A 121896-nucleotide genomic window follows, 5' to 3' on the forward strand; every position below is an offset into this window, starting at 1 on the left:
CTCTCTACTCTGAAATGCAACATGCTGCCAAATGCCGTCTAAACCTTTGGCACTCGATTAAACTTCAGGCACTTAAAAGACTGTCGTCGGAGATGAGGAGATCCTGAGAGCAGATTCTGGAGAGTTCGGGCGGAAAAGACGAGTGTGACAACTAAAGAGATGAAACAGCAGATGAGATCCTGAAGCTGCCATCAGAGCTGTCAAACACGACAACTGTGCTGCGACTGAGATTTATCTGCTGCAGGAGTTGCTCCATGTTTTGTGAGGTTTCCATCAATAAGTGTAGCACACTAAAAAAGGGCTGCCCGATTTCCAGGCTCATAAGAAATTAATTTAACTTCTGCATACAATGTTTGTGTTTTCCAATGTTTACAACTTTTTAGAGGTGATTAAGTATTAGCACATTAACATTAAAGTGTCCCTGTCTTTACCAAATGTGCCTCTTGGATTTAAATGTAAAGGCTTACTCTGACAAAGAGCTCCTGTACCGGCAGCGCTGATTGCTCAGTAATTTGGGAGAAAGAAATTAATATATGGCATAGAGCAAAGAAAGGTGTAAAATACACCCTGAAAGAGGACAGCAGGCGGCTGGAAAGAGGCTGGAAGAAAGCAGGGATTAATGTATCGCAGCTCGGCAGGACAGCACCAACTGTGCTCAAGCCAGTCGCATAATCTGGAAACACACTGACAAGAAGTCTGGTTTGGCAAAATGCAGGTGCTTTAAGCCCCAAAAGCTCGTTGAAGAGGAAGAACTGCAGCACATAAGCACTCTTCTAAATGTCCACACACTCACCATACCGTTTTTGATTGCCTTCATGCTCAAGAATGAAGCGTGTCTGTCCTTCATTTTCAGCGTCTATAGGGAACTTTCTTTTGTGTGACCCCTGTGGACGAAAACATCGTGCCTGGTGTTGTGAAGATCTTGAACCAGCCAGTGTGTATTTGTTGGAAGTAAGTGAAAGGACACAACTTGTTTCGATGTTTTTTCTGTCATAAACATGGCTCTTTGCAGGATGCTTTATCTGTGTCAGTCAGATAAATAACTGTAATATGAAGATGGTAAAACTTTTTCAACTTTCTTCTGATATCGCTCATGGACCTACTTTAGTTTGAAAATGTTTTACAGACTTTCTGGATCCAGACTGAATTCACAGCTTGCTCTAATCACTGGTTTGTACAACCAGTGGACGGATTTTTTGAGCTTGGTGTCCAGTTGGGGATCACTGCGCAGTGTTTTGAAGCATGTTATTGGACCCTGAGCTTCACAGTGGGAGGTGTTCATAGTCCTAACAACCTCTAAGCATCTCTGACCCGTCAGCTGTGACTGACAGCTTCCCTCATCAGGAACAACTGCTGCTAAAAGAGAAAAATACTGCCTCTGTAGTGTGAAAGGACGAGGAGAGGGTCAGCAGACTAAACCTGCTATTAGGACAGAGTCTGACTACAGATCATTGGACGCTTTGAGAACACTGATGGATTCAGACTAGACCTGGTCAACCTGCTAATGCTGACATGACTGAGGATCCAGGCTCAGACAGAGGATCTAAAGAATAAATAAAATCAGTGTTGGTAATGATGACACCAGAAACTTCTTCCTGTTTGATGTAATGATGGTTTCTGTAGCTGTGAATGCAGAATGTGCCTCCTGTTGCTTTAAACCAGCTTTCACCAGACTACTCACTGCTGGTTTGAAAAGTGTACTGCCTGCCGTGCTGTTGCAGCTGCATGGCTCTGTGTTAAGTGCAGTTTGCCTGACTGATTTTTGTAACGAAAGATCATTCTTTGTCAGACAGGATCATCCCGCGACGATAAAGGACTACATGTTTTAGGAGGCGGCCCAAACAAAGGAGGGTTGTTATTTGTATGTGTTCAGACTCAGCAACAGAAGACATTATATTTTAGATTTTTACAGGCTGAGACCAGAAGCACGACATGCAAATCAGAATGACCCTTTAAAAAGTAAAATGTGAAATAAAAGCAGACTGGAATTTAACTGGTCTGAGGGTTTTTTGTATTACTGGTTGGTTGGAGTCATTTTAATGCTGCTCTGGTTTCAGGGCTCAAACCTATAAAAAGGGAAATTGCCCGCGTATGCATTTGGACAATTATTCATTTCTAATAACCTGCTTCACACTCCTCCGTTATAACATAATTTCCTGCTCTTCACTAACTCTTAATGCATTTAGCGCCGCCCCAGGGTACACTCTCCATTTAGATTAAGTTTTTCTTTCACATATGTAATTTCCTGCTCCTCCTCTCCCTCCATCTCACCTAGTCTATACACGATCATCCTGTCTGTCTGTCTGTCTGTCTGTCTGTATCTCATCAGCTGGTTCTCTCCCTTTGCACTCTCACTCTCTTTCCTCCTGTCAGTGTTGACCATTTCCCTCTGCAGGGTTTCTTCCCGTCACAGCTGACAATTGTTTCCCCTCTGCCAATCTCCCGCTGACAGCAGCGAGGCTGATCTGAGCAAACTATTTCTCCTCCCATGTAAACATCCATTACTGACCACCGAGAGAGAGAGACACAGAGAGAGAGGGGGGTATGATTCTATGGGAGGAGTTGCATTCACTGACAAAACAACCCTTGTGAAAGCTCTGACCCCAATTCCACAACAGGTGAGGACGTCTCCATGCAGCAGTCTGATTCTATTACAGAGACTCTGAGCATCACGGTTTCCAACAGCAGCTCTCTATCGGAGAATAAATGAATATGTGCAAAACATGTATCATTTACATTATAGATTTCACAGTGACATTCAAATAATCACTGGGATCTGCTAAGAAAACATCAATTGTTGCATCATTTGCAATCAGCTGCACACTTTGGATGTTTAATCGCGTTATCAAGCAGAGACTTCCCATTCTGCTTTCTTGGAAAGCTGCAGAATTTCACAGGTAACACAGTCGCACATGGGATGCTATTTGTCATGCAGCCTAGGGTCACAGTTTGCATTGGCCAATCTACACATTCCATTAGATTGGGCAATGCAGTAAAGAACCATACATTGCTTGCCAACCGCCATAGAAATGTAGTAGAAAAAGCAAGACACATTGAAGCTATGTTGCTAACCAGTAGTCATAGCGGGCCGATAGCTCCCTTGCTCGTCTTCATGTGGCCGATAGGCAGTCCTGGGTTTGACTCCCACCCTTGGCGCTTCTACGCGTGCCATCCCCTGTTTCAGACTGATATCCCCACTGCCCTCTCTCTATAAATGAAAGGCATAAATAAATTATGGATGAACTATCCTGGGCAGTTTGTGCACATGGGCACAAGGGACAGCAAAGAAGTCAGTCTTTGCGAAGCTGGGACATCTGCATAGGGGCCTTGAATGGGTGTATATGGACATTTACTTTCAATGACCCAACGTGGATTTTTTCTGTCCCTCTATGTGCCCAGGTGTTCCTTTGGATGGGTGATGCGTCTCTGCTGGTGGCTCCAGAGCTAGATATAAAAGGGACCTTGGCTGGAGTCTAGCCAGACTGCTGAACACTATTCTTGTTGAGGCTTTATCATAAGTATCCCTTCAAATCCCTCCTTGAAACGGTCTACTGGAAATTGTGAAGATTTAATATGGAGTTGGATTTTACCACCTCATTCTTGCCATTTGATATGCTTTAAGTTTATTTAATCCCCCGATTACTTCATTTCTTTTTTACTCCTCTGTTGTTTTTAGTGGGGGTGTTTTTTTTTCAGTAAAGCACTTTTTGCTTTTTAAAGTTTATTACCAGTAGGATTCCTGAGCATAACATTTAAACTCAAGGTACGCGTGGCCTTAAATTTAAAACAGTTGTGGCAGAACTTTAATCCCCTCACCGCATCAGAAAATAACTGGCCAACCATTTGGATGTGCACTATAATTACAAAATGTATTACAGCTGTGCAGTTCATCTCTAGCTCTGCAGCCAAACGAGGGTAACTTTAATTTTCCCTGTTTAGTGACATCAAACGTAAACGATTTAATGAAACCTGATGAAACCTACTACAACAGCTTCCTTACAGCTGAACATGATTTCTACATCAACACCTGAGCTTAAATCTGTCTTATTTCCCACAGTTTTGCCCCATTCTGTCAAAGGTCAGACTCAATCACAGCCGTCACTAATGCTCAGACTGACACAGAACGTGTTAAACACCTCATTTCCCATCAGCACTTGGCTAAGAAAGGTCAAGCCATCTTATGACAATTCATCATTTTTATCTGAGAGCTGAAACGTTCCTCCGAGCTCAGGACTGTCTCGGCACTCACCTTCAAAATGTCACCAATCATCTGAGGACTCAGAGTCTAAATGTTTGACCTGCACAGCTGTGTTTGAAATGGGACCTTTTCTCCTGGATAAATATTTGGAAGAATATCACTCTGCTCGAATGATCTTCTCTGTTAGTCCGCAGGCTGTTTAAATGTTGTCTGCAGGATCTGAACTCCTCAGTGTGGAATTAATGGAGACGCTAATGACTCTACTGAATCAGAGCCGAGCCGTTTGTGCTTCAGTGGCCGCAGGTTCAAAAGGTGTAATGGATTATTTCTCCTTTATGGCCACGAAGGTAAATAATGTGGTGATTTGGTTATGTGATGAGCGGAAACAGAAGGAGATGTAGAGTTAATTTTTATTGGATACATTACAGATTCAGTAGGACCATAAGGTGTGTAACTGGTCCTCCTCTTTGATATTCCCCCTTCATGTCAGTCTTCCTCTTTGTCTCTAAAGGTGCAGCCTGCAAACACATTTTAATTCTCTTTAAAGCTGTTAAAAAGCAGGTCATTTATTCATAGTTACTCATTTATGTTCTGCCAGGTCTAATAAGCTGCTTAATATTCCTTCCTCGTCGCGGTGGAATTATTAATGCCCTGACCCGAGCAGAGAGAAACACTACATCATCTGTTTCTTATAGTGCAGTCTAAATGAATGAATAAGTACTGAAATGAAAACTGACAATGTTATGTTGACATTCAGCACTTTAAAATCATAATTATGATTAAATGAATGCAGCGTGCAGTAATTAGAACTCATTTAGGTGATTGAGAAATAAGCTCTGGCCTCGTGTGAACCCGGGGCCTCTTGGAAATAAGCGATGTGCCAGGTTAAATTAGATAAAAGGGACTAAATCAACTTTTTTACACCCGAGTTTCCTTTTTGAACATTTTAAGTCATTACTGCGCAGCCTGTTTCCATCTTTACCTGCAAGTCAGAAAAAGGAAAAACAACAGGTAGCCAAAAAAAGGCTTGGTTTTTTACATAGTCAGCAGCTTGTAATTGGCTCCGTCTTTCAAGCCATTGGCAGCATGGCTCTGTGGCACTGTTGTTATGTTTGCCAAGCTCTCCATTGTGGAACACGGTCTTGTAACTTCTGAAACAATGAGGCTTGGATCTGACCTTGAACAACAGACGACAAAACCTGGCTTCCAGTTTTTATCAAGCGTCAAAGCAGTTAGTACTTATTATTACTACCTGTTAAACAGTGCATCTCTACTCCTGGGACATCGGTACTGTCTGAGCAGGTATTCTCCGCAGCGGGTCTCTCAGTCAGACTGCGCATCAGACTAACCCTACAGCATGTCGACATGTTGCTATTTCTTCATCAAAACCAGTAGACAAACTGTCTCCTACATAAGGACTGGTGATGGCCCGTCCTTTTTATTTCAAGTTTCCATAGTCTATTGTTAAAGTCGAGCTGAAACAGCATTTCGAGAGTATCTAGCTTCCGTATCGTGATGTATTTCCGAGTGAAACAGGACGTGCAGGCGGGACATATCATTAGAGGGATTTGATTGGATCGTTGAGAAGTGGGCGTAGACAGACGTTCTGCACAGCGCAGTAGCTAGCTAACTGACCGAGCGTTCTTGGTGCTCTGCGGCTAAATGTTGCAGATTGATGGGTTGAAATTGTTTGGTGCTAACTTACGTAAGCACGCGTGAAATTTAGTTTTACCAGAAGAAAAAATGAAGAAATGGATTTTCTGTATTTTTTTTGGCCTATATTGTCAAATAGATGCACAATATTACCGGTTTTACGGGATGTGATCTACAAGGATTAAAATGAAAGTTTTCATTTCATCTCGACTTTAACGTTTTGACTGTTTTTGAGCAGAAATGAAATTTAACATTTACACACGCGTTACAGCAGCGTAGCTCATTCATTATTTAAAACTCCAGACATGCCGTCAGGTCCGGACAGGATCTTGTTCTATGCTTATTAAAGTTCTGTGTGCTGACCCTCAAAAAGGTCGGCTGTAAATGTTTATCTGCCTATTGTTGCTGCTGGATCACATGGCTGTATTCTCACGCGCGTGCGTAATGGACGGTGTATTAATACATGTTGGCACGATTGTCGGTGCCACAGGTAGTTAAGTTTGAGAATAATAATAAATTCACCTTTTTAGTTGTGTGTGTGTGAGTGTGTGACTGTTTCTGTGAGAAGTAGAGAGAGCGCGCATGATGGAGAGCTTGTTGTCCGTCTCCGGCTGTTTTCCTAGAAATTATATTTAATTTTAAAACACAGAAAGCAACAAGCATGAGAGCTTTTAAATAACAATTACAGCCTTAAATGACACACGGGACATACTTGGATAAAATGTAGGAAAAAAAATATAGGACTACAAAACGATTTTCCATTTGATTGTTTTTGTAACTTATGATATATTTAGCGAGTACTCGTTTACACCCCTATCATGTACTGTAACTTCCCATGTCACCCTGAGCTCCTCTCTCCTCCTCTGTCTCAGTATGCTTTCATGTCCCAATAATGAATGTCACTGACCTATCTTCACCAAAGTCCGTATTCTTTCATTCCTTCTCTGAAACAGGCCAATGGCAGAGGGAACAGAGCAGAGGATTTTGTTCTGTCGGTGTCCAAACATCCCTCCCATCAGCAGAGCTGGACTGGGCTCAGTCACATGACATTGGCTGTATGAGCGAGACTCTCTCAGCTCTGTGTTATTATCACCCATTTGACACAGTCTGAGCGCCTCGTCTGGAATATGAATGAGGAAGATAAAAAAATAGTGAGATCACAGCAAACTAGAACCTGGTACCCGAGAGAATGATCAACGCCTCCACTCCCATCACTGTCCTCCCTGAGCCCTCACTAAGTCACAACAATCATCTGTTTGTAGCCGCTTTGCCTCCTCACGTCTTCAGGCTGCTAATTCACTTCCTCTGAGAGGTGAGGTCCTGTAGTAAATCCTAAATATCAGCCAGTGTGTCGCAGGTTTCGGAGGCTGTATGGCACAAAGCCCAGAGCTGCTATTGATGCGTTCAGCTTTTAGTGATTGAGCTAATAAGAGCTTAATGATTCTTTGTGTGTTTGGGTTTTTAATGCCTAATCTCAAGGGAATCCTGTTCCCATATATCAGGGGTCTGGTGCTGGCGGTTTGTCATCACATCCTGTTTACAGACCTTTGATAAAACCAAGTATAAATCAGTCCTCTTTAGCCGTGAGCCCCATTAAATATGCTTATCAAAAACTAATCAAATCCTTCCTCTATTTTCAATTTCATTCAAAGGCTGTTATGTAACTAAATAACTTGATTTTACAGTAAATAAAGGAAAGAGTTATTTACGGAGGATGTTTTGGCACCGACAGATGAAGGAGTTATTGATAGCAGCATAGCAGTCATGGTTACTGATTATATTGTGTAATATACTGTATATAAAGGTGTGTGCCCTCTGTGTCATTAGATTTAATGAATAAAATCACTCAATAATTTAAATAAATGTCTTAATCAATTCCTAGATTGTCCTTGGTGCCAAAGAGGTTTATTGAGATACCTTCTAAAAGTAATAAAATTACATTTTTAACTAACTAACTAAATCATGGAGTGAAAGAGATGATGGTAAACATCAACATCAGAGCTTTTTATTCTACAGATAAGTTTGTGTCCTTTTCTGCCTTTATTTAGAGAGACAGGACAGTGGATAGTGTCAGAAACAGGGGAGGAGAGAATGGGGAATGACATGCGGCAAAGGGCCGAGGGCGGGAGTCGAACCCGGGGCAGCCGCAGTGAGGACTAGAGCCTCTGTATATGGGCCGCTGATTTAACCACTGAGCTGAGCCAACGCCAAATACATCATTTTTTGAAACTTCTCCTTTTGCCTTTTTTCTTCATAACTATATTGTTTTATTTTACTGCCAACTGTTTCTTGTAAGTCTCCAAATTGTCCTTGTAAGAGATGGAATCCTGCAAAGTATGTGATTGCCAAACATGTACATGATGTATGGCGAGCAATTTACCATGAGGGCCTGCTATGAGACAACAAGGGAAACAGGCTGTCAAAAAGGTCTCTGGTAAAGCGGATAACAGTTAACCGAAAAAACTACAGTGAACCTATAACATCAGGGCAAGAGGTCGAAAGATGTTTGACTGACTGAGATCAATAAGTCAAAGTCTGGAGGGCCAACTGTCCTGGGGGGCAGACTTCCCCTGGGGCCTCGATTGCCCTATGTTCGCTTCCTTTCCTCAGAGTTGAGTGGTTTAGTTCATCTGGAAAAATGTAAGTAACTGCCTTAAGAAAATGTTGTCATGGAGTAAAAAAGATGATGGTAAACAGTATCAAAAAGAGTCTAAGTTATGAGGTCATGGTTTTCTCTTTAAACTACATGTGTCCTTACCGACATAAAGAGATTTGTGAATATGTAACCCTGCTGAAGCACATTTCATCTGATAGACAGCAGATGTCCGGCTGCATCTCAATGAATACTCTTAGTGAAGTTACTCCAGCACAAATGATGATATAATGGACTTCAAAGAGACGACAGAGGCAGTGAATACTGCTGGGTACTGTGATGGATTTCAACATGAGAGCAAGAGGCAGAGAAAGAGCAGAGAATGTGTTAGAGGACAGGGACAGGGGGAACAATAGGACAGATGGGACTCAACAAAGAGATATTCAGAATAAACACTGAACTTCTGTGTGATATATTCCAACAAGAGAAGAGATAGAAGAAGAGAAATAAAGGTTGTTTTTGTCCGAGACCTCAGGCTTCGAGGTGTCTGCGTGAAAATAAAAGAGCGATCAGACGGGACACCGGAGCTGTGGTTGATCTCCCCGAGGAGCTCCTTTCACAAGTTGAACACAAACACATTTATTCACTCTCTCTCTGTCGCTCAGGTTTATCAAGGTGAAATCTAAGTCATCTAATCCCCAGATGAGCTGCTGATGAGAGACTCATTGTGTTGGCAACTGGAGATGTGACTGGGTCATTGGACAATAAACCGATAATAAACAAAGTTTGTGCTTAGACGTCATTCATAAAAGTGGTTTTTAGAACGTTTTTTGACAGAAATACATCTTTCTTCATAACTATATTGTGTTATTTTACTGCCAACTGTTTCTTTGTAAGTCTCCAAATTGTCCTTGTAAGAGATGGAACCCTGCAAAGTATGTGATTGCCAAACATGTACATGATGTATGGCGAGCAATTTACCATGAGGGCCTGCTATGAGACAACAAGGAAACTGTCAAAAAGGGCTCTGGTAAAGCGGATAACAGTTAACCGAAAAAAACTACAGTGAACCTATAACATCAGGGCAAGAGGTCGAAAGATGCTCGGGGTCCCAAAACAGGGGAAAAGGAGATGATAACTAAATCCACAGTTCTTTATTTTAGTTTCCACAGGCTTGAGGGATTGCTTGTTTAAAATACATCAAAATAATTTGCATTACTCTCATACGGCAAAACTTGGAGACATAGAAGGACTATCTGAACATGTCTCTCTATTCTTTTGAAGGTTTGTTTTCTTGCTCACAGATCACATCCGTTTTGATGTCCATGCTTTGGTTCATTTGGACAGGAACATCCTCCCGTTCGACTGCAGACGTGAAGACGCAGAATGAGACTGCAGAATGAGTCAAGATGATAAACTGGTTCATAAACTCGTCACTCCCTCTTTGTAAACTAAAACAAGGAGACTTTCATGGGTTGTGAATCCGTCCCTCCTCTTTTCTTCCTGCTTCTGGATGAAAAGTTTACGGCGTGTTTTTGAGGCAGTTAACATTCAGGAGGCTCTGTGTGAGTTTTGATGCTCGGCCAATCAAAGCTCCTCAAAAGCCTCTGATTACATTTCAGAAACGAAAATTTGCACTTTGCATTTCAGATTCACTGAGGAGAGATACTCTGAAAAACTGCTCGAGATTATTCTCAATAAGCGGCCTTGATTGGGGAGATTTCCTCTCATCACCATCTCCTGGTTTATTCTCTCTCTCTGTCTCTCAAACACACACACGTCAATCTCTGCAGTCCCACATAATAGGTCTATGAAATGAAGTGTGAAATGTGGCCAGTAACATCATTTATGATACAGCGCTGTGCTGAATTGTAATGATGATCACACCTTCACCTGGCTCTGTCTCTCTGCCATATCCAAACTATTATCACTCTCCCTAACTCCCTCTCCTGTATTAAACCACAGTATACTGCCTCTGCATGCGTGCCTGCCTCTGTTTTGGGCCAAACAATATTAGTTTTTACCCGGCTTCTCTTACATGTGAAGCAGCTTAACTTGACTCTTGCTTTCATCTTTGTCAACACAGGATTTCACACAGTTATGCATAGAGATTAGGAACTTCATGAGCCTTCCAGCACCTTAGCAGCTTAGAGTAAAATAGGTTGTAGGAACTGAGGAAGCATCTGGATGTTTTCAAATGTGCCCACACCCTGCTATGAGCTCACTGTGAGACTTGACCTGGGCCCAAAATCAATCACTGTTTTGTTTGTTCTCATGAGGATCAGGAGTTTCTGTCCTGTTTCATTCAGTAGCGACACTAACAATTTTTTACAACATTCCCTGCCGGGAAGTTGACATCACTGAACAACATGATAACTTCCTTTTGACATATTAGCATCTGAAAAGGAGGAGGGCGGCAGCCTGCAGACCACACACACACATGCAGAGGGCTCTGTGGGAGCTGATTTGAAGCAGGCTTAATTAATGATTTGATAAGTGTTGAGGCGTTAAACAGCGCACAGGGAACGGTGAGAATCCCAGATGAGGAGTGAAAACAGAGCTGAGCCGCTAAATGTGCCGGGTTCCGTCTCCACCTGCTGCAACACGCCCACTCTCTCTCCTCTGTTTTAATCAGCTTCTCTCTCTCTGCCTTGATCTCCGTCTCAGATCAGCGCAGCAGGGCGCCCACATCACGCTGTTAGTGATACTGTAAATGTTGAGGAGAGCTCACGCCTCTGCGCGCTCTGTGTAGGCGCCGTTTCATTAGAAAGCAGAAGAGATGGAGATCTTTGAAGAGATCTTTGAGTCCAACTTCAAAGGAAAAGCAACCGTGTAGTTTCAGGAGCAGATCCAGTTTGTCCAAAGCTAGTTTCAGCTTAAACTTTAGTCACAAAGTCAATCCTGAAGTTGAGCTTGTATTTCGGTTTAAGCCCGACTTCAGCCAATGTTTTGAAAGAGAGAATGGAGTGTTGTTAATGGTTGGAGGAATTTTAAAGCACCAAGGTGGATTTCTTGCCAGCTTTGACTCCTGACATCGTAATTCCATCATCTCGGAGTCCTGGTTGGATCTACTGTAAATCACCCCAGTGCTGTTTTCCCTGTCGCCAAACTGTCCTCTGGCGTTCCCAGGACGGGCAGCTGTGTAAACTGGGAGGCTGCTGAGTGTGGTTCCATCGTCGGTGCTCAATTCGCTGCTGCTACCTGCCAACATTCCCCCCCGCTGAGTCCCCTCCTGCTCCTGCGGTACAAAGCTCCTGTGCTACCAGTACAAACATTACCCCCGTGCTCGGATCCTCCAGTCAAGGCTTCAAGTTGATAACAGCAAAAAGTATCAATCTGTACATCAGGAAACTTAATATATCACTGCGAGGTGTGGCGGAGCAGGTGAAGACCAACAAGAAAACAAGAAAGTTATTTATTCGTACAAAAGTTGTGTTTTTGTGCAGCAGCCCCCAGACATGAACTCTGACCACGTTCATTACCTCTGACCAAAACCCAATAGTGATGTGAATAACAACAGTGAGCCTGCGTTCACTTGGAGGATGACGTGTGACTTGCAGCTTCTACCATCGTCATATGTCATTATTCCAACTCAGCTCCAAAACTTTGGCAAACAGTTCGCCCGAGCTTATCGACACTTTTAGGAAATCGAAAAGGCTCAAAGTAAAATGAAATATAACAAAATGACTACATGTACTAGAGAGGGTCATATTAACCGGCAGAATAATCAAGTTAGTTGGGAAACACATGGTGATACATGTGCAGGATAACCCTCCTTTAGACATCAAATGTTTTTATTGTAAGACACAGAGCTTTTAGTGCGACTGCTCAAAATATTTCAGGAAGCTAAAATGTCGTCACATATCTGAAGTCATCCCAAAGATTTGCACTGGCGGTATAAATAAAAGATACAACTGAAGAGGTAGAATTACAGATTCCTGCAAGAACAGTCGTCTCAACAGACCAGAATGAAATGCAACAAGAACATTAATCCTGTCAGTCGCTCTGCCTAAATCTTCAGGTACAAGTTCTCTGGGGATATATTGAAAGTCATTTTGGGAATGAGGGAAAGTAAGTACAAAACTGTTACAGATATTCTTTACATTTTTGTCTCAGTCTGACATCATGAATGTGAGTCTGACTCTTCTCTGCTGTCATTAACAACCCGGCTGCAGCTCTGCTCTGCTCTCGGAGCTGCAGGCAAAGTCAGCCGCTAAAGAAACAGGACAATTACACACATAATGAACGCTGCCGAGAGGAGGAATTAAAATTTAAACTGGGCCAGGTGTACTGTTGAACGAGAGCTTAACGTGCCGCCAGGTTTATGAAATTAGACACAACGACGAGAGGAAAAGGTGGGACTAAATAAATAATCAAAGTGAGTGAGGTGAGAATCAGTCCGAGTCATTTTGCATTTAGATTTCTCTTCATTACACATGTTTCCTTAGACAGCAGCGGTGTGAATACGACTGTCTGTGCCTACCAACCAGTACAGTTTGTGATCATTTCATCCTATTAGACATTTAGTGAAATGTTATCACTGTTAGCTATGACCGAAAAGATCACAGTGACCTTGGCCTTTGAAAAACAATCCTCAGAACAGTTAAGAGAATTCCGCTGCTTTTAAATCAATCTTTTTGTTCAAATTTGAAGCTTTAGATTTGACAAAAGCTTCAATAGATTAAAAGCCTCCTATGTTATAAAATCTGCACACTTTTAAACGTTTTGAAGATAAAAGTATCTTTACTTGTTCACGGCCGGCGCTGCTTTATAACTTTGCCTCTCGTTTGGATGACCTTATTTCTCTAAACTTTAATTCAGAGGTCTTGAATTAAGCGGCCTTTTAATCTAAATGATGTTATTAATCAGCACCCACAGGAGAGGAGCACTAATGACCTTTATAATAAGAAGGCTGGAGTCAACATGCTCCTCTCTCTCCTCCTCGACTCCTGCAGCGCGCTCTTCCCCTTCAGTGCCTGTCCTTTGGTTTCTGCTCTCATTTCCTTTCTTTCCCTTAATGTCTCCCACTTAACCCTCCTCTTACTTTTATTTCCACATGTGATTATTCTTTTATGTTATAAATCATCTCATGGGAATATTTGGAGATTTAATGTGATTATGATCCCAGAGAAGCTTAGAGCGCTGGAGCCCAGATTTCCCTCTTCCAGTAGAGGTGCTGGAGCTGAAATCTTAAAAACCAACGTTTCTATCAGACAGGAGGTACTGTAGAAAAAACATGCATGTAGATGAATTGAAGAAATCACACTCAGCTTCCACCACAACAAACTCTTGTCCTGCTAAGGTTCTATAAGACACAAATTAAGACTGAAATGTCTTCAGACGGACCAGAGATATTACACGGACATGATACCAGATGATTGTGATGCTAATGACAGTGATGTCAGTCCAGTCCTGCCCATTGTTTACCTCCAGAACCTGCCGAACAGCACCACAGAAGAAAGAAGAAAAGGTCCTGCACTTTGGACCGCCTCCAAGTCTTAAAAAAAATGCCACAGGGAAAATAGTGCGAACCAGTGACTAAGCAACATGGGTGCACTGTGTTTTCTCTTGTGAAGGTACAGAGACCAGAGTTACATCTAGTGCCTTCAAGCAGCAATTATTAGAGAGGATAAACCCGTCACAATCACTGGGGTGGAATTAAAACAATAAAATCGTTCACAGATGTGAAACTGCTGAGCTGAAACTTGAATTGCGACAGAAAGCCATTTTACTGCCAGGAAAAACATCACCGAACATCCAGCGAACTAAAGAAACCCCTGAGAGTAACCCGACACTGCGGATACCAAATGACCACATGCAACTGACAGGCGAGTGTTGTCTGATCTGACTGAGACGACACTTCAATCTAGACTTGAACTGCACCTCATGACTTGGCAGCCAAGTGACATTTTGTACACTTATGTTGCCTCAATGCAAAAACACTTCTAATGTAACAGCAGCTGAGCCTTCAACAAAGCCATCCTCTTTCATTTCTGCTTGTAATTCTTTGTCACGACCATGAAGCTGCACAATGTAAGTATTGTTCCATCTCGTCGAGGGCTTGCAGGGGCTGAGACGACGTGTCAGCTCATAAATTTCTCCCACAAATCAAGCAGAACGATGATGAAAACTGCCCTGGACCAAACACATGTCACACTCTGCCAGGAAGGAGGTACAAAGAACAAATGTGCACACTCAGAACCCCGCACAAAATATTTATATGTAAGCACGAATATGCAGAGTATAAAAATATACCAAGATCTCTAGAAAAAAGAGAGCATCTAATATATCAGCTATGAGAAAACACACTATGAACAGTCCATCAGCAGTTCTATTGTCCAGAGCTGTGAGCGTGCAAATCCTCCAGCAGAAGACTTCCTGTTTGTGTGTCAGTCTGGCAGAGTGTGAGAGGATCCGTTTGGCGCTGACCTCGTCCTGTCGCTGATTCTGATGGCGACATTTGGCACTTTGAACAGTCAACAGTAGCTCTCCAGCAGCAGACGGCTCATTACTGCAGGATGTGATTGTGTTTGTTTGAGTGACTGAACAGTTAATTGGTCCATTATGGCGTAATTGAAATGTCTGCAGATCGTGTGAAGTATGAATGTTCATTTTCTTTTGACAAAAAGTCAAAAATTAAAGCGTTATGGCGTTATTAAAAATGAAATAAGAAAATCTATTAATTCCTCGTCTTTTCCACACAGGTCTGTGACCGTTTGTCTTCATGATATTCTTAGTTTTCTGTTTGTCTGCCAGACAGACTGCCCGGAGACAGTACCACAGTCCTGGATGGATATTCACGTAAAGAACCTGCTGACGGGACGATCTGCAATTCTTAGTTACTGGTTAACTACAGTTGGTGTTAACTTAACGATGTAAATGTTTATTACAAAAATACCAGATTAAGAATATACAAAGGTTATGGGGTGTGCTAATCAGTGTTATCAGGGTGTCTGCTCATGGGTGCGTGAGTGATGTGTGTAAAGTGTTGTATGGTGTGAAACAAAACTACAACGACAAAAACATAGAGCTCGGAGCATGGAGAGCAAGAGGAAGAGAGATACACGCTGGGAAGGCCAGGTCTTAAATGCACCTTGCCACAGGTACTCCCAGGTGCACTGAAGCCCGGCCTACCAGGGACCTGCAACACAGAAAAGAGGAAACACACAGCAGGCCCTGCTAAAGCAGGAAGGCCATCACACAAGTAGTCAAGTCAAGTGTATCTAGGAGCATTTATGGTACATCATTCATCATATCTCTGACTTCTCAATAATCAATGACCCTGTAACCACCTGAATCCTTGGACAGAGGCTTTTTATCCCAATTACTGTCACACGTGTGCAGGGAGTCCAAGAACTCCATGCACCATCTTTGGGCCTTCTTGTCATCCAGAATCCAGAACCAAGTTTTGGCTATAAAACTGAAATATTAAATGCTGCGATTAACTTCCTTAATGTTTCACGTGCTCTAAAAATGCATACAATGGCTCTGCCGTGCACAATTTCTAACAACAAGTTAATGATTGTGCCCTGCAGCAAATAGCAACATGCCTCTGGCTTCCTTTAGGCAGACGGCAGGTGGGGGATGTGTTACCATCCTCCGTCTGTTCTCCTACGGGCTCTTTTTCATTCTGCTGCAGCTTTAAAAGGAGAAACAGCTTTAGACTACAGCTTAAGTTCCACACATTCATTGAATATTGATTCAAGTAATCCTCCGCTCAGAATATTTCTGTTTTGGTCCGGAGTCACGACAACACTGAGCTCTATGAATGCTAAGCCTCTGTATTAAAATCTAGTCAGAGTTTTAGCCGCTTCTTTTTATCAGGGCGCACCGCTCATCCCGTCTGTTTAGACACTGAAGCTGGAGTTTAGCCAAGGATGTCAGTCCACCCCGACAAGCTCCAGTCAAGTGTGAACAAGTCCAACTCCCATTGGACAGAAACACCTCCTGTTGTTGTTGTGGTGAAATGACCTTGGACTTGTTGTGTTGGGAGAATCAGAAACAAAGCTAAGGAGGATGTTTTGTTTTCCATCGGCATTCAGCTGCAGAGGATAAAGAGTCCTCTGAGAGCCAGAGAGCCCGACATCCACAGTTGTAACATGTTTGTTTGGAGCTTCTCTCTTCACGTGTAAAGCTGTTTATTAGTTAATTATTGATAGCATAGATGACTCATTAGTTGTGATTTTCCCTAATAACAGCTATCAGGTAAATAATAAATGACAGACAGGTGCGTCCACAGCAGCTGTGAGCTATAATGCTGGGTCTTGTGCATCACTTTTACTTCATGTCTAGAGCTGTACCTGCGCTCAGAATACTATCAGTCGAATTGGATTTGGCCGTTTTATATTAAATCCAAACAACATTTGGTAATTTCTTCGTTCCTGTGCCAAAACAAACTCATATATTGTTATCAAATATAAGTTCTGCACAGCAAGTCGCGGGCTGCTGAGAGCCCTGTAAGCCCAAGAGACTCTAACAGTGAACAGCAGTAAAGGAGGTTGTTCCACCGGATGGTTCAGAAGTGCTTCAGCCGACTTTACTGACAGTCATCAGCAGAGCAGAGAGCCTCGGAGCAGCCAACAGCCTGTAGTGGCACTGCCTTCAGTTTCTTATCACCCTTTCCCCTCCGTTACAGCTGGTTTGGGGCTTTTTACTCGTGTTGTAAAACGTACAGTCCCATGCCGTCTCCACTGCATTGCTGTGTGTACAGTGTCAGCTACAATAAAAGATACGAGGGGTTGAGATACAACTTTACATTTGAAACGTCGAGTTTAAGGGGGCAACCCTGCTGATTACACAGAGGAGGAGGTCCATGTAGAACCTCTTATTTTTGCACTCACTTTGCTGGTTCTCAAAAACCTTCACATATCACTGATCATTTATAAATGAGCGCTGCGAGCAGGTATGCGTTATTGACGGTCATCAGGTGTAATAATCACAGAAAGCATCAACGTCTTCGATATAACTACATATAAATGATTAAGTAATCATACTTCAATCATTGCTAACTGAGACTTTTCATCAGTCCTGAGGAGTATTTATAATATTCACTCTGAGTAGCTTAAAGTCACACAGCTCTGTCATCCACACTACGCCTGAGCAAACAGAGAGGGAGGCGTGAGCAGGATTCTCTCTTTAGAAGAACGATTAAATGAGGAATATCTCTGACTGAAAGCTTTGACGAAGTGTAGTCTTGTGAATCTGAGATCTAAGTGCTGCACTGACTTGCCTGAGGCCATGGTTACATGACTGTCAAATGTATTGTATGTGTAAACATATCCGGCCAATGAAGCCGATTCTGCCTTCAGGACACTTGTTTGTGGTAAATTTTGGCCCTTTTGCTCAGCAGCGTGTACATCAGGTGATTATATATGACACCAACTACGCAGTACACTCAGCTCAGGTGGGAATAAAACATATACATCAACTGTTATTAAACTGATTGAAGTTTCTAAACTCTTCCCAGCACGGCCTCCGTCATGACCCTCGGTGTTGAGTGTAGATGCAGACTGTCAGAAAAGTGTTTGATGGAGCCACAGACAGCAGGTGAAAACACACAGAGGTCACGTGAAGCTCAACAAGTCGAGCATCTCCTCCACAGTCGGTGGGTTTTCTTCCTCCTGGGACGTCTAAACTCCATGAACTGTCAGTGCTGTGAGCCGCTGCGGATAAGAGGGTCCAGCGAGCAGCGTGTACATATGATGACACTGAGGTGCTGATATCTGTCTCTGTCTGCAGCTTCTGTCTTCTTGTTGGCGCAGACAAAAAAAGGTAAAATTACTGCTACCTAAAAAACCCTCCTAGCTGCCTGGTTGAGCCAACACTTCCTGTCTGACGGCCTCCTGATAGAATCCAGAGGAGACCAGACTCTTCCAAAGGTTTATCAGCAGCCAACAGCAGCACAATTACACCACAATCTACAATGGAAACCATGACTGGAAACAGCTACTGGAAATTTACATAACTCAGAATGACTGCCCGTCTCTCTCTGCAGCGTCGCAGCATTATCCTCGGCTCCACAGTTAAACCTGTTAACTTGTGTTACACGGACAAAAAGGGTTCCCTCGCTTTAATTCACGCTGCTGTGATTTCCTGGGCTGTTGTGTTGTTCTGGCAGGTTTCAGTTCGACAGCGATTAGCGCCGGAAACATGTAAAAACATCGTCTTCTCCTTCCACAGCACTTTTACACACACAAACATCTCCACATTCTGCCAACACGCCTCCTCCATCTTCAACAGATGTCATGCTGGATTTTGTGTTTGTTGCAGTTGTTTCAAATAAGACGACAAACAGGAAAAGAAGCTGTTCCCTGCAGAGGCTCGTGGTGGCAGAGAGGGCAGCTATTATGCAAATGGCTTCAGAGATCAAAGTGTGTTTTCCACTGGAACTTGTTGACAGCAAATGACAGGAGAAGTGGAACTTGTTGGGAGTAATCAGGCAAGACGACGAAGCTCGACGACGTCACGGTGGTCAAACTTAACCGAGCATGTAAAACGACAACGTGCCGCTCTTCCTGTTTTTGTTCGACAGTCTCCCCGCGGAGCAGGAAGCTCACTCATCTAACCAAGCATGCTGTGTTAGCAGATGCTGCGACGATCTGCAGGATTTATTTCATGATTTCACATCAAGGTTTAGCTGCTCCAATGTTTTTTAAAGATCAAAACCAACCATAAACAGAGGAAAACAAAACAGCCAACCAGCCACGAAGACCCAAGATTAGGAGGACGTGTTCCTTGGAGTTATTTTATGCACTGAATACATTTTGTGGAGACAGTGTGCAGTACAAGTGTGGCGACAAATCCCTGAGCTGTTCCTTGACACTTTATGCAAATCTACTCTATTATTTGCCCTTGACGGAGACAGCTGCAGCCTCAGGCATGTTGGAGAAAATGTTATTTTTTCAGTTTAATGCCTGCCACACACACACACACACACACACACACACACACACACACACACACACACACACACACACACACACACACACAATGCGAGCCTCCAGTCTGTGACTTCACTACTGATCTGTGTCACAACTCCAGCCAGCAGACACCCAAACATCACAACAGCCCCGTGGATTAAAGCTTCTGTTTTGGTTTAAAATTAAAATGGAAATAATAAATTCACGTCATCTGTGTTTCTAACACAGCCTCACTGAGTTATGAGCTGGGCAGATCAGATTATTAATCAGGTGAAGAAACAGTCAAACACATTTATACCTGGAAGCTGCCAGCTACACTTGGTTCAGGCTGCTCTCTTAGAATAACACGTCTACAGAGGCGTTCAGTTTTCTCTCTAAGGGACGGATAAATGAAAGATGAATATCTTTGCTGTAACCTACATTATGCCAGTAAATACACAGCATCAAGATTCAGTCTGTGGACATTAGGAAGAACATCAGCTGAGTGTTAAATTTAAAGAATGGAAATTGGATGAGGGTTGATTTACCATTTCAATCCCTTTTCTGTCATTAATGTCTCCTGTTTTTGAGCAGGTGTTTTTTCCTTCAGCTGCCGTCTTATTAAACTCGCAGTGCCACACACTTCTCCCTCACGGCTGCCTGCCTCTATCTGAGATGCTGGAATATATTAGTGCTGCTGCTTTTAGCTGCCAGAGACTTCCAGATAACGGAGGGGATTTTTTGGGACGCACTTTTTCTTTTGTCTGAGAGAGAACTCTCAGGTGTTACAGTAAACTACGGCTCTGTAATGGAGTAACAACATTTAAGAAGTCTCAGACCGATGAACTAACATGTTTAATGTTCTTATTATCTATGCTGCAAAGAACACAACAAGTTTAAGTGCTGGTGGATTGCCTGAGGAAGAGTCTTTATGTCACTAAACACTTACATTACTATGTTTTAAATAACTGTGCTTATCCTTTGCTCACTTTTAGATAGACTTACTGTCATTAAACATTTTAATGTGTTTTAAGACCATTTCAGTGACATTTATATGGTTCACAAAAATGCGTTCCTTTCCCTCTACTGTGTTTGTTTTGTTTGGCTTTAATCAAAAATGTAATCTCAAGTCGATTCTTTTCTTGTGTTTTGTTTTAACGTTTAGCCGGTGGGGGGGGAGGTCTGGCCACTTATCGATCAGTCTACAGCGAGAGAAATGTCACAGCGTCTCCGTGGATCAGCAGATTGGCCTTTCTGGATGAATCTCACCCACTTGGTGAAATTGCCATTTTGCTGTCAGTCATCAAAGCAAAATGTCAAAAGAAAAGTGGCACCTTTGCTCTGAGTGCTGAGGGAGTTCAACGAGGCGGCAGAACATTCAGGAGGCACGACACCTTTGTTTCTCGTGTTGGTAAACCCTTGACCCTCGTGGAGAGTGGGCTCCTAGCTCTCAGAACTCACTTAAAAGTGTCGCACAGAAGGGACTTTAAATGTGGCAGGATCCACTGGCATTAACGCAGGGATCAAAGGACAATTATCACACACAGCAAAGTGAAAGTCTCACAATCTGCACCACTAATGAAATCTCGGTCAAACTGGGGGCTTTGGACGATCAATCAACTGGCAAAGTAGACGTCACTTTACCCCAAAGAATACATCTTTCATTTTGGAGTTAGTTAGTGCCAAATGAGTCAGGCCGTCTGCTCACTGATGCTTAGCTGCAATACATTAGAAAATGACTGATGAGCGAGTAGAGTCAAACATCTGCAGAGGGCTGCGAGTTTTGTAGGAGTTTTATTTACAGGATCTGCGAGGAGAGGAACTGAAACAAGCTGTTTCCTGCTCCATAATAATGACATGTTTACCTTTTACTTTCTGATGTTTATTTTAGCGGGCTTTGGTTGCACGCAGGAAAACAATCAGTGAGCAAAAGAAGCAGAATGCATTGGCCAAAATGCAATCTCTGAAGCCACAAGCTACAATCAGGTGACAGCTTTTTATTTCTCTAAAAACAGATTCTGTGAATGATCCAGTGAAGGTGCTGTCTCTTAACTCTTAACTCCATTTCTGAGCCTCAGGTTGCTCGTTGGGCTGTAAACAATGATAGACGCACGGCAAGAAAGTCTTGGCACAGATATTCCATTTCACTCATCTGCTGGCTACGAAGAAGAACCTGAATTATTGGCCGCTGCTCTGATAGGTTGAATCTTTGTCCTTCTCTTGACAAATTTGAGTGAAGCAGGAAAGGCCCACGGTTAAAAACTGGGAGGAATTTGATGTGAATGTTGAATATTGTGTGTTGTAGCAAACATGGAGAATAGAAGTACACTGAAAAGATCCTAATGCTCCATGAACAGTCCACTGTAAAAAGCCTGGCACAACACCTGTAGAAGTCCCAGACAGAGACACACAGAGACACACCAACATACCATGCTGCTCCTCCTCATCTCTGCATGCTAATAGTTGAAGACTGACTGGTTAGTGTCATGATATTATTGGTTGAAATGAGTTTGTTCAAGGTAACATAAGCACACGTCGTGCTTTGTTTTACAGAAGCTGAGAGGATTTTATTTGGATATTAAACTTAAAGACATTTTAAAAACAGTTAAAAATGCATTTTTCATTTCATCCTGATTTTAAATAATTTCCATATCACCTCACACGTCCACACTCTGGGTCTTTCTGCTGGAGGGGAGCAGGAAAGGGAGAAAATCTGGGTAGGAAGGATCCGGGTGTGAAATACATTTTTACTGGATAAGTTTCAGCTCATTCCGACCGATAAGGAGCAGCTTCACAGTCCAGTCAGAAAAGTAAAAATTCAGAGCAGCGTTCTGAGAGACTGAGCAGCTTTCCTGCAGATTGTATCCTGCTGGTTAGCTGTTCTTTCTTCTTTCTGTAGTGGCTGGCTTATGCTGCCAACCAGATAGAGACGGGCAGGGATTTCTGGCTACCTGGAGCTCTTGTCACTCAGGTCAATCTTAATAGAGATCTCTCTCACAGGCTGCAGAAAACACTAAAGCCCAAAGCCACATGGAGACAAAAGGCAGCCGGTGCTGTAATACCAAACCCAGGCGTGGTTGTTGTTGTTGTTGTTTGGTTCTTCCCCGTCAGAAGGTCACTGGATTTAAGCAAGCTACATCAGTTTAGATTAGGCAACGACAAGCAGTCTGTGGTTTCAAAATCAAACACTTTGTACCATCAATCACTCACCCTAACCTGCTCATTAGGTGCCTGATTACACCAGAATTCATTAATACTTACAGATCAGTGAAGTGGTAAATATGAGCTAATCGTGCAGTGGCTTTTAATGGCTGTGGCACATTTTGTGGTGGCACAGGAATACAGAGTAATAGCATTGCTCAACCTGCAAAGCAAGGTTAGGCTATATGAAATTGGAGAAGTAGTTTTTTCAGTTTAATAGCTTCCTAAAGTTTGCGCTATTTTAACAGTCTGTGACGGTTGTCAGTCATCCGTGTCATGGTAGTGCTAAGCTTCATCCAAAAGGCAACTGGACTTGGTTGAAGTTGTTGAAGATTCGGACTTCTTCAGTGAAACGTCTTTAAGAACTTCAACCACGTCCAGCTGCCTTAGAGATTCAGCTTTGAACAGTTCAGTTAACAGATATCTGTTCCACGCAAGACAACTGCAATAAAGAAAAGGACTTTGTCCCAGTGAAGGAATCAAATATTGCAGCAGCAATAAAGTGAAATGTGATTTTGAAATGTTTTGGGCAACATCTCATGAGTAGGAGCAGTGGAATAGAAAACACTGACATACGATTACCCCAGAACACCAAAGCATGGACGGCTGAATGTGCAGCAAATCAGCTGCCAATTAATCGCAGTGCAAACCACAAAGAAAACAGTATTTACAAACAGACCACCATTCATCACCATCACTGATGGGATGCTTTGAACTGTCAATAAGCTCAATTCTCAATCCTTCTATAGTTATATATGTTCCACTTAAGTAACTGTAACTCCAACTTTTCACTATGTTAATTTTGTTTTTCAGGACAGCCCAGTTTAGCTCACCTGTCGTCATTTTGAGCCAGTTTTTATTAAGTAATTATCCCCACATGTCTTTGATGGGCCCAGAAGAGGTCGGTGCTTCCTAATGAAAGTTCATTATATCAACGCTACTCAACATACATAAATTGCTCGTACTGCATTTAAAGTCATCCTCTCTCTGGTTTCCATTCGTGAGCCTCTGAGTAAAGTGAAGTGCATGTCGACACACTCACCCACCTGGCTCTTAGCAGTGAGTCTGGGTTAAACGCAGAGCGGTGTGCCGGCGACTTAGGCAACATAAATGACTGTGGGGAACATAATCATCATGCAGAGCTGCTAGCAGGAACCCTGTCAGCCTCTGAGTGAGTGTGAGTGTGTGTTTGTGTTGAAGAGAGTGTGATTACCATGCAGAACTGGTAGCATAGGCACAGAGGAGGTCTTGTCTGGATTTACATGTGTGTAGATAGGAAGGGAGTTCCTCAGAGGTGGTCACACACAGTCAGACACGTACTGAAGGGATGAACAGATAAGACTGTGTGTGTGCTGACCTGCCATTGTTGATGTCCCTCATGTCCCACCATCCATTGTCGGCTGTTGACATCTCGTCCTCCGAGGACGGCTGTCACTCTGCTGTTAAAATAAATGAGGATTTATTCAGTTAATTCATGTAACAGGCAGTCCGACATCTTATTAAGAAAACCAAGGCTATTAAATTTAATTGGACAGGATGGGGGGGGCAGACATGCACTTTTAAAAAAATCAGTGAGCATTCTCATCCAGATTGTGTTTAGGATTACATCTAATATCACTTTGGAGGTGGATGCCGGTTTCCTTTGTTCCTGTGGGTGGATGGCAGCTCAGCCTGTTTTTTATCACTTCCATGCAGCCAGCGACAGAACTAAAATCAGCTTGGCCTTATCAGCAGGAGCCACAAAACGCTGAGGGTGAAGTAGGGCGGATAGCGAGAGGGGAGCAGCTCCTCTGGGAGCCGGCTAATGATCGTCCCCCCCGATGGAGCCTGACCCTGGGCCTGAGGGCACCGCCACGACAGCCTCTCTGTGGACGACCAGCAGCGACAGCAACAGCTAGCGTAAAATGTAAATGTTAACACAAGACTCTCCTCGTTCTGCACAGCCCGAGTTCAAAGAGTGTTGCCATTAACTTTCAAATTTTACCTGCTTATAATTCTGAGGGGAAACTGCAAGGTCAATGTTCGACACACAGCTCAGCGACTAAAGTCTGGCTCCTCAACTTGTCCCATTCAAGAGTATCATCTAGAACCACAGCAATGTGTTAACCTAAAGCAGTTTTCATTGGCTGTTACTGTTTTTCCTCATGCTCCACGATTAGCCACTTTTCTCTGTTTAAAAGTTATTACAAATCAAATGTTATGGACGGTTCTCGGGACAAATCAAGCACTGTAACAACTTCAGCTTGGCCTTTTTGCCTATTGAATGACATTAAAAATAAAGTAATCAATCATGAGGGCAATTATTAGTGTAACCTTGATTTCCACGGCAACAGCGTCAAGCTATTTTTCTTTAATATAGAAACTATGGTGTACACATGAAACACATGGAACGTTCTAGTCAAGCCAAGTGAGTGTACAAGTTAGTCAGAGCAATATGCAATATGCATGCAATAGATTGATCAACTGAGGAAAATTGTGAACCACAATCTGAGCCCCACATAACATAACTGGGTAGAGCTTAATTTGACTGTGACGTTACTCTGGCTGAAGTCATTATGGTGGCAGTTTAATTGGCTGAATTTGTATTCAGTCAGTGACTGGCACAGAAGCAGTGGTTGTCCTGACCTCATCTCTCAGGTGAAACTCTGCAACTAGAGCAATTTAAAGTAGGACGGACCTAAAAAGGAGCTTGAAACCTCAGCAAAACCCTTTTCTCAGATACATTAAGATGCAATGTAGTGAGACAACACAGACAACAGCTATTCATTTTGGAGCTTCTTTTTCAAGTTGCGATCACAAATTGTTCTCCTGTGCACAAAACTTTCCTTGACCTGTATCAACTTTTTTAGCCACTTGAGAGCAGCAGAAATATCAGGTCCTTTAGCTGCTAAATACTTTAGGCTAACACAACATTTGCAGCATGTGGTGGCTTTCTGTACCTGTCTGCCATTTATTGCTGGGCTGGTAGCACACTGCTGGTGTTTGTTGTTAGGTGATAAAACTGACACAAAACCAAAATAAATAATTTGCAAGGGGAAAAATCAAAATAGCTAAAAAATGCTAAAATGGATTATAGCTGGAAACACGGCAAAATCAGGTGAGAATTATTTAAAGTCATGTGAATTTGTCACCATGATGAACCCCTTTGCAAAGTGGAGTCATTGAAAAAATAAACACTGATTACAGCAAAAGCTATACAATCGTTTGGGAACGCTACCAAACGCTCAAAATGCTTCTATAAAGTATCCTCCAACATTTAATTTCACTGTTCAATTCAAAACAAGATCATGTACATAATTTGGCACTTCTGAGAAATGCCGTTGTCCGTGAATGTGTTGCCATCTGTTTACTGAGTGGAGGATTTATGGATTCATACAAGCAGGTCACATTTTGTGTGGTGTCGTTCAGGCTCAAAAGAAATGTGATACTACCCTGTATTACTATGAGTACGTATTAACAGGCAATATTTATGTAAAAGAAAGTATCCTTGAAAACTTCTTTGAGGCATATTTTACCTTTCAGCCCCTGCTGTGTGTCAGTGTCTCAGTGCACTCAGGATTCCAGGATCAGCACCTTGGACAGCGACACAATTTAAGCTTCACTACAGAGAGCAGGCCATGTACTCTTTAAAAATGAGATCAACTGTACAGAGCAAAGCTTTCAGTTCACTGAAGTCATGTTTTCAAGCACTCACAATATGTCTTTAGAGTATACCAAAGATAATCCACAAACCACAGTGTGGTTTGGTGTTGAAACTGGGAGGAGATTTTTTCCATAATCTTTACAAAGGGAACATATCCCATTACCCCTCTCATTTACAGGCCAAAAACAGTATTGTATGTCCCTAAGAGTCTTGTTTTAGCTTCAAATATTGTAAGGCACATATTTTTGATGAAACGAGGACTGCTTGAAAACAAAGATCTATTTGCACTAAAAAAATGCAGCCAAGATGAATAGTGGATTATACCAACATGACGAATTTAGGTTTGTCAAGATGAAAATTGCAAGAAAATAAAAGTTTGAATTTTCATAGAGGCTTACTGATAAGTTCTCCAACAACTCTCTACAGAGGAAAGTGAGTTAAGATGTTTTTAGGGAATATGGGTGAACAGAGCATTTAAATCGTGGCCCTTTTTTCATGCTATGTCAATTTCTTCTCTTATTAGCTTCGGTCAGCACAAAAATCCCTTTCAGCTCCACTATTTTCAACTTTTTATTTAGTAATTGTATCATTTAAAACTTCTTCGATTGATCCGAATATGGACGCTTAATTACGAAACTAACACTGTAGTTCTTCAGATCCTAACTTCAAACACCAACTAGCCTAACAAGAGACAGCAAGGAAACCGAGTCTCCCTGGGTGTCTAGATGTTTCTCTCACATTGATTAAAGTGCTTACAGACATCATCTAACCTGTAACTGCAGAAAGAAAGTACTGACAACATCAATCATTGTTATGATCTTTATAAGTTATTATTTTTCCACTTAGTTGGTAGCATGCTGAGAGACTGTACAAAGCCTCCTTTGCTGCTATCTCTAGAGTTACATCAGAAGATAATCTTTTTACTCAGTGTTTCAGAGGAAAAACACTTTATCAAATGTTATAATCGTGTCTGAAGCCGAGTTCCTCAAAACTTTCTGAAGTTTTTAACTAGATATCTGTAGAGCTACCTCTCATATATCAGTAACATCTCAGTTTCTGAGCTGCACGGACCTGTTTATCTCTTCACATTCTTTCACACGTGTCTCCTTCCCCGAGTCTTGTCACTGGAGATGTGACTACTGTTGTACACTTGAGAAGTCAGCAGGTTTGGCTTTACGGAGATAACTGCCTCTCAGGGTTGGTGCTGTTAGAGTTCTCATTTATGTAACTATTCAGCATGTTTTTTTAATGGAATCAAAAAGCCCGCAGGAGAGCAAACGCTTACAAAATATACTTCATGTGCATGTTTTGAAGACCAGAGTGCAATTTCTGTATGTCTGAGGCACCGGAGCAATCAGATGTGACTACAGAGGCCGGAAGAAAGCAGATAGGAAAGTTTTGCCCCCTGCAGAATGCTTTCCCTTCTAACACCAGGAAATCTCTGATAAAAGAATCCATTATCAGGGTTTTACCCAGATCAGACATCAAAGAGCTCATCTGAATCCATGTGCCACAATCCCACTGCCTTTCTGAGCATCTGCATGGAAAAATCTGACTTTATGCTTTGCCTTTAATGTGATTTCTGATTGTGATCGCTCCTCTGAAACTGTTGTGTGATACAGCTAGTTCAAACTTTTTGAAGGTGAACTTCAAAAAGTTCAACTGCCCAGTGGTATTTAGTGCACTGCTACACAATTGTAGTCTTGTAATTAAGACTTTTAACTACTTATTTTATATCAACAGCACTTACTTTTGACAAATCCTAAAAACGTAAACATTGTGGAAACCACGTGGTATTGCATTAAGCTTTGAAATGTACTACTTTTATCACTATTGTGAAGGAGACAATTGCCATGGGATCGCGACCAGAGTCATAAAACAATTTTTACTTGAATGCAGCTTTAACTGATAACTTCTGAACTTTTCCTGTACTTCAAAAACCTGACAGACTATGGTACTGATCTGCAATAAGCTACTAAGGGAATAAAGGCGAAGACAGATAGAACAAGATCATGTTGCTCCATCTCTTTATCCTACACAACCCTAATACATATCATTTTAGTTTTGGAAATTGATCTCTAAAAGAATCAAAATCTCTACAGAAAAATCAGTCTGTGCTTTTTATCTGAATGTTCAATTTGTTCCAGATAACCAGACTTTGCCTACAAGTGCTTGTGTTTATTGTCAACTGAGCTACATTTGAGGACTCAACTGAACTTGACTATGATGTTCACAAATGGCAACAAATACAGCTTAATGGGCTTTTTTCACAGCGGACATTTTGACTTCCAACAGGAGGAAAAGCACAGGTGTTAATAACTTTAACAATGGTTCTGTTCTACTCAGGTGTCTGAGAAAGCCATGACAGGCAGTCAGTATGCATGCACACAACCAGGACCATGAAAATGAAGCAGCTGAATGGAATACAGCATCATTAATGCTACTATAAACACCTGCGCTTTTCCTCCTGTGATATGCTAAAATGTCTTCTGTGAAAAAGGCCTATGGTGTGTCATGTTCCACAATTTTTACTTTAATATCTGTTAGTCTTAGATAATGCCAAAATCATAACAGTCACTCCATCTCAAGGCAATAACATTCAAAAGCACCACAGATTACACTTTTACTAGCTTAATGCTAGTTTGATATTGGAAATTGTTAGCATGGTTAAAAACTAAACTCAACCAACTTTGCTAGAATGACTTGCTCAAATACCAAAATATACTCCAATAACGTTACTCACCTTGTTCAGAGTTAAAACATTTCCCCAAACGGTGTTAGCTTGGATAAACAGCCGTTACAATATTATTCCAGTCCTACGGAGCCCCAGAGTACGTCGAAAACATGGACAATGGGCCTCATTTACGAACAGTGCGTACGCACGAATCTGTGCTTGAACTATACGCACGTTTGACGCACAAATCTGGGATCCATCAATTTGTTCTTACCTAAATTTCTTCGTACTCTGCGAACAAATGTAGAACTCCCTCAGACCATGCGTACGCACAAATGATGAAAGAAATGTCCTAGGAAATGTTAACACACACCCTTTTAACTAAATGCATACTATATTAAAACTTCATTTATTGAAAAAAAGGCTTTAATAGACAACAATAATTGAATCTAAATCTTCAATTATAGCAGTTGAGTTAGTTTATTAAGTTTACAATAGAGTAGACCATATGAAAATGTTCATATTGAAGTGTAACACTTTTGTTACAATTGTTTCTTTTTCTGCTGATGTGAAATTTTTCTTTTTTCCTTTTGAGGCCATCTTTCACGTTCTTTCAGCTTCTCCGTAACACCGCTCTCTTCATGCGGCACCAAACAGATGTCCTTATATAGAGAAATAGAGGCGTGGCAGTATGCTGATTGCAGATCGCGGACACGCGCCTGTCAATTTAGAGGGGTTCTGATTTACTAACATACGCACGGTGGTGAGAACAAAATTGGCCGGTACGCACGTGTCATAAATCCGACGATGATTTTGCGCAAGTACTTATTTTTTGCGGAGAGTAAGAACATTTCTGCGCAGATATTAGTGAATGAGGCCCAATGTGTCCACAACAACCTCTAAAAACTGTCTTGCACCATAATCTAGCTCCGTTTATTAAAAATATTTTTTGCCAAGAGCAACTGTAACGCCCGAATTTACCCCCGGGGATTAATACAGTTTTTCTGATTCTGAAAATGTGCCGAAAGCAGTCATGCGGCTTTAAAGCTAATTTAACGGCTAAGCTAACGCTAGCTACGACATAAAGTGTTAAAAACTGCAAGTCAACGGTTTAAGTTTCAGCGGTGTAAATTTAAACTACTTCTGTAAATTGTTGATACAAACAATGAATATATTTTGATATATCAAAAGAGTTCAAGCTTTCCGGCAATAAATTAAGTAACTGTTGAGTAAGTGATTTTAACACACAATTTGTATAATTAATAAAGAAAGGGTTAAAAAATAGGCCATTCAGCATAGTTAGGTATTTTGAGCTGATTTTAATGTTGATAAAAATAACTTTATATACTACTGCTACCTCTGAATCTATTCATGCAAAATGCAGCCATAACACAACAAACAAACTGCTCACAAACCCTTCACATTGTGAGACAGATATGCTCCACTTCCTCCCTTTATGAAGAAGAGTTAAAGAGCAGCAGTTCATCTTTCTCTCAGTGGTCTGGTTTTCTGCCCACTTTAGGCTTTATGCTATTTAAACTATCATGCCAAAAGGTGTAGCTCATTAAGTGAGAAAACCACAGGTGTATTTAATATCCTTCATTAAGGCGTCACTCTCGTCAGCTAGCTACTACTTAAAGCACCCTGTATTGCTTTCTGGCTCATTCGTGACTTACTGTGACACCTAATGGAGCAGAGCCATTGTTAATGGGCCTATTATTAATTAGCTCTTTTTTGTTATGACAAGTCAGAATGTCTCCTGTTTAAATGGTCTATTAAATTGTCCACTCTTGCACAAAAACCGAGCAGCAGCTAAAGAAAAGATTCACTCATTTTTAAAGGTTATTCACTCTACCCTTCGGGCTATCTCAAAGCTTTAATTGTAGCTATTAAAAAGTGTGTTATGCTGTCACGAAGCACAGAGACATGTAGAAATATTATATTTTCTGCTGACTAAACTTTCTTCTTCTTTTGTGACAATAATATCTTAAGACAGGAGAGAAGTTTCCATGTCAGATACAATAGTTTAAGATTCATTTCAACAATGGGGGTCACATACAATGTGAAGATGGGGGGCCTCCAAGTTTGGAGCATTTAATATTCTCTATTCTCCTATTTGTGCCTCTCTTTTTTGCATTGATTTAATTAGTCAGAGTTCTGTCAGCAGTTTTATCAATATAAAAGTCTGAACTACCTACATGTTTTTATTGACAGGATGGAAAAAACAATTAAAAACACTGAAAGCAAAAGTAATTCTCTTTAAACATCGAAATGATGTGTAGAGATTAAGAATCACACTGTCAGATGGTTGACTGTTAAATTCAAACAGGGGATAGGAAGAAAAATATATTAGGTCATAATTATCAAATGTAAATTCAATATGATATAGATCATTTAAACTTAAATGACATGATAATAATGTAGTTCAGTAAGTCAATGATTCTATTATCATAGCATCAATGCTGGTGGTACATCAGACTCATTTTGAATAATAATTAAGCATCTCACGATATTGATTTCTCATATTATTTTCATTCATACAGCGATTGTTACCCCGTGGGTCGTCTTATAAACCTAATTATCATCGCCAGAATTTGATTTTACAAGTCGATGATGATGTGATGCACGTGTGATCAAACCTCTTATTACGCTGGTGCACAAGTGTACACTTAAAGAATGAATAATAAATGACACAACATTAAAGATATCTCCTTTGGAATATCTCTTAATAGAGGTCTTTATTCCAGTGTGATAAAGCCAACAGTTACATTCACAATCTCCAATTACCTGCCACACAGGTAAACCTCCCCATCCTTTAGTTCCTCATTTGTATTCCTCACATCTGTTGGTTACACAACGCTCACAAAATAGTGATTTCTCCCTCGTATCACATTTATAACACTCCAGGCATACGCACTTATATTTACTATTTGTACAATATATTGTCATTAAATTCATTCGTCCATCCACCCAGTCCCCCTTCCACATGCACACATAAACACTGTACAGATTTATCAGTGGAGACATGTTCAAAGGCCTGAACATTTAATATCCATAAGTTGAGGAAAGACACAGCTGAGTACCTTTATTTGATGTTCTGACCGCTGACAGATTATTTGTTCTTTAAGCCAAATGGAGAAGGTGGAGTGCATTTATATATATATTACAGTTTGATAATAAGCGTGTTCAGAGGAACCCAGGTCCAGTATTTCAGGATGGAGAAGAGAAGGAGAGGTAGAAGGGGGAGGACACATTTAATAAAAAAACAGAAAGGGCACAGAAAGAGCAGAACTTGTTCTTTAACGTCACATAGTTCCTAAATAAAAGACCTCCATGTCGTCCCTTCTTCTCCTTGTTCTAAGTGTTACTTCTCTTAGTGTCTAAACGTCTAAAGCAAAGCACAGCAGTTTGGTTTCTTCTGTTAGCTCCCCAGTGCGATTTATACAGCTGTTAGAATACACAGTACTGTACATGGAGGTTGCACCTCCACCTCCAATACTGACGCCTCCACTATAATCGAGGCTGCTGAGGTTCATTCCTCTGCAGCTCCTTTGGTCTCAGTCAGACTGTGCAGTAGTTAGAGGCTTGTTCAGCCCGTGTTTTACTTTTAGGAATCCAGTGTCGGGACAGGAAGACGTCACCTTTTGCAGCAGAGTGGCACAAACGCAGCTGCAGGAAAACGAGATAGAGTCTAAAACTTTTTGGTCGCTAGTTTGTTACATCTATGTTTTGGTTCATGACACATTTGCGTGGCTTTGGTCCGGAGGTTGGAATATTTGGAGAAGCCAGTGACCGCAGGATGGTTTGAGATGAAGAAGAAGCAGCTCCCGGGCCGGGATGGACCGTGCCAGGTCAAGCCAGGCCGGGCTGTTTTAGGCAGGGCCGTGCTGTGTGAGGAAGAGCTCTGCATTGGGAGAGGAAATAATAAAAGAGGCTCATCCTCTGGCGGGTCTTTCTACCTGCCAAAAATGTTCTCATACTCCAGCAGTATTAGCTCCACTATCTGGTTCTGGTAGATCATGTGGACTGCCATGTTCCAGGTCTCCGTTTCAGGCCGCAGCAGCGTGGGGCCGAACACGATGGCCACGCTCTGGGTGGTCATACGGTTCTCCTCCCCGTGGTCGATCACCCTGGAGGAGCAAGGGAGAATTAGACAATGTAATATCACACAAGAGGGATTACTGTTGCACTGAATCAGCTTTTTAAACATATAATGCTATAATGTAAAATAAAGACGTTGTAATTTTGCTTTGCTTTGTTGTTCTTACTTCCTGAGGTGTTTGAAGAGAGCCTGCATGGTGTCATGGTTTGGCTTCGGCAGCTGTCTGACCAGCTCTTTGATGGACTGAACTCGATGCTTGTATTCTGAAAGCTCTGCAAACAAGAGGACAAAACATTTATCAAAGTCCAAGTAAACAATCTACATTTATTGTAGGGTAACTTGATAGTAGTGGCTTATGGGACTGGAGGGCATTTTGCATGAACTTGGCCACTGGTCAAGTTATCTTAACTTAGGTACACTTTGCTCCATGATTAGAAATATTTCCAGTACATGATGGTTTGCGCTCACAGCTGATAATACGCTCAGTTACACATACTGTAAATTATGTGTAAAGACTGTGTGTTTATGCATGAATTAACATAGACATCTGTGGTACAGCTGAATGTGGTACATACTGATGGAGCTGACAAAGTCATGGAAGAGGGGGAAGGTGAAGAGAGGCTCCGGCAGCTCCCTGAAGTACATCTTTAAAGCTCCAGTGGTCACATGGATGTCCTCCCACTTCGCGTCTGCCAGGTTCACCTTCTCATCTGGACACACACAAACCCCCAGTCAGAGTGATGTTCACACACACACATACACACACACGCACACACACAGAGCAGCTTACGTGACAACAAGAACGCAGCAACCTTTCCCATGAAATAGGAAACTTTGAGGGAACTTTCCACTGCAGGACATTATTTACCCCTTGAAAGTCCCTGCTCATGGGTAAGTATTTTCCAAATAGACAGGAACCTTTGTGGTTGCAGCGCTGAACACGTCTGATAGGACTGAGTACGTAACGAATAGGTAACAATTCTGTGTTAAAACAGCTTGTTCATACTTCAGCGGAATAATCTTCGCAAGTGTTTTGCTCCCAGCGGAAATGCAGACAACAAGATGAAGAAACCTTTTAGTTCCTTTAGAAGCAGTTCTTGGGATAATTTGTGTGGGGATGAAAATCAGAGAATACGTTCCAAAGAGAAGCAACTTACCGTGATTGACAGCAAAACGTAGCTTCTGTATGACAGCCAGGTTCCCACTAACTCTGTACAGCCCGTCTATACACAGACCTGCAGGGAATCATGGGAGAAATCAGCTCAGCAATAAATGCAAATCATTCCTATGGCTTGTCTAGATTTGCTTTGAGCACAAGATTTATATCAACGTAATAAAGAGAGCTGAGTGCCAACCCCACCCTTCTTTACAACAGGTGATATTTACAAGGAACGTAAAGAATTATCTTGCAACTATAGTTCCACATATCTGAACCCACCGTTGTTCTCCACGTGGTCGATGCACATCCTGACAAAGCTCGGCACTGTGCTGTTCTCTCTGTGACACAAGCTGGACAGACTGCAGCCGAACACCTGATCTGAGGACACAGAGGGAAAAGTCACAAAGCAGTCCAAAGTCCCTGTTTTGTTGCAGTACTTGTTATCAACACTCAGATTTAATAATGCCCTGCAGAACCTCCCTGTGCTTTATGAGTTTCTGATCTTAGTTACTCTTCCATAGGTCAGAGCTGAACTGGGGGAAAAGGTGTTTAAGTTCACTGCTCCCTACACTTGGAACAAATTCCAGGAAGACCTGGATTAACCTGGAGGCAGGCACATCTGGCCGTAGATGGTCGATTTAGAAAAAGTTGGACTGGTTTCGCTTGTTATTTCATGTCTTTAATTGTATGGAGGTCATGTATCCTGTATTATGTTTGTATCTGTGGCTGCTCAAAACAAAACCCGTCTCTGACATCGTTTAGCTGCAACTTGTTGAAACTTAGTTAGCTTGAAATGTAGTAATTAGTAGTAGTGAGTTTACAAGGTTAAACACTTGATTTACACTGGAGGGGGGGCTTTAAATGTGCTGCTGCCAGTCTAAATAGTTTTTTTCCCTGGTTAAATAAAATAAAAAAATAATGATGGTATTACATTTAGGGTATTTAAAATGTACAATAAATGCCAAGACACTATTTATATATCCAAAACAGAGACAGATGATAAATAAAATTGCACAAATGTAAATGAAAAAGGAATTACTGATGAAACCAGTATGATTCCTCTAAAGTTGAGCCTTTCTTTGGTTTAAAAGGACAGCAGAAAAACATTACCATCTCATATCTTAATATACAGGATGAACTTAAAATACTTTTTCAGGATAATCACTTATCAAAACTAACTCCACTCAAACTCTTTGCTGCCTGTAAGACCCACTAATCCTAAAAAAAGTGGGGACAATGAGCCTTTGTCAAAGTCTAATGAGAAATGTGTGCTTCTCAGTGGCTCTCGTTGCTCTCGGGTACCTTTGATGTATCCCTTGTCTCTGACGGCCTGCAGGGTCGGCCGGCGGGTCAGGAACTTCTTCAGCTTGTGTCTGGTCTTCTTGTTGTCGGAGCCGTCCATGCTGGTGGAGGTCTTCATGGCTGCAGAGGAGAGATGGGACAGGACACTGTTGTCCACCACTCGTCTGAACACACTGAGCGGCATGACGAACATCTCGGTGTTTTGAGAGAATGAAACTGATATGCGGTTGTTTTATAGGGGCACATGGGACTGAGCCAAACAGAAACGTTGTACTTTGTACTTTCACTTCAGCCTTGTATAAGGGCCTGTATATTCCCTCATCATGTTTCTTTATCTTTAGGGAAGTCCTGCTGTAATATTTGCTTTTTTTTTTACAATCAATTCAACTCTTTAATCTTTGTCTTTTGATGACTTATTATCAGTTTAACCAACCAAGTGTGTAACTACTTATTAAATACGGCAAACATGTGTTTATATACAGCATCAGTTTAACACAGTTCATCACCGCACAGACCTCTGCCTTTCTTTGAGTCTCTGTGGTCTTTCTCCTTGTCGTGTTTCTCTGCACCAGGAGACTCCGGCATGTCCTCTTCAATGGCCTCATCAGACTCCCAGGCCTAAGAAACGCACACAGACGCACACACAAACGCACACACACACACACACACACACACACAGAATTAAGATGCTTATTATACTTGGTTGTAAAAACGTATCTGCTGCACCTTTGGACTCTCAGGGCAGGAAAACAACATATTTTATCACAACACGTTTTATCTATCTCAGTGACGCCAAATTGATTCAACCTTAAAAAAGTGACTAATCTTTATTTTGTTTATACAGTCTCTCACATTGGATCTAAGTGTCATTTTTGTCATAATTTAGAAGTTAAATTGTCCCAGCTTTTAACAAATGTTCAGTTTCACTCTGAGTGTTCAGAATTAAGAAGACACCATTGATACTAAAGCATTTAAAATACTTCTTTTCATACCTGTACAATCTGTTCGATTTCAACTGACATAAAATGAGGCTGCACTGCATAAATCCTCCCCTCCTATCGTGTATACATGTATGATATATGTAAGGCAGAGTTTATACACTGGGCCTCTTTTAGGATCATGACTGTGGGTGTCTATAGGCTCTGTTTGGATACTTTGTGTGTCCAAACTGGCAACACTGGCAGGAACAATGTTTTTGGGCTGGGTGAAGTTATGGGTGCTCACATGGGTGCTGATGGTGTCCTGCAGCGCTCGGTACCAGTCGTTGACGACGACGTCGTTTTCTGACTGGATCAGCAGCTCTGTGCCCTGCCGAGTCTTCACCTGAAAGGAAGAGAGAACAAACGAATCAATTACAATCATAAATCTTTATTGTTGGTTTTCATGAGTTTCTCGTTTGGTCTGTTTATCAAGTAAAAACTGCACAAATAAAAGTATGATCCTTTTTACATGAAATTAGAATCATCTTTAATATTTGGTGTTTTGGAGTTAAACTGCTCGATTGATAGTGAAGTATACCAACAGGGTTATACGTGTGGAGACTTTGCAGTGCTTGCTTTTATTATAGAAAACAACATACAGTATATGAAGAGCGAAAACAGGAAGTTTAACCTAATGTTGAGCTGTCTCCCTCTCACCTCTATAACGTGCTTCTTGCTTGATTTGTCCTTTGAAGCCCATTCCACCGAGCCACCCCGAAGATCCACAGTGAACTCTGGTTTGGACTGACTGCCTCCGAACTACACAAAGACAGAAAACTATCAAAGAGGGACACAGAGGGACTAAAACAAAACATATGCTACTTTGAAATTAGCCTTCATATTATCACTTAAGTTTGAGCTCTTACTTTTCGTTTATGTCTTTAGTGTTGTTACTTTTATTCTGTTGTACTTGATTTTTTATTTTATTGAGTTGTAGCAGATCCAATTGTAAGGCTCCATTCTGCAGAACATCTTTTGGTCAGACAACAAAGTCTTGCTCCCTGCTCACTTGGAATTTGCTGCAAACTTCACCAATTTTAGAAGAGCTACCAAATCCTGGTTTACTCAACAACAAGCTTCACTGTATCTTGTTGTATTTAAGGCATTTTCTGTCTTACTTTTCTGTCACTAACCTCTCAGTTTCCTCAAAGCCCTTCTAGGGACAGCTGTTGCAAACTAGTAGACGCTATAAACACTAGGATACTTGCATTGGACGGCTGTTTTCAGTATATCTATGTATATTGCATCTGTCCCTATCACAAGCACTATGAGATTCGATGTCTGCCCTTGACTGTGATGCTTTTTCGTCTTGTTGTATTTGTCTTGAATTTCCCACAGATACAAAATAATAACAATCAGAATAAACAAAACACATGATTTTGTTTAATTCTGAATCAACAGACGGTAATTATAGGTAACAGAAGAGGTAATTACATCTGCTACTTTCAAATCTTCACTTACTTCACATTGAGGATTATAACCCAATGATTCAATCAAACTAAATGACCATCTCTGTTAACGTAAGAGCTCGTTAACTGCAGAGAAAACTACAGTATGTAGAAAAGGAGTCTGTTGGGTTATTCTACATCAGCGTGCAGACATGCAACATACAACTGACCTGCCGTCCTGTCTCGTCTGATGCCCTTATAATCTGATGCACACCTGCACTTAACACCTTTTGCTCTTATGTAAAATAAATGTTCCTATTTAAATTTAAGTCAAGCTACAATTGATCAAATAACGACAGTGATTTTGTCCTGACCCTCACCCCATGCCAGTGAATAATAACACACAGAGGAGGTTGGGGGTCAGAGAGTGGCAGACAGGAGGGGGGTGGCATGCAGAGGAGGTGAGAGGAGCACACAAAAGGAAAGAGGAAGCACATACAGAGGAGGCTCTGTGGAGCTCAGAGCAGCCATAGGAGACAGCGGGGCGTTTCTTAGCAGACGGCCTCCAGTTACTCAACAGTGACAGGAGAAACTCAGGGAGGGAGCCACTGTGGTAGTATGGCTGCATGGAAGGTTGAAAGGGGGATGACGACAAGGGGGCATTGTGGAGGTTTGGGGAGGTGAAACCAAAGGTGAAGAGATGGAGGCATGAAAAGAGACGGAAAAGAAAACATCTAGAAAGTAACCTGACAAGACGCTAAAAACACAGAACACTGGAGGCAGAGATAAAAGACTCGTCCTCTCTCTTAAATCAAATCATGTGAATGTCTATTCCTCTTTACTTTGGTCTAGACGGGAACTTGCTGTGTTAAGATGACATAATCTACAGTTTTTCAGTAAGAGGCTTCTGTCACTAACCCAGCTGGTTCCGCCTCCTTGACCTTTGGCAAATAGCAACGTGAATCCTTGGAGCACAGTCCAGGAAGAAGTCCAGTTCTTCCTGCAACAGAGAGTTCATAAACACTGTAAAAGACCTGGAAATAAATCGACTGATACCTTCCATTGTAACTATCCAGCATTAGAACCAAACTTCAGCTTGATACTGATGCGGAACCATGCATAATAAGAACAATAACAACAATAATCAAACAATGCATTCGAAAAATACAAATAAGATAACTGCAGGGATCCACTGGTAACATCTCACATCACTACCACATCCTTACCGCAATAGATGGATACTACTGGCTCACTTTTCACACACCTGTACAAGTCATGACACACCTCCAACCATAAACGCTATTCATTCATTCAACTGTACTTAACACCGGGAGCAAAGATGTTGGCTCACTCCTAGTTAGAAGCACGTTGTCTCACAGGAGCTGTATGCCGTTTGTTTTTTCCCTTGTTTTAATTCCAAGTCTAAGTCCTTGTGTTACCTACTGTTATGATCTTGTCCTTACAATTGATGGAGTTTTCGGTGGATCATTAAAATACAGCGGCTGCTATGACCGAGATTTTTTTAACTTCGGGAAGGGCTTTTCTTTTGTCTTCTTCTGAGATAATAAGCCAAGTTGAATTTACTCTGTTTGTTGTGCTTTATTTCATTGTTGAGTGTCTATGCTGCTGTTTGGTTGTGTCGAACCGTTACAAGGTGATATAGCCAAATTTAATAGGTAAAAACTGGTTAAACCCTTGCCTCATACAGGGCTGGGAGATATAGCCTCCTTGTAAAATTTTGGATTTTCTTAAAGCACATAAGATTTACACATTTAGTTGATTTAATTAGCACACTTCTCCCACTCTGCCCCGATTGTAATTTTTAAGCATCTTTCTCAGCCATACAATTTGAATTTGTTCATAAAAATCTCTTTATTGCCTTTAGCTCCATGGCTCTAATGGAAGCTGTAAAAGGGGCGCGGGTTTAGCTCATTGGGTAGAACAGGTGTTGACAAAGCGGCTGCAGGCTCGACTCCCGCCCTCGGCCCCTTGCTGCATGTCATTCCCCACTCTCTACTCCCCATATTTCCTGTATCTCTTCAGCTGTCCTATCTAATAAAGGCAAGGCAACTTTACTTATAAAGCACCATTCATACATAGATCAATTCAAAGTGCATTGCACAGTTACAAACAGAGCATTATGACAGGAATTGTAATAATTAATTAATTGTAACTCGTCAGTTAGTCAGTTCCTTTATTTCTCAACACTTCTAACGCTGTAAATATTACCCAGTACGCCTACAACAGTGTTAAAATGTCTGAGTCAGCTCCATGAACTTTCTTCTTCTTTAATTATAACTCGTCAGACAAGACAAAACGCCCCCCCCAAAAATCTTAAAAAACACTGTATAATTTAAACATTTCTCTAAATTTAAGAGTCTACTCACCGTACTTTCTTGCCGTGCTCCGTGATCTTTGTTACATTCAGAACGCCGCACTTTTCAGACGGCTGGAGAGTGAGAACAAACAGTAAACAGAAGCAGGTTACACACACACATCCATCGCTTAAACTAGGATTAACAGCCACGTCAGGGTGACAGGAGAGAAAGCTGCTGTCAAAGTGCTGAGAGGTAAAACACCACCACCGTCACAGAAAACCCCACCACAAGCGACGAAACAGTAGAAATGCAAACAGACATTAGATTTAAATAAACCACGGGAAACTTGTAGGTAAAACTCCTTGTGCAGCATTGCACCAGTCATCTTTTGATTCAGATATTTAGACACACTGTCAACTCAAGAACAAACAATTCACACACATGTTCCCCTGAAGAAAACAATCCCTCCGGTATGTTACCCATCAGTGCTGCATATTTACAGGGATTCTGCACAGGCCTTTTCTATTAAGCAACTTTATTTCTGTTCTGTACTGCTTAGTTAAGATCTTTACTGCGACAAATATCAGAATATAAGACATTTAAAAGGTAATACGTCAATATTTTCTTCATATTTTGTCCAGATTTTCCACACCTGTGCAGAAACCCTGCAATAAGCTGCAGCACGAGTCCCTGAGAGCAAGTTAAACCCCTGCAGGACAGAGCTAAGTTTGGCAAGGCGATACAAGGTGAGGGGTGAGTACTAACGGAGGCGGGGGGCTTTGGAGATGAAGGGCAGGAGTCAGAGTCAGGTGAGGGGGGCTTGGGACCCAGAGGAGCGTCCTGGTGAGGAAACAAACACACTGTGACAATGGCCGACAACAGGAGGTTAATGAGGAGATGATGAGAGGTTACGAAGACACAGACAGCTGAAAGAGTGAGATGGTGATTAGCAGTGAGATGATGATGATGCAAATTGTGTCGAATGCCTCCGAAGGCTAGAATGGATTATTAGATGCATGTGGAGGCATGAAAGCTCATGCTATCACTACAAATTACTTTAGTGTCAGAATATTTGGAGAATAGTCATGTTGTCATGTTGTCTGTTGCTTCAAACACAACAGTTCATGATTGAATGTTCAGGTTCTTTGTGGAATGATTCAAATAAACAGCCTCAATCAACTCAGGGAATCATGTGACACGGAGGGAGTGATGTGATTGTTACTCCTCGTGTGATTGTTTTCATGCATGCTGATTGTCTGCTTGGATTAAGGAACAAGCCGCTGATTGGTGGGTCGGACAGGCTACTGACTTGGTGTTTGTACGGGTGTGGGCGGGCAGAGCCTGAGCGGAAACGCCTGGTTTTTAACAGCCGCTGAAAAGCAACCAGTCTACACCTGAAACTCTGGACTCGTGTTATACATCTCAACAGTGAACATATCAACTCATTCTGAACTGTCGGCTTTTACACAGGTATCGTACAGTTTGTTAGCAGTGAAATTAAGTATTTAACAATGGAGCTTAAGTTTGCAGATGTGGGTGTCAGACCTTGTCGTTGGGATCTTGTACGTAAGCGCTGTGTCTCCATTTGGTCAGGACGATAGGCTCCACTTGTCTCCTGTCCAGACTGCGACTCTTTGGAGCGTCTCCAGACGGCTGGGGAGGGGAGTGGTTGTACTGGAGGGAGGGAACAGATAATCATACTGTGTCAGTATAGTTTTAAGTTTACCAAATGCAGATTAAAACATATATTTTTTACTGAATTAGTTAGTAATTATCCCTCGTTATAACTTAATACAGCTCGGGAAAAAAATAAGAGACCACTGCATGAATGTGTTTTTCTCTGGTTCTTCTACTCATAGGTTTGTGTTTGTGTAAACTTTTGTTTTATTTATTTAACAAAGTTCTCTGTACTTCCAAATCAAATATTCTCTTTTAGGTCTTTTAAGCAGGAAATGACGACTGGTTAAGAAAACAAGAAGATGCAAGAAGATGTTTTTCAGAGCTCGAATAACGCAAAGAAAACAAAGTAATGTTCATGTTGAAACAACAGAATACTAATGTTTTAACTCAGGAAGAGTTCAGGATTCAGTAATTGGTGAAATAACCTGGTTCTTAATTACAGCATTCATGCATCTTGGGAAGCTCTCCACCAGTCTGTCACACTGCTGTTGGGTCGTGATCACATTCAGGAGGTTTTCAATGGGGTTCAGATCTAAACTGGTGCTGGCCAGGACATGTGGAGAGAGATGCTGATTGAAGGAAAATTTGACTGTCTACTTGGGGCAGACGGTAGCTCAGTCTGTAGGGACTTGGCTTGGGAACCGGAGGGTGGCCGGTTAAAGCCCCGGTATGGACCAACTATGGAATTGGGGCCGTTAGCTGGAGAGGTGCCAGAGTCCCCAACTGCTCGGAGCACATGTCCACGTGCAGCCCCCTCACTCTGACATCTCTCCATTAATGCACGTTCATAGAGTCCTGTTTGTGCATGTGTATATTTCGGGCCTATGTTTGTAATAACAAGTGAAAAACATTGAATTTCCCCTCTGGGTTTGATAAAGTATGTCTTACTTCTTCCTTCCTAATTTCTTCTGGAGCTGAATGAATGTGCCTGAGTCTACAAAAAGTTAAGATGATGTTACATTAAAAATTCGTCCTTTAGGTCATAATCAAAAAATGGGGCTGCAGAGATCTGTGATATAATTAATGTAGAAAAATACTGACACATATCTAAACATGCTGAAAGTAAACAATCACAGCCAAGTATCTCCTGCAGGGGGGCGCGCTGAACTCTTCATTTTCAGGAAAGTTTCAGTTTAGAGATAAAATTAATTAATTAAAATTAATTAATTAAAACAAACAAAACTGTCAAATACTAATGTATTATTTACTTTACTAAATGCCTTTTCTCACTATTAAAATGTACGTAAGAGGAAGTGAATTAAAGGAATTGAAAGATTTAAGGATTGCACAGGGTCTTACCTTTGGGAGCTCCCACTCTGACCTTGAACCATCTGCACTGTAGTAATACGGTCTGCCCTGCTCATCGACATGTTTCAACCACTGTTGGTGAACACACGGACACACAGGAGACACACAGGAGACACACAGGAGACACACAGGAGACACACAAGATATTCAATCAGTCCTGATAGTACCCAGTTACCTGTGCAATAACATCAAATAAGGACTAACAGACAAAGTTAGATTAAAGTTTAAGTCCTACATTTTTCACTATAAATCACAAAAAGTTATCTCACTCTTCTCCTTATTCAGTAGATATATTTTTGGGATCTGCTCTTTAATAACTTTTTTCTGTATAGTGAGTGATGTTGAACAAGAAGAAGAAGCTTGATATTTCTGTCGTGGTTATCTTTCCACGCTGTGGTGTCACAACTCTGCCTAATCAATGTGACGGACACATTCCAGTTTGCACTATGGAAGGAAATTTACCACAAATCAACCCAAAGTCCGCTCCCACATGCATTCCCAGACATCACCAACGTTAAGAGAAAGCAGATAAGCCCCTCGCAGCCGGTACCTTCTCATTAGTATAGTCGCTGACGTACAGCGTGTGGCCGTACTCGTCCATCTCCTCCGACCAACCGCGCGGCGGCGAGCCGTACTGACTGTCTGACTGGCTAGAGTAGGCGCTGAAGCAGGTGTCCTCCGACGACAGAGGCTGGAGGCGACCAATGGAGAGCGAGAGGAAGGGAAGGAAAGACGGCGAGAGCGAGAGAGGAGTGGTCTAAGTGCAAAGAGAGGGAGGAGAGAGAGAAAAGAGAGGGTATCTTTCACCATGGAGTTATAGCAGAGAAAAGCACCCAGAGATAATGAATCACAAGGAACCCCCAACACCACTTAAAAACAGAGAAGCAGGACACCCATCCAGAGCTAAAGATCACTCATGTTCATGCTTGATTTTCCAGTGAGGTGGCAGTTTTAAGGTAGCTGCTGCACTGTGGCACAGAATGAATGAAGGAACAGTGTCTTCTCTCTGCCTGTAGGTGGCAGTGTGGTACAGCCACTTACTGAAACAGAGGCTGAATCAAAATCAGAGGTGACTCCCAAATGATTCAGAATAACCTGTTTTTGCAAAGTGAGTGTTTGTTGTTGTTCAGAAAATATGTGTAATCACTCCCTGTTCATTCAACGACTACAAACTGTGATCATTTTTTCCACGTTGCAAAACACTGCATGTGTTTGTTTACTCATAGTTTTTTAGATATTCTGCAGAAGGTTTTAATCAAGCTTTATGTCAGCAAGAAAAAAATAAACACTGTCATTTTCTCTGACAATTCAAATCTCCGTAAATCATCGGTCTGTGCTGAAAGAACAATTCTGCAGATGCCTCGCTCTGTCTGCATTTGCAGCAATTTCAATCACAAAGAAGTCACGATATGAGATAAGTGCCGGCAGGTTGTATTTGTTACCAATTTAATATCTGTGTCTGATTCATACATCTTCGACACTGTCTCTGTATTTGTAAGCAGGTGTGCCAGTTCTTGTATTTCTCTGCTTGTGAGAACCAGTTTGATTTGATCAGTCATTTTGACTGACCTTCACTTGTTCACTACTTTGGTTTAATTCTTTCAACTTTTCCTGTAAAAAATAAGTTTCTTAATGTAATTATTACTGTGTATTTTAAAGTTATGGTTAAAAGCCTAAACATACACCTTCAGAGGAGCAATGTTTCATCTCACATGTTCAGAACGGAGTTCTGTGCCGCTACACTTAAAGATGCCAGTCTAGTGCTGCGTTCCAGACAACTGGGAAGTCGAGCACTTTCCAGTTTCGAACTATGAACGCAGCATTTTTCCGACCTCCGACTATTGTTTCAGTTACAGCTGCACATCTCTTTATGTATTATATTGCTTTTTTTGTACATCTTATTCATATTGTATATTTTTAGATACATTCTATTTTAAGGTCCCTGTCAGTAGGAGTACTCCTGTTTAATAGCGTTGTACTTATTGTTGTTCTAGTTCTGTGTTAATTGTTCTGCACCAAAACATCAAGAAAAAATCCTTGTATGTGTAAACCTACTTGGCAATAAATCCTGATTCTGAGCTAGTTCCAACCAAGTAATCTGATTGGACAAGAGGCCTTCCATGAGTGCCGATAAAGAGAACAACATGACTGGGACTTTTCACTCTGTGTATCACTCCGCCTCAGCCAGGTGTTCTGAATACTGTTAATTAACATCACAGCAGACCGTGTATGTCTACATTGATCAAGCTGGAACCTCTGAGTCACACAGCAGACTCTTATTTCACTGGCTGATGATCAATTAAAACAGACAAATGTACATGATAAACAGCTGATCTGAGGTCACCTGTAGACACAGGGTGCAGGAGAATGTTTGGGTTGCTTGGCAACAAACGTCCAGTTTTAGTTAAGTTGTGGAACTAGTTGAGTTGTTGATTTTTACTTTTTACTACTATTTGCCGCTTGTATAACTGTTGTATAAAAGCAGAATCTCACGTGTACCGAGTATCATCGCGGCTGTGATTATCTACTGATCATGCCTTCGACCCAATCACAGCCGTGATGATATTCAGTACATCGCTCCCTCTCGTGTGAAATTCACAGACGAGCATTGCCAAAGAAACCCCGCAATAGAAGAAGCAACTTGTGTCGCTATCATAGTTTAGCTCTGTTCCTCGTGAGAGGGGACAAAGAATAGGGAAAGTAGCCAGCAAAGGCAGAGGTTGTAATGCAATGCAAGAGCGCTACTTGTTTTTATTTTTCCTGGAATTGTATTAATGGACTGTGAGTCCAATTTGAGTGAAAGGGTTTGGATTAAGACACCTGCTTTGTGTAGTGATAAACCAAATGAGCACGTGTGTGTCAAGTTAAATTGTGAAGCTTGTATTAATATCTCGAGTACCAACAATTATCTGCAGCATTTAAACCCTCCTGTTAACAGTTACTTACCCCATCTTCCTTTCCTTTCCTTCCAAGTTCCTTTTTTTGACACATAATCTGACCTTTTTCTGAGTGTCTTCTCACAAACTCCCTCATGCTTTACTTGTTCTCTCTCTCTCTCAGTTTCGTCTAACGGGAGGCCTGCTGACAATCCCTGCAGCCACGTTGACAAGTGACTATTATCGATTATATGCCAGACTGACTTCACTAGCAGCTGGCACTTGTTGATTTAAGACTCATAAAGATGGATGTAAGTTGTACATTTGTGTGTGTTTTGGTGAACCCTGCACACGCTCAGTACCTCGGAGCTCTCTCCTGCGCTGTGGCTGTCTCCTCTGGAGCTCCCGGTGCTCGTGTCCCTGGTTCGGGGCGGCTTCCAGGTCCTCTCCTGGGTGGAGCGGTTGTAGTAGAAGTGCCTGCCGTTCTGGTCCTTGTAGGTCTCCCAGTCTCCCAGCTCATGGAGGGGGGAGCCTGAGGGGACGGGGGGTTGGTTGGTCTGGGTGATCTTCAGCTCCTGGAGGTTGGTGTAGACGGGGGACTCGGAGCGGCCGTGGCCTGATGAAGATACCGTCTGAAGAGGGGGAAAGACAGGAAGAAAAGGGGAGCTGTGAGTCATCTGCGAGTGGATATAAGTCTGTTATATAATCTGTTCCTCGACAGCGGGTGATGCCTTGATGTAAGAGATTCACAGCTTTCAGACGGTAAAGCAACAGCTGCACCTACAAGCTGGTGGAGACTTTCGTCAGAAATACTTTAAAACACCATCCGAGAATACATCCGACACCTCACCCACACACTGTTAATAACATGTTCCCACTGAGCTCCATGCGGAGTCAATCAGCTAATCTCTGCGGTGTCTGTGCTGAGCCGTGAGTGGCATTTGAGCACAAAGGAAATGTCATCATGTCAAATTATCCTCAGTTCAAGCTGACACAGCCATTATTGACCACAGAGGACGGAGTATAGCATGAATGGGCTCAGGGGAGAGGAGGACAGGGGAAGGAAGTGCTGCTGTTATATAATATAGCGTGTAAGGAGAGCCATGGCAGGAAGAAATAAGGAAGTAAAACTGTCTATCAAGATGCATCCTGAACATACGGAGGACAGTTTGACCAGGCTCATCCTCACAGCTGTTAGCTGTGGAAGTCTTTCCAAACTATAAAAGCATAAGTGTAAACATGGATTCATTACAATGTGTGTTACTTAAAATTCCTTTGGAGGCTGACTACATGAGGAAAACGTTTGGGTCTGACACTGGAAGGTATGAAGCAAAAAGAGACCCACATAAAATACAACTTAATCTTTAATCACAATACTCAATTGAGGCTGCACACAATTATCAAAATAACAATATGGCCAAGCTGCATATTTCTAAAGATTATAATTGTTTTGGCTTTTTGCCTTTATCAGATAGTACAGCTGACGAGAGACGAGGAATGTGGGGAGGAGAGAGTGGGGCATGACATGCACCAAATGATCATCAGGTCGGGAGTCAAACCTTCGATCAGTGCGTCAGGGACTGCAGTCTCTGTATGTGGGACGCCTGCTCCACCAACTGAGCTAAAGCGGCGCCCCAAGCTGCCTATTTTTGATAAATCATTTTAATGAAGTACTGTAGTGATAAAGATGCCTTGGCCTTTAACCTCAACAAACTGACGCCAACAGATGACGGATCATCATGATTTAAAGTAAAAGAAAAGTTGTGATGTAAAAATAAGAATTTCCACATATTGGACTCATGAGGAAATCACAAAAACAAACATCATTGTAATATATTACTTTTTTCCACATGGTGCAAAAGCCCTGGCGAATGCCTACTCACGAATAGGGGTGGGACAAAATATCGTCAATTCTTGCGCGGCTGGCGGCAAATATCGTTATTTCAATTGACAATATCGCATCACTACTTGATGACTCCTTGCGGTGGCGAGAGCGGAAAGTAATTGGCCGAAGAAGAAGTTGACAGCAGAATAAAAGAAGAAGACAGCGGGATAATGTCAAACAGTGCTAATCTGTACATCTAATTTACTGACTGAAAGCACATACAGTTGCATCTCAGGTTCTGTCGAATTCTGTGAAACTGACAGCAAATTGCAGTAAATAAATACATTAATACTGCACTTTAACGTATCGTTATCGTGATGTATCGTTATACGATTGTCTTGCAAAAATATCGTGATATTATCGTTATTGTGGGCCACATACTGCGTATAGTATCGTGAATTACCCTGCGACTCATGAAAGTATATTTTCATTTTATCTGTAATAATTGTCATATTAACACTTGGACCAAAGTCCTTTTAAGAACGATGTCTCAAGTGAAGATTTCTAGCAAACTTCTCTCTCACCATCCCTTGCTGGCAGTGCACACTCTGAACCTCATTATGAAACTTCTTCATGTTGCTTCTTGAATCTGAGAGTTTCAAATTTACACTTAAATCAGAAGATGAAGAAGTCCCGGCTGTCGGACAGTAAGGAGTGACCTTTTTAAGATCACGTTTCAGGTCTAGTTCTTATTTTAAATGAGGTTAGCCAGATGTCTTGGCAGGGAGACATCCCTGAGTAGTTGTTGTTAAACAGGAAGGGAAACCAGACAAACAACAAACCAAATGTTTTTTGCTGTTAAGATGGGAGAGTCAACTGTAACTGTCACTTTGGCGGACGACCAACTATGATTTGAAATACTGTGTTTAAACAAAGAAGTGAAAGAGTAGAGACTGTGGGCATCAGTTTCAACACTACTGACAAAAAAACAACAAGTTTCTGTATCCAGTCGAACTACAGCATGTCCGCAGCTGTAGCAGAGCCAGCATGCTGTCTCTAACGACAGAGCATCTTTCTTCAAACACCCCAATGCACGACTGATCCGGTCAATGGGCTGCTTGTCATGATTATTTCATGCTGGCGTTACAAAGAAGCAGAGCGGCAGAGCGACCGGGCACAGAGAGAGTCATAAATAATGCCAGTGCCCCAAGGCCTCCCAACACTGGCTCTGTGATGTTTTTATTGCACGGGGATCAATAGGGATGAAATATGCAGGAGCAGAGCAAACAGCTGGAGGTGGCTGGGAGAATCGAATATTCAGTGGACTATGAGAAGCCGGAGAGCCGTGCTGTTCAATACGTGATCACAGCACGACTAAATAAAGGTGGAGAGTACATACAGCACATAACTAATACAGTATATATGTGACACAATGTACTGTAGTTTCTTCCTTTCAATTACAAACAAAGCACTACACTTCCAAAATAAAAGCCTCTGCTCTGTAATAGGATTATAATAAGCTGTAGACTATAAAGCATGGTGCAGATCAACAGTTAAACATGTTAAAAACATACCTCTGGAGGTGAGCAGCTAGTAAACACATCGTCCTCTTCATGCAGTAAGATTGCGCGAAAAAAACTTCTCCTCAGACGGGTCATTGCCATCGTCTCTGCTTAGTATTGAGAGTTTGAGTTAAGGTGTCTGTCTCTCCGACAGCGTGCCTCTGTGGTCTTCCTCTATAACGCTGAGCAAACATATAATTTAGTGCATGGATTTGTCAAAGGGGAAGTCCTGGTAAGCCAATCGACCGTTAGAACAGCCAGCGAGTTGGTGCAAGACTTCAGTGCCGGCCACCAAACCACACTGTACTCCCACGGCAGCTCGGAAATTAAACTCCATTTTAAGAGGTGGGAAGATCCAAAAACAAGGTGTTGTTTTCCGCGGCAAGATGTAAAAATATCTGACATTATTTATCTTAACTAAGCCGTAAACTTTCTTAACTGCTACCAAATGTTTTCAAGGCGATCTGTTATCAGTTTTTACACTTCCCTCCACCTGATCAACACATTTCATGAAAGGGACGGGAGGATTACGATGATATAGAAAGACATATTTTAGGTTAGCTACAACTTGCTGCAACTCTATAAGGAGAGCGATGCTACATCTGTGTATGTTTTGCTGTCAAATATCTGTCTTCCTCAATCCTCAAAAAGCTATTTGCAGAAGTAGTCTTACAGTCAGACTAATTTTGAACTGATTATTATGCTAAAAGCTCATAAAACCCTCTGAGTATAAGGTTCCTGTAAAGCATTAGCATAAAAAAAGGAAAGGTCTTCCAATGACAACAGCAATACTGGCTATGTCAAATAACAGCCCTCATTATGTAACTAAAGGCTGCACCGTCAGGCTGGCTCATTAAAAATGCATGCTGCGTCTCTGGACTTCATTATAGCAGCGGTATGTTCCTGAGCAGCTGCTGCTGGACATCTGGTGTGAACAGACTGACCACCGAATCAATACTGAGCTCCAAAACCAGCGAGCCGCAGTGGGACATGAGGATTTGACCTCTTACATTACAGGAGCTGCTCTCTTAGCGCACCGTGCTTCAGTAAAAGGTCGTATAACTACAGAGGTGCAGGAGTAAGCGTTTTGGGGTTTTAAGAGGTTTCTCTCCTCAGGCAATGTTAAGAAGAAGTGAAACTATGCTGGTTGAATTATTGTTTAAAAGACGAGCAAATGACAAGGAAAAGAAATACAATAGACAATACAATAAGTATCATGACACAGGGGTTACGATTCAATATGTTAGAGATAATGTATAGCGAGCAGGTTGTTATCGCGGAATGGAACCCCGACTGGGTGAGCAGCAGATTTGCAGATCTCTTTTCCCCCTCCATAAAACAGACAAATGTCAAATTTACCGGACTTCTTTCGGCGGATTGATATGATTACAGTTAGTCCTCGGGATTGTGTTATTAGAGCTGAGACCCTAGCAACGGTCTGTTCTTCATAGCAACAGTCTGTTATCAAGAAATAGCAGACCTTGGAATGCTGTGATTAACCAATCAGAATCAAGTAATAAATTGTGATATGTTGCCATACTGTAGCTAGGCAATATATTTTAATCAAATTTATGGAAAACTGTTATAGTATATGAAAAAAACCCTCCATACATGTCAAATTTAAGTAAAAAAAAGTTAACTTTTCATATATTGCAAACCCTGTAACATCCAACATCATAGAGCGACTTTTGACAAACTGACACAAATAGAGTTTCTCAAGTTGATTTATGTAAAACGTATGGGGTATCATATAAATCTTTAGTATTGTTAAATGATCGAGTGTTTCTGACAAACTCTGAAGAAAGAGCTGATAAAATTAAGCGGAAACCTTTTATAATGATCAAATAATAGTTTGAGTCATTTCATCAAGTTAAGAGGTTTGGCACTCACTGGTTCCTGGGCACTGGGCTCTGGCAGTTTCTAACTATTTGGGGGATTTCTTCGTGTCAACAATTCGATAATCGAATTTAGAATATACAGAATAAAGTAGATAAAAGGTGATCATGAATTGATCTGGCTGTTTACAATTCTGACCAGTAAGCCTCAAATCACAGAAGTCAACTGCAACCACGTCAGCTACTGTACAGTCTGCAGTAAGAAGCACTTCATTGCAGCTGCCACTTAACAGTCCTGATTGCAGCTCAGCATTCTCCTAATTTCAGATTTCAGGCTGGAGCAGCAGCTAATGTGCAGAGAAAGAGAAGGGACACAGAGTGACGCTGCCAGCTCCAGATAGGAGACCTGCAGAGTCTTATCTGCGCGGCCTGCAGCTGTGCAGTGGAATAATAATCGACTGGTCCAGTGTTCTTTAGCCGGAGATAAACCACATGCGAGCCAGAAAGAAGAAGAGAGGACTCTGCTTGAGGCACTGAATGCATCAGAGCTAATATTAGACGGAAATGGCTGCAGATGCTTCGGCATCACATGGGTTTTATTTAGACTAAGTCTGATGTGAGATTCAGAACACTGTGTTCATTTTATGCAAAGTTGTTGTCCTGGTTCACATGAAGTTGCTCTATTGTTGCTTCATTTTTTAGGGTGGTGTTAAGCGATTTGGTTTCCTCTTCTTGATTGCAAATTGCTGATTTAGTTTGACAAGTGGTTCAAACATAAAAAAGGTAACCGACAAACAATGGTTTGACAGAGAAAACAAGAGGCACAATGTGTGCAGTTCGCTGTGAAAACACAGTCGATAAACTAATTGATTAATCAACTAATCATTTCAGCACTACCCTATTAATTATAATAATTGTTTAACTAACTTTAATAGTAAAACACACATGGGAAACATCATAACTTGATAAAACTACAGCAGTCATTCTTAAAAACTGAAGTTGTTACTCCACAGTAAACAAAGTGGTCATGCTCTCTTCAGTCAACTAATAACAACAATTCAGATCCGAGCTGCCTGTAAGAGGACCAGGAACATCAGAGGTGCAGGCTTCAGTGTCCTTTAGGTGGCAGCCTGACAACAAAGCATGACAAGTTTAAACCGGGATGGGCCAGTGACAGAGGAGGAGGAGGAGGAGGAGGAGGTGGGGCTCCACGTGTTCACCTCCTCCCATTTTTCAGTTTGACACAGATGAACCTGCTCTGCTGCATACCACAGGGAGCTGGGCCATGCAAACACAAAACATACACACTAGTAAACGTACACACACCGAGGTAGTTTAACGCGCGCTCTTTTAGGCTGGCATCAGACAAAGTTTGAGCATGAACAAACATGCCCACAAAAACAAATAAAGAAGACACATACCTCTTTCTACTTCCTTGTTTGTTCAGTTTTAGTTTCAGTGGGGCAAAGTGCTGCTGCAGTGCTTTACATGCTCACAGTCATAGTCACATATATTACATTACATAAGAAGGAAATGTTGCTCAATAATTCCCTCTTTGGCCACACTCCTAATGTAGCTGACAGAGGCAGACAGTCAGACTTTTCTTTCACACGGGAACACAGTTTTCATCTTTAGTCACGTTTTGATTAATAGAAGATTTTGCAACAAGGAAGCCAAATAACAAACTTAATTCATATCTAAGCAAAGGCTGGATTTAAGCTTTAAGACTTCTACTGTAACAAATATGCATTCAAAAAAAGGATCTTTTATCTGAGGTGATTAAAAGTAGGAGAAATGTAGCGACCTTGTTTTAATCAATCTGTGAGGATATCTCTTTAACATCACTGTCCTTTCATTTCTATATCCTGTATGGTTCGGGATGGAGGTTGTTACTGGTATGATAGTGTTAGGTGCTAAAATGTGGCACATATAAACAGTGAAACCAGCCAGGAGGTGTGGCCGAGCGTGATCGAAACAGGAAGAAAGGTGGTTGTATTAAAGAGTGCAGGGAAAAAGGCCAGGCTTTCTCTGTGGGTAAGATTATATCACAGGTACTAAAACATATTCAAAAAGGCTTTCAGGGTTTCCAGCTGTATGATTGCTATCTGTTTACTGTATGTTTGAAAAGTCAAAAATCTAAAAGCTTTGAAAATATAAGTCATTACAGCGTGGTGCCTCTTTCAGTCTGATCAGAAGTAATCTCACAGGATCAGCTTGAAATGAATAATAGGGAAGGAAGGCAAACAGCGGACAAACATACTTCAACACAAAAGGGCCTTGAAGAAGCGGCACCACCCATAGCAATTACACAACTCCAGAGCTATTACATTCAACAGGAGAAAGGAGCAGACAATGCAGGAAAACACAGCAAATAGCCTGAGCGTGAGCTGCAATGACCTTAAGAAGCTCAGAGCTGTGGTCAGGACGCTCTCAGGCTGCACTGGACACTTCACATTTATACAACAATATCTAAGCTTAACATACATTACCCTTCCATGTGCCTGTGTAGGGACAACATCCAACACGCTCCTGAACAGCATAGATAATGTGACAAATATAAAAGGAGACGATACTTTTAACTTGTGCACTTTGACTTATATAAATGATGAAATCTCAACTTGTGTTTGATACCACTGATTTAGATTGACAAAATGAGCTGGACAGGCAGTTTAAAAGTTTTAAAAGGACTCTTCAGGACTGAGCAACATCAGATAAATACTAATATTGCACAGATGAGAAAAAGCTTTACAGTTAATCCTAAGCACCAAAATGTCCTTTAACTCAACACGTATTTTTTTGCTTCACACAACTTTTGTGAATTTTTTTGAAATATTATCTGAATCATTTCATTATCATTTATTATATAGCCAACGTAAAAAAGTACATGTGAAATATGTTAATCACAAAATCAGAGACAATAGAACACAGATGAAAACCTCTAAATGATTCAATTGACCATGATGTAAAACCAAGCAGCAAACTCTGCTGTTAAAAAAGAAGCCGATAAGAAGGTGCAAAAAACTGCAGTTCCTTGAGTGTCCACTTGAGGCTCCGGAAGCCAAGAAAACAACATGCTTGCAGATGTGAAAATGCCCTTTTTTACAGCAACATGTTGACAGCCTGGTACAAATATGGTCATGTCTGGCTCCAGAAAAACAACATGGCAGCGGCCAAATCCCAAACTGAAGGCTTCATTTACACAGTCGAGAAACCACAGAGGCTACGTCCAAACAGTCTATGTGTTAATTGCATTGTCAGCTTTTGTGACAGTTTCCAGTCAGAGAATGGATTAATCGACTCATCAGTCCCAAGGTTATTAGTGATAAGCAGCGTGTTTGATGAAATACACCAAAGCCCATACAGTCATTTGGCGGTTCACCCTCACAGACCGGCTGGCTGTTTCTACAGCATTATCGTTAAAACATCTGTTTGGAATCAAAACTTTTTCTTTGTGTGGTACGAGGGTCGACAGATGAGGATCAGAGAGAAGCGATGTACGGTGCCCTCTTTTACACGATCCCGAGTGAGCATCGCTGATCTCACTGAAGTCTATCAGAGAACCAGGTCCACAGAGGGATCCTGGTCTGGTTCTGAATCTAACCCTGATCTACTTGCGTCTGCAAATGGGTCAAACGTGAGACACAGCAGGAGGGAGAGAAAGTAGCAGAGAAAGTGAGGCAGTGAGAATAATGAATCTTTTACTTTTAAGGTTAATCAAACAATTTATAAAACTTTGCGACAATAACTGTACGGATCTAGAAAGTTGTGAAAATGTGGCGTTTATATTAAAATGTACTGTAAGCTACCAGGAGTGTGTGCTTACATGTCTAATCAGCCAACGCAGCCCTTGGCGAGAGGCTTTTGCACTGGCAAATATTTTCCTGCATTGGAGCATATTTAAATTAATGAGGGGGTTGCATTAATCTTACAGGGCTAGAGTCGGTCTAATGCCCCTAAATTATGCAACAAACTGAAACAAAATACCAATTTCCTGTAGCCATACGCCACGTCTTCTGCAGCGTGGGACTCTCAGTACACAGTTGACTGGATTGCATGATTAAAGAGTACACGAGGATGACACGGGGAGTAAAAAGTGATTAGTGTCGGCGATGTCCTAATGTAACAGGAAATGAACTTTCCCAGATGTGTGCATGTGTTTTTTTAGATTGCAGATACACGACCGTATGCTGGAGCGTCTGGATCAGCAGCTGTCTGGCCCAGCCCACGGGGGATGAGGGTATTCCCTGCAGGCTGGGACATGATGTCTGAACCTACGGGCCCTCTTTTTGAACAGTAAATTCTGCAGCAGGAGTCTTAGTTTCCAGTCACTTTACTGATAATTTAACCACAGAGATCCAACAGGAGTGGGCAGGACTGGGACACACTTTCCCTCTCTAGGCTTTAAGCCTTTCCTACACTGATACTTGCGTTTTCAATTAATTCTAAAAATGGTTGTTTAGCATGCTCAGACTCGACTCAGCCTTAAATATCTGACCGGTGCTGACGTAGTTTTTCGAGGAGAACCAGCTGGAGGGAACGCAGAGCAGCTAGGCAGCTGACAGCCCGGACCGAATGATTAATCCTCTAATTCCATCTACCTGACTGGTCTAATGACGCTCATTCTCCAGCAAGGTGGTAGGCTGGAGGGGTCCACTAAGGACACTTTGCATGGTTATGTATATTAAGTATATACTGTATGTTGTTACGTGTGAGGTGATTATGTAAGAGGGCAGCAGGGGGGACAGGTGCGGTCACTGCTCAGGACACATAATGCGATGGGATGTGACTGAGTAAGCTGCACGGTGTGTGTAGCTTTCTCCTCCAGGATTTAATGTTATTATGTAATGCAGGAACATCGAGCTAAGAACCATGTTTCTAGGTAGAAAATGGCTATTTTCTGCGGGTAAGTGAGGGCAGATTTATTTATATAGTACTTTTAAAACACAGTTAGGAAAGATTAACTAAATGCATTAAAGATAAATAACCTTGCAGCAAAGATAAACAAAACATAAGATATGCAGAGAGATCTATAGAAGTGCGTGCATCTATTAAGATGTGGTTTTTGAAGGAGCTTGAAGCCGTCCAAAGATTCAGCAAATGTGATTATTCCAGAGTGACTGAGCAGAAACAGCAGAGACGTAATCACCTTTTGTGTTGCAGTTGGAGTGACAGGTGGATAAGAATAGTTCTCAAAAGCCCAAAATAAAAGAGAGAAATCCTTCAACACAAGTTAAAACAGCACAAATCTGAAAGATAAAGTTTCAGAGTCAGACTCAGTAAGGATTAGCGTATCTGCTGCCCTTTCGTTGTATCTCTTAGGAATAAAAGGCCCACCACACAGCCGCCTGTCAGACAGAATCTAAATCACCGCTGATGGATGTTTACATTTTGACGCCTGTTATGGCAACACAGCTGAGCAGGATTAAGATATGAAGCAGAGATGTGCGGCATATCGGCCCTGCTACTCCGCTAATACCAGGCTCAGACTAAACACCCTCACAGAGACCTGTGCACCTGTTATCTGAGTCTGTGTATCCTGTGCCACACCAAGAGTTTTCAATAGAGAGCTTTGAGAAAGCCCTGAGAAGAAACACCCAATTTCATCTGTGTCTTTATCCTGCTGCTCAAGCTCTTTTTCACAGCGCCCTCTTAGTTACAGAGTTTGTTGCAGCTGAGGACTGTGTGTTTGATGTCTTGCTCAAGAGCGATGTGAGCAGCTCAACGCCGGAACGCAATGTAAAAACAAACTGGGGGTGTGTTACGTCGACGTTGCTTGGTGCAATGTAAAACATTTCATACCATAATCACAGCAACGGCACTTTGTGATGTATTTATCTGTCTTATTTTTATGTGAATCTTTTTACTGCTTTTACTGCCAAAAGTAAACTAAACTGTTTTCCGTTGTTTTTAAGACAATGACAATAAAGTTTCTAATCTAATCTAAAAATGGCAAACGCGAAATAACGCAGCGTGAAAAGAAAAAGGGCTGTTGTTGTTGTTTCAATAGGAAGGAATTATGGGTAAAAGTGTAGGAGAAAACAAAAGGAAAAAAACAAAGAAAAAGGACAAATTATTCTTTTTTTTTTTCAGACTTTCCTCAAATATTTATTTTTAAGTGAAATCCTGAAAAGTGTCACCTTTCCAAACATATCAAAAGGGGTGTCGGTTTAGCTCAGTCAGTAGCCCCCCATGTACAGAGGCAAAGACCTCGACGCATCGGCCGTGGGTTCGACTCCAACTTGCGGCCCTTTGATACAGGTCAACCCCACTATCTGTTCTCCTTATTTCCTGTCAACCTTCACTGTCCTGTCTAATAAAGGCAAAAAGAACAATATATATAGATATATTCTATATACAAATAGAAAATATCAAAAGTAAACGAGCTAGCACAAAGATCTTTTTTTAACTCTCTGGCTGAGTTTCTCATCGACAGGCTACCTGCACATGGAGGGATATACTAGGTAGGTATCAAATATTGTCCTTCTAAAACAAGTTCTGTTTAGCTTTTGAAAGTAGCCAAGATGTATTGCCACGGTTGAAGTGACAACTACAAAATGTCAGGGTTGAAAGCGAGCAGAAGGGGTGAAAAACAAACATTTACTCTTCTCTTTGCCAGCTGACATGGACACTAACAGAACAGCTCATACAGCATGCCAAACATTCCCCACTGCATGAGAAATGGAGAAAGGAGGGTTAGAGGGCTGAGGAGACGTGAGAGAGAACACCTGCAGCCTGATGCACCTGTCCGGTCCACTTCTTCTCTCTCAGCCTGTTATTCTTTTCTGGAACAGTTTACCCCGAGTGCTCAACAGCGTGAAGCCATTTAAATAGCCTGAAATACTCCATCATCCTAGCCCGGTACAGTCTGACCTTTGTGAGCCTAATTTGATTCACCAGACCTCTGATTTGATTTCAAAGTGGTGAGGCAGATGGAGAGTGTGTGCGTGTGAATATGTGAGTGTGTTGTAATCCCTCTGTGGCAGCACACAGGGCACATTCAGCTCATTTCACATTCAGCAGCACATTAAAGAACACAAGCAGGACATAGCCTGGTTTCCACTGGAGTCTATTAACAGCAGCATCCAGTCACTGACTTTTTAAACAAGGACAATAACACAATCTGCAACTCACAGCTAGATGCTAGTCTTCCTTTAAATACTTCTGATGCCAGAAGAGTTTGTCTGCAAAAGTATATCATTCAAATCTAACTTAGAGCCAAAATTGTCTCTTAATGTGGCTCCAACTGTGGAGAGTGTCTCTGGGTCCGACCCCTGCAGAGCGATGGAAGGAGGCAGGGCGTATTCCTTTGCAACACACTGTCCTTATGATCGGAAAAACTAAGGGGTATCAACGTCACTCAGCATGAACATAACTAGAAAGAACTACCTCTTATATTCAACCAATCCTAACGGATCCTAACTGATAAAGCAGAGAGAAACTTGCCAGGGAATTCTGGAAAGCACCAAACACAGCATCGAGGAGTTGAAAACATTAGTGTTCCCCTGTTTGTCCTGTCGGATCACATTACAACAAACACAGCTTCTCTGTTGGGCAGAATGACCCAGCTGGGCTCAATGAATGGGTTCAGACAAACCCAGCGAAGGGAACAGAACTGAGTATTATTCCTTAAAACACAGACACAGGTCCTTTAAGGCCATCAGTCCGAATGTGTTGGATGTGCATTGATGGACATGAATGAGTCTGCCCATTAACCCTGCAAACAGGGTCACGACACAGTAATGCACTGAGTCTAAGTGACAAAGATTAAAGGGGGCTCAGTTGGGAGCAGAGATGATCTAAGTAGACTTTATTTATTCAAAGATACAAGTCGCCTTGAGTGAGGCCGCCGTCTGAAATACAGCCCGCCAAGAGACGTCTTCACAGGCCGTGTGTTGGCCTTCAAAAAGGACAAATCGAAATGGAACATCAGCAACAAGGATGTGTCAAAGTCACGAGTAGCGTCCCTGTAATCTACACAAACTATGGGAAACTAATGGAAATCAAACCTTCAGAAGCCTTTGACTGCAGGCTGTTACAAAATCATTAACAGGAAGAGACTCTCAAAACAAGCATCCAATTAAACCCTGAGTCACCTTTTGTTTGGACATCTTTGTATTCTGCAAAGTTAAACTTTCCAAAATGTGACTGACCTCGTTATTTGTTTCCAAAGTCACACAGTGTCCCCATTATTTCCTGTTGCTGTGGCAGTTATCGTGCTCTTTCACAATCTCACACCTCTCGCCTTTTGCCATTCATAGGAGCAAAACACAAAATTGACTTCTCACTAAAAATATATCAGGCTGAAAATTACACATTCAACTTTACAGTTTGCCAACAGGAAAGATAAGTCCATAAAGCACTCAATGGTGTAGCACCTAAGTAGTTTTCTGATCTCACAGACTACAACCCAGCGTGGCCCCCTCAGGTCTTTTAGCTACACCCAGAATGAGATCCAAGTCCGGTGACGGGGCCGTTAGTTTCTTTGGTCCTTCTCACTGGAACTTTTAAAATTAAACTCAAAACCTTTTCTATTCTATCACTGTACAGCTTTGTTTTTATAGTTTATTATTTTCTTTTTTTTATGCTTTTTGGTGTTTGATTGCTATTTGTTGCGTCTGGTGTCCGCTGGATGCATGCTTCGTTGATTTGATTAATCTAATTCATGATTGTGGAAGCAGTTATTAATTTGTTTTTACCCCAAATGAAAAGCACATTAAGCTTACCTGTGATGAAGTGCGCTTTATAAATAAGATTGCTATTATCCCTTGAGTAATTAGTAAAGAATGCTACTTTTGTATCTCATTTAACAAGAGTTAATGGAAATCCCAACATATCAAGGTCGCAGCAGCGGCAGGTTTTTTTTGATAAAAGGTACAAAGTGACAAAACAGCATTTTAATGAAGTCGTGTCGTGCCGCAGAGATGCTTCGACCCTTAAGTCTTGTTTTCCAGATTTTTTTACAGACTCAAATAAATCCCATATAATCAGGATAGTTTTTACAGGTTATATAACAATTCCAAAAATGATAACTCTATAATGTGGATTAAAATCAGAATTTTAAAAAGTGCAATTTAACTATTTCCTGATCGTGAAGTCGTATTTTACCATTGCTTCACTATTTTTGCAAAAAGATGAATCAATAAAACCACAAAGGAGAAAAAAAGACCCGAAACCAAAGCAGTCATTGTTAACAAGAGTAAACAAATCTCTAAAGTGACTGATAAAGTAGTCCCTCTCTAATGTGGGCACAAAGTTGTGTTTGTCGTTATTCCCGCTACAATGATCCCGTTAAATTCATCAAGCTATGGAGCTGTTTAAGACGCCATTTTTCACATACTCTGAAAAACAATAAAAGCAGTTGTTCATCATACTTCTAGAGACTTCCTGGAACAATATGAAGGACTCCTGGAGGTCCGCAGACCCGCGGCAACACTAACAAATACCACACAAATGTCAGTCTCATGGCTTTAGTTTAATGCCGCCACAGTTTCCTCCCACTTTAAGACTCATGAAAAGCCACATTCTTTCCCCGATGCATTAATGATGGCTGTGAGGTCAAACATGTGGGTGACAAGTCAAATGCCAGTAGGACTGATGACAGCAGCCATCAGAGGGACGGTAGGTACAATCAAACACAGCCTACATTCTGTTTATGACTCAGTGTTGCCAATAAAGTTCCAGTTTAAAGTGACATCAAAGGATTACAACTGACAAACATGGGATGATGGAAAAAGTGAACATATCAGTGAGGGGACAAAAGGTTTGAAAGTTATACAAAGCAGTTAAAGAGATTCTATACTACAGCCCTGACATCATGGGACAGAAAGAAAAGCTTTATAGGGTCGAACAAGTAATGGAAACACTGGACGTCATGCGCTGGAGACGCAACAGAGGACCTCACACACGAGTGGGCACTGGAAAAGAGTGAGTCACGCCTGGGACACGAGAAAGTGGTCTTTTCACTGACAGAACTCAGAAATGCAGAGATTACTGTAAGTGAGATGAATGTGTTACTTAAGAGGGAGAGCTTTGGTACGATTGCACCGACCCTGCTGGCATCAGGGCGCTGAGTTTCCTTATTTCTCACAGAGCGTCAGAAATGTCCTGGCACTAAATACATTTCCATTGAAGCATGGTTTTCAGGCAGAAAATTCTGCACCAAATAAAACCACTCAAACAGACTTTTTCTAACTTTTCTAGGGCACCAGAAGAACTGGTTTAAAATAGCTGCAGTGTTGGATAAAATCAACATTGCCAAACTTCCTCATTCAGTTAAAAAAAAACAGCCCTTGAATGGCTTTTAAGCAAGCTGTAAAACTTCAGCTCAGTGCTAAGATCGATTTGCATTTCTTTCACTGTTACACTGGAGTAGAAGAATTATAACTGCATGCTTTAAAGAGGGCAGAGCAGCACTGGCCTGATTAGGTTAACTAGGCCGATATTTAAAGAGGACAGTCTTCCTCACTGACAGCAATTCATCAGTCTCGTAATTCCATCACATTTAATTTGATTTCTTTAAGAATCTTTATTGACATGCGATTTTTAACTCACTGACAGAATTCAATGGCCACACTGGTTTAAAACTTTTTCCTTTGGTATCACTGCAGTTTTCCATCTTGAAATACTTAAAAATTCCTGGTAAGTCAGAACAAATTTACCAATAATCAAATGATTCTGCCTGTAATATCTAATCCAAAACCTTTTGTTTCGATAAGTACAATAACAGATCATCTATTCACACTTACAAGTGGTCCCTCAGTCTTATGTGACAGGAAATGCATCACATTTAAGAAAGAGTGGTGTCGTTTTTATTGGATCTTTCAGAGCATCCACAAAAATCTAGGAATTGTAAGCTGACAAGATATTAAAGTGAAAGAGCTGAAATACGGTTATTACTGAGGCATCCATCCGGCAGAAAACTGATAGCAGCATATTCAGTTATAAAAACGTTTATATACGTTTATATATTATAAAGATAATTCTTAAAGCAAACATTTTATGTTTCTTCTAATATTTGTGATATATCTTTTTAGTCTGTTCTGAGACAAACACTTTAGGCATTTTAATTACAATTTAGATATTTTGTAGATGAAAATATAATCAGTCATTAGTTAATAATGAAAATGATCATTAGTTGCAGAATTAAAACACAGAATGAAAAGAGAAGAAAGCACCAGGAGAACACGACGTGCCTGCAGGTCCAAAATGCCAGTTAAACACAGTTTAACAGCCAGTAAAGGGGCCGATAATTGCGATGCTGAGCAGCAGCATGCAACGACAAAATGACACAGCAATTAGAAAAGCTCAGAGTGTAATTAAGCTTGACAATGTGCCCAAATATTCCCTCCGAAGTCTTTTCACAAGGTCAACAACAGTGCAGAGTAATTGCCGCTGAGTAATGAGCAAATAATGTACAACTAGAGACAATCAGTGCAACAAGATACAGCAAAAAAGATGCAAAGTCCCCCCTCAGCCTGATTTAACTGTCCGAGTACAACAACACATAATGAAACTCCTCCTATAACGCATGCCTTAGTTTCACTGTCATTTTCTGCTGTGCTGTGGTACAGCTGAATCTCTCTCAGTGCATGTAGGTTAGCCTGCTGTGTTTCCTGCCAGAGCCTCATTGATCATCATGTATCCCAGTTAAAGTAGTGCAGAGAGCTGCAAGTTGAAAACAGGACAGCACTACTGGATGTCCTCTTAAAGGGGAAACAACATCACACAGATCATTTAAGTGTTTTTAATGTTGGTTTAGTAATAATTCATTAACGCCCACAACACATGTGCTGCTGTTGGATCATCTTTTCAGACACTTCGCTCGTCCTGTTCACCAGGCGATCATGTATCAACCTGTCCCCGCACACCTTCAGGAATGTGGTGGCGAGAGAAAGACGGGGTGAAAAAATCCACGCACTCAAATACTTTTCACCTCCTCCAGCTACAAAGACAGGCCACGTGTCCCAGTTTTCTTACAGCCGCATGCCTCGACAGCTCACCTCTTCGTAGAGGAGGAGGAGAGTTAAAGGGCAGGTATGAGGAAGACAGAGGCAGGAAGAGAGATCCCCCTGGCTAAGGATGAGCCTTCATTCAGCCTGTAGCATGTCAGAACCTCTCCTTTTGAAACTGACTTAATGGGCTCAAGCTGAAGCAAAGAGCTGCAGCGTTCAACGATTCAGTTTCATCTCATTTCAAAGGCATTAAGTACTATTTACTCCCACTCTAGAACGCTGATAAATCACATATAAGCTACCTTATTATGACCTGGACATGAACCATATTCACTGATTATGAGGTAATGACTCACAAACATTTGCTACTCTATTAATAACTCAGTAAGTGCCAGAATACACAATGCATTATAATGAACTAAAACTGTATAAAGAAACATTAAAAGGTACCACGTGGAGCTTCTGACCACTAGTGGAGCTCTGGAGCTGCTATTTTTATGACTCTCCGCTTTTTATCTTCATGTATGCAAGGTCAAATATGGTGTGAGACACAGGCCGGTGATTAGTTTCTCACTGATCTACAGGCTGCAGTAAGGAAGAATGCTGAATAAAACATAGATGTAAACAACGCTGGATTATACAAACTTCGAAAAGTGTTCTTTGCAAATGTTTACTGAGGAAGGAAAGTTGTTTTAAAGACTCAAAGGATAGAGGAGTAATGGAAACACAACTTTCATTTGTTTACAAGAAAACTCTGCAGGGCACCTTTAAAGTTATAATCTGGAAGATTTTCATGTAAATAAATGTCTGTTAAGTCTCTATCTATCGCTGAACGAGGTAACACAATGGTGATTGAGCCTATGGCCCACTGATGAGAGCCTTTACATTTGCAGTATTACAGACTGGGTGTCTGTGGTGACTTTCTGGGAAAAAAATCACAAGCGGCGCCCAGTTAGTGACGCATTTTTCATCAGCCAGCAGTGGTTGGTCTGCCAGAGAGGGTAGGCGGAGCTAAGCGGCTGCTTTTCCGCTCTCTGCAAGTGTTGCGAGTAAACAGTAATCTACTATGGCTGAACAAACAAAGAAAAGATGGATGACTACAGATACAACTTCAACAAGAAGTGAAAATCCAAAGAAAAAGAAACAAACTCGACGCTCAGATGAAGCAAACAGTCTGAAAAGGAAAGCGACCGTCAGCCAGGAAAATCAAGAGTTACAACCGGAGCCAACCGTGGACGTCACACATGCAGCACTGTCTGGATATCTGGGAAGTGTGCTCCTGCAATTACCGTTTATCGCCACAGGTGTCGCCAAGAGAACGAAACTGAGATCTTCAAGATCACAACTTTAAAAAACTTAATCAACTAGAATATCTCTTATTCCAACTGCGAAATAATGCAGCATGGTCTCTAAATCTTCTATCTAATAAGTTAAATATTTGGTCAAAGAATTGTATTTGACATTGTTCAGTTGCATCGATCAAAACATTGTTAATTGCCTTGATTAAAGTTCTGTGCTTCAAAACAGAATTAAATGACGAAAAGCTCTCACCCCCCGACCCCTCCTCTGAGTGCGTTAAAATCTCACTCATATCCATCTTATCAGTCTTATTAGTGTCATCTACCTATTGAAAATGAAAACTCTGCAGGAAGTGTATAGTCAGTAAGTTGTTTGTTTCTGTAGGGTACAACTTTTTGGGCAAGTGAATATGGAACATGTAAGGTGTGTTCCCAGCTGTACCAGTTTGGCTGCTATCAAAAGACACAGTGGTTGTACTGAAAAGCTCTTGTAGCTAACTACATGTGCAGAGCCTAAAATGTGTATATTCAGCCGACCTAACCTAGATACACACAAGAACAGCGTGGGGAATACAAGGAGAGAGGTACATGTTAAAAAGAAAAAACGCTGTTGTCATCTGCTGGAGCTTGTCCTTAAAAAAGACTCCTGGCGGTTTTCCATCGACTACCTTCCACTCCCCGGATGAAGCAACGTGGTGAGATGAGCCAGAGATAGAGACTGCCGGCTGTGATTACTTCAATGACCATGCAAATCCTGCAAGGTCATTCTGATAGGCACGCAGGGAGGCAGAGAGGTGGCGAGAAAACTGTGCTACAGTTATGACAACTATCCGACAGGAAACTCTGAGAAATCACTCCACAGGGCTGCTACTTTCCCCCAGACATGTTGCAACTCAGGTGTGAGTGGCACTTGGTTAAAGTATGTGGTGTTGGAAAAAATTGCAACAGTACAAGGAAACTCAAAATTACTACAGTCTATAAATCAATCTGTAAGAGCTAAAGATCCAGCAGAGCTTACAAACATCTGAATATGTGGCTTGTTGTTGCTGGGACATATGTTTGTTTTCTGCACAGTGAAGGGGCAGTGACACAAACTGTAAGAACAATCTGATAAGGGCTTGTTTTTTTTCCACGAAAGATACAGAGCTGCTTGGGAACAACCACATGACATTGGACAGCAGGGGCTTCCTGTTCTCCTGACTTTGATTATTTTGTCTGAACAAGCAGCCATGTAAAGAAACAATGGCCCTGTTCACATTTGGTATTACGCATCTGTCCTGGGTGATCCGATTACAAGTGGACAGTGATTACTAAAGATCCCATTGCAATCTAAGAACCTAGCTGGGTGATCAAACTTTAATTTCATGTGTGAATTTCTGTGGCTGAGAAGTGCGATCTCTTAGAGGTAGAAGCTGGACAGTTTATAACAACTTGTATCTTATTTTTTGCTATTTGGGTCGTCATTTCTGTCCATTATGTTACGCGTGTACTCACCCAAACAACTGCTATGCTCTGGAAACCTGCCGACACTGCTACAGCAGTCAGATGGGGCTAAAACAGGTTACCCAGGAAATATTTTGGTCAGGTGATTAGTGAAAGTGTCGACGGCTGAAATGTAACAGGAACAACTGAGCACACCAGTGCAGTAAGTGGGATCAGTCAAAGTTTGATTATGAAGGGTTGAAGCTCTGCTACCTCCCTTTAGCTGTAGCATTCACAGTTTTCACTCTAGGAGGCATGGAGGTGTAGGGTGTGTTTCTGATGATGCCAATTGGCTAACAGGGGCAGTTTACCGTTTGCCTTCGTTTTCTCTATCAAAACATTTTTGCTTTAAAACTTTGAAACCATCTGACAGCTTTAAATGTTACTGCACCTCCAGATCTTTGCAATTAACTCTTATTATAAAGTTATTTCATACCGTGGACAAACCTATGCAAGTAAGATCTAAATTATAATTCCAACATTTATTTCAGAAAATGAAGAAACAGATGAGAAAACGACACTACATTTCTACATCACGATACTTCAATCTTCATCATGTTCTCTCAGTTATTTAGGTCATTTTTTAAAGATATATTTTTTGGCCTTTATTTATTGGACAGTTGAAGAGAGACAGGAAACACTGGGAGAAGAGAGGGGGGTTACATGCAGCAAAGGGCCGAGCGCGGGTGTCGAGCCTGCGGCCGCTGCGTCAGGGACTGTAGCCTCTGTGCATAGGCTGCCTGCTCTACCAACTGAGCTAAACCAACGCCCCTATTTAGGTAATTTTTGAACTGTTAATATTCACTGTGGTCTTCAGAGGGGAAAGTGTAATGCTTCTTCATAAAAGCTGATAGACCAGAAAGCCAGCGCTGCAGAGGTTTACATATGTAAGATTTAGTTGCTCAGTCTCAACTGAAACACTGACTCTCACAGTGTGAAGCAGAGCAGCAAGGAGAGCAATCAGATTTAGCTGGGACTTTAATTATTACAAATTAGCAGAATACAAAAGGCAGACGTCCCAGCACAGAGAAGGTTCGGTGAAGCTGGCGGATAACAACAATCTTTGTGTGGTTTGATTAAGTATTCACATGGACGTACTACAATCCTACTGTCCTTGGGGAAAAAGAAAAAACAACGCTTGCCTTTTCCCTATTCAGAATAGCAGCCCTTCACTGGGCCTGAACCTGTATTTCTGGTCTTGAATGCTAATGAACAAAAGTCTGCATCAAGTCTTTGGCTTCTCAGACAGTAAACCTGAACGTGGTGAAAAACCTGCTCACCTCAAACTGGTTTAACAAGACAAAGGAACAGATTTACTCTGAGGGATTAAAGTGCATTTTACAGAGCAGCAAAAACTTACACAGATGAAGTGAAATGGCTATTAGACCAGTTCAACACTTATTGCACATTATAAGAGGAAGAGGAAAAGGGGGAGGAAGAGGAACAGGCAGGCAGGTCTCCTAGAATAATCTACTAATCTAATCTGAAATGGAATTATCTCAGGGGCAGGGACCAAACAGGAAGTTAAGGAGCTTTTATCCTGCAGGAGAGGGGCTGATATAAGAGCTGACGGCGCGCAGCTAATTTCCCAGAATGACTCTGCAGGTCGGTCTACTCATGCAATAATCTCCACCTTCTTTTATCTGAACAATTCAATCACAGAGTTTCAGACAGTGAACTCAGGAGCGAGTGTGACGTGCAGGTTTCACAGACAGACGGGTGGAGACCAGGCCGACATTTATCGCTGCACAGTTGCTTCATGATGGTGTTGATGAATAAACGCCCATGCTGTGGAGCTTGGTTTGAACTTGTAGAAGTTTAAGGTTGATACGTCCGACTATTACACCACACTGTGAGCTACCATTATGCTTAGGAGGGAATATTTCAGCAAGTTTTACTGGCCTCGACATGTCTTTGGTAAAATTAAACTCCAAATACGGAGGCCTTGAGCTATGAAGAAACAGAAAAGGCTTAGACGAAACCATTCAGTTTGTTCAGTGTAGTACAGTGTGGTTATGATGTACTCCTCCAAAAATAGGTGTGTCATTTTGCTGTAGTTGCATCATTTAATGCAGCGAGTATAAGCTGGTATTGGACAAGAATTGATCCACTCCCTCAGCGAAGTGGGAGACGTCTTGTTTCCAACACATTCACAAATCGAGTCTGGACTTCTGAATGGGAGGGGAAAAGTGAGATCTGTATAAGGTGGGGAATTTTACCAAAGAAGTCTGAGTATTATCTTCAGAAGATGACTCAGTATGGCCAACCAACCAGCGAGAACAACCCTGCACCATCTCACTGGTTGGAGGTTGTGAAGCCAAGATTTGATGATACTGTTTTCCAGAAGTTGCGACGGCCTGAACTTGTCACCAAATGCTTAAACATGTCTTCTGCTCATTCTTCCCTCGGCAGAGACTCCTTCAGTCAGTTTGTCATATCCTGAAACTAACGCAGTAGATGTAAATCAGATTATAAAGTCCTGGATGTTTCACCTGAGGCACATCCATTAACACTTTGCAAATGCTACGTTGTAATTATCTGCACAATAAGAAAGTTAGCGCACAATGCTATCTTGTTCCCGCTTGTGAAGCTGCATGGATATGAGGGATATTAATACATCTAAAAATGACAATGGGTAAAAACATGTAAACAGAAGGGTTGAATGTCTGCCTGTGGGTAAACACTGGGGGTGGGAATCACAGGGTAATCTGATACGAAACGCGATACATAACGATAATATCACGATACAGCGATTCTGCGATATTATATTATATAATGATATATCACGATATCTTATTAACTTCTGGTTAACTTTCTTATCACGTTACCCTCATTCATGTTATAAGCACCAACGCAAAGAGTCATTAAGTCTAAATTAAAATAGCGATATTTGGTGCCAGCATATTGATCATTGTATTGCACTAGTCAGGAAGACGATATATTGCTGTGTCGATATTTTATCCCTCCCCTAAACACGATAAGAGTAGCCATAATAATGTGTTAATTCCACTACAAGAGGGGCCTGACTGTCTCTAAAAAATAATAGGTATATATCAGTATCATTATCCCCAGCAGCAATCCGCCTGAATGATTGGGAAGATATTGGGATGTTGGCAAAATTCCTTTTTATTGCATCCTAAACTGGAAACACAATCGCAATGCCACAGAGAGAAAGACACAGAGAGGCCTTTATGTCACTTACAGCAGAGCTAGAATAAAGCTTAAGCTGGGCTCATCCTGTCATTGATCCCCGACCAGTTCATATTACTGCCATTTACACTGGTTTCTTTATCCTCTGACCTCTGACCTGATTGTAATAAAACCAGCTTGGACTACATAGAAAGGGTTAACTCATTTGCAGAAGATGCAATGACCCACTGACATCAAACCTTTACCTTGTGACGTCTATAAGAAAATCACTGCAGGCTCGTTGGAGAAAGTAGGTCTTTATAATAAAAGGCTATGCAACTGCCCGACACGCTCCTGTTTTACGCCTTCAAAAAGATTTACATAAATATACTTCAGGATAAGATTACTCCAGTAAACAAACTGCTACAGGCTGCAATGATCATGTCAATCAAGGGATGAGCAGTAGTCTGTAAAATGTCAAAAATGTTTTTAAATAATCCCCATCATAATTTCTCAAAGCACAAGCTGTTGTCCTGAAATAGCTTTGTCTAAGCATTAGTCACAACACCAAAAGATTTTAAATTCACTGATAGAAGAGCTTTAAATCCTCGTATTACAAAACCGTTTTCGCTTTAGAAAGATAAATCAGTTATAAAACACTTCCTGTCAACCAAGTGGCCAATCTACGGGCTACTTATTTTTGTATAGTCCATTTTACAAAGAGATTTTACAAAGCATAAATGAAAAGGTTAATAAAGACAAAGGCTAAATCAGAGGGTATGCAGTCCTGTCTGCACCTGTAATGTTTGGAAACCTCAAAGTATTGTTTCCTCTCTCCATGAAGCATCACATTCACATCAAATAACACAAAACTAATAAAGGCCTTTTCCCATGTTGCCAAGTTAATAATCTCTGACTCTGAACTCCACTGGGGGCAAAGTTCACACAAAGTCGGTCCTGTGTTCTGGAAAGTGAGAAATTAAAGTAGACGCCGTCATCACCCAGACATGAATGGGTACACATGGGCAGGGCCGTGAGCAAACCTTTATTTACATTGAACTGTGAGATTACTGTGCATGGTGCAAACGGCTCTCTGTCAGTCTGTGTCTGCTCATATATACGTGACGGCTTGGAGGGGATCGATCTCATTACACAGAGAAAGAGAAAAGTGTAAGCTTTTTCTTACGTATTAAGAACTATGCAACGTTTACAGAAAAATCTAAAAGATGCACGTTGTATGAGACAATAGCTATGCACTTCTATATTGTTTCTCAAGACGCTAATGTGTATGCTGCAAGTAGCCATCGTGGCATCACCCATTGTTGTGTGGACTGCTGTTTTAATGCCTCGAGTTTGACCTTTGTCCCGTCTTTGTTTTTAAATGAAATGGTAAATGGACTGTACTTATATAGCGCTTTTCTAGTCTTGCGACCACTCAAAGCTCCTTTTACACTACCTGTCACATTCATCCATTCACACACACATTCACACACTGATACCAGAGGCCTAAGTGCCAATCTCCAATCTGATCGATGCCCATTCATACCCAATAGCCGTGTCGCCAGGAGCAACTTGGGGTTCAGGTTTTTGCCCAAGGACACTTCGGTATGTGACTGCAGCAGTCAGGGATCGAACCCGACTCCACCACTGAGCCACAGCCAGCCAGCCGGAAGTGATAATATTTGGACGAGGTGGTGAAGCTTGAGTTAAGCAGCGGGTAAGAAAACAATAAGTTATCAGCTGGAGTCTGCACAAGCTTCGTTAACATGGAGCATCTGTCGTTTACAGTAAATGTGATATTAACTGGGATGCTAATTTTGGCTATGCTTTAAAAAGAAATTACTTGTTAAAAAATAAATGAACAACCGACTCCTCAGGGCCCGATCAGACAGAACGCGTTTTAGCAGCTGGGGGCGGCTTTTTGGCATTGTTTTCAATGAGACGCTTTTTGCACGCTGCTTTGGCGTTCCAGAGCGCCTCGTGTTTTTGAGGAAATGCTCCGAGCGCCTCGAGTTGAAAAAACTTCAACTCAAAGCAGAAAAGTGCCCGATGTCATGGCCGTCTTTTCTCATTGTCCAATCGGATGAAAGGATCATAATGAATCACTGAATCATAATGACAGCTTATGATTCAGTGGTTTCCTTAACAACAGTAGAAAAAAAAAGCCGCCCCCAGCTGCTAAAACGAGCTCCGTCTGATCGGGTGTTTACTTCCACAAAAAAGGCAGTGCGGTGCGCCTCGCGTTTTGCAGGCTGTAAAACGCGTTCTGTCTGATCGGGCCCTTAGAGGGATTTTTCGTACAACTGAAAGCTGAACAAGAACATTTTGAGGTTGCCATTGTAGAAAATTCTTCATCACAACACATCACAACAAAGCCATGTCCAAAAACATATCCTGCATAATTCACAAAACAAACATCATCCTGTATTGAAGAAGACCTGAAACTTAAAACTGAGACCATTAACTCATTAAAAAAAGTTTACTGAGGGACTAAATCAAGTGAGAGAAGGAGGGTCAGTTTCTCGTAGATTTGTATACAATCAGATTTTGCAATTAGCCAATTAGAAAGAATGCAAGTGTACAGCCCTTCCTCATTGGCTTCAATTTTCAGACTCTGATGCTACATTCACTTCTTTTATGCAGGCAGGGTAAATTGTGGACACATATTAAATATAGTTTTATTTACGGCTTGTTATAAAAAAGGGGAGGAAAGGGTTAGAACAGGGTTCCACATTTAGCCTTTTTTGACAATTTAAAAAATATGATGCAAAAAACTTCATTAGCAGATTATAGGTTATTACTGCAGGTGCAAACAAGTTTAAATTCACAGATAATATATTATCTGAATGGATAAAATGTCAATCATTCTAGCAGCGTAAAAATATCACAGAATATTGTGTCCCGTCTGCCACCCCGCCTCCTCCTCGTCCTCCCTCTCATCATCATCGCTGCTGCCCCGAGCTCGTCTCACCAGCCAGCTGTCCAAACAAATGTTACGTAGCCGGCGCTTATGTAATGAAGCATGGCAAGTGCTTAGTGCGTCCTCTTAGCTATCCCGTCTCATGCCATCATCAGATCAAACATCTCCGAGTGCAACTGAACCTCCCGTCTGCTCCTTCTGGCTATGAAGTAGCCGAGCTTCAAGCAATCGATGTTATGGATCACAGTGGGCGCTCACGGTGAACGAATGGGTAATAAACACAAGTTTCTGCCCTGAGCTTGAGAGCGAAAGCTGCAAGATCAGCTGAGAGGAGCAGACAGAGAATGGGGCAGAGACAGAAAGCTGAAGGAAGGGTAGTTAAAATGTGTGAGTGTGTTTATGAATGAAAGCATCTGTAGATAACTTTTAGGACTATCTGTGCTTGCATGAATGGGATCAGAATATGAGCGCAATTTACTGTGGAGTATACTGCACCAATAAAAAACAGACAGATAAATCTATCACAGTGCAGCAGAAACAGCTGGCATGTGTGCATCTGTATTCTGCAAAAGCCTGAAGAGTTTTAAGGAGTTACACTGAAATGTTTACAAGCTAGTGCAGTTCATTACTTTGATGCAATACAACATGTAGAGGGATGATCTGACTCTCCAAAAAATGTGCATGTAGTTTTACGTACAGATCCAGTAGACGTCTGAAGCTTCTGTATTTGTGAGCGCCTCAGCAGCCAGCACACATGCACGCATAAAGAAGCTGTCTTACCGTCTCATTGTCATCTGGGTACATGCTGTCCTGTGGCTGAGTTGCCGCTGCAGAGCAGTAAGTCTCGTAGCCGGCGAGTGCTGACGAGGACACTGATGATGCAGAGAAACACAGCAGCCGCTGCCTATTCACAAACTCTCTCCCTGACTGACATGTCACTGTGCAGACCAGATAATGTCACTCTGGGGGCCTACACACACAAACGCTCAAATAGACGCACACACACTGAGAGTCTTATTCACTCACACGCCCTTACATAAACAGAGAGAAAGGGGGGAGAGAGAGAGAGAGAGAGAGAGAGAGAGAGTACAGAGCTCAGTGATGCTCTCTCTCCCCAAGCTGCCACATTGCTTGACCTGCTCTCCCCTAATGCCATAATGCCACTGTGCACAACACACAATGCAGGACGCCCCAGCTGAATAACCACCATGCACGCTCACGCTCACGCTCACGCGCACACACACACACACACACACACACACACACACACACACACACACACACACACACACACACACACACACACACACACACACACACACACACACACACACACACAGATATCCAATTGAAGCTCCCAGAGGGATTAAGAAAAGCTCCATAAAGTGAGGAACTCTGTGCCCCCTGCCCCCACCACACGCGCGCACACACACACTCACACACTCTGCTTTGTCTCTAATCAAAGAAGAAGTCATACAGGGTTGAGTTACGGTTTACAGTGGATGATCCCCTATAATCAGGATCCAGGGATGTGACAAATGTGTTCTTTTAAACCGACCTGCTCATCAAGAGACAAACGTCCATCCCTCAGGGTGATGATCCTCACTTCTGCACCTCTGAGAGGCAACAATCTACATTACGGTGTTGCATAAATCATGTTCTCTTTCAGGATCTCTCTAATCAAAACATCTATTTCTGTATCAGTGAGCAAACTGTAAATCTTCACATCTTGGTTGCAATTTTTGACATGACTCCCACACTCTTTTTCACATGTGCATTTATTTGGATTGACTTGGAAACAACACCTCTGGATTCTTGATAAACTACACAGCCATCGCTTACATACATGCTTCCACATCAGACTGATACGGACTTTATTAGGTGATTAGAACATGACATAACTGATCCACATCAGATAAAACACAGACTGTTTTTAGCACCACAACAATCCCTGACCTCATGGTACCTCGCATTAAAAGGATCACAATGAGTGGTGATATAATAATTAAAGAGCAGCTCCGGTCATGTTTTAAGATATAAAATGCTCTGCTTGAAATAATAAATTGTGTCTGAAATGTTTTTTTCTACTAAATACGTTTAATTGGCTTCGGCATCTCCTCCTTCTCCCTCATTAAACATTCCTGAATCAGCATAGTCCCCGCCCACTATGCAAATTTACAACCGTCCCGTCCGTCACGAAAACAAAACACGTCTCTGCCATCGTTTAGTGGCAACTTGTTGAAACTTAGCTGCTTGAAATGTAGTAATTAGTAGTAGTAACGTTAACGTTAGTAATAAAAATGATGATGACGGCTACAGCTGGCTCGCGCATAGTCGAAGTGGTTGCCATAGGTTACACATAATTATATGCACAGCGTCTCCCCGTCCATTAACGGGATTGGCTCCTTAGGTTTGTGACGTCACAAACCTGCCAATCTGAAAACGTGTTGTTCAGCCTGTCCTTGGTACACTGCAGTTTAAAAGCAGACAGGCCCAGCCGTGGAGATGACTGCTGATGTTGTCCCTGATATGTCTCGTAGCACATGAACAACACCACATGGAGATGTTTACAAGCTTGATTTTCACTGGAGGGGGTCTTTAAAGAGCTGATATTTGATCTAAATCTGCAGGCACCCTGAATTGAGGATATTAGAATTTGCATTGGGATGGAGAAAGTTGAATCTAACGATTCTTTAATGGTAATCATTTTTATAAGTACTGTATGTTAAAATTGTTAAATCTTATTTTAAGTGGTTGTGTCCCAGAAACATTTTGTCAGGTGTTTGTTTTGCAGGCTGTGCTTTGAATCCATAAGCTAGACTGCTCAATGGAATAAAATGAATATATGTTTTTATCAGTATTTGCAGTTAAGGAAGCATCTCTTTTTTATAACAGATGAAGTGCAGGTTGAGTTGTTTTTTGCAAAATAAGAGAGGTAAAAAAGCGGTTGAGTTTAAAAGTGAGGCTGTAAGAGGAGCAGGGGAATTTTAAATCAAGGCACACAAAAAGGGAGAAAGAAAGAGATACAGGCTGAGGAGGGTGTCAAACCTGGCCTTCCCCCTGCTCTGTTACACAACAGCCAAACACACTGTGACACACACAGAGTGGGTCAGCTGCCAGACGGCCTGCAGCTCTGTGTGTTCGTGTGTGCGCCCCAGGTGGAGAACAGCACTGAAGAGTACTACATACCCCTCAGGACTGCTTCATAACATTGGCATCGAGCACAAAAACTGACACGACCACAATCTGCAGGACTCCACTGAGACTGCCCTGCTGATTCCCAAATGAACTGCTGTTTATTTTGGCTTAAAACGAGAATCTGTGAAGTCATTCTAAAAATAGATCCGCATCAGAAACAGTGCAATACATACAACAAGATTTTGTCCTCATGAATCAATACTTCACGGCTTTTAAAGACAATAAACATTACAAATGATACAGTACAGACAGTTAGATTAGCAGCTCATCATTGAGATAAAACAATAATGGTTCCAGTTTTTCTTATAGGATACTAAATTGACAGTGTTTGTTTTTTTAGTCAAAAAAAAAAGATGACAAAAGATGTGAACTTGGGCTCTTTCATGAGCCAAACACCTTGACTAATAAGGAAAAACATTGGATAATCATTGGCTGCCGTCCCGATAAACGCATCACGTCATTGTCCAGACGAACACGGTCATCTGTTGGCTGAACGCTGACCCAGATGTGGGACAAATAGGTTTGTGAAAGAAGGTCACTATTTGTAATCCACAAACAATCTGGCAGGAAACATGGCGGAGTGAGATAAGACGAAGAAAGAAAGAATATAGACACACAATGGAGGTTATCAAAAACATAATATATCAAACAATTTCAGCAAAAGTTGGAAAAACAGTAAAATGCCCGGACACACAAAGTCAACAGTCAGCCTTGGGCCAATGTCGGGCCACCGGTGAGCATATGTGGCCCTAGTTTATTGGACCATGTCTTGCACTAGTCGGCCCTTGTCTGCTGCTTTTCTTTGGCTGGTTGAGTGTTTTGCATCGGCAGTCTTGATTAGAAGAAGCTTTATAAGAAAAAAAAACATCTGAGTGATGAGCAAGACTTGTAGGAAGATGTTCAGCAATATAATGATAACAGTTTGTGTGTTTGTGCAGAAGGTACATGCTAGTTGACTAGCTTTCTTTGCCCTCCATTTTTTCTTCTTCTCTCTTTTCTGTCTTTGTTCTTGTTGCTGTTTCCTTTTTATACTAGTCTGGTAGCTGTTTTAGTTACTACTATACTAAAGTTGTAATCTCGAAGATCTCAGTTTCGTTCTCTTTGGCGCCACCTGTGGCGATAAACGGTAATTGCGGGAGCACACTTCCCAGGTATCCAGACAGTGCTGCATGTGTGACGTCCACGGTCGGCTCCGGTTGTAACTCTTGATTTTCCTGGCTGACGGTCGCTTTCCTTTTCAGACTGTTTGCTTCATCTGAGCGTCGAGTTTGTTTCTTTTTCTTTGGATTTTCACTTCTTGTTGAAGTTGTATCTGTAGTCATCCATCTTTTCTTTGTTTGTTCAGCCATAGTAGATTACTGTTTACTCGCAACACTTGCAGAGAGCGGAAAAGCAGCCGCTTAGCTCCGCCTACCCTCTCTGGCAGACCAACCACTGCTGGCTGATAGAAAACGCGTCACTAACTGGGCGCCGCTTGTGATATTCTCTGTGAAAGTCGCCACAGACACCCAGTCTGTAATACTGCAAATGAAAAGGCTTTCATCAGTGGGCCACAGGCTCAATCACCATTGTGTTACCTCATTCGGCGATAGATAGAGACTTAACAGACATTTATTTACATGAAAATCTTCATTTAAAGATTCTTACTTTAAGTCACTTGTATTGCACTATAAGCAACAGAGTAGAATAAAATAGCTTCCCTTTGTGGTGTGTTCAAGTGAAATTCGTGTCCAGACTCAGGTGGCAAAAGTTGATTAAACAGTCTGCCTTCATCCCAGCTAGATCATTAATATCAGTTTGTCTGGCGTGTCTGGGGCTTAAGAGCAGGGAGAAAATGGTGGATTGCTTATTTAATTTCAATGTCACACCCTTCCTGTCAACATTAAGCAGAGTGCCCTTGGCCAATGGGCTGCAGTGATGCTGTTCAGGAGTCAAGAAGATGCGAATGTTAAAGTCTTATCAAAGAAAAACAAAGGATTTAAAAGTCGTGATTAATTAATGCTGTATTAAAATTCTTAACAAATTGCAGCCCATGGTTTATTATGTTTTCATCTGGGGGGGTCCTCAGCAAGAAAACATTCGGGATCCCCTGAAAGAAAGGATGATTCAGCATCTAAATAATCCTGCAGTGAGCTCTGATAGTCCCTGCCAACATGTGATATAATAAGGCTTTTAATGAGGCAGAGAAAGAGAATTAACAGTAGTTCAGATGGTCGAGCTCCAATTTACAGCTCTCTGTGTGTGTGTGTGTGTGTGTGTGTGAAGATTTATAAAGATGTGTGTGCCTTTGTGTGTCCTTTTTTTGCTAACAAAGCAAACTGACTTTGTGCATGTGTGCATGAAGAATGAATGAATGAATGAGAGGATTAATAAATTACCTATTCTCTGAGAAGCAGACGTACATTAATGTGCATGGGTGTGTTCGGCCATTTAATGTATAACAGGGTGAGACGGTGTAAAGACACACACTTTCCAGATCAACTTCCTGCCTCACAAGGCAATCAAAGGAATGGGGAAGTGCTTCCTCCAATCAATCATCCTGCCGAGAGTCATTAGAGGTTATTAGTTGATTACAGCTGCCATAAAGAGTGATGGGAGTCTGCAGGGCTGAGAGGCTGATATCGACAGTGACAATCAAAGGTGGGGGGGTACAGAGAGGGGCCAAGGCTTAAGAGCCAGTTAGTTTTAGAATGAGGCACTAAGCAGACTAGACTAAGAAAAAAACTGATTAATAGGCTTAAAATATCGGGATGATCCTCGTGTTCGCCATTACAATGTTGGATGTATTATGTATTGTGAGTAGGGGTGGGAATCGCAGGACAAGTCACGATACAATACGCGATACATGGCCCCACGATAACGATAATCCCACGATACAGTGATTCTGTTATAATTGATGTAAGACAATCACATGATGACACATCACGACACCTGATTAACTTCTTCTTTGGCAAATTACCCCTCTAGTTACCCTCATTCATGTAAAAGCACCAATGTGAGGATTCATGAAGTAGTAGCATTAACTGTATTGCACGAGTCAGGACGACGATATATCTCCGTATCGATATTTTGTTTCGCCCCTAATTATGAGAAGCTGAAACATACGCGCTGAATGTTTACAGAGATAGGTTCGACTTGTTTGCAGTTGTGTCAGGTAACAATAACATAAAGGTAAATTAATGCTCATTTCTAACATACCTGAACAGCTAGCTAAAGGTCAAATTGATTCTATATAACCAGAAGGAAACTTTTTCACAGAGTTAGAAAGAGTTACTAACTGTTGAAATGTATTCACTATGCTGCTACATATGAACGAAAATTACAGAAAGGACACAGAGAAGGGAACATCGACCAGAGCTTGAGACATCAACTTCTTCAACTGTCTTGCACACAGTAATATCAGCGTCTTGCTGTAGTCATCTATTCAACCATAACATGGACATTTCATGCCATTAAATGCATATAAAAGCATGCTCGCCCTTAAAGAAAAAGGCCAAATGTATAAGCATTTTGTTTGTAGATTAAATTCAGGAGAGGCTATGGATCTAGTATAGATAAGAGTTTTATTCCCCACCTGAAGAGCCAAATTTCTCCAGCTGTGTTTTCCGATTAGAAAGCTAGCACACTGTAGAAGAGGCCCAAATGATTGTAAAGATCAAATATTAAAACATGTGAATAAAAGCCACCACTAACCATGTGAGTGTCTTATACACACAGCACACAGTACGTAGGATACTCAGTGTTTTTACGAGGGCTGTTGGGTTATTAGGACGCTAAAGGAAGAGGGGAGATGAAAAGCAGAATCTATGAGGCGGTGCAGTGAAGCAGCAAATTAAAACACACTGAGACCTTGACAGCCGTTATATCCAGAGGCTGGAGGGAAACATCTGCTTCAGTGGACACAACGTTCATCCCAAATATACGACGTCTTCCAAATAAGGATCAATGACTGTCGGTTTTACGAGAAAGTCAATATTAATGTTGTGACAGCTCTCATCGAAGAGCCTTCTTCTTTGAATGCAGTGGCTGTGACAAATGGAGGTTTTAGCGATAACAGTATGGGAAAATTACTGTTGAACTTGATGTGTTGGAGTTTACTGCAAAGAATGAGTTGTCAGCATTTAATTAAATAAAGGGTCGTCATTTTTACAGCTTTTAAAAGGGTAAAATTCAAGCTTTTTACAAAACATTTACATAGATTTACTTTTACCCTGTGTACGTATTAACCAATGAAGGCTATACCATTGAAATAAATAAAATAAGCCCTGAAATTTCACGGTTAAAGTCTGGTGTAACCAAGCCTTTCGTTTAGCAGAGACTGACTTCTTCTCGATCAATCCCTCAGATATCGTCATGATTAATTCCACCAGTTTTGCGAGGTAGCGCTTATGATTAAATGGCAATTTTAGGACACTGGTAATTAAAACACAACTCAGCAGTCTGAGATAATGACAAATTGATGCTATAATCACAGCCGAACAATCTACCACACTAAAAAAAGTGCCAAGGAAAGAAGCCTGGAGGAAGATAGAGCAGCAGCTTTTGAAAGTTGACGAGTCAAAAAAGTAGTGACAAAGTAGGTCCCAGGTGTCAGGTCAAGTGTCGCAGATAAGGAGCCTGGAAAAGGAGCTGTGCAGCTCTGCAGACACACTCATTACTGCATAAGCAAGTGGCTTATCAGAGGGAAGTGGATGAGCTGGCAATAAGTGAAGAGGTCTGGCAGCTGGAAACACAAAGAGAGCTTTAATGTCTGCACTTACGCTGCTGCTTTGGTTCTATGATCACTTGTGCCTCATTTATTATTTATTATCCCTTCAAAAATGCTACAGGAAAGGAAAGAGTGTATATGATGAGCGTCAAGGTGCGCAAGTCCTGGCTCACACTTGAGCTGCATGCTGCCAGAGCAGAGGAAAAACAAACAAGCAACCCACTGAAAGTGGGACAGGTTCACATCAGCAGGCTTTGTAGGACTGTGTATACACCTGACCAAACAACAATCAATCAGTTAACACAAATAGCATTGTGTTACCAGTTTAGTCATGCACATGTCCTGGTATAGGAATATATTTTTAAATCGCTGGGTCCAATTGCTTTGTGGCTTTCTGCGCATTATTGAAACCAGTAAAAACCTGGTGAATGATGAAAGCTGAGGGGTCATTCTGAGGCTCAGTTTGAAAAGATTACAGCCTGCCAGGCTGTTACCCCAGACTGCTCCATGTACAGTGACACAGCTATAACAAGAACAAAGTGCAGGGATTCACCTGACAAAGAAGGAGTCGACTGTCCTGGTCTTCTCAACTGATCACCTGAATCATTAAATTTAAGGGGGTGGCCCTAATTACAACATCACATCATTTCTTTCCTCTAGCAGGACAACTCCAACGTCACTGTTATTTGTCTTTTGCCTTTATAGATAGGACACCTGAAGAGAGACAGGAAATGTGGGGAGTAGAGAGTGGGGCATGACGTGCACCAAGTGATCAGCAGGCCGGCAGTCGAACCTGCGATCAGTGCGAAGAGGACACGCCTCTGTTCATGAGGCGCCTTCTCTACCAACTGAGCGAGTAAACAGAAATGTTCTAATATGACATTTTTTTTTTTACAACATTGACAAATATAATTTAGATCCGTGGTTCTCAACTGGTGGGTCGAGAGCCAAAAGTGGGTCGCTGAGTTTTCATTGTGCTTTTATTTTGAAGGACATGGGTTTCCTACAATGTGCATGCAGTAAGTAGTGCATTTTATTCACTGTTAGGGTAAATCAAGGTACAGCTACATTTACGTTCTTGAAACTTGTTGAGCCCGACAGTAGCTGCATTCATGTTGCACTGTTTTAGTTTATTTCTGTTGGAAAAAGGCGGCTAACTGAATGACTTGTAGAGGGAAATATTTCCCTCTTATGCACTGCTACCTGCTGGTTATTTTGTTCTACTATTTTACTGTTTCGTTATGTTGACTTATTGTGATGTTTTGTTCCATCTCCAGGTCCAAACGGCACCATTTTTTATTAAAAAGGTGGTTGAGGTGGTGAAAAAATGTCAGAAATTTGGGTTGCGATTTGTCATTGAGGCGGTGGTGGTGGGTCCTGAGGCCAGGCCAGCTGAGAACCACTGATTTAGATCACGCTGTCTGCTCCAAAACTGTCATTTAATGAGCAGCATAAACTCATAAAGCATGAGTACTGTGGTTATGATTACTTGTAGTCTAATACAGATAACCCCGCCATGTAATGTATACAGAAACGTGCCCTAACACCTAGTTTTAACAACTGAGAAATACACATAAATACGGTATAAAAGTGCTTCACACAGTAACTGGAAAATGATCTGAGGTAGGGAACCCAAAAGTCAGTGGGTTTGTTATATATTTACACATGCAGATCAAATGACACAGAGTGAGAAAATCTCAGAGCATTCACTTTCAGACAAATCTGCACTGTTCATCTACGTAACCAAAACATGCTCGACGACTATTTTGACCTTTCACTCGTGCACTCGTTTAAATGGCACACTGAATGGCCGGGGAAGGAAGGAAGTCCATTGTGGACTGGGCTGCTTCCAGAGAATATAAGGACTTTGAAATTGTATACTCACTGTCAGATAACCTTTAACAACACATCAAACTGAGTCAGTGGTTACACCTTTGTTTGATGCAGCGCTCTGAAATCAGTCATTCTGAAAGTTGAGTTCAGAGTATTGAGTCAATATGTGGGAAGGAAGCTAAATCTTGAGTCTGGTTAGTTAGACCAATGACAAGACTACCTAACATATTAGAAGTAGTTTGTCTGTGGAAGACTGAATACAATATATTTCTAACTTAATACTATGACTGAATGTGTTGCGCATTCTCAAAGTCCACTTCAGGAGTAACCCAAGAAAAGTTACTTTTTTAAAGAGGTAATAACTTTGCAGACTTAAACTGCAGAAGAAAGAGCCTTTTGCATGGTTTTGTAAATCGGATAGTGGTACTACAGAAACATTTGACCCTTTATTTAAAGAAGGCTCTGAGACTGAACATAATACCTGTCAGTTTGGCCCCTCTGCAGGAAAATGAGACCACAAGGGTAAAAAGCTCAACACTGGGACTATAGCTGGCAGAGTTTCGTTCAACCTCGTAGTATGAAATAGACTCAAACAACAGAAGGAAAAACTGTGCAAAAGTTGTTACAAATCTGCCAAGGTCAAGTACCAAGCAACACAAATATCTCTGCAAAGCAAAGCTGTGCTTGATGACTATTCTGAGTCTCCTGTTACCCTTTGCAGAATTGATATATTTGACATATTAGTTTTGGTATTCAGGTCAAAAGTCCACAAACTGTAAAAGCGCTCTCTACATGTGAAACCTGATGAACAAAGAGGTCTACACCCAGTGGCAGCACCACACAGACCAGGTTTCTTTTTTCTCACTGGCTTTTGTTCAGCAGCAGACTGAGCTAATGATTACAGGAACAAACACCCCACTGCCCGGGCGCACAAGTAATCAGCTGCCACATCTCACCGAGCCTCTGTGACCGAAGCTGCATTTGTTCAACTGCAGTAGCTTCAGCCACAAAGTGACAGATCACAAGCTGCCACATCATAAACATTAGTGTAAGTTTTGTCAACGGTACCTGATGTTTCTTGTTTAAAAAAAGGATTTAACTCTTTAGCAAAAAGTCTTCCTCTGTAGGAATTCTTTCCAATGACAAACTGAGCATCAGTGGCAAAACTTTTAGTGGATGTACTTTAAGTGGAAGTATTGGCCCAAAGGCTCTCGGAGACGAAGCTAAGGCCAAGCTTCACATGTGTACAAACACTCAAAAGTAGCAATAAGAAAGGATTTTGATTTGTACGACTTTACCTGGAGATGTTCGGTGGAACTGCTGCTCAGCTCGTCTCCTGACTCCGAGTCGTTGGTGCGCCTCTCTTCACCTGCAGAGTCACAGTGATGGGTGCTGTCCACGTCCAGCGGCATTCTGACCAGGTCTGGGGATCGAGCTCGGGTTCTGGGTAGGGAGCTTCCTTTGTGGGCAGGCTGGGGGCCTCCGCCATGGACCAGGATATCAGCGAGAGCTCTTTCATGGTCAGTGGGAGTGGTGGGAGGTTGATAGTTGTTACTGTTCCTGCGCTGACTGGGGGGACTGAAGTGCCCCGAAGAGGCAGTTTGCGCGGAGGGAGAGCGCCGATAGTTGGACTCGTGTCTGTGGAGGCTCTCAGAGGGCCGGTCGTGGAGTCCTAGATCCAGATTGGTTGGCTTTACCCACAGTGCACCCACACTTTGTGGAGGTGTGTTGCCAGAGGCAGAAGGCGGATGAGGGAAAGGTTTAGGAGGTGGCATGAGGGCTTTCCGGACTTCACGGACATACTGAGCAGGTACGTAGAAAGCTTTAGTCCCCTCCTCCTTCCTCACCTGCCACCAGTCCTCGTTGGTCTTCTTCACCAGCATGTAGCATTCCCCCTGGCGAATGACAATGACGCGGTCCTTGGACTTGTACTCATAGTCATACTCCACCTCGATGTAGACCTGGCCCGGGGCAATAGGCAGCTCTGCCATGATGCCGCTGACTGTCAAACAAGGCAGCTCACCGCAAGAGGAGGACCTTTATTAGCATGGCTTCCTGAGCTGCAAGAGAAGGAACAGAACCGCAAGTTAATACCCAAAACATTTCAATGTATATACGTTTATTATGGCTTATCTTGATTATTAAGTTTCGCAATTATGATGTTCAAAAAAACCTGGGCCTTTAAAAGACTTGTTCCATTTAGCTTTGCAGGTTTCCAGGTCGATTTCTAAATGAACTTATCTGTCTCCAGCATGTTTGTCGCTGTGCAGAGGCAATGACACATCGTACAGATGTAGATAACTGCAGACTTCTTTTATCAGCTTGTCTTCAGAACTTTCTGCCATTGTTGTCCCTGCTGCTGTGTTGACCCCGTCACATCCCCTCTGCCTCTACACTGCCCCTACCTGTCATGTGCATAATTTTTGAGGACGCGCGCAGCCGACGCGCCAAACAATCGCAGGGAACGTGCAGCAGCCATCATGCGTACGCGAACGAGTAGTTAAAAACAACGTATCTCCGGCTTTACATAACACTTACTGCAACAAAAATGTCCTTTACAGCCTAATATTCCCCTTACCCAATGTGGGCAAAGGAACAAGATATGAAATAAAAAGAACTTTAATCCTCTTTAAAGGCTGCAGAGCTTCAGAGCAGCACATAAGGTTAGACAGAAGGAGGGGAGACCGTAATGTGACTCACATGGTCGTCCTTTCACTAATGGTTCTGTGTCTAACTCGCTCTTTCTCCCCCTCTGCTCCTCTGTGTGATAATGACAGCTAAGCAGCAACTGAGGCATGTTGCTGCTGAGCGGAGAGATTAATCGAATCGCACACATAGTTTCCTGCTGAAGTCACACACACACACACACACACAAAGAGTTACAACATGAGGTGAGGCTGCAGCACACCTTGAGCAACCAGAGCTTTGAAGTCTTTCTTGTTTTAAAGTCATTTTAAATCCCTAATAACTCATCTGACTTTGACAAGAAGAAGCAGGTAGTGGAGGCAAACCTTGGAATAAAAGGCACGTCTTATCTGAAGTGAAGTTTGAGGGAAAACTTGAGCTCAATCATAATGATCAAAAAAAGGCAGATAAGGACAAAAAGCAGAAGCAAAGGGAATAGTTCATTACATCCAAAGTACACGTTTGTCCGTGGGCAGGAGGCAGGACGTTGACATGATAAGATCTTGTCACATCCTGCCTCAGGCTATCTCTCTGCAGGTACTATTTTAACAGAAAGAGACGATACCACATTGCTTCTGGTGATAGCTGCAGCCCTCGGTAGTAGGTAAAGAAATATTTCATGTTCTAACAAGTTGAAAGGTTCAAAGGTGTGTGTATTGCCTGAGTAGCTCTGCTGCTGAAGTGTTAAATTGCACTGGATGCATGATCCCTCCAAGGCTACATACTAATTCCATTTTTTTGCTTGCCTTGCACCCACACAAATTTGGCGTTTTTGAGCCCTTTAAGTGGTAACCTTGAAGATCTCAGTTTTGTTCTCTTTGGCAGCACCTGTGGCTATAAACAGTCAGAGCACACTTCCCTGATATCCAGGCAGTGTCGCATGTGTGACGTCCACGGTTGGCTCCGGTTGTTACAACTCCTGACTTTCCTGGCTGACGGTCGCTTTCCTTTTCAGACTGTTTGCTTCATCTGAGCGTCGAGTTTGTTTCTTCTTCTTTGGATTTTCACTTCTTGTTGAAGTTGTATCTGTAGTCATCCATCTTTTCTTTGTTTGTTCAGCCATAGTAGATTACTGTTTACTCGCAACACTTGCAGAGACCGGAAAAGCAGCCGCTTAGCTCCGCCTACCCTCTCTGGCAGACCAATCACTGCTGCGTGATGGAAAACGTGTCACTAACTGGGCGCCGCTTGGGTTTTTTTCCTCGAAAGTCGCCACCGACACTCAGTCCATAATACTGCAAATGCAAAGGCTTTCATCAGTGGGCCACAGGCTCAGTCACCATTGTGTTACCTCATTCGGTGATAGATAGAGACTTAACAGACATTTATTTAAATGAAAATCTTGAAGATTATTACTTTAAATAGAGACTTTTGAGAGCTCGGGGGAAACAGTGTACAGGAAAGAACCTTTATTCTCCATGATTGAGTTTCATCCACAACGTGTCCTTCCCTGATTCGTCACTGCAAAAACAAACAACATAAGACTTGCAGCGGCTAACTTGACGTGAATAAGCAGGTCTCTCTTGAGAATGAGACCATGTGTCTCAATGAGATTAACTGTCTAAATAAAGGCTAAATAAAATAAAAACTACGTATTTTCAGGCCCTGCAGACCTTGTTGTTGGTGCTGGCTGCTGTTGTGCAGCTTTTTATAATGATACTACTGCCAACGCGCCTGCTACGCAAGAGAAATCGATCGATTATTACAGAGATTATTCTATTCATTTTTAATGGTTACTTGGAGTAAAACATAACAAAAACAGGGGCGCTGGTTCAGCTCAGTTGGAGGAGGAGGCGCCTCATGTAGAGAGGCTGCAGTCCTCGACGCACTGATCGCAGGCTCAACTCCCGCTCTGCCGATCATTTTGTGCATGTCATCCCCCACTCTCTCTATCTTCAGCTATCCTATCGAAATAAAGGCAACATCAACAACAGCCAAAAAAATACACTAAAATAACAACAACAAAAAACAGCCCTCCTTGTTTAGATAAAAGAAAACTCATGTGTCATGGGCACACTTCAACCATCCTGAAATTAATCTCATGTCCCTGTTTGCCATTTAAAACTAAACAAAATGAAACTGCAAGGAATTCAACCCCAGACAGTCAGGCTGGATGTCATGTGATCTACATGAAGCGGCAGGATATTACAGCATCAGGAGCAGTTGAAGCAGGATATTACACTGACAGTTGTAATGACAGCCCAGTAAGTCATCAGTGAGTCACGTCCAGAAGGACCCCTGCCTTAAAGACAGAGACTATGACAGGAATCCAGAGTGAGCACTTCACGGGAGGTTTCTACATTCTACACACCTAAAGCGACATGAGCTACGCCCTTTTACAGCCACTAAATTAACGGTCACCAAAAAAGAGTTTGCAGTTAAACCATAAATGTGGGTTAGGCAGCTTTTATCCAATCGTATCATATATGTCGTAAGTGTTTACATTTACCAGCAGTGCATTAGCCAAATCAAAATCTGCCAACCGATCCTGGATTACTTCTGATACAGTGACCGCAGGGATAATATCACCATGGATTACCTCGATGGTTCAGGCTGACGGGCGCGGAGGGAAATCTGACCAAATCTACAGGCTGCACAGACTGGCCATTAGCCAAATTAAACCAAACACTGCCTCTGAGGCCAATTCACAGCTTATAGTCACAATACACGGAGCCCAGCAGCAGACTAGCGGAGCATTAGACTGGATGGTGACCAGATCATGACAAGAACTGGCAGCCTTCTTCATTAACCTGTGACCTGCTAATTCAGTTGGCTGCCACAAGAGGAGGAAGATCTATTTCTATCTAATCCTTGTTTTGATCACATGTAGACGGAAGCGGAGGAACTTTGTCTGCTTTTTAGTGAATGCATGATACATAAGACCAATCACAGATCTATCAAAGTGATCAAAATCCAGTGCAACCCATAATTGAGCAGCATTTTAACAGGCATTCAATGAGCCTAATCGTCTCTAACAGTAAATATCCTTCTGCAGAGGCTTTAATAGAAGTATCACTCCGCTGGTAAATCAGTCAGTGTGACGGGAAAGTAATGGACTGACAGCATGTCCCTGTAGCAGTCAGACAAAAGTTAATTTCCTGTCTTCCTTGTGCAACATTTTCCGAGGTCATTTTATTTGCAATGTTTCATTTATCGTCAATATCCTGCGAACGTTTTAGTAATTAGGATTCTTTTGGGGGGGTTATTCTTTTGCCTTTTTTGCCATATTTTAGAAAATAATGTCCCTATTATTTCCATAAGAAAAACAATGTCTCTTTCTGAATAATACTACAGCGTTAACATCAATTTAATGGAATGAAATATGCACATACAATGTCCTTTCCCTTGTGAGTTAAGCTCAGCAAGTCTTCAAACAAATAAGATATACATTTTTGGTTCTTCTTACTCTTCTTATTGAAACGCATTAACAAGGTTTAATCCCTGGAGGCTGTTGTCTCTTTCACTTACCCCTGCCTGGATTAAGCTCCAGAATCAGCACCGCTATTTAGTGAACGGCACAAATCGTCTCAGAGTCCAATCAGCAAAATCTGAAGACGCACCTTAATTTGATGTGATGGTAATCAGATTTACATTGAGCTGAGGGGTGGGCTGAGTGGGCCCGAAGAATAGAACCATACAGAGCTACAGGACTAGGAGCCAAAGTGATGGGAAGGTAGAGGAAGATATGTGTGGGACTATTTGAACTGATATGTGTTTGGAACATCTGCCAATGTCAGCACATGTAGGAAACACACCCTCCCATTTTCTCACGCCTCAGCAAAAACGAAAGCAGCGCTTTGAAAAGGGTTTTCCAAAGTTAACGCATCAAATGTTTCCACAGAAACATGGATGTGTTATGGAACAGACACTGCATTGGGTCGTCTCACATGATACTGGTTAGCAGAGTCGGCATGCCAGGGAGTTATTCTCATCAGAGAGGGCAAGTTTCCCTCCAATTATGGAGTTATTTAGAGAAGGGACAGGAGGTTGGAGAGATGGTTATCTGGCTCACTAAACTCAGTTTTATATCTTCATAGTGTCCTAACTGAGCAATCAAGAGGTCAGCTTTTCAGAAACAAAGCTAGTGTTTTTGGCCCCCCAATTGCTCTAAGGTAACATCGCTGTCAACTGTTTTCATGGAAACTATAGATTCTACCAAAGAAATTAACCCACTGTAAACTATGGACAACGAGGTTTAGCCGTGTAGCCAAACTATGTTTCTGGGGAGATGTTTTATCCGATGATATAAATGGGATTGATTGTACTTATGATGTTGACTCATATCGATTGCGGGCCCCTGAAATGATTGAGAAATTGCTAGAAGATATCGTATTATTTTCCAAAGAATCAATATAATTAAAGGAGAAATTCGCCCCTGGAAAAAGGTACTGTCAATCAAAGCTGCTGTTCTCTGTAATCGATTGAAGCAATAATATTTGAAATTGGCGCCATAGCTGTGGAGAAAGTTGTACAAACAGCTTGTTGTTTCGGCCATTATAATTTCCTACAACACCCAGTGTGCATTGCGCCCCTCCCTCTGAAAGGAGCGGCCCAGTGAGAGACGCTGGAGTGAAATACTCCCGTTTCACTGCAGGCAACGGCTCAGAGCGGTACCGAAACCAAAATACGACGAGAACATACCAGTGGATCGTCTAAAAAAACTTCAGGAAGTCTACATTTCAAACCTAACAATTATAACTCAGTTATAAATGTGGAATGTCTGGGAGAGAAAACAGGAGAGCAGGCAGTGTTTCAACACACCTCACAGAACAAATGATTTCATTTTATGGTATGTGGTATTTTCAGCTTAACACCGCTGACATCGGAGGCGGGTGTCCTAGATTGAGGAGGTGTAGTTTAGCAAGCTCCCTGGCCTCCGCCAGATGACACGTTTTACGTAGTCTGGCGGAGGTTTTCCAGGGCCCATTGGAGAAGCGGATAGCGTCCTCCAAAGGCACAGAGCCAAATTGCATTATTTCCTACCATAGTGGCATAAGTTCCCCATAATAGCTTGATAGGACTGAGGTTGAAAATCTGGGAACTAGCCCTTTAAATGTTATATCATGAGTCTGAATTTGGATGAATGAGCAACCAGTGACTTCTGGATGCACTATTGAGGGATCAGTAAAGAACAAGCTGCACTATTGGTATTTTGTATACCTGGAATGAACAGCGAACAGTTAACTGATAACACAGATTCAATTCAAATAAGTTTGTGCTGAGCCCTGATTTGGGTGGCAGCAGACGTTTAAGAAATATCTCCCAAAAACAGCCTGGCTCAACATCACTATGACCCTGTTTATACCTGGTATCAACATGTGTCCTGAGGTCAGATCACAACTGGACAGCCTTATCTACAGGTGTAAACACACTGGGTAAAGTGAGAGTATTTTGTGGTGAACTGAACCTTCAATGTGAAACTGAAGCCACAATCTGTAGCATCAGGGAACTAGCAGAGCCAGTCGATTACTGCACTGTGACCTTCCCTCGTATGCACACCAATTATATGCCCACGTTTCCCCTAAACAGCTCCGATTCGGAACAGGCTGTCCCAGTTAGGCACCTCTAACCACAACTTTCCTCGAAACTCAACTCCCCGAGGTGCCCTGCAACTGTCATGACCACAATCTGTCACACTTCAAGAAACCACAGCCAGCTGAAAATCACTCGATGTTTGCATCTTGAGAGAGGAGAGGTGGAGAGGAACGTGAAAGCACAACGTTAATAAAACACACAAAAAAAGAGGAAGGTAAGTTGCTGATTGTAGGAATGAGAGCAGGCAACGGGGTCACCATGTGATGCAGATGCACTTGCCAAATCTAATCCAGCATGACATCACCTTCCTACAATATACAGTAAATCTTTCTGCTCACACTTACTGGAAAAAACTAAACAAATCACCAGCAAGACGTTGCATTATTACCATGTAGAGAAAAACTCTATGATTTGATTTACATGTGAAAACAATCATGTAACTATTAATTAACCCAACCCAATTTAGATAATCAAATTAAGAGTTGAAACTACCCCCTAATATATTGAGTTTGCCTTGCAATGACTCGACTTTTTTCTACCCTATGTCACAAAATTGCAAAAAATGTCCATCACAGTTTTTAAAAGCACAGGGTGACAACTTCAAATTGCTTGATTTATCCAACTTAAAGTCTAATACCAACGGCAAGTCTATCTTTAGAGCACCATTCATACATAAAGCAATTCAAAGAAATGTGATAAAAGCAAAACAAACACATATATATTATATGCTATTATATGCTTCCCAAGAACGCTTTCTAACACGCAAGTATTAGAACTACCTTTTCTCCTACAAGCGTTCCAAACCCTTGGAGTTGTTACAATCACACAATTACTTCTAAATCGCTGAATGCAAACTGTTTTGCTGAGGCTTTAATTAATTATTGCTCATCAGTTATAATTTTTCCTTTGTTTTTAGAATTCCCAGAATCCTCTTGGGTCCCAGACTCCTACCGTTAGCGGGTTCCAAACCCTGTAAAGGTGTTCCCAGAACTACATTTTCTCCTGTAAGGGTTCCAAACCCTTGGAGTTGTTACACACAATTTTTTAAAGAAGAATTACTTAAATCCTCATCAGAATTGGTGTAGATAAGATATCTGACAACATACTAATAACTTTAGTAATTGGTTAAATAGCATGTGTATGTCTTTTTTATTTATCATCTTAATAATAACAGGGTGACCAATTCTCAGTACAGTACTTTGGGGTCTTACAACTTACAATAGGCGTGAGCGTAAGTGTGAGCTCGACTAATCCATAAATCAGTGCACACATCCATCAACAGTATATCAACAAGCTCGGCTGTGATTGACACTGCAGCTTTCAAACAGCAGAAACGCAGTTTATCTTAAAACTGAGATCTTCAAAACTCTAAACTTAACGTCAATTCTTACAGACGTCATCATAAAACGTTATCACATAACAAACAGGTAAGTTTACATGGTTGCTGCACTCCGACAGGTTCATTTTACTGCTGACAGCTAACAGATTTAACCATCAACCACATAAATAATGTAATGTTTCTGTCTCAGTGAGCTAGCTGTTTAACTAAGATATAAAACAGTCATATCTATCAGGCTTTAGTGTTGATTTTCAATGGTTTGGTGATACTACCATAGCTAGTATCCCTCAAGGGATTAGTTAACTTCACAGTTCCTGATATTTGAACAGCATTACTCAAAAATCAATTAAATATGGGAATACTTTGCGCACTTCCAGATACGGAGCTAAAGCCTGACCTTTCAATTATATTCACATTTTCTAATATTAATATGGAGTTACAGCTCTTGTCTATCCGTCTGGTGTTGGAGCTAATCTTTCGCTAACGTTAGCTGGCTAATTAGCTTTCAAGCTAAACATTCCTCACTGTCCCAAACACCGCCACAGTGAAACGTACCTTCTGCACTGATGTGAGACAGTCCTTGGAGAATAGAAAACACACTCCGATAGTCCCGGGGGAAGTTAAATTCCCGCAAACTTTCCTGTCGACCGACCACCGTGTGAAACTAGTTCTACACTTGTCAGGTTTGTCAGATAGCGGCGCTCCCGTCTCTCCTGTTCTTTCCTGGCCGGTGTAATCCTCCACACAGCAGTGCTCGCTCCCGTGGACTCACGCCTGCCCTCACAACTTTGGCAACTACCTTCAGAACAAAGATCGTCTATTAAGAAAGATATATGACTCGTAATTTTTTTTTTCAGGAGATTTTTTTTCCACCGGGTATGCGTAAAGTTTGACGTTGCCATGGTGATCACTGCTACAGAGTCGATATTAGACTGGATATTTCAAGATAAAGATTCATTTAATTATATTTGACCTATAATATAACGTCTATTAATGTATATCGTACTTCGAGTAAACAGCGATGTCTGTCAATTTGTTATGTTTTTTGTTAGCATTTCCATCCTCTCATAGAAGCGGCTTCACTCGCTGAGAGAAAGTTCAGAGTAAGAGCTCTTGTCTAATTTGTACTCTTTGGTCCGAGCCCCCAGGTGTCCGGGACGCAAAAAGGGAATCAGCGCCACCTAAAGGTTACACTATTGAAATACATTATTAATTTTTTTCTTGGATCAAGTGTATTTGTATGCACCTGTCCACATTATGCGGAGGTGCGGCTAGGTGCATTATGTAACTTTTACACAGAGGCATGCTAACACTTTGCCTTTGCTTCTCGTCTTTGTGCTAAGCTAATGCCTGTGGCTCCATAGTAAGCATACAGAAATGAGGAGAGGGATTAACTGATATTTAAATTTAATATAGACAGAAGTATTAGAATGCATACAGCTGCTACGTGACAAGTAAAAAGAAATGAAGTTTTTCCGACGGAACGTTATGTGACAGACTCATGGTGTAACGTACGGATTGGTGACGTCACAAACTGGGCTCCCGCACCTGTGGTAACGGAATACGGATTTCCACATGGTCTCTTTATCGAAATGATAATTTATGACGCCCTTAAATATTGTAATTTCTTTATTATTTAACAGTCTGTTGTAGTCATGTGTATGCCTTGTGCTAGTTTTCACTCTGCCAAGGACTGCAGATAAAAATAAACCTGTTTGGCTCAATCTGGAACAAATTTACATGTGTGTCTCAAGTGCTCCAATCAAGTTGTCCCTCCTTAAATAAAGACAGATATAAACATAGGCTATTTACACATTTCACTGATACAAAGGCATTATAAATTATTGTTTAATTATAAATACAGATCCCAGTTTCTAAAGTTTAACCATTAATCAACATTTTTGGCAAAGGAATCATTTTTAATTGACAATTTTAGAGCTGATGCACTTTTTATGAACAAATATAATGTGGACACTAATTAAAACAATCTTTAAAGATTATTAACCTAGCTGTAAGAGTGTTTCCCTGTCAGCCACAAGAGCATTACCAATGTCAGCCACTGATGCTGTGTGATACTAGAGCATGACATAGGTTGGCAACTTGTGCTGGGTCATAAGGTCCAGCTCAAATGGGCTGTTATGGTTCCAGTCCCAAATATGTAGAATGGAGCTGAGGTTGGGCTTTGAGCAAACTAGAAAAGGCTCTTGCAAAACTGCTGCCAAGTTGAAAAAACAGCACACTCACAAAATATAATTATGTTGTTTTTTATTTAATTATAAGCAAATGGATAACCCTTGCTTTTAATAAATAACCATGAACAACTATTCCCAGAGCAAAGGAGCACAGAAAGAGTTGCTCTAGAAGTTTTGTGAAAAATATCTTTTCATAAACATTAACAGTTCTGGGAATTTTTGAATATCCCTTTGTGAGCATGTTAACCTGTCAGCATGAAATTACTTATTAAATGAATAAGACATTCTTCACTGAACACAAAAGAGAAGACAGAGATGCAAACATTTTCTCATAATTATTTAATCACACATACATTTACATCATGCAATCAATCCAAAACTGTGATCTCATGAACTTCCCATCTCTGTCCATATCAGAGCCCTGCTATTTGTGCCCCAGTTCTCCAGGAATGATCCAGTACCTTGTCCACTGATGGATCCTCAAAACTGTCCTTTTAAAATTGACCAACTATTACACAGTAATAAAAAAAAGTGGCTACACTTTGTTTTCGTTTTAATTTAGAATTAATGCAAAATTCAATTTCGGTAATCACCACAAGTTCTTAATCAACTATTTTTTTCCCCATTTCATATCCAGTTTTATCGAAGGTCAAAGGATGAACATTTTGAGGTCCATGCTGCAAAGTCTTAACTAATCTAGAAGATTACACAGAGGGAATAAACCATCACGATAGACACCAAACACTGTCCTGTCATAGATACACGGGAGCTACTCCTCCCTGCAGTGTAGAAAGTGATTATTATTACTTAAATTATGTGTCAACACAGAGTTCAATTTACACGGATTTGGAAACTTTTTTTTCTCTCTTGTCAAAAACAGCCACATATGGAGTGTTTTTATGAGTGCAGGTTTGTGAAGAAGTGCTATTAAACCAAACTTTCCTGTTAAAACATGACAGGTGTTAGTATGACATCCTACGAGTAGAGAGCCGAAATCCCACCCCCCACTTTTGAAGCTACATTTGTTCTGCTAATCTGAGCCAAAAATGTATTTTGCAGCAGAGAGTTTCTTTCACCTTTACTTTCTAAAAGCTGAAACTTAGTATTTAAACAACCACAACTGCACTGGAAGGTAAAGTTTGACATGGAGTTCACAGTCCAGTACAGAAGTGTGTTATCTTAGAATATGGTCCAGCTTTTCAGAAAAGGTAATGAAAGAAACATTGTTAGTTAGCAGAACACACGCTAACAAAGAAGAAGGGGCAGGACTTGGACTTCATATAGCAGGATTACTGCTTCAAGCAAACCCTGATCACACCTGCCTGTCAATTGATATACAGTGTATTTATAAGTATATTGCACTTGCACAAGATGTTAGTGTTCTCACGCCGGGGTTACAATCGCAACGAGCTCTTTGCCAATGCACTGGGGCTTCATCACAGGGTTAAAACAAACAAAAATCAAGCTGTGGTGGGAAAATGAAAACAAAAAGAACACTAAAAATACAATCAAGACAACATAACACAAAACAAATCCTACACCCCTGACTAGATTTAGCAAAATAATCACTTCCTCCAGATGATGACAGAAGATTGTTGTGCAATTTTAGACCCTGCTCTCCTGACTGGCTGATCAGCGGCAAAGGGTCTTACCCATTGACTGACAACCCCAGCCCGCAGCTCCCCCTTCAAACGTGCATCTACACCAAATATGGAACAATGAGAGATACAGTACATAAAACCCAGCAAAAAAATACATTGCTTTTCTGCAAATTTACAACCAAAGGGGCACGAACAATTAAATCTTATCTTAAATCTATAAGAAACAACAAAAAAGGGTGTGAGAGGGAAGACATAAAACAAATCAAACTGAGGCACCCTTGAAATCATGATACAACAGGGATCAAACAACTAACCAGGAACCTTTTAACAACCAAAATAGTTCATGGAGATAAGTGAGTGACAGCAACCCAGCTAGGACAGGACAAGCATCGTGTGTGCTATCTCAGTCTATGTGCTCCAAAGTGTAGACAGATATAAATAGCGTCCATTAACACAGCATTATTAACCACTGATAGAAGTAAAAACAGTACATTTAGCTACTTAGCATAGCCTATGCTAAAAAGGTGGAAGTTTGTTGTGTTAACCGGATCATTCTCGTCCTTCCTTCCTTTCTACATTCTTTACATCCTTCTCATGAAGTCACCAATAAACGAGTATAGGTTTTATTTTAACTTAATGATAAAAACAATTGGCCTCCACAGGTATTTAGTTAAATACATCTACAGTACACTGTCGCACGTCTTGGCTTCTCATTTTTTTTAATGTTCCTTTTCAGCAGTTCCCCTCTTTCCTTCCTTACATCTGTCTCTCTCTCCGTAGGGAAGCGTGTGCAGTAGTGCCAATTTCACATCTGTACAAGACTGGGACAGAACAGTAGTGCTCAACGCCATCTAGTCAATTCAAAACCGTACAGTTTATATTTTTTTTGTAGTTTTTTTCTTTTAAGAAGCATGTAAAATCTATCCAGAGAAAAGTGTGGTTAACAACCAATAGTATTAATGAGGAAATGTACAGAGGTTAGCCTATAGGATCAAGCTATTTTTCGTGGTAGGGTCTCCTTTTCTTTTTTTTGTTTTGTTTTTGGTTGTGTTTTTTTTTTTTCGGATCTTTCTACCGTTACATTCAGCTTGGCACAGTGCAGAACTACTCGCACGACGACGACAGATGACGACAGACTGTGCAAAACAAAAAACCGAAGCAACACATTTGAGGTGCGCGCGGTTTCGCTCGCCGAGCCTGCGCTCAAGACTGCGTTTGGTTCGGTGGATAAGAATATCATCTTGCCTTTTTGTAAATTAAATTCGTTGTCTTTTTTTATTATATCCAGTAGGAGAAAAAGAGATAAGTCATTATGAGAATTGGGGGGGGCAGTGAGGGGAGTGGGTGGAGGTATGGGGGATGGAGCTGTACAGGCCAGGAATATTTATATATATATATTTATAATTCAGAAACTCCTTCGTGGCTCCAAAGCAGCGACGAGGAGCCTGTTCGCTGTTATGGAATGACAGGTTGTCGGGGTGGGCGGGGGCGATATTGGCTTCTTCTTCAGTGGTGTCGTCCTTCTATCCCGCTGCTCTTCAGCTGCAGATAAACAGAAAGAAGGAGCGCTGTTAGTTGATGTCACAATTTGAGCATATACAACTTCTACCATCCATCACACAGCTGAAAGCTTGTGTCAAACTTTTTGTAAAAATATGATGAGCAAAAAAAGAACTATTGCATTCGTGCATCAGATGCATCAGAAAAAACCCCGTAAAAGTACAGAAACCTAATGTAGAATCTGACCAGACCAAACTCCTGTAATTCATATCTGTTAGTTTGGGCTAAATGTTGTTGGAATCACTCAAACTTTCCTTAGCCCCTTTAACCCTGCCAGTTCAGGGCAGGATTATCACGCCTCTGTTACGCTCTGTCTTCCATGTAAAACGCGGCGGAATGGTGGGGCGAAGTCGTTACGCCTCTGAGCCAGCATCATAGTAACAGTGGAGCCAGCAGGGCAGAACAGCACTGTGTGTGTGTGTGTGTGTGTATTTGAAGCACATGCTGTTTGTTTACACCTCGCACACGCTTTGCTTCCGCCACGCCGGAACACTATGTAAAACACAGACTGGGGCGGCAAAGGTGGCATGAGGACGGAGCTTCGTTACAGCACTGAAGCAGAACCACAGTGTGAAAAGGGCTTTTGATACCCTTTGCTGCACAGCAGCATGCGTCATGTGGTGATCTTTACTTCTGTATTTGTGATGAATGTGTTTTTTGATCTGTTCAGTTTCTTACCCTGGGATGTTGAATTTATTGCTTCTGTGGCAGAAATCATGGTGTAAAACTAGAACTAGAGCACTAAATGCTTATGAGTTTAGATTTTAAAGTTCCTTCTTTAGTTACCACAACATCTATAATTATACATCATTTTGTTTGCTACCAAAAAATATGGAATCAGTTTCCTACACTTACTTCTTGTCTGGTTTGCCGCTGCCTCCCCTGATAGACACCGTCTGGCTGTTCTGGTAGAAGCCTCCTCCGCTGCGGTTGACGTTGGGGTGGGTGGGAGATGCCACTGGCTGCTGCCCGGGCCTGATGGGCTTAGCTATGGAGGGAAGAAAGAGGAAAGTGAGGATTGTTAAATAAAGACTGTTGTTTGCAGTGTCAGGGACTTTTGCACTTTTTATTATATACAAACACAAATTAGAATGTTTATTCTACTCTGTCAATCTAATGAGGAAAAAAGGCAAAAATGGCTATAACTGGTTATGAACTGGTATATGTAGTAGCAAAGAGCGGTCTACATAAATAGGCACATAAAATCTATGTGATGTGATGTTTTCCAGCCACTGTGTCATGTCAAAGAAACCCAGATTTTAGCCCTGAATTGAAAAGCGTAAATGAGTATCCCGACTAAATCATCCATATTTACCGATCTGGGCAGAGTGTCCCCTCCTGGCCATGTTCTTGGCCCTGACGGCCTCCTTGATGCGGTCCACCTCCTGCTGGTAGCGCTTGCGGTCGCGGGCAGCGTTCTCCTTGGCCTCCTTCAGCGCAGACTCCAGGGCCTTGACCCGCTCAGCTGTAGCACGAAGGCGCTTTTCCAGTTTAGGAAGCTCACAGCGCAGGTCTGCATTATCACGCACCAGCTGTGGGATAATTTGTATCGTTTTAAACCATTTATTTCAACTACTTTTTAACTGCAGTCTACAAGTGGGGGAGATTCTGGGGGAAAAGGCAACATAGACTGAGCAAGGAGATGATTCTGACACACAGAAAAACAAACAAACAATGAGTTAAAAGAGAACCAACCTGTTTGTGAACCTTGGTGAGCTGCTCAAGATTGTTCTCAAGAAAGGAAATCTTCTGTTTCTGAGCTGCACTCCCACCTGTGTCGTCTGAGTCCATCTCAGCGCTCTGCACAACGAAAACAAAACACCAGTATTTAAATAATGCACAGTGTCATCCTAACATTGTTGGGTTTCATAGTAGAACTACTGCGTAATTTTCTGTTTCCAAAGATATTTCCCTGATTGCAACTGGGGATATTTTCTACCAGACTATTAACATATAGTCAAAGTGGTTTACCTTCTTCACTCTGGTAGCCAGGTCCTGGACAAAGAGCTTCCTCAAGTTGTGCAGAGTCTGCAGCTCCTTAGCCTTGATAGGAAAAGACAAGCATAAGAAACCACATTTTAAAAGTAACTTCGGAAGAGATGAGACTTTAAGAACCAGGGTTTCATCCAAGAACTGAACACAGCAGGTGTCAGTGTAGATCAAAGGAAGTCACTGCGCCACATATTCCTTTTGAGTTTTTAAAAACTCAATACTGAGGCTTGCTTACTGTAAATATTAGCTGCCACAAGGGGAACAAAATATGGGACACTCATTGCTGGAGACTTTTATTTCTCAGATATATTTCCCTTTTGGCATTTACAACGAGCAGCAATGTTTCTTTACAAGTTGTAAACAACAAATCAACTCAACGATGCAACAAATTCTACTTGCAGAGGTATGTAACCCTCCATGTTTTATGACAGAGACACCCAATACGTGCTTTTAATGATCAGTAGATTTAGATGAACTCACCACTGTCTCCTCCAGACCCTTCAGGTCCTGTCTGGCCTGCTCTCTTCTGTCCTGCATCACCCTGAACAACAAAAGTGAAATGCAATTCATAATGCTGAAAATGTCAACACAAGTTATTCCATCAGGCCTTTAAACCACATTGAGCCAAAGTGTGTGTGTGTGTGTGTGTGTGTGTGTGTGTGTGTGTGTGTGTGTGTGTGTGTGTGTGTGTGTGTGTGTGTGTGTGTGTGTGCGTGTGTGTGTGTGTGTGTGTGTGTTTCAGAGCAACATACGTGAGCTCATGCAGCTTGCGGCTCTTCTCCTGGTCAGTGGATTTGAGTTTCTCATGTTCCACTCTGAGTCTCTCCTGCTCCAGCATGATCTTCTGGTTCAGACTAGAAGAGTCAAAACAGCAGCATGTTTTCATGAACCGACACGAGAGGAACAAATACCTTTTATTTTACTTCTACTGTTGGCTATATATATATTTTTATAACATTCATGGCTGTTAAAGGCTGAGCACAAAAAGGTCTTACTCCTGCAGCTCAGTGATGAGTTTCTCCTTGTTGTCCAGCTCGTCTCTCAGGCTGCTGATCTGCTTCTGATGAGCTTCACGGTGGGAGTGGATCTGCTTCTCCACCGCTTCCTGAAAACACACAGAAACACACAATTCACATGTTATTTGTTTAGCAGAATAATTTCACAAACACTCAGGAAAAGACCATCATGCTAACAAGACCTACATAAAGCATGTCGAGACTCTTTGCACAATGTACTAGATCTAAGCTAACTTCTTCAACTTGCACGGAGGATGCAAGTTCACAATTTAATCTATTGTCCATTGTAGCATCCACAAAACTGTTTTCACTTCTGTCTACTTATAAATGGGCTAAGAAACATACCTTGACTTCATTGGCAGTCTGGATCTCGTTCTCTTTCTCCATTGCATGGACTTTCTCTGCAAACATAAACAGTGATGTCATTCTTCACTGAACTATAACAATGTAGCATTTCACCTAGAACCGATTCAAAGTCCACTGATTTTGGTTATAAATGAAACAGGGTGCTGATTCTTGTCACAACATGTTTAACTAAGAAAATAAACTGAAGTCGCACTGAAAGCAAAAACGTGATGAACATTTAAATTCATCATGCCACTGCAAACTGTAAACTCTGCATCAGGGCTCAATAACTGGAACTGAAAAGGTTCTGTACATTTGTACCATTTCACCATTGCAGACTGTCCTTGAATCCCTAGCAGGTTTCTCAGGTTCAGGCTACACTGAGGGTTAAGGAGAGTTTCTGAGAGGCTTTCTCACTTTTATTCCACAGCTCCTTTTACGATTAACTGCCTCCAGTAGATGTATTATGCTTGACTTAAAGTAGTGCTGGTGTCACTATTATATCTTTTTATCTATCCTCAAACAGTGACATACCCTGAGCGCTGAGCTTGACAAGTTCCTCATTGAGAGAGTCGACATTCTCCTCCAGCTGCCTCTTCTTCTGCTCCACGTTTTGCAGGTACTCAGTCAGGGACTTGATTTTTGCCTCATGCTGGAGACAGAAGAAATAATAAAGAAGTTTATGACTAGAATATTTACAAGGACCTGAATAAATAAAAATATTCTTCCTTCCAGCGTGGTGCTTGTGTTTTTTCTCCTATGTACCTGAGAGATGCGCAGCTGGCAGGCAGCCAGCTCCTTCTCATTCTCGTCCATCTTCTTGTTGCTCTCAGACTGGGTGCCCTCCAGCTGCTTACAGCGTTTCACCATGGTTTTCACTTCTGACTTCATCTTACTGATGTAGAGACGGGCCACTGTGAACTCCTCATCTATCATGCCGCTGCCGCCCTCGTGTTGCTGAAAGGGCAGAATAAAAAAAGTTGAAGAGGCACGACCACATGGAGGGAGAAGTGAGGTGAAGAGATCCAGCTGTTCATGCATTTTATTAGCAGAATATCTCAACTGTCATTGTACGTGATATATCATGGTAAGTCACTCGGCCTGAAACTCTCTTTCAATTTAATTCCATCACTGTGACAGGACTGCTTTTCTCATCCAATAAAACATTTCGTTCCCTCATCTAGATTCCCACAGACGGTGTTACTGCAGCCATAAGGGCTGCTACAGTAAACCATGCACAAGGCAACTCAGTACCTTAATGTCATTGCTGCCGACAGCGATGCCGATTTCAGCGAGGTCTTTGAGCAGTGAAGACATCATCTCGGTCACCCTCTTCTTCTGGTGGTTGGACATCTCCTTCAGCTTCTGTAGCTCAGAGTCCAGAGACGACAGGATGGACTGCAGGGAGAGAGGCAAATCATTAAGTCTTTGTCTCTGTCTTTGGTTTTCAATGGGGGAAAAAGCAACAGAGAGTTAAGAAAACATGGGGAGCAGAGATTCTATATTGCCTCATTAAATTATATGTTCCACGTATGATTGTAATTTCAGTTTCTCTGTCAGTGGCGTAAGTCTACATTATCCCCGATGGCAATGTTTTAAATTCTACTATTTAGTGAGAAATGCAAATGTTTTTTGCTCATATGCAAATCAAACATATCGTGCTTAAAGCATCATGTGACTTAGGAAATACATTCAGCCAAGCCCTTTTAAATCGTGAAAAGGAAGAGGCTGGTGAAGCAGTAAATGTGTGCATGCAAGTTTGCGTGCATGTTATTTTTATCCCTGCAGGCTGTACAAGATTAATTATAGTGCTGCGTGTTTGTGTGATGCACATTAACATAGCCAAAATAAAGGACAAAAAAAAGGCACATGACCAAAATTAAATCGTCACAGTGACTCTGCTGTTATCTGTCCCCAGCTCACCGATTTCTGGCTCAGCTCCTCGCTGATGACCTCGAAATCCTTGGTCTTATCCTCCACCTCCTGGCTTTTCTGGTCGTAGTTGACAGCCAGCTCCTCCAGAGCCTGCAGCACCTCCTTCACCTCATCTTTGGAGGCCTCGTTCTCCGCCTGCAGGCGGTTCAGCTCTGCCTGCAGGTTCTCGTGATCGCGGCGGGAGGAGGCTAGAAGCTGCGAGCAGGGAGAGAAGTGTAATTATGTTTTTAAATAAATTAGTGCTGCAAACTAAATTCAGTGTTTGCTGCAGTAAGGATTAATTAACTCATTTGCATTTTTTTCTGATCCTTTCAAACAAATGAGCTCCTCTTTGAGCTCTCTTGTATTTTGAAATTAATGTATATATAAATGCTGCCAATCTGAAAATGACCTTAGAGCGGTCAGTGAAAAAAAGGACAGTCTTAGATTATTATAGTAATGTTATAACAGTAAAGGGTTCTCTTCATCAGCAACACATACATCAAGTTTGAGTAAAATTATGACTACACAAGCAAATAATAAAAAGTAGTTCTTATTGAAGCCCCTCCTAAGACCACAGGTAAAATATAAATACATCACAACTTCATGTGTTAGCTCACACCTCCCAAACTATTAACAGCAAGAGGCTACTTTGCACCTGCACTTCCCCTCCACCTGCTGGACCTCCAGTACTCACCTCCTCCTGGTCCAGCATCTGCTGCTTCAGCTTCTCAGTCAGCTGGCTCTGCTGGTTGATTTCCTCATCCTGTACAGAGACACAAAGCAACATTAGCATCCCGACCAGGCACTATAGGTGTCACTGAAGACTGTAGGTACAAGGGGACAGAAAACTAGACAAATGGAAATCAATAGTCAAAAGGCATCCATCAAATACAACATGGAAATTAGCAAAACGGTCTTGCTTGTTCTTAAGGCAGTTATATCCGTGTATTTTGTATTTCATAGGTCTACAAACACATTCATACACCTCAGTTAAGAAGATTCGGTCCTCTCCCTCACCTTATCATCCAGCTGTTTGTAAAGCTTGGCCAGCTCGGCCTCACACTTGTCCTTCTCCACGTCGGTGAGGCGACCCCCCGGCTGGTTGGGCGTGGAGGCCGGCTTTTCGTTGAGTATGTTGTCCAGGGCCAACACCTCAGCGTTGGCCTTCTCTTTGTCAAATTGCTCCTCCACGGGCACACTCTCCCCTGAGGTTGGAGAATACACACAGTAAGTATGCACAGGTGGTGTGAAAAGAGCTTTATTTGAACATTTTTCACTCTAAATAATCCGTGGAGGGGATCAATTAGAATAAAAAATGGAATAATAAAGTCTACTTCCTCACCATTCCTCCAGCGATTGAGTTCATTCTCCAGCCAGGTGACGGTGTTCCTCAGGGTCTTGTTCCTCTCCTTCTCCCTCTCATACTTCTGCTTCCACTGCTCCGCTGTAAGCTCGACGTTCACAGTGACAGTGTTCTTGATGGTCTTTGCTCTGGGTGTAGAAAACAATGACTTTATTCCACTGAAAGGACTCAGCTGAGGAAAAGTTAAACATCATTATTCCTTCAGAAAGTCAGCAAACAAGCTTCAACCACCTCTAGACGAGCAATCACAATGATTGCCAATATTGTACGCACCTGATAAACTTCTTAAAATCTATTTCAATCATTAATTTTGTTGACAAATCTACATTGTTTTCCTTCTTCTACTGGCCTACTGACCTTTGTCCGAACATGAGGGTGGATTTGGTTTCACACTCATTATAGGAGGAAGGAGAGCAGCAGATGACAATGGTGGTTCGACAGTTACCACCCAGCGAGTCCTGCAGGATACGGGTCATCTTGCTGTCTCGGTAGGGGATATAGGCCTAGTACATACAAAAATATATACAGGAGAATATTAGAAGCAGAACACGAATTAAATGACAGTAGCGAACCAGACAATGTCTGGGAGAAGCAACGTTTTCTTATACAATTCTGCAGAAATAAGCAACAAATAAGTAATAAACAAGTTAGCATTTTTCCTCTACCGGATCCCTCATCTAAAAGCCAGCCACAGAGCCAACAGGATGTGATGGCTTGGGTTACAGTTCTCACAAGTTTAGTCAAACTAGATTCCAGCTACATGATATCTTGATATATTATTGGTATTGATGTACACAGCTAAGCAGCAGCCTGCTATAATTCCTCAGGAACCACTATGCTCGGTCTGAATGAGACATCTCTGTACAATAGCTCATTTGTTTCAGACCTTCACAGATATATCAGAGGCTGTCGGCCCCAGGTTGTTTACAGAGCAAAGGGGCCCTACAACAAATACATTTTTGATCCAAATGAAAACCATGAAATCACTAAGGAGCATCTAAAACCAAACATTGCTTGAAGGAGAGTTTTTATCTGCTCATGTTGTTTCTGCAGCACAAAGGAGCTGTAGATGGGTAAATATTGCACTTTCATAGTAAGATGCCTGAAAAAGATGTTGGTTTTCTAGACACACACCTAGCCCTGGGCTGTGCTGCTGGTTTAAAGTATACAATGTTTATGTCTGCTAACATAAGGGTAATGTCTATCATTTCAAAATACTCTAAAACATTAAAACAACATTTGCACCCGAGGTTATAACAGATCTTACATTTGTTTAGCTGTAAAAGCTACAAGTGGCTCATGATGTTGAGATTAACTGACAAGACAGTTAAGTATGTCACTGTCACATCAATTAAAAACACATTAACATCAACAGATACTTCACTTCTAATTATCACTCAACTTTAAAGCCACAGAACAACCCCACAGCAAAAGCATCTTCATAATAACACAAACAGATCCAATGACAGATTTAGGAAACAGCAAGTGTAGAAACTGACCGTTCCTTCCGCCAGAGCGGAGATGACGTTTCCCAGAGATGACAGAGACTTGTTGATGTTCTTGGCTTCATCCAGCACAGCTCCCTCTGCTCCTGTTTTACTGACCTGAAAATCACACAGAAAATAACCTCAACAAAGTGTCGTGCAGCTCAAAAAAACAAAACAAAAATAGACTGTAATCTGATCCTAAGCAGACCAATGCTGGGAAAATGGGCCAACCAGAAATGTAGATTACAATACTTAGTCATAAAATGATCTATGACAGATGGTTGTCTTTGACTCTCTGTACCTTTTCACTTCCAGCCAGATCCACCAGGTAGAGTTTGCCGCTGAGCTTCTGCTCTGTCTGAGTGTTCTCCTGTTTGACGTTTATCAGGAAAATACTATGACTCCTGGAGCTGTGCTCGTTCATGTCTGAAGAGGAAATGACAGACATGACGTGGTTACATATCAGCCAACAAACAACAGTAAATGGATCTTTGACATTGAGATATTTATATAGTATAATATAGTATCTTACTTGTAACTGCTACATGTCTGTTTGATTTGCCTTCATCAATTGTATCCATGACCTCATCTGGGCTGCAGACAAATCTCTCAGTGCAGCCCTTTAAAGCAAGCAGAACATAAGGTGAGACTATTGACCTTCACAAACAAGTTTTACTGTGTATTTGACATGTGACTGTCTCACCTTGACGTAGGGTACTCTGTTTTTGTCTTCATGCACTGACAAGTTGGTCTTTGATACTGGAAATGAGAGGGAAAAGGAGTCAGGGAAATTGACTTGGCACAATGTGGGGATAGTATTTATGTACGTTTTCAAGGTTAAACTCAGTCTACACTCACCGGCCACTTCATTAGGTACACCTGAAAAATGTAATGTAATCCAATACACCAGCTCAGCCATAAGATTTGCTTTTATGTTGCCTGTAATGTACAGGCTTTGTTCTAAGCTCCCACAGAGGTGTTAATTCAATGATATTTCAGCGTCAAGGTCATAATTGGTGGTGGGGCTGTACTGAGCTGCATTATAATCAGAGGTGTTTCTAATACTCAGGCCCCCTCATGTATGTTAATAGGGATGACAAAAAATTTGAGACACTATGGCCTCAGTAATAAACATAATTTCAATTTACACACTTCCGACTCTCAACAAAACAAACGTCAACAAAAACTAAACTTCATAAAAGCAGAATCCATGGCAGTGATGTTGCATTGAACTGCATTAGATTTTCCAGGTGTAACTAATGCAGTGGCCGGTGAGTGTCTATCCTCGTGTGCGCTTCAAATGTTTTACAAAGCTTCTGCTTGTATTTCTACAGCGAGCATGGATTACTTTTTGGTATCAAATCTCAAATGGTTTTGGACTTAAACGGCTTCCTTTAGGAAACAGCTTCAAAATCTTCCTCCACCAGCTAATTTACATTGCAAAACCAGAAAAACTTCTTCTCAGCGTGTTCAAATAACTTGTAAACAGATGAGCTACAACTGCTACAGCTACTAGCCAGATGCTCATTAATTATCTCGATGTTTCACAGACTTTTAACAGCCCATCTGTTACGGCTGTCTGTACAACTCGGGGGAAGATGAGGGTTACATTGATCACAACACCATCGCAGCGACTTACCATCCAACAGGTCCCGGATCTTGTCTAAGTAAATTTCAAAATATGAAACCTGTGAACAGAGAAAGAACCTCATTATTTGGAAATCCAGCTGAGAGCTCAGACCGGAGAGTTTAAATACACACAGGGAGTTTCCTTGTTCACAGCAAATGATAAAACAGCAGCACAGCTGATTTAAGTAGGTTTAAAAAATACAATAAAATATAGAAATAATAAGAAGAAAAACAGGAGATGGTCTCCAAGTAATAGAAAACCAGGAAGGTTAACCCAAACAAAACAGATGTGTTAAGGTGTTTTGAGCATGATGCGTATTGTTAACTTTAAAATTGAACTTTGACTTGCAAGGATTCCCGATTGTAACATTTTGGTCACAGCAGCAGCTTATGCTTGATACTCTACAGTCAATATGAGTTAGTTCAGTGTTTCCTGAACAGCAAGATGGAAACTACCATATGGTATTTAACATCATGTGTAAATAAGCAAGAGTAGAGATCAACAAACATGGTGGAGAAAAGCCGTCAAGAAGTATATTGCAGCAGCAAAGAAAGTGAGATGTTACACACTGTTAAGAAAAATGCTTTGCAATAACAAAAGGCAAAACAGGAAGTATGTGGCCAGCACCCACAGTTTCAGTTTGAAACTGTGTTGGTCAGCCATAAATACACAATTTTAAACACTTAAGTAGGAATGTGACTTTGCAGGAGTCTCTGCAACAACTGCGGCACTCTGCTTCCCAACAGGTTGTGAGACTTCTTACTTTGATATGAAACTCCAGGTTTTCATCCATGGAATAGATGTAGTTGAAGATATCTTGCACTATCCTGGGGATGATGCCCATTGCATCTGTGTCATGGAGATTCCCCTGCAAACAGAGAGCCAATTAATTTTATGCAAATTCTGAAATGAAGATTTATATTCAAAGACAAGATGCACTGCATTTGAAAATTAAGTTCGAGTTAGACGTCAACCTCACCTCCATGGTGTGTGTTTTGCCGGATGATGTCTGTCCGTACGCAAAAATCGTTCCATTGTATCCCTCCAGAACATCTACAAGAGACGGACCACACAGAAAGTGTTGAATCAAGGTGTCAGAGGGTTTTTATATTTTACAAAAAAAACAAAAATGCTGGACTGGTGTCATTTTTATATGCGACTCTAAATAATATGTTAAAAATGAGTCATCACCTTTTACAATCTTCTGAGCGCAGGCGTTGTACACTTGTTCCTGTGTTGTACTTGACTGAAACACTCTGTCGAACATGTACGGTTTGCCCTGGAATGAAGAGTAGAAAGGAGTGAGTGAGTACCACAACAAAAACCATTACTGTGAAACCTCATTAAAATTAATGATCTATGACATGTTTTGTAAACAGATCTTTGTGTAGTAGCCTACTTTTTTGTTCCACCAATTGACCAACACAAAAGCCATTCAAAATAAGCTCAACACCAAGCATCTAATAGGATATTATATGTCCAATGGCAGTGACAGTAGCATCCTCCGTGCTTATTGCCAAGGCTGAGTTGACCAAAAAGAGATCTACCCCAGCAACCATAGAAAGGTGACAGTATATGGGGGGTAAATAGGACCGAATATATTGAAAAGATCCCCATCTAAACTCAAACCAGGGGACTTGCATTACATGGTCAGTCTTGCCACCAGGATGCAGAGATCGTACCCCACGTTACAATCTGTAGGCAGGATTCTAAGCTGATCACATACTGACGCCACATGATATCTTACATATCTTTATTGTGTCTGGCACAAACTGGGAGTGGGCTTTTAAATCCAATGGGACAATGGTATAGAGCTCTGTGTTTGCTAACTGGCAACCATTCGCAATTGACGATGGCATCCTCAAAACATTTTTTAAAAACACAGAACACCAAAACCAAACCAAAACAGAACAATATCAAGGAAGTCAAGTGGAGGGGACATCTACAAGTTAACTGTCCAGATACACCTTTCTGAACTCCTCTTAAAATCTCACCACCGCATTTACAAACTACACCCATAGCTTTTACCACAAGCCAGCCTGTTTCAAACCAGCATAGTGTGGCTGATTACGATATCCCATGGGCCCATCCAAACTTCAAAGCACAACTCCAGTGAGATAGCAATCAATAACTGGATTAAGAAGGCAGCCGCAGGGTAATAAAACTGATGCTACAAGCAATACAGAGGTTCAAATGAGATGGCACGCCGTCTTTGGAGGTTTGGAGTCCCTGTTGACTCATCTTTTCTGCAGCCTGATGGGTGGGGTTCTAGCTGTGGTGTATTAAGTCTTTTTAAAAACAGCCACATTTGCTTGTAATACCCCAGGTTACAAAACATGCATTCCTCAGTGGCAGCAGATTAGTTATTGTCAGGGTTAACACCTGTAGGAGCAAGACAAGGCTGAGAATGCTGACAAGCAGCCAGTGTCACCTTTAAGACGCCAATGATTTAAGCTTTCTTGTTTACAACCAGCAGTGTATGAAAACACATAACTCAAGGTGAAAGCACAATTTGTCCCTGTCTTGCTGCAAAATCTGCAGCACCTTTACCTGTACAAGAATTATTTAGACTTTTAAAGCTGAGATGTCCTCAATTTGCACTCCAGCTCATAATCCCCCCTTCCTTCTGACAGACAGTCACATCTAAAGCACAGCTCAGTGCAACTCAACCCTGCAAAATATGAATATGTTGATAATTCACTCCAGCTAGCCACATCCTGGCAATTAACCCTGCCCAGAACAAGAGCGCTGAGCCACTATCAGGCCTGCCAGGCACTGTCAGCAAACAATGGCACAGCCCCAGTTTAAAGTCCTCATTGTTACTGCTGCTGCTGCCCTCGTTACCTACACTTCAGTCTAATGGGATTACTTGCTGAAAATGTAATTACTGTGGAAATTGTAGAGTAATAATAAGTGCTGTGTCACGTTCCTGCTTCCTGACAGCTTTGTTATGATACTTGCACAGTTAAAGCTATTCAGTAACACACGGTTCAAGGTTATTCTGCAGCACCCACATGATTCTTGTTGTAGGATGCATGAAATCTAATTGTGCTGCTAGGAAGAATAGGTCAGTTGTATTAACCTGTATTTGATGGTAACCTTGCCTCTTGGTACACAGCTAATAGAAGAAAAAATAAACAGGTGTACTTTGCTGCTGTGTTGCTTACTTGTTTGAAAGCATTGGGAGCACTTTTACTTATCTCTCTAATCCTTTTCTTTCCTTTTATCTCTCACGCACCTCCACCACTACACCGTCTAAAAGTAGCTCAGTCCTGTTCTTGCGCGGCGTCCCAGGCTGCTGTATGTTAATAGGAAATGTGACTGCGAAGCAAGGGGGAATGACCTGATATTTTATGTGCAAAACTGACAGTGAAGTAATGGACGCATGAATAATTCACCTGCTGCACACTCATACTACACTTGCAAACGTAGCTAGTTACAACACCCATACCACCTTATGTGGAAATTTCATCTACCTCCCTCTCCAGTAAAAGATTGACAGAACTTTTAAGTGAGCCTAAGCTGAGAAAGTGCACTGAAGGAAGTAGGGCTACATGATATCTTGTTTCGGTATTGATACCGTGATGTGCGTATGTGTTATAATTATATTGCAAGATTTGTGATTTCAAGGAACGAAAAGTAACTAACTTTTAACGCTTCAACTAGTTTGCTGCTTGATACAAAAGGAAACTTGCAAGTTTGTGTATCCCATGTTTATTTATATGGTGATATTTCGGCCTATATCACAGAAGAAAAGATATAACAATGTCAGTGTTTTCCCAGTACTCTGCAGCCCTTGAGTACATAGGCAGCATCACTTCTCTTCAGATGTCTTTACAATACGCTGTGCGGTCAACGTCACTACTGTTAATGCAGTTCTGATGAGGCTTCATCCCTAACACAGGGTTTGGTCCACACCCTAAGTTGCTTCAAAACTGACAAAAATATGAGCTAAGTGAGTCAGTCACCCTGGATAAGAGTATCTGCAAAACAAAGTACATCACCATAATAATTACCCTCCCCACCCGGAGAGATTGCCCAGCTCCCGGCCAACTGCCTGCTCTGATTGGTCGAACAGCTGGTTACCAGGAGAGTAAACACAGGGGGATTACCCAGGAGGCCTGTGCTGCTGCTTATGGGCACTGTAAGTGTTGTACTTCTACAAGCAGAAGCACCAGCAGAGGCTACTAGGCTCTCTGGCCTGCAACACTTGCGTCCTTAACAATGTGCACTGGTATTCTGGCACTATGGCTGGCACTCTGAACTGGGCAGGGCCACATCGTGCCTGAGGGGTACAGACAGTACTCTTGCTATTAGTTAAAGGCCTGAAGTCAGTGTCAGCAAAACCATTCAAGAAGTCACCACAGCTACACAGTCTTCTCTGTTTTGCATGACAGAAAATGAATAGCCCTGTTGTATTCTAAATCCACCACCTAAATTAGTAGGTTAAATCCAAGGAGGATGTGATTCATATCTGCATACCCAAAACTTGCAACTTCATGAATAGAATTTATGATCACTTTCTATTGCCTTGTAAACTGTTTAAGGCAGAGGTGAAAGTCCACAAAGAGAATGATAGTTCGTTGCCCAGAAGACCTTAATGTTTAACCATGATTGTTCCTTTAAATGATATGCCATAGGCTTATGCACATTTAGCTTGTTCAAACTTGAGAAGTCAGCCTGGCTTTTATGCTTTTGTTATGTTTCCTAATTACCGAAACCAATCCTTTTCCTTGTGTGCATGACGTTAAATTCTGCCGTGCAGTTAAGGTGCAGAGACACTCAATGGCATGAATAGAGGTCGTGTAAACAGTGTTTTTTTTAAACAACATACAGTACTGTATAGGCATACGATGACAAAGCATCAAGTGCACTTCAGTTGTAGACTAACCTCTGGGCAAATTTGTTGTTGATTCAGGAAGAAAGTGGTAGCATGGCAAAGCATTAGTAATGGCATTTCCTTCTTTTGTCAAAGTGGAAATTGTTGACATTATCCTTATCAAGGGGAGAGGTCTGTAGCACGAGAGGGCTAATTCAATGAGATCTGGTTGGATTTCAAACTGAAAGTTCTCGTTAGAAGGAAATTATGGAAGTATTTACTCAAAAATTGTGAATATGCAGTTAAAACTATTGGATTATTAACTCTAAAGTGTCCAGTCACTGAGGGCCAGCAGAATACTGGAGGCCTGCATATTATTTGACTTTTCCACTGCCACTGATATAATTGTTATGTTATCATTGTCTGTGTTTCCTCTTCTGTACTGGAACCATATGTTCACTCTGGTTTATTTTCTGATCACTTGGTAATTTCAACATGGTCTACAAAAAGGTTGGTTTTTTTAGAGCCAGCTGGTCAGCTAGCTAATGTTAGCTTTAATTAAACAACAGTATTAAAACTAGCAAGTTAGCCAAGGCCGGCTAATCTGTCAACTACCAGCTGGCCTAGCCTGCTAGCCAACAGTCTGTTAGCCACCCCTAAATCAAAGCTGGCTTACGCTTTATGCTGACACAGACTGCTCACAATTAATGGCTTTGTCGTTGCAGATGAACAGATATTTAATGATTAATGTCTAGATAATAATGTAGTAAACAGCGTGAAGGATTTCCAAGCGACATTTTAACCTGTGCCAGTCGGTGTGTGTTTGTGGCTTTGTTGAATGACAGCTCGCGAGCCATGACAGGGCAACTGCGAATAGATATATTTCATAGTAACAGCAATTTAGTCTAGCTGTTGAAAAACTGACTACTGCAGTCACCTGTCCAAAAACTGGACACGTTTAATGTAATAAGTTGGATGTCATTGACTGTTTTGGTGGCGCCAGAAGTTGCGGGCCAGCGCAGGAACAACGCAGCGGTGAGCAGGTCAGCCGTTGCTAACGTTAGCTAACAAGCTAAGATGCTAACAACCGTAGCTACAAGACAATCAAAAATGGCGTCCAGCTGACCGTGCCCTGGGGCTCTGTCATAAAGGTATCAATTTAAAATAACTCACCCCGATAACAACGGTTTCTTCCCCTTGAAACTTGGGAATGTATTTGTCGCCTCTGGTCACCTCAGAGCTGTTCAGGGGCCTAAAACGGCACATCACTTTGATGGTGCACTCCGCCGGGTCGGCCATCTTCCACGGTTCACGAATGGAAATTCACCAATAAAATATAAGTGTATCCTGGATCCTAGGGGCGGCCGTTGGGGGCAAAAAAGGGAGGCCGAGCCCCTCTATTCCAATCTCAGGTTCTGGAAGGGTCGATTATCTTTCGGACATTCAACAAAAATCCTTGTTTTCCTCTCAATCACTTCCCACTCCTGTTAGGAAGCCATGATACCGGTGGATCAGCGGCTGGCCACCTCACCCCTCCTGCTGCTGTGGATGTGGTTCACAATGACGTCACCCCGGCGCTCCCCTCCTCACTGTGTTGTTGTAATGAAACACTCAATTATCAGTGAGCGTCCACAAAAACACAAATCAGCCTTTAAAAGAAATAAGATATTTCAAAATGAGAACAGTAGTACACAATATTTCATACCCTTGGTATTCTCAGACATTAGTTGGGTGGTGAAAAGTACTTTTACTGAAGTACTTAGTCTACTTACTTATTACAAGGTATTTAATACATCTACTGCCCCTGCATATCTAAGGTAAAAAAAATAGGTTCCTTATTCCTCTACATTTAGCTGACACATTTGGTTCAGTAGCAGATAAAGATACAGTTTTTTTATTCACTTAAATAGATAAATCCATTGGTTAAATAAAACTAGCCAACATTTCTAAAATATTCTATTTCTATTCTATTCTATATTTGAATGCCAGGATTTAGTGTTGTATTGTTACAATGATATTGTACCATTATTGTTGTTGTATTGTGTAAGAAGCATTTTAATGTTGTAGCTCTTCAAGTTGGAGTTATGTGAACCATTTTACATTCTATCCATTTACACTCATTTTATTTGAATGGTAATCTATAAGTATTGCTTTTAAATAAGTGTAGTGGAGAAGAAGTACAATATTTACCGTGTAAAAATACTGGATTTTCTAATTCATTTGAAAGCAATCACCAAATGTACATGCAACATAAGAAAATGATTGGTTCTGTTACTTGAAAAACTAGTCCAAGATGTTATTGTAATAATTTGGCATGCTTTTTAACCTATGACCCCACAGGAAACATAATCTACAGAGAACTTTGTTACAGTATATGCAGCCTATGGTCTAAACCCACTAAGCTAAACTCTCCTCAAGAGCCCATGGTTTTTGCAGAATACCAAACATGTTAAGCTGAATTAAAGAGAATGCATGAAACAATTAACATTTGAGTTAAGCCAGAAAGATTTACAAAACAGCTTCTTCTTCTTCTGAATATAAATCTGGTAAAGCTTAAATAAAACACGGGGGTTGTAGACACTTACTATGTGAACTGCTTCAAGGAGAATGTAGGAAAATATACTGTACGAACACTGGTGCTATTGTTGTAAAGAGGATATTACAGTAGCCTGTGACTCAGCTGTCTTGTACACTGTACGCTGGTGAAGCTGCAGCTGTGAGCCCTTCTCCTAAATAAAACACATCATGTCTGAGCTCATTCAACAGATGCTTTAATGGAGCAAAAGCCATGATGGCAAACCACCAGTGTCTGGCCACTCCCCGTCACAGTAAAGGATATCCTTTTTCACGTTAGCTAATCCAAATACCAGTTCGACTGGCCCACTTGTGTGTTCAATGAGGTAGTTAAAGGGCGTGGTGCTTCTGTATGAGCTAACAGGGTATTCTGGTTGTCACTGAGCAACAAGTCCCCAAAGACCACATTGTCTGCTGTTCTTCATCTTTGGTAAAGGGAGGGTTATTCAGTAATATGAGCTGGTTTTGTACCCTTTCTGCTACTTTGTAAGGAGAAAACATAGGCTGCTGAGGTGTTGATTTTTTAGTTACATATTCATTTAAGACCCCCCGCCCAACCTTACTGTGTACCAAAGGGCTCAGCCTGCAACTAAGCCTATTAGTTGACAGCTGTGTCTTGGTTATTATAGTCTTGTAGCATGAAGAATTACTTTCATTGTTTATGTGTTAGACTGCAGGCAGAGATGTGTTTGGGGAATAACATAACATGAATCTAAATTGGCTGTAAATGCTTGGTTTCAGTTACAAATGAGGGAATAACTGTTTAATGTACACAAGAATAACAGCATTGAATCACTCAATATGGAAAACATAAAGTCTGTTAAAGCTTCTGTGAGGAGTTTTTCGCTGGTTATGAAACAGACTGAAATGAATTCTGATTACTTATTGCTTATATCAGTGGTTCTCAACAGGTCTAGCCTGCAGTTTTCACCTGAGACGGCTACTCCCTTCCACAAATTATTCAATTAGCTGCCTTTTTCCAACAGAAATAAACTAAAAAAGTGCAACATAAATGCAACTTTTTGTAGGGCATCAAGTTTCAAGAATGTAAATGTAACTGTAGCTGGGATATTACCCAATCAGTGAATACATGGAAGTGAATAAACTACACTTCTACTGCACACCCGTCATAGGAAACCCATGTCCTTCAAAATAAAAGCGCAGCGTAAACTTTTTGCCACAACTTTTTTTTCAGCCACACATCCCCACTGAACCATGGCTCTGTATGACCGACAAAAGCAAACCAGACCATCAGCGACAAAGGTGATTATTTCTATATAGTTCTTTTCAATGCCTCAAACTGCTGGCGGGGGGGAAGGTGTCAGATGAAGCGATTAACTGCACTCTGCCTTGGTTTACATTTTTCAGGGCAAAAATTTCAAGTGAGTGATACATATGACTGTTAAAGAAAACAGCATGAGATTTACAAAGCCGTACCTCTTATCTCTTGATAATTTTGAAAATCAACACAAACCGCAAGTTCCTCACAGGAGCTTTAAATTCCCTTTATTAACAAAAGCCTGTAGGGAGGCTGTGGGTGAAGTTAAAAAACAAAACAGGTAGAAATTATGTTGGTTTTTTTTGCTCTTTAGTTTAAAATATTTACCTTTTAATGAACTATTTTTTCTTTTTTAACCATTTATTTGGATTTATATTTTTCCTGATAGCTTGCCTTTGGCTTTCTGGCATAGCAATATGTTTTTTTATACTTCATGTTGCATCTAGATTTGTCATTTTTTAATCAACTGCAGATGCTATGCAGATTTATTAAGTGTTAGCTGAGTAAAGTCTGTCAGTGAGTACAGAATCTGGAATTTGTTTCGGTCTGGCCAAAGACAGCCCTTCTCAAAACTGACAAGAATTGAGATAAGGTCAATTTGCACACAATATATTATAATACTGTTTGACTTTTAAATGTAACCTCAAGCTGCTTCTCAAGCAGAGATGAGGAGCCAGCTACAGGTGTGTTAAAGGTACCGCATTATAACTCCATACCTTGAAATTTGTGCCTTTTATTCAAACTTGGTCCTTCGCGACCATTTACATCAGTTGAGTTTATATATCAGATTTCACTAAGCTCTCTCGGGAACCACAACAGGCTTTATACAACATTTTTAATATACAGTTGAACTCCACAAGCATATAGGCAGACCTGAATGAGTAAAATCTTTTGTCTTTAACATTTAAGAATCATTTATCAGTGTTAACCTACTATAGCATCATTCCCAGCACGCCCCTGCACATATTAAGGGAAAACATCTCAAGTTTCAGTTTCTAATGTTTATTGTATCCACAGCTCGTAACAGTAAGAGGAAAAGTAAAATGTTTGCCATCATGTCCGTGTAGTTGTAGTCATTTTGAAGTATTCCTCAATTGACATGGTGACGTGTTTAATTACAGAGAGTCTGCAGCAGTGCTTGATGTTCCTCAGGGCCATTGAAAGTGTCCGACGCCCCCTCCATCATTTCTTCTGGAAAAATCCCATAATGGAAGCTTGTTTGCCTCCTTTATTTGCGTTAGCGGAACTTTTCTTCTGACTCTTCTTCTCGTCCTGTTTGTGACTTGCTGGTAGTTTTGCTGGGACGGGAGCTTTCGGAGCTTGTTTGGTGGGCTTAAAATCATCTTCTGTTTCCGAGTACGATTCACTCTCGTAGACTTTCTCGGTCACTGTGGGAGAGAAGAGATATTTTGTTAAATAGTTTTTTGATATTTTGAGATTGACGTGTGTATTAAGCCGCAGGTCTAATCTGAATTATACACATTGGAAACATGTACTTTTGAACTGAATCAGAACTTACAAGTACTTGAACAGGTTTATAAGTCCTCCATAACATAACATAATATTAAACTGAAAATGTTTGTGGTTTGGACCATAAATCAAACAACATTTTAAGACTTCACTTTGGCTTTAGAAAACGGTCATGGGAATCTTTCACAATGTCGCCTCTTTTTGGACCAAAATATTAATCGAGAAAATATTTGGCAAAATAATTGATAATAAAAAATGTAAGCCGTAGGTGAGTCACCTGTTGCCTCCCTGATTTAATGCATTTCTTTCACAAAGGCAAATAAACAGAACAAGAAACACTACGTTTATACCCATTGTAATATTACAAATGCCATTTCTACAGCACATAGCTTAAGTATTGTAAGTTTAAAAAGTTACAATTCTGAATTAAGAAGCGTGTTTTTATCTATTTTAAAGAGAATGATGTATTTTCAATCATGCGTCTGCGCTTCATACCGATGCATCCTTCTTCATCCACAAACGTGCGAGATTTCAGCGCTCGTCTCCTCTTCCTCGTCTTCGTTTCAGAGTGGTCCTGCTGTAGAATGACAACATAAATAATCATCAATTAGCTATTTAAAATTCAATACACAAAGAACATTTCATCAACGTCTAATGGAGGAATAACAGGGTTTTTCTGTTTTCAGCACTCAGCCAGTTGAACGTCAAATACATGTCAATAACCAATCACCAAGTTTGATTGCTTACATGTGAGCGTGAAACAGACTCCACTTCCTTTTTGGGACTTGGTGACGGTTCTCTTGTTTCCATCTGCTGTGGAGAATCTGGAATAACTGAAGAGGTGAACAAATATTAGTCTCAATAAGCAGCAGGCTTAGCAAGTCAGCCCAGGCGTCCCCAGCAATGTTTTCTAGCTCCTTGTGGGGGATCTAGAGGAGTTTCCAGGCCAGCTTGGATATAAAATCCTTCCAGCAAGCTCTGGGTATACCCTGGGGCCTCCTCCCAGTTGGGTGTGCCAAAAAATTTAAAAAAACCTCCAAAGCGGGGTGCCCAGGAGGCATCCAAATCAGATGAACATCCTAACTTGGCTCCTTTCGATGCAAAGGAGTAGTAGCTGTTTTCAGAGCTCCTTACCCTTTCTCTAAGACTGAGCCCAACAAAATCACAAAGCAAATTTAAACAACTTAAAATGATAAAAGCCAGAACAACTACTATTACACTAACCTTTTTAGAAATCTGTGAATAAAGTGAAAGTAAACAGCTCACCATCTTCATCGCTGCTGTCCGGTTCTGGCTTCTTAATCCTTCGCCTCTTTTTCTTCTCCATTTTCTCCTCCTCGCTGTCAGAATCTTCGATGCGCTTGTTTTTGCTTCAACAAGAGAGACTTGCGTTTAGACATTTATTAATAGCCGTATTCTTTTGGTGAACTTGGTCTCTCAATCAATAAACCCTTTCACATTATTCATCACGTTAACACATTATTATTCCTAAAGTGTTCTATTAAATCACACACACAAACACACCTCCTTGAGTCTTTCTTAGAGGCTTTTGGTGGCTCCTCCGCCGCAGCAGCAGCTTCTTGTTTTTCTTCCGTGTGAGAGGTCTGACGTTGCAGCTCGGCTGTCGATGATGACTGAACTGCGTCCTCTTCCTTCACCGCTTTGTCTGGTTTCTCTAAAAAAAAAAAAAAGTATATGACAGGTCCACACTTGTGTTCAGCTTATTGAGTGACAAGTATTGAAGCCAGAGAATGACAGCTGGAAGCAGGTGGAGGAGGATGACAATAAACCTCCTGTCTCTGAATGACATGTTGTGAATGTGGTTATTACGGGTCTTTCAAAATATTCACAAAAATAGATATTGTACTGATGTAGCAGAGCTTAAAGCATGGTAACAAAATTGCAGGACTTCTTCTACTGGTAGTCTTTAGGCAACTTGAAGCAGACAAGTCAGAAGTTTTAATGTCATGTGTCTAACACCAAAAAGGCAAATATTATGTCACAAAATAAAGTTAAACTGCATTCATAAGTTTGAGCACAAGGACTGGCCACTGCTACCAAATCTTGCAAAAATAAACTCTAAATTGGGCAAAAAAAATAGTGCCATCCATCCTTTATCTATACAGCTTATCCTGTTCAGGGTCACGGGGGGCTGAAGCGTATCCCAGCTATCATTGGGCGAGAGGCGGGGTTACACCTGACTGATCGCTAGTCAACCACAGGGCTGACACACAGAGACAGACAATCTTTCACGCTCACACTCACACCTACGGGCAATTTGAGAGTCACCAATGAACCTAACGAGCATGTCTTTGGACTGTGGGAGGAAGCTGGAGTACCCGGCGGGAACCCACGCATGCACGGGGAGAACATTCAAACTCCACGTCCGAACCTCGTCCGAATCCTAGGAAACTTCTAGCTGTGAGGCAACAGTGCTAACCACTGCCCCACCGTGTAGCCCAAAATAGTGATATTAAAATTAATATTGGAAACTACATTTAAAACAAAAAACACCAAGAATTGCAACATAACTCACTTGCTGTCTGAGATCCGAAGAAGTTCATCATAGGATTGGTCTTTGCGGCTGGTTTGCTTTTGGGAACATCAACCTAAAAACATCAAACACAGGTGTAAAAAACAACAGCGTTTGCTCTGCTACTGTCGTTATTTGTTTGTAAACTGATAAGACATACCACAGGTGCGTCCTCCTTCTGCTCCGTCTTAATGTCTTTGCCAACATTGTGGTTCTTCGGAGCTGGCTTATTTGCAAACATTCCCATGATGCCCTTCTGCGGCTTGGCGGCAGGTTTTGAAGTCCCATTTGCCACATCTCCATTCATGCCAGTTTTTTTGTGCTCAGGCTCCGGTGTCGGAGCTCGCTGTATTTCTGTCGCCTGCTGCAGCTCCAGAGAGGACATGGGCACTGCACTGACACAGCGGATCGCACTGTACCTGCAAACAGCGAAGGAGGAACAATTCAATACTTTCCTGAAGACTAATACTCCTATAGTTAAACTGGTAATTTTTTAACTCTACCCTAAACTACAACAGGTAATCAAGCAGAAAACTGATGGAAGAAGTGGATTTTCAAGGGAATATTTGATATGTTTTGACGAGTGTTGTTTGGGAAATGTTGTTATAGGGAACAAAATATGCTCAACATACCTGCTGCAGTTCTTCAGATTGTCTTTGACAGCATCATAGTCGACGCTGTAAAGTGGACCGCTATCTTTTAACAAAGCTTTCTGGACACTGTAGACATGGACACTCACAATTAAGTTCATCTTGGATTTGAAATCTACAAGGAAAACACCAGAGGTTAGACACCATCTGCCTCGTCGACAACACACACTAATAACATTAAACAAAAAGAAATGTAGACATTGTAGAACAACAATATGTACTAAGAAGTGTCTAGTTCACCGCCAACATTCTCTAGTGATCTAGGACCGGATTTCCACCCACCTTCCAGCTGATCCTCCTTGACAACAGACACCTTGTGACTCTGAAAGGAAGCACAACGTCAGCAACACAAATAAAAATCTCTGAAATCATAAGAGCAGTCTTTGAGTACAGAATGATCAAACAGCTTCTAAATCAAGCGTGGTTTATTTATTGTGTCTCTCACCGTCTGACCATTGTCCACAAACTTTCCTGACACAAGATAAGTTGCATGGAGCTGAGCCGAACTTTCCCTCCTCTTGTGATCCAAGTAATGGTAGAGCATTCTGAAAACAAGACACACTTTCCATTAGTCTGATTACTTAATTGCCATTGTATGTACTTAATTATGTTGATAACAGTAAAAAAAAAAATGACATGACACTATATTCCGAATAATTGATATCAACTTCTGCATGATTTTCACAACACTAATCCATGCACAATACTTAATGCTACAAATTACACACACTCACGTAAGCAGTATAAAGCTAAGTCAGTACAAAGACTTTTGCCTCTGTCACATATAGGAGCTGCATGTTACAAACTGTGAAGCACTAAATAAACGCACGTGATCCTCCTTATTTCATTGCTACGTTCTTGTTTTTGGGGTAATTTTAGACCATGTTTTGCAAAGTTATGATACAGCTTCTTTGCAGTGAGACATAATTAATTATTACTGTTCGTATTTATGCCGACTTTCACGCCAAGAACCTGAGGAGGAGTAACACTCACTGTTTGGCTGTGTTGACATGAACCCCCAGAGTCAGACTCAGCCATTTATAGGTCACCTGTTAAAAAGACAGAACAAGACACCATTATTAGTGTTTACATTCACACCATGCTTGACCCATGAATGTGACAGCTGGGACAAAAAAATCTATCCGGATTTTTAATGTTAGCGAATCATTTCAGCGAGACTAACGTAAAGCTTAAATTAAACTCGACGTCTTGAACGTAGCCAGGTTAGATCACCTGTCACTCTTTGTAACCTATGTTTTCTGACATTTAACTCGATTCACTTATATGTGTAACACTCCAAGTAGTTTAAAAACATTTTAACCAAATTAGACTTCAATCCCCAACTCCTGCAATTATCGTCTATTTCAAGAAAAAATGTTGGCGGTTAACGTCAAACGTTAACGTAAGTGAAACTACTCAAATTACGTTTTTGTTGAATTTAAGTTCTATTTTTCAGATCACTTATAAGCCGAATTAAGTGGAAACCCGAAACAAGTGGAGATAGTTGTAAGCCAGACAGTAATAAATATATTCATGGCCCTAAAAAACAGGAAAGCGTAAAATCGTAGTTTTATAAACGCAGTTCAACGGCTAATCCCTCAGTGAGGTGGGATTTTCTCAACCACAATACCGTTAAATAATAGGACATATTACAAATCAATGGTGAACTTACTATCTTGTTGTGATCATTGACATATTCGTCGATGTTATCCAAATATAGCTCGTCCATTTTGTGAGATAAACCGTGATTTTGGACGCCTTGTCGATAGATTTAAGCGCGCGGGAAGGCTGTTTATTTACTTCCTGTTAAACGTCACAAGTGCCGGTTCTTCCTTCCGGTGGGATGAGGGGCTGCAGGCTGCCCTCTACAGGCTAATGCTTGCTACTGCTGTAAGTCAAAGATGAGCAGGGTTAAGTTATAATGCCTAGCTGTTTCAAGAAATACATGCGACATTTTTAATTCTTTTACATATAATAAAACATTTTCTTGAACATAAAGAAGAAAAAATAACACCAGCATTCAAGCCTTTTCCAATCTAATAAGTGCTGTAGGCCTACTTATGTATAATATCAAGATAATTACGCTAAGTGTACCTATTTTGGCAGACTTTCCACAATTTCCAACTGCACATTTACTCTATTGTAGATGGGAAAACTCTATAAAATGATGCTGTTTTAATGTAAAAACTTATCTC

General features: G+C 41.5%; 3 protein-coding genes across 7 annotated transcripts; all 3 read right to left on the minus strand.

The window, feature by feature from the left end:
* Positions 1-31574: 31574 nt before the first annotated feature.
* Positions 31575-92008, minus strand: LOC138611513 (rho GTPase-activating protein 12-like). Of its 4 annotated transcripts, XM_069684671.1 has the most exons (18): positions 91829-92008; positions 83013-83774; positions 46336-46605; positions 43648-43854; positions 43089-43169; positions 41655-41783; positions 40875-40949; positions 40179-40240; positions 38710-38791; positions 37061-37162; positions 36648-36746; positions 35939-36041; positions 35424-35543; positions 34401-34499; positions 34120-34197; positions 33538-33672; positions 33129-33234; positions 31575-32990 (listed from the first exon to the last, which is right to left on the minus strand). In XM_069684671.1, exons 2-18 carry the CDS (start codon positions 83703-83705, stop codon positions 32816-32818), a joined length of 2616 nt encoding a protein of 871 aa, XP_069540772.1. In that variant the 5' UTR covers positions 83706-83774; positions 91829-92008; the 3' UTR covers positions 31575-32815. The 4 variants fall into 4 exon arrangements, with proteins under 4 accessions (XP_069540772.1, XP_069540774.1, XP_069540773.1 ...); XM_069684673.1 differs by lacking the exon at positions 43648-43854; XM_069684672.1 differs by lacking the exon at positions 40875-40949.
* A 1786-nt stretch (positions 92009-93794) lies between these two features.
* Positions 93795-112720, minus strand: LOC138611059 (kinesin-1 heavy chain). Its single transcript, XM_069683955.1, has 26 exons — positions 112369-112720; positions 107568-107655; positions 107356-107429; positions 107140-107244; positions 106386-106434; positions 105450-105505; positions 105279-105366; positions 105048-105172; positions 104759-104863; positions 103617-103762; positions 103239-103387; positions 102914-103101; positions 102591-102659; positions 101903-102109; positions 101234-101377; positions 100745-100936; positions 100514-100631; positions 99980-100035; positions 99614-99723; positions 99371-99472; positions 99099-99159; positions 98598-98669; positions 98322-98426; positions 97942-98158; positions 97482-97614; positions 93795-96608 (listed from the first exon to the last, which is right to left on the minus strand). The coding sequence occupies exons 1-26, from the start codon at positions 112492-112494 to the stop codon at positions 96605-96607; spliced, it is 2889 nt and encodes a 962-aa protein (XP_069540056.1). The 5' UTR covers positions 112495-112720; the 3' UTR covers positions 93795-96604.
* Positions 112721-115055: 2335 nt separating this feature from the next.
* pold3 (polymerase (DNA-directed), delta 3, accessory subunit) lies at positions 115056-121501 on the minus strand. 2 transcript variants are annotated; one of them, XM_069684990.1, is made up of 12 exons: positions 121374-121501; positions 120695-120750; positions 120147-120246; positions 119984-120023; positions 119684-119816; positions 119212-119470; positions 119055-119127; positions 118043-118193; positions 117785-117888; positions 117266-117351; positions 117014-117092; positions 115056-116436 (listed from the first exon to the last, which is right to left on the minus strand). In XM_069684990.1, exons 1-12 carry the CDS (start codon positions 121428-121430, stop codon positions 116231-116233), a joined length of 1344 nt encoding a protein of 447 aa, XP_069541091.1. In that variant the 5' UTR covers positions 121431-121501; the 3' UTR covers positions 115056-116230. The 2 variants fall into 2 exon arrangements, with proteins under 2 accessions (XP_069541091.1, XP_069541090.1); XM_069684989.1 differs by having other exon boundaries at positions 117014-117095.
* Between the last annotated feature and the right edge of the window lie 395 nt (positions 121502-121896).

This window comes from Semicossyphus pulcher, unplaced genomic scaffold (genome assembly GCF_022749685.1).
Source record: "Semicossyphus pulcher isolate SPU_LCO1_2020_fin unplaced genomic scaffold, fSemPul1.0.p SCAF_7, whole genome shotgun sequence".
Lineage (NCBI taxonomy): Eukaryota > Metazoa > Chordata > Actinopteri > Labriformes > Labridae > Semicossyphus > Semicossyphus pulcher.

Excerpts from the sequence above, each read along its gene's own strand:
- LOC138611513 (XM_069684671.1), bottom strand. The coding sequence starts at position 83,705 with ATGGCAGAGCTGCCTATTGCCCCGGGCCAGGTCTACATCGAGGTGGAG. Across the intron at positions 43,170-43,647 it reads GCGACTATACTAATGAGAAG|TGGTTGAAACATGTCGATGA; the intron begins GTACCGGCTGCG and ends GTTCACCAACAG. Across the intron at positions 40,241-40,874 it reads CTCCAAAGCCCCCCGCCTCC|CCGTCTGAAAAGTGCGGCGT; the intron begins GTTAGTACTCAC and ends CTCACTCTCCAG.
- LOC138611059 (XM_069683955.1), bottom strand. The coding sequence starts at position 112,494 with ATGGCCGACCCGGCGGAGTGCACCATCAAAGTGATGTGCCGTTTTAGG. Across the intron at positions 100,036-100,513 it reads TGTCAAGCTCAGCGCTCAGG|AGAAAGTCCATGCAATGGAG; the intron begins GTATGTCACTGT and ends TTATGTTTGCAG. Across the intron at positions 99,160-99,370 it reads CGCAAGCTGCATGAGCTCAC|GGTGATGCAGGACAGAAGAG; the intron begins GTATGTTGCTCT and ends TTTGTTGTTCAG.
- pold3 (XM_069684989.1), bottom strand. The coding sequence starts at position 121,430 with ATGGACGAGCTATATTTGGATAACATCGACGAATATGTCAATGATCAC. Across the intron at positions 120,247-120,694 it reads CATGTCAACACAGCCAAACA|AATGCTCTACCATTACTTGG; the intron begins GTGAGTGTTACT and ends TCTTGTTTTCAG. Across the intron at positions 116,437-117,013 it reads GGATGAAGAAGGATGCATCG|TGACCGAGAAAGTCTACGAG; the intron begins GTATGAAGCGCA and ends TCTCTCCCACAG.